The following is a 126,178-nucleotide window of genomic DNA, read 5'->3' on the forward strand; positions in this document are numbered from 1 at the left end:
TCTTGGAACAATCTGCCAGAAAGTGTTGTGACGGCACCGAGTGTGAGCTCTTTCATGACAAGACTTGACCAACACTGAGCGGGTTCAGGTACATTCAGGAGCCGGTGCATGCCCAGTACTTGCCAACAGTGCGTGACAGAGACGTGACCGATCGCCCAAGCGGCGAACAAGCCGATCAGTGGTGAAGAAGATAAAAGTAAAAGTAAAGTATGAGACATAAATTAAGTAATTTTAGAATTTGGAACGGAGATGAAGTTTGGATGAACTGAATACTACTGTACTGTATTTAATTGCATATGGGTTATACAACGCTTCATTCACATGGTCTAATCTTTTTTAACAATATACAACTATTAAAAAATAAAAAAAAATGATTCGTTGTTTTTTAGGTGCGTCGACGGTTCGGATTTAAGACTTCAAAATATCAATCGTATTTAACCTGTACATATAGTTAGTTTTAAGCCTAGTACTGAAGCTATATCTTGGCATCTTAAGATTGATGGGCAGTGCTATAGTCCTCACGAAAATTAACGGTAACATAATATCTGGAGAGAGAGAGAGAGACAAACTTATTTCACTGGCCAATGACTTTTAGGAGAGAATTCAACCAAGTCTGACCTAACACGGTATAATACAAAGGTAAGATGAATTTCAATAGTTATTACAGGAAGTGAATGTATTTTGTGTTTATTTTATTCTTCACGTGATGGAATTTCGCTTCGGTGGAGAAAACAAAGTATCTACAGTAAATGTATGTGGGGTAGGGAGGGTGGGGGATTTTGGGGTCGAGCGTACATGATACAATAGTGGTTTTCCCCTCACGTAGGTTTCCCAAGCAAGGGGATGGGGATGAGGGGAGGGGGTGAGGTGAGAAAGAGGGAGGGGGATTTTGTGGTCGAGCGTACATGATACAATAGTGGTTTTCCCCCTCACGTAGGTTTCCCAAGCAAGGGGGGGGATGAGGGGGTGAGGTGAGAAAGGGGGAGGGGGTGAGGTGAGAAAGAGGGGGGAGTAAAGGAGTAAGAGGAAGAGGAAGACTTGATGTAGCTATTGATACGACAAATTGTTAACCCTGAACACGAAGCAACGAAAAATAATAAGGACTTAATTCAACAGAAACTAAACTTACATTCTCTTAAAACTAAGTTCGGATTACCTTAAGACTAGACATCCTATCCTAACTTATTTCATCTGATGATTCAACATTCTAACGCTATCTGGGGTGATTAGGTTAGGATGATTAGCTTCGATTAGGTTAGGATACGTTAGGTTAGATTTGGTTAGGTTAAGTTAGCTTTGGTTAGATTAAGTTGGGTTAGGTTAAATTAGGATGATTATGTTAGGTTCCAGAGTCATAATGTAGGTGAAATAAGCCGGGGTGTTTAATCTTCAGGTGATCCTTTAAATATTACAATTAGTCCCTTAAACGGTTACGGAAATGTATCCTAGTTTAAGTAATTAACCTGAATTGACAGATTTTCCATTTGAGAGCTTTCGTAGTAGTCAACTGGGGCCCCAGGACTAACTTAATCTAACCTAACTTGAGCTAACCTGACCTAAACTAACCTAACTTGAGCTAACCTGAACCTAAACTAACCTAACTTGAGCTAACCAAACCTGACCTAAACTAACCAAACCTAAACTATAAATTATAATGTATCACAGTCCCCTTACTTTTTTCTGCTTTAGTGATTGGCTATGCGTCGAGGAGCGCTTTTTGTCCACATAACGCACAGGGACAAGCACCATCAGCCAGCCATGTTTGTAGATACGACTGCACACCTAACAACTCAGTCTGTTTCCCTGCTTCTAAATATTTCCTTGAAGGGTAAACCTCACCTTTCTGTGAACCTTTAAAAAATGTAAGTTTCTTTTGTCTTTAATTACTTTATGAAAATCAGTTCCTTCATTGCAGATTCTTGGAAAATTATTCAGTGAATTTATAGTATCTCACCGGTCTTTATTTCGGTATTAAAAATATGTATCTCGTAATGTTTACACAATTCTAAGACATTTTTCTTTTATGCTATTTCCACTGGAAATTAAGGATAACCGAGATATTAATTTTCAAGATTATTACTTTCGCTCAGTCACATGTCGCCATGATTTGGTTACTTACGGCGGAGGTGGTTTGTTATTTATTCTTTAAATATCCATCTTTTCCGTTATGATTGTTGGGTGGGTGGGTGGGGGGGGGGTCCACAAAACACGTGATTTCCAATATAAATGAATATCAAATTCGTTCGAAACTCATTAATATACATAGAAAAAACTATTTTTAATGCCAAATAAAGACCGGTATTATTCTATAAATTAACCTAATTAATTATTCTCACTTCCTCCACTCAACTAAAAGTTTATCATATCCACCTTTATTGGAATACTGAGAACCACACACACTGAAACACCACTGAAAGCCATTATTAGAGCACTTAACCGAGTCACAAAATCACACATAAAGAGCATAAAACGTGGCTGAAGCGAGAAAACACCACAATAACACCTCGAAATAAATGATCAGATTGAATGCATATGTCGAATTAAAAAAAGAAGCGAATTTGAAAACATTCTCATTCCCCGGGATATATAATATGAATGATATCAATGAAAACAAGCACATCAACATTCAAACCCAGAGAGGCCATGGCGAGTCAAAACATTCTCATTCCCTTGGAGTGGAATATATGATTTTTTTTTCTTCAATATTGTGAAAACTAAGCGTGTCAACAGAATGGAACCATATCAGCATTGCGACAAGTATTAGTCGTCAGGGATTCCTACACAGCAACTAGGTCGGAAGGAAATGAAGAAATTTATATAGGTTATAAAATTACGCCTTTCCTCTTACTTATTGGACACTTATTTCCCTTTCCTGTGTAAAGAGTTGCGTCAGAGGCCAACGTCCTTACTGAAGTAACGGCTAACAGCGATATCACTTAATTTAACTAATTGTTTGCCATCTGATGTAACTATAGTGCGGTCAGATACAAGAAATATTAAACAGTACTGTACACTTGTAAGGCACATACAATAGGGCATTAGGTGATGTAACTAATATTGTACAGCTATCAGTAAACACGAGTTAGTATGTAAACATTTCTCACGCTCTTGACACAGACAAACAGCTATACGCGGTCTACAGGTAAACAATGTACAGTCTCACCCAAAAGTTGGTTAACTCTCCTAGCCAGTTATTGCTGCACTGCCTGCTTCAGATGTTTGAAACTGTCTCAGTACCAACCAGAACATGAAACCGATACGAATGAATCTAGATTCTAGAGGTTCGAAGTAACACTCAAGTTCATACATCTGAAGCAGGCAGTGTAGCAATAACTGGCTGGGAGAGTTAACCAACTTTTGGGTGAGACTGTACATAGACAATACAGGTATACACACAATAACACCCAATAAATCAATGTAACCACGGACAGCCTAACCCAATACACCGGTAAACCTCCTTACAGCCTAACCAAATACACCGGTAAACCACGGACAGCCTAACCCAATACACCGGTAAACCACGGACAGCCTAACCCAATACACCGGTAAACCTCCTTACAGCCTAACCCAATACACCGGTAAACCACGGACAGCCTAACCCAATACACCGGTAAACCTCCTTTCACTTCAGTCTTCCTCAGTCATGTGTTACTGCTGGAGCGAAAAGGAAATGTCACGTGTAGAAAGCAAAGAAAATTTAAGTGTAAGTTAGATTAGGTCTGGTTAAGTTAGGTGTACTTAGGTTAAGATTCTATGTCAATCTTGCCTGATAAGTAAAACTAATCTCTACTGTAATAATTTTCAAACATTTTCTGTGTTATTTTCGTTATCTAAATAATATCAAACAGTAACGTGATGTCCTAAATCTTCACTTACAAGGAATATTCATCGTATGAGTCAGTCTTTGGGAGTGTACAGCGTGGTAAGCAGTGATATCAAGACAAGAACGTGGCTGTTGTGGAGTGACTCACGAAGAACAGGAAGTCGTCACACGGGACCCGGACAAAAGCCCTCGAGGACATTGGCAACCCTGAGACTGGCCGCACTGTTTGTAAACTTTATGGTCAACCCGACTCTCACACCCTCTCTCACTACATCCTCACTTGCCCTATGACCTCCTCCTACAGGTCCCCAGCCGTTACCAACACCTCTTCCCTCCCTGACCAGATATCCCTCCTCCTAGTGACAGGCCTGGCACTTGACATTATTAGGGACCTGCCACGCTTTGCCATAAACAGATGAAATGTACCGGGAATTTCCCCTCCCACACACTCATCATTCCTTCACTTTATGTAACTTGCTGACAAAACCCATGACTCTTCAGGCTTCCACGCCCTTAATGCATGAGTCATAAAGGCAAGCATTAACTCCGCATGCTTCCCAGATGGGCGCTGTAAACGCTTCTGCGCTTCACCTTGCACAGGATGTAAGGGGAAGCCCAATAAACTAGCCCCCTCCGGGGCAATCTGCAATCCAGGACAAAAGCCCCTCAGGACAAAAGCCCCTCAGTAAAAGTGCAAAATAGGACAGAAGCCCCGCCTGTTTTTATGTTAGAGGCTCATTATAAATATAACAAATATATAGATTTAAATATGAAATAATTACAACTTAAATAATTAGAATATTATTATAACTCTTTCAATTTTGATATAGAACATTATAAAATAAATAAATAGAAAAAAGACGACATATTTTACCTTTTTTTTTGCACTTACATCCTGTGCAAGGTGAAGCGCAAAAGCACTTACAGCTCCCAGCAGGGAAGCATGCTAAGTTCATGCTTGCCTTTATGTCTCATGAGTTAAAGGCGTAGAAGCCTGAAGTCACAGGTTTTTTTTTTTTGTAAAGGGGGCTTTTGTTCTACATTCGGGTCACACACACACACACACACACACACACACACACTGTAGCCTCATCTATAAGTTATGTGAATACTGACGATGGGGGACATTACCGATAAACTGCATCAGACAATTACCCTATTATTTCAGTTAACGTAGAGCGGGGATTAAGGTCTTGCTAGGCTCGGGACAAACTGATCCAAATGAGCTCATAGTAATGTCTGTTTATGTTCATTACGTGTATGACTCTGAGTATGAAAACACAGGCTAGTATCTTTTAACAATGATAAAGCATATAATTATATTCAATATCAAGTAAATATATATATATATATATTTCATGTAAATCCACAATGAAAACGTGGATAAGATATCTATCCTAGTACTAGAAGCATTGAAATAATAGTTCTATATACTGTACATAATGAAATTTATCTCATAGCATGTGAAATAACACAAACTAGCGAAGTATACATATTTTCATATATATATGTGTGTGTGTATATATATTTCTTGTATGTATAAACATTATATTAAGTAATTCTACATAACAAACACATAATTTCCTCCATCTTATTTTCCATATTCATATTACTTGAGGCATCGTGTTATTTTGCTCCGCTTATTTGGTAGGTAGGTTCTGAGGCTCCATCTACCTCAAGGCCAAGCCGCCCTGAGTAAATGTCTTAAACTATGCAAGGTTCCTCCCACCAGAGCTGTGGGCAATTTGCTTTATCTAATTAATTATCAATCCCTTTCAATCTTGAGAAACTGTTGGAAGACGTTAGAAAATACAATCTATTTATGTACTTACTTAGGATCAAGTTATAAGATGAATTTTACTGACTATAAAGGATCAGAATCTATATTGAACTGATTATAACGATCAAAACCTAATTTGAACTGACTATAACGGATCAGAACCTATACTGAACTGATTATAACGGATCAGAACCTATACTGAACTGATTATAACAGACAAGAATCTATATTGAACTGATTATAACGATCAAAACCTAATTTGAACTGACTATAACGGATCAGAACCTATACTGAACTGATTATTACAGACAAGAACCTATACTGAACTGATTATAACGGATCAGAACCTATACTGAACTGATTATAACAGACAAGAATCTATATTGAACTGATTATAACGGATCAGAACCTATACTGAACTGATTATAACAGACAAGAATCTATATTGAACTGATTATAACGGATCAGAACCTATACTGAACTGATTACAACAGACAAGAACCTATATTGAACTGATTATAACGGATCAGAACCTATACTGAACTGATTATAACAGACAAGAATCTATATTGAACTGATTATAACGATCAAAACCTAATTTGAACTGGCTATAACGGATCAGAACCTATACTGAACTGATTATAACGGATCAGAACCTAGATTGAACTGATTATAACGATCAAAACCTAATATTAACTGGCTATAACGGATCAAAACCTATACTGAACTGATAAAGGATCAAAGCCAATAATGAACTGATTATAATGGATCAGAACCTATATTGAACTGAATAAAATTATAAGAACAAATACCAGATAAAAAAAAAATGTTAGCGCCACTTCTCTATTCATATATCCTTCACTTACACTTTTATTCTTTAATCCTCTTCGCCACTGATCTACACCAAATCAAGAGACATTTAACAATAGAGAGTAGGAAGAAAATATAAGACGCAGCTGATGTAGGAATAACGATAAAAGAACTTGGAAACTGTCAAGGTTCTTCTTAGTATCAGTGATTGTTATGTGATACGGAGAATCTCTGAGTCATCGTACGTCCGCCACTAAGGTGTCCATATCGTGCCAGATTCTGAATGAGACGAGAACAAAATTTCCTACTTACCTTTAAGCAACATAATTACACCCACTAAAGAAAAAAATATTACGATGATAGCTAAACAACATTATTTTATTATAAAAAAGATTAAACTGAAGGAAAAAATTTCCTTCAGGATGATATACAGTAGTTTTAGTTAGGTTAGATAGTCTGATTAGTTAGTAAAATTCACGTAGCCTAAAAAAAAAATATTAGTTTCGCGTTCGTGTTTTATTGTAACATTGGCTATTTGGGCGTCTATAAAACTCATCAAAATGTCATTCACTAATGTATAGCCGCTTAAAAAGACGGATACATCCTCCAAGAATATACATTACTCGCAACACCTAGAGTCCTAGAAGGTACGCATATATCGTCCACAAAAAAAAAACCCACACCTGGATGGCAGAGATACATGGTGCAAGTCCGTGTTCTGGGAAATATGACGTCATGGAGTTCCCGACGAGAGTACAGGTATTACGAAGAACCTTAAGTGGAGAAGATCAGAACCTATATACTACTGCATATAGAGGGTCAGGCTTATATAAACTGAATGTAGAGGATCAGAACCTATATACTATTTAATGTAAAGGATCAGAAACTATAACTTGATATGGAGAATCAGAACTTATCAAACAGGGAGGTACTACCGCCTGGGAAGATATTGGAAACACAATGCGTCGTCTAATGGTAGACCCTGATCACCCTGCTGCCATATGGCACCACAGCCGTGGCTGCGTAGGTCGCCGAGGTTGTAGAGTAGTCCAGTGCTGACAGGGCGAGACGAACTTCCGTAGGGAGCTTCTGAGCGTGTAGCTGACGCAGAACAGTGTTAGGAAGCCTGTCGGTGTGTTGGGAGTTCAGTCTCCGCAGCTCGTCCAAGAGACGTGCAGTCGTTGAGTTGCCCAAGGAGAGACCTGATAAGTCTTGCAGGAGACTGGGGCCAGGCCGCTGATATCGCCTCTTGAGAGCATCTCTAGAGCTGCTAATTTGTTGTCATCTGGAGGGTTGGCGATAACTTGATACTTTCCATGGCGACTTCTGTCAGCAAGGAACAGACCAGGGCGACGTACTTCTGTTTAGCTCGTCTGGGGCTGTTGAGCCGGTGAGAGCTGCATCCACATGTACTAGCCAGTCTTCAATGTTGCGATTGAAGATTGGAAGAGATATCCATTTCTCGTCCATCCTGTAAGTGCGTCACTCCGGGGTCACCACTTGTAGCGTAGTGTAGTCAAAATTCTCTTTCGTATGTGTAAATTTTCTCTTTCTTGGGCACACGTGTACAAAAAGGAGATCTCGCACTCAGGATAGAGGAGAGAAAGGAAACTCACAATAACGTTCTATTTACATATATTGTATGTACAGTGAAGTAAGATGCAGGGGAGTTGCTGTGTTAAGAACATAAGAAAATAAGGAGTCTGCAATAGGCCGGTTGGCCTGTGCATGGCAGCTCCTGTCGAGAGTTACTACCACTCTGTCATCCATGAACCTATCCAGCCTCCTTTTGAAACTTTCCAGCGTTCCAGCACTTACTACAAAGTTGCTAAGCTTGTTCCACTCGTCCACCACCCTATTTGTGAACCAGTTCCTTCCTATCTCCCTCCTAAACCTAAACTTATCCAACTTAAATCCGTTGTTCCGAGTCCTATCCTGCTCGGATATTATAAGAACTTTATCTATATCACCTTTATTGATTCCTTTCACCCACTTAAATACTTCTATCATATCTCCCCGCACTCTTCGTCTTTCTAGGGAATGCAAGTTTAGTTTCTTTAACCTATCTTGATAGGGAAGGTTTCTAAGTCCCGGAATCACTTTCGTCATTCTTCGCTGCACCGACTCTAGTGAATTGATATCCATTCTATAATAAGGGCACCAGAACTGAACCGCATAATCGAGGTGCGGCCTGACTAGCGCAAGATATAGTTGCAATAAGACCTCTGCACTCTTATTACTTACACTTCTAGATATAAAACCCAATACTCTGTTTGCCTTATTTCGAACATTAACGCACTGTTTTCTAGGCCGTAGGTCAGGGATTACAAGTCGGCTTGGGAGCGTGGAGTAGAACGACCTTCAGAGCGAGCGAGAACACCAAGATATGAGAGCTGAGGCTCTAAAGAGAACAAGAAGATGAAGGGCAAGGTAAGGTTAAGAAGTACAGAGGAACAATAATAGTAATTGGGCTTTCCACCTTGCGGAGTGCTGGTTTGTAGCTTAACCAGTAACCGACGTCCCGCAGTCCACCAGCGGCAAGAGAGGGTTAGGTAAGCTAAACTAAGCTAGAGTAAAGTGTGACCCCAGGGGAATTGATGTTTTAGGGTTTGGAGAAGAGGCATGGTGGGTATTTGTATGATTCTCCTTACTCAAGGTCCAGAGATGCAAGATGAAAGGCGCCACTGATTGGCTGAGGTGAGGGCAGTAACTGGCCAATCTGCGAGTGAATCGAGAGCAGAAACTGTGGTCAGGAACTCGCAACTGATTGCCTGAGAAGAGGACGGCAAGTGGTCAATTAGCGAACAGATCAGGAGCGGGGCCTGTGGTATAGAACTCGCTGCTGATTGGCTGAGGCGAAGACGGAAGATCAGTTGTAGGGGAGAGTGTCCACTACAGTACATTCCTAGGTGTACTGTTAACATATTAACCGAGGTGGGTCATCGCTTCGCTTGGCTGGTCACAGGTAAAATTGCACTATCTGGTATTTTGTGGGATTGCCATTGCTTAGCTAACCACTTCAACAATAACATTCCTTTATTCGTGGATTATTACATATATTTAAATTGATTATTGGTTATAAGAAATATATTTGTTTTACTGATCACCTAATTTCCAGTTTTGAATCTAAAAAAAAATAGGTAGTTGGAGGTTATATTACAGTAATTTGCAACGTAGAGTACTTCAATAGACGCTAGTTTCTTGTCTGGCTAGGTAAAGAGACAGTAGCGCCGATTACAGTGCACAAGGAAACATAATCTAACCAATACTAATCCAACATTTACATAGAACAAACAACCTATGAGCATTATAACACCGATTGCGATTTATAAACTAAAATATAAAAAATTCCCATTAACAATTAAATAAATATAATCATCACGGGATAATTTTAAGTGTTAGAAAAATTAAAAAAAAACAAAATTTATGTATCATGGATGTATTAATTTGCATATGACAGGTATGTGATAAAATGAACCGCATTGTTTACCTCAGTAGTGAGAGGGTCGGCTGGGTTGTGGCTGGTCACGACGAGACACCCCTTTGCTGTAGTCAATGAAAAACACTATTTATTGGGCCCTTAGACAAACTATTTATTTATAATGACGGAAGGCTCCACGCGTGGGTCTGCATCCATCCAAGAAGTATCACAGTTGGTGTGGGGACCAAACATCAGACCTGAGTTATTTGCTAGATGGTCACAAGGTGGGTTGACGGTTCTAACCTACACCCCCTCTACACAACCCTTAATAAACTTCAGTCTTTATATTCTCTCGTTTAATAATCAGTTTAGTTTACCAACTTTCTTTCTTAATGTTATTTTCTCAAAATCTGTGTCGATATGTGTGTTTTAAAGCTGATAAAGTTAAGCTGATGAGGTCATGTCTTCAAGCCTTTGTTGATCCCCTTATATAAGAAATAGCTGGTACGTGTTTTAAAGTTATGAAACCTAATGTTTCTGATATTTTGTGATGGTTATAGGTTAGTTAGGGTGAGGAAACTTGTAGTTACTTTATCATTGAAACTCTTATCTTTAACTTAAAAAAATTCCTGACTCATTATTTACCTCAGGTGATAAATCTTTTTGTTATCTGTTTGTATATTAACTATTGTAGTTTATGCCACACAACATGTAGTGTGACAGACTTCTTAGTTTGTGTAAATAATGATTTATTAAACCAATTAAGTCTATTGTTCAGGTCAATATCAACACACCAACAATGCCCAGTCATTTACTTCACTCTGAGAAAAACTTAATAATAAATAATTCCATAAATATTTCAATGTAAAACACAATCTGAAGAGACTGTAGTCAAATGGGTAATAGTTAACAACTTGTGCTATTATGAATTGGGCGAAATTTTTTTTACTGAGGAATTTTTTTCTTACCCTTTGCATGTCAATAAAAGTTGTGGAATTGCAAGTATTTTTTATGAGGAAATTTGGCACAATGTCGTCGCTGCCAAGTTTATAGTCAAACTGTTGATGTGCTGGCCAAGGAGAGATCCTAACACAAAAGAAACCTTCCCAGCCACCTTTCCATATGAACTGTTAATAACAAAATAACACCCTAACTAATTTACCTGACCTAACCTAAAACAATGCACTTCCATCCTGGGATAGCTATGTTCGATTAGGTTTGGTTGGTTGGTTGGTTTGTCTTATTAATAAATGGTAGATGATCACTGGCAAACCCTTCAGGTATGAAACGCTGTTCGGAACAAAATCACCAAATAAGTATTGGTTATATGAAAAGCACTGTAAAGCATTTCTGCCAGTTTTCTGCACGTATATAACGGAAGTGTTGATGTCTATTTAACATTTGTCTTTTAACACTGATATATATACAGGTGATAATGGTGGCACACTGTGGAGAGCAGTCCACTGAGGTCCGTGTTCATTTTGAAAAAGTCGGAAAAAACAAAAGTACAGGACGAAAATTACTTTAACTCTAAAGTTTAGTTGATATTCAAAAGCTAAGAAACAAGTTTTATTTTTTCTATAGAATTTTCCTCCTAAAGTGGCTCATCATAACACACTACTGCATTACCATCAAATTTTATTAGGTAATACTTAAGAATAAGGTTCTGGGTTACCCAACTACCTAATGAAAAATATCTATACTGGATAAAATTTTCTTTCCTCAAGAATAAAACAAATCAGGTGGAGGAATAGAACGTTTCCTTGATAATTTTCCCAAGTTTTTCTTGTAAACACCCGAACGAGGAGTGGTCTTAGCACTAATTTTAGAAAAAAATTTCTATAGAATAAAAAAGATTTCTTAACTCGTGAGATGGACAAAAATTGCACAAGGAATAAATTTTGCATATGAGTTTTTCTTTTCTCTTCGATCTGGAGGGAGGAGACACCGACTCCGTCAGCATTTTGGAATGTATCACTGTCTGCTGCTTCTGGCATGTTAACACCAACATAACATTCCGGAAGTACCAGTCTATAATTTATCATTTATAAAATGAAATAAACTAAACTGCCTACCTAAAGTACTATTTATCTTCTGTTTTAATATTTAAAATAAAATAAAAGTCCTTTCCATGAAAATAGATTCCTGTAGTATACATCTAATATTTTTTAATAAATTAATAAATTCATGCATTTAACTAAACTGAGTTATTACCAGACTTTTAAATGATGTGCTGAAGACACTGAGGGTAAAGGTGTAGAGAAGTGACAGTGTTGTTACAATTCCTAGAATTCTCTGATGGTATCTGACTAATAAGTTCATTTCACTGTACTGTATACGTATAAAGCAAATGTGGAAAAAGGAAGAAAACCAACATGAACATGAACGTAATGTTTAAAGTGTCTGTATGAAACATGTAGTGGATGTAAGCAAATATTTATCTAGTGTACCATACTGTACTTAGTTATCTCAAGTGATCATCTCACAGTCACCCCATAGCATGCCACATACATAATCCGGTCTTTTGTTAACTGACATCCCACATAGTAGAGACTGTTGACTGTGGCACTGTTTGTGTGTGTGGTATTATTCCATTTCGTCATCATGGTGAGTCAGTGCAAGTGGTGATGGTAAAAGGCCAAAACAGCAAAAGCAAACAAGTACTGTACTGCTGATAAAACTGAGGTGTCTTTTCAGGTTTTATCTTTAGTGAACATGAGAAAACGGCATTAATCCAAACAAGTGGAGGACCATGTGCTGTCATCGCCCCCGTGCAGGCCTTCCTCATCAAGAACCTTATTTCCAAGCACCAGTTTTCACAACTCAGGGAGGTAAGTTGGAGTCCCTTCTTAGATCATGGGAAGATAAAGTTCCCCAGCTTATTTTACCTGATGACTAAACACCCTCATGACACCTAGGAGGGGGGGGGGGGTTAAGGTAGACTAGGTTAGCTAATATTAGGGTACTGAATCATCAGGTGAAAAAAGCTGGGGTCTATTCTTCACATGATTCAAAGTTGGACTGATCAGTTTGACTAATGTGTGGTGGGCTAGTTCTAAATGCTCCTGGGAACAAACTTTCACCTGGGAAAAAATACAGTAACTTCTATTAATTTCATCACTCTGGATTAATATTTTGTTCTAATTTATATTATTTATGTCTCGTTACTTCGTGCTTATTTGGTTTCTCTTTGGGCTGACTAATTATACAACAATTTACTGCAAACCTTAATGTAAGTTCTTGGTTGTATTGTATCACGGTGTCTTACAGGATATTGATTCAGTCTATCGCTATGATCTAGGTTGACAGTAGAACAGTGGACCAGTACTTGGCCACGGCTCTGACGGAGATGTTGTGCCAGTGTAAACAGCCGCCTACTTTAGCCATGCACATGGGTGACAAGTCTAATTCTCCTACTCATGGCAGCGAGAGTAATGCTCCTCTCCAGAGAGATTACGGTGAGTACTGTGCCTTGAGATGCTGTTCTATGTTCTTATTGTCAAATTCTGAGTGACATTTTATATTTTATAATGACTTCTCTACCATAACTATGTTTCCCCTGCCCCCCCCCCTTACAGGTCCCTTTGAGGTAGCCTGTTTGGACGACCCCTTGCCACTGAATACTGACTGCACAGGCTCAAGTCCACAGGAGCCAGACCAGCCGCCACCTACACCAAGTGCCAAAGATTACAGTCTTTTTCATTCCAGTGTTAGGTGAGTCAGATAATCACAGACTTGGTAATTTTACAGCAACCTTGGTGAATAAGGTGATATTAGTGTTTGTTATTGCCCTGTGACTGGCCCAGATGACCTCCAATATTGGGAGGGAAAGAGATCACCTGAATATTCGGCCCCAGCTTAATTTTACCTCATGCTAACCTAACTTAATCCCCCCTATTTGTGAATAGTCAGGCCTGTAATTGCAAACAAAATACAGTATTGGGGAGATTATAGTCTTATCATAATAAAGTTAAATTAGAAATAACATCGATGCAAAATAAGGTAACTATCATCTACTTCTGTTTTCTATTTGACTTTCAGATTAAGGCAGTTTGAAAGTGCCCACTCATTGCAGAACCATTTAGAAACTCACCTGGATAAGTACAAAGCCAAGTATGGTGTTCTACTCTTCCTCTACTCTGTCATATTGACTAAGGTACAGTGTGTTGGTGCTTTACATGGCTTACCTGGTTGTCATTCTGAACTTCCTGCCAGCCAGATTGATCAATTTTGTTGCCGCCCGAGCTGTTTCAGACTGTTTCTTGAACGGGATATTCTGTAAAAGATAATAGGAAAACTTTTAATTTAGTTACTCATTTAATTTCTTGATCTCCATTCCCTCTCTGTCTCCCTCTCTTTGTGTCTGTCTCTCTATCTCTCCCTCTCTTTGTGTCTGTCTCTCTATCTCTCCCTCTCTTCCTTTATTTAATGAGTTACAGTGCTTAAGCCCTTTGATTGCCATCTCTTGAAGCCCTTAATGTGACCTCTACCTAAACAGTTGGTAGAAACCCATAATGTTACAGTGCCATTAGAATTACAGTTTGGAATAATCCGAATCATTTGGTATAATAAAACTTGTAAATGTTAACAGGGTGTGAAGACCGTGAGCGAGGAAATGGGAGACCTTGGCGAGAGCCTCATCGACGGCAGCCAAGGTCATGGGGGTCAGGGCCTTATTAACCTCCTCATCACTGGCCGAGCTTCGTCGTATGTGTGGGATGGACTCAAGGATGTCGGTGGCCTGAGTGAGTATTTTTACAAGTTGTGTTTCCACTTGATCAGGGAGAAAGTTATAATGAGAGAGAGATGTGTGATTAGTACAGTACAGAAGTATTACTTTTTTATTGTCAACCTGAAATATTGTGTATGCATACTGTACTAGTACAGGAAAGCCTCCCATAAAGACGGTTCTACTAACGACGATTCATATTTATGACCCTGGTTAATTTAGGACCCAATTCAATTTACACCATTATTTTTTTCATATTTACGACGAAAATATTATAACAAATTAAGTAAAATTACATTTTCATATAAATAATAACTAAATCCTGATATGTATAGTATTATACAAAAAACACGCTTTGTGCACGGAGGCTGCCGGGCTTGTGAGGGTGACGCCAGCATCGCTAGTATAAACAGTCGCAGCTGGCGGGCCTTTTGTTTTCATGCATCTGAACAGGAAAAGAAGAAAAAACATTCTCAGGTTTCTTACAGCATTATTTTGCGTCCCTATTCAACATGAGCAAGAGAGCAACATATGACAGTGCTGGTTCAAAAGCTAAAAGAAAGTGTATAAGCTTAGACGAGAAACTAGGTGTTAAAACGATATGAAAAAGATGAGAGGTCTGTGGATATTATATGGAGCAAGCAATGAACATGATATTATTTTCTGAAATGGATCCAACAGAATGAAGCATTAAAATTAGCAGGAACGTGAAAAATGCATATGACCTCTACATAAAGATGTATAATGAGAAAAGAAAGCGGCTGCGAAAGGTTCCTTCGACAACATTATTATTCAAAAGCCTGAACCACCAACTTTAGCTATACCATCAAATTCAGCATCATAAGCAGCTTCAGCAACTTCAGAGTTAATAACAGTTTCAGCAACAGCTATGATATCTTTATGGAAAGCTTCAGCTTCAGTGAGAGTTGAAGAAATCATCTGAGTAAAAACTCGCACAATATTCATTGGCTGTCCTTATGTTTTAGACTTTACCACCATTTGTTAGTAGAATTTTTGTTTTACATTAGTAAGTATTATTTAAAACATATATGAACAGTAATAAGTGTTGCTTTCATATTCTTATGTCCTAGAGAAATGTCGATGTTTTCACATACAGTATACTGTACTGTACTCACTTACATACGATGGCATTCCCAATCTATTTTGTTTTTTCTTTACCATTAATGGTTAGCTACTTCTATTGTTCCATTTATTAACATTAAATAACATTACTTAATACATACAGTACATATTCAATTTTTTTTTTCATTAATTTTACTAAAGCAACAACCAGGGTCTTATTTCTTCAGTTTCTTATGAAGAAATAGAACCATCGTCATTCGTCACGGGTGTTGTAAACATGAACGAAAATAATGCCGTCTCGTCTCCTCTTGTGCGATCTTACTATTATTGATTTATATTGTATAAGGTGAATTCATAAACAACATTTAAAGAATTATAGTTTGCATTTTTCATTAATTGTATTGTTTTGGGGAAAAGAGGGTAAAACGTCACACAAAAGTTATGGAAAGGTCACACTGGGGGACGCATCTCATTATTATTGCTTTATTTTAATGGTACATTAATTAATGATTCACCTTACACTGCAATACTGGAGGACACATTACCGTCGTTATTCGGGGCTTTACTGTACTTATGTGTGTGTCACTTAATTTATCAGACCTAAGCAGCCAGTGATGTGTCTCATTTGTGTGTTGTTTACTTTATGAATTGTTTTGTAGGTTTGATCGGCATCTTAAAACGACCGTCGGTGGGGTTCCTGACCCGCCTGGAACACCTACGGTACGTGCAGGTGGGCTGGTACCTCAAGAACCCCACCAATCCAGTCTGGGTTATTGCTTCAGAGACTCACCTCTCAGGTTTGTTCTTCATAACCAGTAATTTAAGGATGTGTTTTTATTTAATACACACAAGATGGCAGATGTTACCATACTGCCATTTAGAAGTTAACAGCAACATGACTAATTTCACAGTTGAATAATTTATGTGACTAACTTGATAACTGGGAAATATATTAAATCACGAAGAGTTTTGTTTTTGACAGATTAAGCTACATATTTAAAATGGGAATATTATGAAATCAATACCTAGAGCTACGAACCTTCCAAAACTGAGAAAAATGACATGTACGACTAAGCCAAGACATTATACAGTATACAGTACCGTACCCAAATATCAGTACTCAACAAGGATAAGATTTGAAGCCTTGGGGATTTTTGTCTTTCATATACTGTACGGCATGCCTTTTATTGTTAGTCAAGTCAACTAAAATAAATGGGAAATGTTTTTGTTCACTCTTTATGCAACAACAGTGACAGTCATTTGTTTCCCATAGCTTGACTCTTAAATGACAAATTTGTGATCCATTCCATAACCAGGTCACTTATCTTTAGGCCCCCTTATATTTTAATTAAGAGAGATACTGTTACTGTAACCTCCATTATTCTATTCCCATAAACAATTTTAGGTTTCCTTCACTTTAACCCGATAGTTCTGTTCGCGTGGTGCAAGAAGTTGGTCACCCCAGACTCGGAGGTTGAGCGAGCCAAGCAGGTCTTCAGCTGGTACGACACCGAGGGCAACCGTTTTATTCAAGGAGAAAAACTCAAGGAGGTGTTGGAGAAGCTTAATCTGTGCACTGATGATGACTTGTAAGTTACTCCAGTGTGGTGTGTTGGGTTAAAGTAGTATGGAGGTATTTAATGGTGTGGTGTGTTGGGTTAAAGCAGTATGGAGGTATCTATGCCATGGCCAATCGTTCTGTCATGACATAGAAACCTCCAGTGATATTTTCAAGAAGAAATAAGATGTGCCATTTGGAGCCATTACATAAGAGTACAAAAACACAATGTCCTTCTCTCACACAACTCAAGGTACTATAGTGTAGCTCCATCATGTAGCCAGGCAAGTTAGTGCTCATATAAATAATAACCACCTTATTTACTCTTGTTATATGAAAGGAAATTTCAATAATGTTTGTATATCCTGGTATGGTACACACACTCACAAAAGTATCTTTGAGAGGTGCAATAAATTTCAAAATGAACACTGCGGCTCCTGTTGCCTAGATCTAGTTATAAAAATCCTACGCATGTTGTCGTTTCGTCTAACACAGAATCGTAAAGATATTTTTTGGAGCGAGTGTAACAGAATGTGAAATTGCTCTTTGTGGGTTATCAAGCTATAGGAAGACTGCCCAGTACGGAGTAGACTGTGGCTAGCAAGTGATATAAGATTTATTTTATTTTGGGCTAGAATTTAGAAAACCTCCAAAGTAATAAAAATTAGACATATCCTTATGACACTTGTGCATTATAATTATGTTCTTTTGTTCCCAGCATCCAGTTCATGATGTTGGAGCTAGACCCAGACAACATGGGCGTCATCCTCTACCACAAATTCGTTGAAACCTTTTTCACTCCGGACCAATCGTATGCCCCGCCTGACACCTTTATTGTTTATCATTATAATGGGCTGGAATCCTCGTGCCCACTGAGTAAGGTAAGGATATGAAAACGTATCCTCATCAATGTTTTATGACCATTTTATGCACTTGCATGGGTTAACTGCGATTATATGCTGTGTCGTCTCTTGTCAGCCTGTTATGATGATGAGTAGAGTGCCAACTCTATTATAATAACTACTGTACAAACAGACTTAAAAGAAAAAAGAAAAATAAAGATCCTTTGTATAAACTGTCTGCTCTCTCTCTTTCTCTTCAGATTCAATATGCAGAAGGCTGCGTCACGCTACAGGAGAGTCATGTGGGCTTTTCTGCAAGTAATTCCGAGTTCCTAACCTGCCTTGCAACTAAATGGCCAAACCTCGACATACAATGGTCCAACTTCACGCCCTCACTCAACTAACAGCACTCATACTTCTTCATTCTCAGTATTCTTCTGCCATGTACCGAATCACAAATCCTTAATCAACGCTAGTAAATAACAGACAAGCGTAAAACAACATCCTCGACTTTGTTAAATATTATGAAAATACATGAGGTAGTTTGAGTTATCTGTCATGTAAATTTGGAGAAAAAAAAAAAACATTTGTTGAGTTGTAGTTTTTTTGGCAAGATTTTCCACAATAAAAGGAATTGTTCATTTACATTTGGGATTGATGTTGTAGTTTTACTTATGCTTAGAGGAATCAATAATTATTATATTTGTACATACATTCTCTCATTCCTGTGTTTGGTACCAGTGGATTGATCTCAAGTGAGGGTACCCGGACTACCCCTTATTGTACCGGTGAGTGAAATCATTTTACTTACCTATTAATGAAAACTTGGAGACTTTATTTCATGCAACCACACCAAGTAAAATAATTCTAACTTCACGTACAGTATGTACAGTTGTCTTATTCAGAATCTTGGTCTAGAATTTAGTAAACTAAATTCAGCCAATCTATGGATGGCTTTAAATGTGTGTGTATACATATATGTTTATGTACACATGCACGCACATCGTATACGCAGTATACTACTTAGTGTGGCTGTGGCAAATAATGTGATATTATATAAATGTGCCTACAATACTAAACAAATCTGAAAGCCATCGTCTGGACACTTAAAAACATATTTTGAACATTTTAGCTATTCAGTGATAGACAGTATTTGTTATGCACGTTTTTCTCTTCCCAGCAGTGCTGGATGTACGAGTATATGTTTTGAATACAATAGAACAAGACATTTCAAACGAGCCAAACTTGGTAATATGATTTATTATTATACAATACTGTACTGTACTTTGAAGATAATTTGTAATCTCAGGGTGTCAAGAATAAGTTAACTTGCTGTAACTTTTTATATATTTGCCATACTAAATGTGGAATGTCCACTTATGATCAAACTTGCAGCTGTGATGGAGATAGGGTTTATATATACATATATATCAGTGCTACGGTTAAGAAGGATACGAGATGACGGCAACCCTCGGGTGAGAAGGGTTAGCTTGGTCCTGGCCTTGATATGATGAGTGACTGACTCGGTGCACACCACAGCATAGAACACCCCACCAAACCTGCCTGGCTGTGGGATTGACCTCAAGCCTCCCAGATGGGAGTCCAGAATGCTACCAGCTAAGCTAAGGCACCCCAATAGCTTTTTCAAATGACGCTGCCATCCGTGTGATAGTCATAACTGCTTGCAACCTGTGAACCTGTTGCTTCCACATTGAACATTCAGTGTACTGCTATCCTCCTGTTACATATGGAAACCAAAGTGATTTTCTGGGAGTAAATCTTTAACAACTCTGTAGTTAATCTTCATCTAATTTGTCTGCCTCAATGTCTTCATCTACAAAATTAAAGAAATATACCTGGATTTGTGATTATCTTTTAGGTCACCTGTGTTAGATGTGTAAAATATTGTCTGATAAACATTGGTACATCAAAATATCTTGACAAATTTCTCTTTGACCTTTAACCCCTTCACTACAATTTTATTCAGCTCAGAGGGGGAACTCGCACACAAGGGGTTAATGTCGATCTAAGATGAGGTTAAAATTATAGTTGGTTGTGACAAAATGGAGTGACCAGTCTGATATAGTCAAAGACAACAGTCATGTCCTTGTTTTTTCCGATGATCACGTACAGTCACAGTAAAAAATTCTGTCGTCTCTCCTGACACTTCATGAACCCTGAGATTGAGACTTGTGAAACTGACGCAGTGAACAAATGCATTTCTTAGGTCACAAGCCTCAATCTCAAGGTTCATGAAGTGGCGAGAGCGACATGACTTTAAACTGTGAATGTACACCATGTTCAGTCATTACAACAACCCTCCAGCCTTTACTGTCTGTAGAGTTAATCTTGAATTGTGTGGGCTCTGAGTCCAGATGGTAACGTGAACCAAGAAGAGTTGTCAATTACTGGATCACTCACAGGATAAGATAAATGAGTGAGTAAGGCAGTCATGATTAGCCTTCATAGAGCTGGTTGATGCAGCTAAATTTGTACTGTAATAGGCATAAGAAAAAAAAATAATTATGAAGGGAAATGGTGACACATTAAGTTTATCTTCACATGAGTACAGAAACTCCTGTAGGACACACACAACCTTTCACCCACTAAAGTTGTCTCAGTATCTTGAGAAGTTCACAAGGTCCTACTTTTTGCTGGACTGTTACGTCTTCATGATAAGTTTATCTATTTTTGTGATCCATACATAACTCCTTCCTCACATTAACATTTCCTGAACCTTTTTCTACTTGTTTTACTGTCCTTGATGTGTAGGAGTGTAAAGATTAACACTATTTTTCTTTTAAGCTAAGGGTGGAAAGGTCATCCAAATTACCTTTCCTTGCCTTGTCTTCTTTACCACTGTCATCAACAATTTTCTCATCTCTCTTCTCACTCTACCTTCCTTCCCCCTTTCTCTCAAGAACTCTGTGCAAATTAGTAGCTTTACAGATTCCACGTACACAATCCCTCGTGTTTTTGGATTGCAGCCTAATAGATAAAAACAGGTGAGAGGTACAGTACAGTACAGTACAGTATCCCAATGCCTTCCTCAACCAGCAATAACGTACTTGAGAGGTTTGTGCTGTAACCAAATTAGCAACCTATGATTCATTTTACTGATTGCACCTGACAACAAAAATACTCGAGACTTCTAAAAATAAAACCTTCCCAGCTCTGATTTTGATAAAAGTCAGTTGGGTGGAAAAATGCTAACTGAGATGGATAAATCACGTGTAAATTATGGGGCATGCTCTGGAAGTAACCGCCCTCCTTATTTACTATAGACTACAGTATATCTATCTTGGTAATTAGTGAATGAAAAATTACTACCTGTATGTGTCAGTGGCCTATTGAAACCCTTTTGAAAAGAGCAGCAAGGACTCATCCAGCCACTTCAGATTGGGTAGGCTGTTGTTCTGGGATTTCTCACCAAATTATTTGATAAATCTCCCTATGTGCTACTACAGTACTAGTTTTGGTCCACACTATCATGCAGCATAAAGAGGTCACAGGCCTTTTAAATGTAGTGTTGGAGACGAACGTTAAAAATAAGTTACACAGTATTGCTGGATATGTTTCCCCATCTGGAGTACTGTCACCCCGTCTGGTCCCCGAGATATGCTAGAGACTGTCAGTTGGTTGAAAATGTTCAAAGGAGGGCCACCAGAATGGTGCCTGCACTTCGGCACCTCAGCTACCCTGAGAGATTGGAGCGCCTGAACTTGCCTAGCTTATACTACAGACGGGCAAGGGGCGACCTAATTGAGGTGTATAAGCATCTCAAGGGGCACTACTCAGTCGAGTGTCCTTACTTGGAGCTGGCGGACGCTCGCCCCACAAGGGGTCACAGCTCAAGATTGAAGAAGCCGCAAGTCCAGAAAACTGTGAGGACAAACTTTTTCTGAGTGAGGGTTGTGAACTCTTGGAACAATCTACCAGAAAGTGTTGTGACGGCACCGAGTGTGAGCTCTTTCAAGACCAGACTTGACCAGCACTGGAGCAGGTTCAGGTACATTCAGGAGCCGGTGCATGCCCAGTACTTGCCAACAGTGCGTAAACCGATCGCCCAAGCGGCTAATGAGCCGATCAGTGGTGAAGAGGATAAAAGTAAAGTAAAAGTAGAATCAGGAACATGAAGCAGAGCCCCCAGCTGACCAATAAGTTGACCCAGTCTACGGTGTCCATATTTCTGCCCCACTTAACCCCCACCACACCCAGCCCCGCACCCCCCAACTCACCTCTGGCACACACATCATCCTCTTCGAACATTTTAAGATTTATTATAATTTATTGGAATGATTAGTTAAGGAAATAAGGTGATGGCAAGACTGTTTACGGTGCGAAACAGAGAAAACGAACAAAAGACGAGGAGATGATGAGAAAACGGTAATAACAACACACTGAAATAACCAACCAAGGAGATAAGGAGACAGACATATAGCTAAAAGAGAAGATATAAATAATAGTAAAAACATTAACAGCAACAACCAAATATAAACATTATAAAGGCACGGATGTCCTCCCAAAAAATTATTTAATAAAAATTCCTTCCTCCACGTTTCTTTAAAAAAAAATAATTATATGTATTTCATTTTTCTTAGCAACAACAGTTAATTTTTTTTTACATTTTTTTATGTACACATCCAAAAATACGATAAATTGTCCTACATAATCATACATTTAGAGAACAAATTATACAACTTATGCCCATATTTAGTGTCAGGCGTTACTTAACCTCAACGGGTACACGTTCTGTGGTGGGTGATTCAAGGTAATAGTGATATAGTAATTAGTTACCTTATCTCTCACATATTAATGCACACAGATAAGACTCTCACTTAAAAATCAAGAGAATGAGATAATTCTTTATGGAGGAAAGCTGTCAGCATCCTAGTCACTAGTCACCAAACAAACACAGGGTCATATTTTCATTCCCGAAGAATCTTAAATTATTATTACCGTATATTTTAAGACGTGGGAATAAAGTCCTACTGAATGTTAGGTTCCAGTTTATAATTTAGGGCTCTTAAAAAAAATATCATGTTGTAAGTCATGAGGTATTTCCTTATTACATCGTCATTATATCCTTTACGTGTATTTGGGTTTAGTTAACGTCTCGTGGTGTTCTGGGAAGTGGAAGTGACTTAAAACAGGTTAGTGAATAATATGAGTAAACCCAAAAAAAAGTAGTTTATCTACGTCAAGATCCGCATTGTTGGCAAAGAACACTAATGATTGCTTAATATTTATTTTTATATGGTATGTTATGATGAAAGGTGGTTGTCTCTATGTCTTGCTTTTATATATTCAAGGGAGATGAAATACCAAGGAGGCTAGGAAGGAAACTTACTTTGTACTGGAGAGGGAGGAATGTTGAGGGTTATAGGGGACGTCACGTTATCATACACCGCCATGAACTGTATGTATGAGTGTGGCACGATAACTTCTCCCTTGTTATACGTCAATATAATCCTCACACTAATATCGAGATAAATATTCACCGATAAATTAACTTACTGTATAAATGTTAAAGGAAATATCTATGTAACTGGTATGTCAAGAACATGAGCGGTTATTTGAACTTATTTCACTTGGGATGAGTTACGTAATTTTGCATCGCGTCTAACATTAATGACCTCTACTTGTAATGAATCTTTGGTTATGTACTGTGTAAACATTTTCCATGGATATCAAAATACCTTAAAATACGTTTGGGGAAATTTAATGGGTTAAAAACAGAAAAATAAGCATTTATAAACGCGGTGGAATCCCTGCAGTGTGACGTCCTGGGGTGAGGTGGCGGCTGGCCAGGTAGGTGAGGATCCCACAGTCACTCAGTTACGTTCTGACTGTTGCACCGGGAGACTGTTACACCCGCGTCTAACTCCCATAGTGACTGGTGATTTAAACATTTGCATCACATCAAACATTACGTATCTAGTTATATTTGTGTTTCAACCTTAAAGAGAAAACTGTGGACTAAGTTAAGAGAAGTTTGAACCAGGTGAGTGTCGTGTCACCTTAATTATCATGTTGTAGATAACTGCCATGGAACGGATGTGTACATTAAATGCCCAGATAATATTACTTAACTGTTAACTGAAAATATCCAATTAATATAAAGTCTTAGTGTAATATAACCTCGTTTTCAGAGATAATAATTTACTCCTAATTAATTAAGCTAGAATATTGGAATCATGTTTAATTTACCTAATTTTAGTGTATCTTCTGTACAGATTTTTGTAGCTATAACCCTCGATTAATTATTAAACACATCAAATTAACGCAGTCTTCGTGGATATTTTTTCTTTTTATTTTGGAAATAAATTTTTTACACCTAATAAATAATCGGATCTAATTGCAGTCGAGTCTCAGTGTATTTTTTATGACATCTTATCCCACAGAAATTGACCCCAAGTTGGTAGTCAATGAACGTATCTAGTTAAGTCAGTCTCAGTGTAATTTTAATAACCATTTTGTGCACTAGATATGTTTCCTGAGTAATAAAGAAATTTATATAACTACGGTAGAATCTTAACGTTACTCTAATGTATTTGTTCTTTCTTCCCAAAGCGATTAGTGAGCGCATCTAATAGTCTCAAACTATAGTACAGTACATTGTATGAACATTGACCGCGCACACGATGTTTAGTTGGTCATAGTGCTTGTGTGGTGCAGTGAGACGCACGCAGGGTGACGTAAACAAAGAGATGTCATTAAGTTGAGATGGTTAGGTTAGGCTAATATGAGATGGTTAGGTTAGGCTAAGTTGAGATGGTTAGGTTAGGCTAAGTTGAGATGGTTAGGTTAAGCTAAGTTGAGATGGTTAGGTTAGGTCAAGGACCCTGTGTAAATACTTACAGCTGGTGGAAACATCAAGAAACTTGAGGTTTTCCCCTCGGGTGAGGTCACTCCAATAGTGTACAAATGTGTCATCAGAGCCGTCCCGGGGGGGGGGGGTGGAGTCATCAAATGAACATTTATTCAACTTAACCAAATGGATGGAAGTGTAAAGACGGTTGTGTTCAATGATTACTATAGGTACAGGTATGTTACATGACTTAAATAAAGAGAAGGAACACCAGTGATCGGTTCTAACACGTATTATAGCAGCTGAACACAACTCTGCTTTGGAGTGTTGGACATTTTCACGATATTGAGAAAGTCGAGTTGTTTTCAGAGCTTCGAGTACTCTGGGAACTCATTCCCATACAGGGGCGGATCCAGGGGGGTTCGAACCCCCCCATTTTATCAGAAAACTCCAATACATTTTCTTTAATGCGGTATTGTACTCAGGCGTTTTGGTACAGTAAAAATAATTACTACAGACGTCAGAAATTCTCCTAATATCAATTGTACATGGCCTCAAAATGCCCCAACCCCCCAGCTGGGTGTGCTCGCCATGTTCCCCCCCCTCCCCACCCACAACTTCTTGTACCCCCCTTTGATATTCCTGGATCCGCCCCTGCCATACAAACCAAAAATGCACTTCAGTCACAGTGGCATCAGTGGCTCCCCTCCCTCTTAAATATTGGTTGGGTTGGCTCATGACGGCTGCCGCATTTTTGGCTGACAAATTTATTCAGTACTCTGTTACCATAAGCCGGCCCTAAAAAAATGATAGCTGTAGCAAAGTCGTCAAAAGCCACCCTTAATTATCTTACCCGTGTGTCTCCTGTCCACCGCCACAAAGCTATATGTAATACGATGGCAGAGTTGTGTGAGTGACCGTAATAACCCCACACGCTACACCCCTCACCATGCTCCGCCCTACTCCAAAATCTATACACAAATTGCCTGACCAACCTACTGAGGGAAGACACAATATCACCCCGCTATACACGGAGACACTCGCATTTTATGTGAGTGTATATGTATTGTATATGCCTCTGTAAGCTGTAAATGTATATAATATAAATCTTACTCGTGTATATTAATCGTCAGAATATAAATTAGAGGCTCGCTTGTAGTTCTTCTTGTGAGAATTGGTTAAAAGTAAAGAATTGTGAGGTTGTAGGAATTAATTTTTAGATACAATGATTGATAATGGTGTCTCAATTGAGAGAGAGAGAGAGAGAGAGAGAGAGAGAGAGAGAGAGAGAGAGAGAGAGAGAGAGGCTAAAAGGATTCAAATGCCAAATGCGTCCTGACATCAAATTGAACCCGTGAACCCTTTGGTCTCAAGGGTTCACACATTAATTTCCGGAGCTGAGGTGGTATAACTGGTTCTGTTACTGGTGTTGTATTACTGAGAGCAACCACAGCGTCGCCTGGCACGCACGCACGCGCACACACACACTTATAGCCACGAATACAAATACAATATTGTGGACGTTTCAACGGTCTGTAAGCACCGTTAACGAAGCCACTAATACCAAGCAACATATAACTGTTTAAATAACTAGAATTAATATTCTCTAGGATTTTGAAAGAGAAGAGAGAGGGGAAGGGAGGGTAGTGAGGAACGGGGGAGACTGAATAAGACTTCTTTTGTAACCGCACCTCAACATGACCCCCCAAGCTGATTTAAAATGTTTTCATACGTATTATAAAAAAAAAGAGTGTATTTTGCATTTCCGCGGCCGTTGAAGAAGACTACGTATAGTGCCACCACACCACTATCAGGCGCCAACAGTGGAAGTCACGCAAACAATCGCGCAGATGGAATGTCACCACCTTTCGAGTATTTTGGTATAATTCTATACCTGTATATCATTTCGTTATATGTTTCCCTATTTATTGGTTCGGATTCGAGTTATATTTCGTCCGCTTTTATCTCTTAATTCCGGTTACGTTCAAATCTTAGGGCAATAATATTTTTACGCCGTGCTATTCTTTTGTTTTCGTTTAAGTTGACAAGTTAGGTGCAGTTTTATCTGATTATCTCTTCACTTAACCAGGAACATTCACCACACGAACATTTTTAGGAATCTAGGTCCAGATCTTCACCCGACTTGTATACAGAAGCCAACTCTGCTTGACACATTTTTACACTCTTCCCGCCAGAGGTACACTGAGGCATGACGTAGATAGCTAAGGAGATCAAGATATGACGTCGACACCATAATATATTTTTTTTTGTACATATTCAACACATTTAGCATCACTTTATACCTGAAGACTTTGTCCTTATTTTGAAGATGGAAAGTAATATACACCTCTTGGTCTGTATACAGGTGTTGATACATACATACAGAGAGATTTTGTAGATTCATTTCAATTCTATATTACGTTTTTCTTCATTTTTCTATAATTGCATTTTTTTAGTAACAATTCTTGGTAAATGATGACATATTGAGATATGTATGTCAAGATGGTGGTCAAGTGATAGCTCTGGTGAAAGGTGAGATGAGGTCAAGTGATAGCTCTGGTGAAGGTGAGATGAGGTCAAGTGATAGCTCTGGTGAAAGGTGAGATAAGGTCAAGTGATAGCTCTGGTGAAGGGTGAGATGAGGTCAAGTGATAGCTCTGGTGAAGGGTGAGATGAGGTCAAGTGATAGCTCTGGTGAAAGGTGAGATAAGGTCAAGTGATAGTTCTGGTGAGTCAAGTGATAGCTCTGGTGAAGGGTGAGATGAGGTCAAGTGATTGCTCTGGTGAAGGGTGAGATGAGGTCAAGTGATAGCTCTGGTGAAAGGTGAGATAAGGTCAAGTGATAGCTCTGGTGAAAGGCGAGATAAGGTCAAGTGATAGCTCTGGTGAAGGGGTGAGATGAGGTCAAGTGATAGCTCTGGTGAAGGATGAGATGGTGGTCAAGTGATAGCTCTGGTGAAGGGTGAGATGGTGGTCAAGTGATAGCTCTGGTGAAGGGTGAGGTGGTGGTCAAGTGATAGCTCTGGTGAAAGGTGAGATAAGGTCAAGTGATAGTTCTGGTGAAAGGTGAGATAAGGTCAAGTGATAGCTCTGGTGAAGGGTGAGATGAGGTCAAGTGATAGCTCTGGTGAAGGGTGAGATGAGGTCAAGTGATCGCTCTGGTGAAGGGTGGGATGAGGTCAAGTGATAGCTCTGGTGAAAGGTGAGATGAGGTCAAGTGATAGCTCTAGTGAGATGAGGTCTTGTGATAGCTGGTGAAGGTGGGATGAGGTCAAGTGATAGCTTTAGTGAGGTGAGGTCAAGTGATAGCTTTAGTGAGGTGAGGTCAAGTGATAGCTCTGGTGAAGGGTGGGATGAGGTCAAGTGATAGCTCTAACGAGATGAGGTTAAGTGATAGCTCTGGTGAAGAGTGAGATGAGGTCAAGTGATAGCTCTGGTGAAGGGTGGGATGAGGTCAAGTGATAGCTCTGGTGAAGGGTGGGATGAGGTCAAGTGATAGCTCTGGTGAAGGGTGGGATGAGGTCAAGTGATAGCTCTAGTGAGATGAGGTCAAGTTTCAGGTTTCAGACACTCACCACAAGAAAGTGATTTGGCTGCTTGCTTTCCCGTCTAATGACCGTCAGGGTACGTTGAGTCATCGTCCTCAAGGGGTTGTTATCATCCTCAAAGGGTTGTCATCGTAGTTAAGGAGTTAAGTCATAGTAGTCAAGGGATTAAGTCATAGTAGTCAAGGGGTTATTAAGTCGTCCTCAAGGGGTTAAGCCATCGTCCTCAAGGTGTTAAGTCATCGTCTTCAAGGGGTTGTTATCATCCTCAAGGGGTTAAGTCATGTGGTTAAGTCATGTGGTTGACAGTGTGGTAAAAGAGGTGTTGTAATTCAGATATAAATGACATTGACTGTAATAACTGTTTTAATCGAACGTGAATATATACTGTACCCGTTTATGTAATCACTGTTTCGTAATTATCTCGAATACAAAATATATACGAAGATAAATTGGAATATTCAACATAGATTATTCGGTAACTTAACATATCTCAATAATAATAATACAAATATAATAGTAAAAATAATAATAATACAAATAATAACTGATATTTTGAAATTTTGGGCTAGGGATAAGCACCAAAACCAACATGACAATATTTCCAGTCGGGTGTTCAGTATCAAGCGTTCCCAAGCGGTCCACCCATCCCAGCACTAACTAGACCCATCCATCGGTGCTCAATATCACCCATCAGGCGAGAAGTAATTAAGTAATGGGATTAAATCGGAGCCTTTGAAGTCGTTAATAATACTTATATTATTTCCTTACTACTTTGAATAATAATAGATTAATAACAATCGTCTCTATTATAGTAATTACCGAATGAGATACTATTTAAGCATTAGTCGTAGTGTTAATTTTTGTCTAGTAAAGCCAGTTCATTTTATTGCCATATATTTTGTATTAATTAAAGTTGTAAATTTCTAGTCTCAGCATGTAATCTAGAAGCTAATATTTTCTGGGAATGACTCTATTGTGAGTGTATGTTTTGTCATTGGGGGTAGTGGGAGGCTGCGTGATTAGCTGTTTGGCTAGACTGCAAGTTTAAGCGATGTTGCATGAATAAAGCTAAAGTAATATAGCATGACTAGGAGCTCAACAATGTTACCATGATTAATTCAAAACATGTCAACCTATCATGGTACTGAAGATGAAGTGTGTGACGCGTCATGGGAGAGCCACTACCATGAAGTATTATTGAGCTGATAACTTCATCCTCAAAAGCCCCAAGGCCACCAAGGGTATATGAACCAGCCTCAAGTTCTTCAAAGGCTCTTAGAATGAATACCTCGGGACTAAAGATGCACAAGTCTTCACATAATCCTTGACTAAGACCAAAATAACATCTACAAAATAAAAATTACACTGAGAATATCTAAACAACGTTCGTCCATTTAACATTAGTCAGTACAATACTCAAATCTTTACTTATAGAATCTTTTCAGAGATTTTGTACACATAATTACACACACAGCTATAATATTGCCTCCATACACATAGACATACATAACAAAAATACACACGTGCTGTTACATATATACATACATACATACATACATAAAAGGTATTACATAGACAAGGAAGCAGAAATAACGAAAGGTGTAGCGTAGCGTTTTTAGGGCTGGCTTTGATCGACGCTTTCATGTTATTAGATTACCACCAGCGGCGTCTCGTATGGCCTTGGTAACAGTGGGTACAGGAATATTGTCTGGTAACACTGGGTACAGGAGGGCGGGGATATTGTCAAGTTATGTAGTTTTAGCTGAAATTTATTTCATGTGGGGTACAGTTGTGAGGCGTTATTTTATGCTAATTATACTGAATTACGTACCAAGACACGAATGATTTTGCTTACACGCATACAGGCACGTACTCACACACACACACACACACACACACGAACTCCTCTGAAAACTTATCACATATGAATACATAGACATTAATGCTTATAAGTTATGTACACATCTAAATGTACACACACGCTTGAATACGTACATAATATATTTATTCATAGTTGTCCTTACATTCTAATATATATCACAATAATATAGTGTGGTTCTATTTTATAACAATTCAAAATTTAGATATACTTTTATTTAGATTATTACTAGTGAGTGAGTGAGTGAGTGGGTGAGATTGAGTGAGTGATTGAGTGAGTGGGTGAGATTGTGCGTAAGCGCGTAGGTGGGATTTCTTAGCACTTTCCTGCCACTTTCTCCTCAATGTCTTAGCACTTTCCTGTCACTTTCAACATTTGCATCACTAAAGTTCCAGATTATTCGTTGTAATGTATTAATAAACATTCAACAAGTCATAAATCATAAAAAAAAGTCGATATCCACCACAGAAAACACGTTTATAAATAATTCATTCCTCCATTGCGTGTCAGAAACCATACCACAGAAAAACCGACTTTCTATAGACGAGCGTTACTGTATTTCGTTAACATGATATTTATTGCGGGAGAAGTTGCTGTTATTTTTTGTTTTGATGACCTAATGACAAATAATAACATAATAACGTACGTAAGTGGACTTGATTAATGTATCGTTGGGTTATTAATGTGTAATTTCTATATTTATAATAATAACAGCCGTAATTAGCTCATGTAATTGGTTGGTGTGCTAGACCGGATCAAAGATTAAACACTCGGTTGGTATTAGGGTGGTTAATCTTCAGGTGAACTAAGGTGGGATGTCTATTCATGTGATCCCAGACCTCTAAAAGATCTGCGAATTTTGTCCGACATGTAAGTGCTGACATTTTACCATAAATCATATTATATAAAATTAATTACGTAGAAAATAGTTATTATCCTAATTTCTGGGAGTCGGTGAAATAAAACCACTTATTTAAATTGTCTTAAATTGACTGAAACATGTAGTTAGTAAGCATTTTACAATAGTATTTAGTGCAATGGACTGAAAGCTACACTTAAACTGGTTTTATATTGGTATATATATTTTACGGAACTAATACCTTAGAGTATTTATTTATAAATCGTATTGTTTATTGCCCCCCTCCCACACGTCAAACAATAATCATATACGAGACGTGATAATGATAAGCATTTGATATTTTAGTTGGCTACACTTGCTCGAATCGAACTGTTTACCGCTGTACACCTGCATTGCTTGTATAAATAGTAATATACATACTATATCAATGTAAACTTATACGGCAATTTTTACTGAATATATGATGGTAATGAAAACGGAAATACCAAATGACAACTGCGCCACGAACAGATAACGTAATGTATAGGTAATGGAGGGTATTTTTGGGGGGAGGGAGGGGGGGGGGTGATAGGGCTTATCTGATACTGTGCGTTACCTCAGCTTTTGCGTCATATTCTGGTGGTTCATCGGTGCCGAAGTCAAATACTTATCTAACCTTTGGACGAATGAAACCTTGAATCTGTAAAACTTTGGACTTAATAATCTAACCTAACCAAAGAACATTCGGATCGATGACCCTTCAAATCAGTGAACTTTTGAGCCCGAGGACAATCCGACAGGAAGAGCTTCATAACGTGATTTTTTATAACCTTCATTTGTTGTTTAGTGTACAAAGTGACTTACTAGACGAGCTTAAGCTTAGTTACTGAAGCTTAAACTACATTAAACATTTTACATCTGGAAGATTTTAGTTTTCAGATTTTTTTCTTCATTTATTTAGTTTATTCAACATCTTTTACGCGTGCTTAAAAACTTTGTTGATTAAGATTAGATATAAGTTAATAGAAATAACCTTAGAATTTCAGGGAAGCTTACGATTATTTTTCCCTGAATTCTGGGTATGTAGATGGCCTAGTTCTTAGTGTTTTCCTGTCACCTCCCTGTTTTGTTTAGTAAATTACTTGACAATTATTCTAACATTTGATTTGATTTTACTAATATAATAATCCTTTATTTTTAGTATTATTGATCTTAATAAAAAGTACAGAAAAGTGGGATAAAAGTTAGGCAATGTATAGGAAAAAAAATTTACTCTTCACCTCTTTAAGTAATAATAAAACAAAATAGAATAAAAATAAACAATTAATTTCTTTACATAAAAAATACAACTTTAATCGCAAGAGAATTAATTAACACAGGATTTTATGAAGCGAGAATATATATATTAGGAAATACCGTACTATATATTTCACCTTTCTGGCTAACGATTTCCTGTCGCCAGTCGCAGGTTAAAACTCCCGCTTGTTCCTTAACTAACGGACCAGCAAAACGAGACTTGTGACTTTGGGAAACATATTCACAGAGGCGAATATTTAAGATTACCGTCCTAACTGGTTCATTTAAAGCAGAAAAATAATAATAATAACGGATTATTTGAAGATTCGTTCCCCAGCTTATTTCACCTGAAGATTAACCACCCTAACGCCAACCTAACCTAACATAACATAATCTTAATCTAACTTAACCCAGCAAAAACTAATCTAGCGTAACCTAACCGAATCTGGATAGTGATGGGGAGATAACAATATCATACCCAAGGCCAAATATATATATAAATATAAGATAAAAAAAATCAGTATTCTTAACGTGCACAGTTGGATATTATGCGGGTTAGAGAGAGAGAGAGAGAGAGAGAGAGAGAGAGAGAGAGAGAGAGAGATATGACGCTTTAGCCAATATATACCTATACTTGGACTTTGACCTTTTGGGATCGACCATAGCTGTAAACGCTTTCATATCGACTACGGTAAACTGTGTGTGTGTGAGGTGCCGCCCTTCCTGTGTACACACTACCATCACCACCATTACAACTATTACTACCACCATCACAACCATCATTACAATTACTATACCACCACTATACTGTCTTCATCACTATACATCTATCATTACCACCACCACACCTACCTGTCACCATAACCACCATCTCCACTACCACAATTACCAACCACCACCACCAAGCCCACTACAACAACTATCAACCACCACCATCATCCCTACTACCACAACTACCCGCAACCACCACCGACGCAACTATAGTATTCACCCGCACTAAATATTCACCCTTTTTCGATACCCGTGTCAATGGTCGCGTGATCATAAGCTTCACTATTTGCTATAATTTTTACAAAGTTAGAAAAGATATATTTGATTTTTTTTAAGATTTTTTCCCTAAACGAATTAATACCGAGTTTATCACCGTAAGGCTAGGAACCCGTGTACGTACATGCGTAATGCGTATGCGTATTCACTGCTCCAATATGTCCGTCAACTGTGATGCGTGGAAGTTCTTTTGACGGCAAAGATTCATCTGGTGTGGAACTCTGTGTGCAGTAGGTTAGTACGTACAATACAGGGGGAACCACTTAACGAAGTGCTTGGGAACATGAAACTGTTCTTTTTGAAAGGGATATATTTGAAGAACTATTTATAGAGAGGTTCCAATGTAATTTGTTTAATGTTCACTAATTATGCTATATGCACAAAACAGTTATTATTAAGCTGGTCAACTCTGTAGTCTTAGTTCAATTACCTTCTCCAGAATCTCATCTGATATGACATTGCATGGCATAGTGATGACGAGTACAATTTGGCATAGAAACATACAAAAACAGACGCTTATGAGAGCACGTGGATGCAACGGTAACACCCCTCGTCATCCCTGGTATTATACTTCAGTGATGCGTGTTCAACGCCCTTGGGAGAGGTGAATACTCAACGCACAAGACACTACGCGTCCCGCAATATGTATAAATGGAATCATTCCAACTTGTTTTCAATTATTTTGATTCATACGAATCACGCACAGCGCACTACGTACACATGGGTTCCTAACTTAATGCTATTGATTAAAAAGACTTCTGTCAGTTGACGAATTTTTACGAAGTACACGAATGCATATCTATTTATTTTGATTGATAACTAATGTATTTTTGTAGATTTATTAACTTAGAATATATTTTTTAAAAACTTTGAAGTTAAGGCTTATGAGTCAAGATTTATTATTTAATTTAACGATAAATTTAAGATTAACAGGGTACGTGTGGAAGCCTAGTTGGACTTACCAAATATTGACAGCGCCACAAGAAACCACCACCTCGTCACCTTCCACATATTTTACAAAATATTTGTTTGGTAGTCGTAACAGAACTTAGGATATATTTTAATTAAGTTATGAAAATAGTGTTGGGTTTGGTTAGTTAATTTTGAAAGTCGTGCATAATTGATAAGAGAAGATAAGCTCGCTACACTGTTCTAAACTAGTACCGGATATTGTTAACTTCCGTCGAAATTTGACAGACATATTGGAGCAGTGAATACGCATACGCTTCACGCATTACGCATATACGTACACACGGGTTCCTAGCCTTACGGTGATAAACTCGGTATTAATTCCGTCCAAAACAAACTATGTACTGAAATATACTAAATGATAAACGTGCACAACAACTAAAGTTAAGTTTATTGTGGTAGATAAGTCAGTCTGGATTATGTAATGTGACCCACTCAATGCTCAGTAATGACATTCGGTTTACCTGTTCTCTTTGATATTACCGAAGGCATTATTCAACCGACCTAATCTCAATCCTGTAATACCGTCACCACACACCCCCTTAGACCTACGAGTTCAGTTGGGTTCGGGGAAGGCGCTCACCAGTAACTGTCTGCATTGTAACTTAAATCCCAGTCTATGTAAACTAATTCCCTGTCACGGTGTAATCCTATAAATCCTCCTACAGCTTATATAGTATACCCTGGATTAACACTGCGTGGAAATCCCTCCCATAGTGTATTTCTCATGTAAGATCTACAGTTTATATATGCCCCAGACTAGCACTTTGTAGAACTCCCGACCACAGTATATAATATGTATCTTGCGTCAAATATCTTCAATTTTTGGCAAGTGGAAGACACCTCGATGACTAAGCATGACCACAGCTTGTCTCATTTTACCCTGTGATGTATATTAAAGAAATGAGGTCAGGTAACATCTGGGGTAGTTGGCCGTGTCCTTCACAACATCTGTTACCTGTATACACCTGTGTACACGTGTAAGTCAGGTGTACGAGTATCTGTCCAAGTGCGTATCGTGTGTGTACAGTCTTCTCCACTGTCTCATTATGTGTGTATGTATATGTGTGTGTGTGTGTGTGGACAGGTGACTCACTCCACTTTACCAGTCACCTAGGTACAGTGTTGCCACCACCACAGCACATAATTAGGGAACTCGTATCCCTAGTTACTACCACTAATAATAATAATAATATTAGAATCTGAAGAAGATACTTGTAATATTTTAATGTATAAAAATATAATATGTGCATTATGAATAGAAATCATTCCTAACAAAACCATATCTTTCGTAATCCAATTCACGTCTAGTTTAGTTCAATGTAACAGAAACATTTAACATATGACTTAATTCCCAATAGGTTATAGGATCAAAAAGTTAATCCAATGAGATAAAAACATCACACGTGTTCTTTATCACTTCAATTATCAGCTTACTAGCCATTCGGGTGGTTGGTCTATCCAGTGTTAGTACAGGAGGAAACTGGAGCGTCTGAAGGAAACCTGTGATGTGTGATAGTGAGGGTCACACCGGATAACACCCTTCTCCCTTGTGTCTGGGCCAAGCAGGACTCGATTCCTTGACATATTGGTGAGAGATACGCAAATTACCGCTTATTACGGCGATTACATTAATGACGCACATACACGATGTAGTATATTGATTAATTTACTTTTCTCTACAGACTTAACGCATTTACTGTATATTATGAAAATATTTTCTTATACCCCAAGTGTGTTTTGTGTGTGTGTGTACATAATAATAATAATAATTAACGGTAAATTAACAAATACAGCAGTCATAAGCCGACAATACACAAATTACATAAGTGGTACATATATAATGACAAGGAGGTGAGGGTCATTTGACAAGGAATTTCAGCACAATTACAGTAAAAAGAGTAAGGAAGGTGGGGTGGCTAAGTGGATACAACTTCCTTAAGAGCCATTGGTTACGTTAGGTTAGACTCACTGTACTTACAACTATGCGTCCTTACCCCTCGTGATCTAGGTATGTGTGAACCAGTTATATTCTGTGTAGTCTGCCGTCAGCGTGAGGGTTGAAAGAAAACGGGACTGCATTCTTTAGTCTGTTCAATAATGTACAAGACTTTCGTGCATTCATATTAGTTTTATCGTATTTATCGTATATACTAACACTCGACTTTCATGTAAATATCCCGTCATGTACTGAATTTATATTTTAATAAATTTCTATGAACGAAAAGCCTAGCGAACTCTTTAATGACATGACGGCATTTGGTGGTCAAACTGTACAGGCACTAAACTTGTTCGACTGATTTTAAACAAACTTAGGAATTACGTTTAATTTCTTGGATCATCTGAAGAATGCCCCCCCTCCCCCAGTTTATATCACTTGAATATTAAACAACCTTAACCTAACCTAACCTCATTCCCTCAAATAGTCATAGGGTGGTTAATCTTTAGATGAAATTATATATATATATAGCTTATCCAATTTATTTTTCAGTCACAGTTGGAGATGAAAACTAATAATCATAATTAATCATACACACTACAACCAGTCATACATATGCTACTACTAACTGCTACCAGCTTTGATACAATGACACACTCACAACCACACACATAAGATATATATATATAAAAGCCATCCAGAACGTAACAATAAACGTCACAACCCTTGTCACAATACACTACACGCCACACAATACAGTACAGTACACGCCACACAATACAGTACACGCCACACATTACACTACACTACACGCCACACAATACAGTACAGTACACGCCACACAATACACTACACTACACGCCACACAATACAGTACAGTACGCGCCACACATTACACTACACTACACGCCACACAATACACTACACGCCACACATTACACTACACTACACGCCACACAATACACTACACGCCACACATTACACTACACTACACGCCACACAATACAATACAGTACACGCTACACTACACTACACTACACATCACACAATACACTATAGTACTCAACAAGTGTAATAATATCTCACTGGATACATAACACCAGTATTGTATGACGTCAATAATAATAATAACCATCTCACAAAACCCGGATACCAGGTTTTTGTATGAGTGACCGTAATAAACTAGTCCCGTTACTCAGCCTAGTGTACAAGTTATCAATATATTTGACTGTAAGGATGAAATTATTATGCGTTTTCTGTATTGCCGCGTCATGATGACTTTCCATTATGTTGATGTGTGCGTTATGGGCTTGGATATTGTAAAGTGTGTGTGTGTGTGTGTGTGTGTGTGTGTGTGTGTGTGTGTGTGTGAAATGGTGCAATTCTTATCGTCACTCCTATTGTGTTAAGATACCTTTCAGTGGCATGAATATCTTATCTTCGAGATGCTGAGGTTAAGATAAGGTCACTGACTCGCCCATTAGATGAAAAATAAAGTAAATAAACAATTTATATCTGCACCTCAAAGATTCTTCAGTGTGAGCAAATGGTCAACTTCACACGGGAATGTTGTCACTTTTATCTATGTAAATTGTGAATAGTTGTGTTACATACAATAGTGGTATATGTTAATTGAATAAATATAAACTAGTAAATTTTTAAATCAAATGGTAATTATAATCTGAAGTTTAATCATTAATAAAAATGTTTGTCTTCAGTCACGTTGAAATCAATATAAACACAACCGCGTTTTTCTTTCTTTAAACTATATAAATTTAACAGATTTATTTGTATATTTATCGAAAATAATTGAGGATCGACTACAAAAAGCACATTGAAAAAAAAAATATATACACATTACCGGAATATCGGAAACACAGCCATTATTATTATTTCTTATCTACTGTAGTTGGTATAACACGGCGTCTGTCTGTCAATAGTAATACACCTAACCCAACACTTAGCTCCCCTAACAAAAACAAGCAAGAACACCGGTCGATAGAGAGTAATAATGCCGCGTATGTGTTTGTCTGACGTGTTTGTTATATGCTTGCGTTATGTGTTTGTTATAATGCTTGCGTTGCGTGTTTGTTACATTAGACAACAGATATGTACTGACGAGCGATGATTCTGATTGGCTGAATAAACAGACCTTGCTTGTGTGGAATATACCTATGTACGGGTCATTAAGCGACGTTCATTTGTTTTTTATAGCACACAACATTTAAAATCATAATACCCATATTTGCCTTGATAGAATCGCTTACTACCTACATCAGATATAAAGTAGTATAATTATTTAAGATTCAGGTCTTACCAAAATTAGACTGAAATTATCACACAGCGAGGGTAAAAGAGGTTAGGTCAGGCAAGGTTAGGGCAAGCCAGGTTAGGTCAGGCAAGGTTAGGTTGGCATTAGGAGGAATAATCTTAAAAGTGAAATACGCCGGGGGGGCTAATCTTCAGGTGGTCCCCTAAGGTTAATACATCGTCGCTGGAAACATTGATTCTGGCCATTATTGATCGTTCTTATTTTTACTCGGTGTTCACTCACCTGGGTAAGGCACCCTCACCTATAGGGCCAGGTAGCGTTAAGGTGAGTCTCCCCTGCACCTCTTCACCTACCTGTGTTTAGCCTCGTCCCTCTTACTCACCTGTTCGTTTCAGACTCACCTATCATTCACCTTTGTTCGTTTGAGTCACTCTTTGGTTCGTCTGAGTCATAGTTCCTTTGAGTCACTTAGTGGTTCGTTTGAGTCACTTATGGGTTCGTTTGAGTCATTTTTTGGTTCGTTTGAGTCATTTTTTGGTTCGTTTGAGTCATTTATGGGTTCGCACGTGTCACCATGGATCGTTTAAGTCACGTTTAGGTTCGAGTCACATTTTGATTCACTCGAGTCATTTATTGATTCGTTTGAGCCACTTTTTGGGTTCATACGTGTCACCCTGATTCATCTGAGTCACTTTCAGCTACAGCACGAACACCTGCTGTAGGAAAACCTGATTTATTTGTCCCTATCAGTCAGTGTGGCGTGATGCACGGCCTGACCAAGACGTCAACCACTTGATAACACGTGAGTGAATACAGGAAAAACTACAGAAAAAGAGGAAAAACTGTAGGTGAAAAAAAAGTTCTCAAGAGATAATTTACCCAGTTATGTAATTTTGTTTTCTAGATTTCATGAATATTAAACAACTAAGTTCATTTCACTTGATGATTCCACACCCTACTTCTCCCTAACCTAACTTAACTTAGCCTAACCTAACTTAACTTAACCTAACCTAACTTAACTTAACTTAACCTAACCTAATCAACACTACTTCTAACCTAACCTAATCTTCACGTGACCACTTTAGTCTATCTTTCTGTTTCACTTTCCAGTTCCCCCTATTTTACTGTTCCACCCTCCTGCCCCACCTATTTTACTGTTCCACCCTCCTGCCCCACCTATTTTACTGTTCCACCCTCCTGCCCCACCTATTTTACTGTTCCACCTCCTGTCCCACCTATTTTACTGTTCCACCCTCCTGTCCCACCTATTTTACTGTTCCACCCTCCTGTCCCACCTATTTTACTGTTCCACCCTCCTGTCCCTACTGTTCCACCTATTCCTGTTCCACCTCCTGTCCCACCTATTTTACTGTTCCCACCTATTCCTGTTCCACCTCCTGTCCCACCTATTTTACTGTTCCACCCTCCTGTCCCACCTATTTTACTGTTCCACCCTCCTGTCCCACCTATTTTACTGTTTCACCCCTGTCCCACCTATTTTACTGTTTACTGTTCCCACCTCCTGTCCCACCTATTTACTGTTCCACCTCCCTATTTTACTGTTCCACCCTCCTGTCCCACCTATTTTACTGTTCCACCTCCTGTCCCACCTATTTTACTGTTCCACCCTCCTGTCCCCCACCTGCTTACTGTTCCACCCTCCTGTCCCACCTACTTTACTGTTCCACCCCTCCTGTCCCACCTATTTTACTGTTCCACCCTCCTGTCCCACCTATTTTACTGTTCCATCCTCCTGTCTCACCTATTTTACTGTTCCACCCTCCTGCCCCACCTATTTTACTGTTCCACCCTCCTGTCCCACCTATTTTACTGTTCCACCCTCCTGTCCCACCTATTTTACTGTTCCACCCTCCTGCCCCACCTATTTTACTGTTCCACTCTCCTGTTCCACCTATTCCTCTGTTCCACTCTCCTGTTCCACCTATTCCTCTGTTCTACTCTCCTGTTCCACTCCCTTCAGCGTCTAGATAATGCGGTTCAGGGTTTCGTGGTATCCCTGCAGTAGAGTCTGATCGGCCGAATAAGCTTGAATATTTTATAAAGTTTGTCTCTCTGTTTATCTACTGTCATGCAACTGGTTTCTATCTATCACTCAATCTATCTATCTATCTATCTATCTATCTATCTATCTATCTATCTATCTATCAATCTATCTATCTATCTATCTATCATTCAATCAATCTATCTATCTATCTCGATTTTATTCAGCATGTCATTAAAAAAAAAAAATAATAATAATAAAAATAACTAAAGACAAGAGTTAAACTAAGTAGAAATATCCAGCCATTGGTTTTATGATATGCAAGTAAGGTGGACGTGAGGGCACCTGTAATGAGGGGTTTATTAACAGGTGTGGTTTAAGTATTTAAATGACGTATATAGTGACTTGTCGCGACTTGGTTTATATTATAAACCATCAACTTATAAACTTTATAAGTAAGGTGATGTATTAGTAGTGGTTTATAAGTAGAGGTATAAATTTGTAAGCTATGTATGGATATGTATACAGTAAGGGTAGTCTATGTATGGTTATGTATACAGTAAGGGTAGTCTATGAATGAATATGTATACAAGACGGGTAGACTATGTATAAATAGAATATATACAACTAGGGTACACCGTATGAATGATATGAATATGTATAGAGGAAGGGTGAACCAGGACCCCGTGCCAACCAGTCGCTTAAACAGCTTCGTGGTGGGTGTAGCAAAGTTGGTGGTCTACTTTACTCACTCGGGCGGTACTGATGTCACTTAAAGGGATCACTTGATTTTATAGATATATATTCTGGTCTCAATCCATCTGGTAGTGGGGGGCATTTGTTATAGATTAATGTATTAGTTAGGAAGGATAGTGGAAAGAGATATCTGCCCTTTTAAGTTTATTCAGCAAAGATGTGAAGTCACTTGAGTTCATCCTATTTCTAACTAGATACCGTGAAGGTGGTGGGGAGAGCTCACTATACACCCGCAAAACTACAGGAAAACATTAGGTACACCTTCCCGAGCCTCCAGTATCGACGGTCGCCAGGAACCTCACACTAACACATACCTTCTCAGTCTCCAATCAAAGGAGGGTTTTTTTCCCCAGGGTCCTTATGTTCTGTTACACTGATTGGTTGGTACACTGTATGGCACCCTATATAGGTTTGTATGTTATTCTTTGAAGCTGTAACTACAGTAATGGCGTCCCTCCGGTCCTGACAAGTGCCATTAACATTGTAACGGTCGTTCACATGAGTCTGGGTAGTTGTCCCGTTTATTACAGCGGAATGATCAGCAGTGTTGGGGGGGAAATGATTGAAATGATCTGAAGAATTTTCACTTCAGCTTATTTCACCCAAAGATAAATCACTATAGCACTCCCCTAACCTAACCTAACACTAGTCTAAGCCACCAAGCACTAACCTAACACTGATCTAATCTAATTTAATTTAACCTAACCTACTGATTAACTAAATGGTCACAGATTAGGTTCGTGAATAATTAAAGCATTAGACTCTCGTTAAGTGGCTAATTAACTCCAAAGAGCAATATACACACAGGTGGTTCGGCCGTAACTACCTCTTTGATAGTTAGCCCCGACCTAATGTGACCCCGAACTAGGGGTCGCGTTCAATTAGGTTGCGGGCCAGGCCATTATGGGTCACGGGGGAGGGAAGGGCGCCTCGTTAGTGCGGCTGAGCTTCATTACCTGGTGGAGGGAGGGGAGATGGGGGTAGTGGGGTGTTGGAGGGAGGGAAGGGGAGGTAGTGGGGTGGAGGGTAGTGGGTTAAAGGGAAGGGAAGTATTATGGTGTGGTGGAAGGTAAGGAAGGTGGGTGGAGGAGGGAAAGAGGGGGACTTTCTGGGTGGAGGGAAGATTGGAATGCCAGAGAGAGAGAGAGCATTAAGTGGGGAAGGAAGGAGGGGGAGAAAGGAAGGTGTGACGAGGAGTGTGTAGGAGGAGGAAGGGAGGGAGGAAGAAACTGCGCCGTTACACCATTTAAAGAATAATAACAAGGCACGCATGTCGACAGTCACCCACTTATACTTAACAATTTTAGTGCAAGTTAAGAGAGAGAGCGGCCAGTTTAAATTATATATATCCTGCCTCATTCTTAACAATAAATAACTTTATTCAATACATTTCAACGATTACTTGCCCTATTTATATTAACCACAAGGGTGTATATCATCGTTAATAACTAGTGTACAGGTATCTACGAACTTAACACACGTGCTTTACAGACACTAGTTTTCATGGCGTAGGAATACATCACAACAACATACATTCACGTTGTCTATCATAAAATATTAAAACTATATTAATTTCCTATATATTTAATTTACGATTCTTTTTAAACATTACCAAGATGTGTTTAATATTTGTGTTTGTTTATGGGGGTTATGTTAGGTTAAGTTTGTGTGTACATGTGTCAGTCTGAGCTCTAGTCCGTTCTCTTAATATGTAATGCTTGTTGTGTCGCGTACCATACACCGAGGTGACAGAGTATGTACACATAATCACGTCTATATGTATACCTTATCATGTAGTTTACCAATATACACACTCTACCAGTCTACATGTATACACTGAGTGGCATTGTTTCTGACTGGTGACTCCTTAACATGCGTGTGGGAATGACATACAGAATTTATGTAGGTTTAGTCGCTTGATAAATTACCTTAGGTTTTTTATCTGGTTGTGATATGGTGAAGGTAAGTACCCAGCCCTGTGTGTAAGTGTAGAGGGTGTGGGGTGGATGTAGAGGGTGTGGGGGTGGGTGTAGAGGGTGTGGGGTAGGTGTAGAGGGTGTGGGGTAGGTGTAGAGGGTGTGGTGAAGGTGTAGGTGGTGTGTGGTTGTGATGGTGATAATGATTCCTCTCCCTCCCTCTACACATCAGCGGACAGCGCCGACTACACATGTCCTTACCCTTTGAAGGCGTGTGTGTGTTATTATTACACACACACACACACACACACACACACACTACCATCAGGTCAATATTTCTCGACTCAGGTCATAAATTAACCTCAGGTCCCCTCCTTGACCCTCTCCACGTATCTTGTGTGTGTGTGTGTGTGTGTGTACGCTCCATCCTCCGAGTTCGCTGGGAAGACAAGAGAACAAATGCCAGTATTCTTGCTGACACCAACTGTAGGAGCATCGAGGTTACCATTATCCATGAACAACTACGCTGGACTGGCCATGTTACCCGCATGGACGACAGTAGACTGCCAAAGCAACTACTTTACAGTCACCCAGCGAATAGTAAACGTAACGCTGGTGGGCAACTGAAAAGGTATAAGGATAGTCTTAAGACACACCTGAAAAAGTGCCAAATCGAACCCCTCACCTGGGAGACGATTTCTCCACACCGTAACGCTTGGAGGAGCACCACACGAGAAGGTGTCAATACCTTCGAGTTAGCCCGACTGCATAACGAGGCAGACAAGCGCCAACGCTGGAAAGACCCTGCCGCCGCCCCTCCCGCACTAGATGTATCCCTCCACATGTGCAACATCTGTGATCGTCCCTGCCGGTCCCTTATCGGCCTCTTTAGTCACCTCAGAACTCACCAACCTAGATGACATCCTTAATAATCTATTATCATTGTATCATAGCTGGATGATCGTCATACTCGATTCCGAGCGACAGCAAAGTAGTAGTATGTGTGTGTGTGTGTGTCCTATGTATGTATATATGTAAATGAGGCAGAAAGTCCAGATTAACAACCTGGGACTTGGTCACAATTTTCGTGATGCCATATGGCGGTTAGTAGCTCCCTGTTTGGTAACTGCCTATAGTCTAGGTCTAGTAATTTAGTGTATGGGTGTGTAAATAACGGGTTGGGTGTAGTGGTCCGGTGTAGAGGGGTGTAAGGTAAGACACTGGGGGTATAGTGTACATAGTGTAGTGAAGATACTGTAGAGTGAGGGAAATAAGAATCTGTCTTATAATTGTTTTCATAATTGCCTGATACTCTCATCAATAGTTCTACTGCGATAAAGAAAATGGGATGAGGGATGTGTGTCAAGGGAGACAGTAAACTAAATATTAATATTCCCTTTACATTTTATTTATTTTTGCTTTATATTAATGTACCTTAATGGACGAAAGTTTCTCCAACGCTGTAGTTTACCTCGGATATATATTTTTTTTACTTCTGTATGTATGTATATATGTGGTGTAATGGTCAGCATCCTCGCCTTGCAAGCGAGTGGACCCGGGTTTGATCCCCGGGCAGGGTGAAACTATGGGCAAGTTTCTTTACGTCATTTGCCTCTATCTACCCAGCAGTAATTGGGAACCTGAATGTTAATCGATTTACGGATCGTATTCCGGGGTAATGGTTAGCCAGTGCAGTTGGTGAGTTGTCCAGTCTTCTCGGACTATTCCTTGACAATGGGTCATGCAGCTCGTTAACTCAGGGAGTGGATGTTGTGTTGGTGACAGCTTCTACACCTTAACAAATTCACGCCAAGGTGGCCTTAGGGCTGGCCATCCTTGTTACACGAGGGACGACCATTATGTGTCTATTTATGCATCTATATATAGTAAACTTTGTTACATATGTGTATAGTTCACCTCAGAAAATTGTTTGTACATCTGTATGTATGTATGCATCTATGTGTACATGTACGTATCTGCACCTCTGTCTGACGTAAAGAGAATGTATCAACAAACTCCCCCCGTGGTCAGGTAACCCCTCGAGCACCTGTTGTTGTGGTCGCCATGTAAACAAAGGTCAACTGTGTGGTGACGTCACTCCCTCTCGCCATCTTGTTGACACATCTCGCTATTCCACGAACCCTATTGGACGGCCCTGTAGTTCAAAGAGTCAGCGTGTATGAAAGTAGTTAGCGTTCGTGTGTGTACGTGTGTGTGTGTGTGTCAGTTATAAGCAATTGGCTATATCAAACCCATTCCTGTACCCGTACATATTAGTCCCTTATATAACTTTCAAAATATAGTTATAGCAGCGATATATGAGTGAGTAACGATATAGGAAACGTAGTACAGTAGCTAAAACAACTATCTGAGACCATGGACGATAAATTTTGGTATATGAGACCTGTCACTAGAAACATGTAGAATTTCTGAGCATATCGACCCCCCACCTGCACAGATAGTTGTTTTAACTACTGTACATCTTATAGCAACATTATACGAACTGTTGTTATAGTCGTGTGGCTATATGGTGAAGTGACTATATATATATTATAAGTTAATTTTATGTTATTTATGTCAAAGTTAATGCACCGTAACTTATGATTTTTTTGTTAACTTAATAAATAACTAAACTTGTTATTAATGGTTCAGCAATAATGTCTTTGGTTTCGTTATAGCGGGGTCGTGTATTTGTTTATAACTTACGCCCCCGAATCCAGGCACGCACGCACATTGCCTTCACGCATGCAACATACTGATTTACATTCACGCACACACACGCACACAAATAACTATCCACCCACGCACATAACCTAGACGCGCGCACACTAATAAGCCATAACCAGCCAACAGGGGGGGATGAACGACCTCTTCATCGGGTGCCCAATTATGTCGTAAGATGGCCATTACACCTTAACGATCGTCAAATATTACTCGACAACCCCCTCCCCTCCCCTACACACACCTCTTATTACCGTCTTGTGTTCACTGACCCTTTGAGTATGTGTCAAGTAATATTGTCCTGATTATCATAAAATACATCATGGAGATTCATTATATGGTTCCTCAGAGGTGATTGGCTATTGAACACGATACAATGCTGCCTTGAGTCCGTTTTTCATTGTACGAGAAGTGTCCGGTCATTATCTCATGAACTAGTTTCCTGATTGGCTCGAAACTTCACAACATGATGATATTGGGGAGTCTTTGGACAATGGCCGTAGTTAAACAGTGAACTAGGCGTGATTACTGTTTTAATAAGAGTAAACTATAGTGCCTTCTTAACAGCCTCGTTAGGGTTGACAGCGTGAGTCTTCATTATCGCTCAACTGGCGTAATTGATGGTGAGGTGGGCGTGGTCGGGATTAACAGTGAGGTGGACGTGGTCGAGGTTTACAGTGAGGTGGGCGTGGTCGTAGTTAACAGTAAGGTGGGCGTGGTCGGGGTTACCAGTTAAGTGGGCGTGGTTAACAGTGAAATGGGCGTGATTAACAATGAAGTTTAGAGAGCGTAGTTAACAGCTTAGAGGGCGTAGTTAACAGTTTAGAGGGCGTGGTTAACAGTTTAGTGGGCGTGGTTAACAGTTTAGTGGGCGTGGTCTGGTTTAACAGTGAAGTGGGCGTGGTTGACAGTGAAGTGGGCGTAGTTAATAATTCAGTGGGCGTGGTTAACAGTTTAGTGGGCGTGGTCTGGTTTAACAGTGAAGTGGGCGTGGTTGACAGTGAAGTGGGCGTAGTTAATAATTCAGTGGGCGTGGTTAATATGAAGTGGGCGTGGTCTGTCCAGTAAGATGACTACCTCCCTCCATTATTCAGTAAGCGAGCCTTTAGTTACTCACCTATCCGGCTGCTTCTTAGAACACCTGTCGATATTAGTACATACAGTGTGGGCACCAGCGTCTCTGTCCGTGCCTGTCTGTCTGTCCCTGTCTGTCTCGTCAATAATCTAGTACATGGGGGGGGAGGGGTTATGATGATGTCTCTGTCTGTATGATTGTCTGTCTGTCCCTGTCTGTCTGTCTGTCGTTAATAATCTAGTACGGAAAGGGGAGGTATAATGAGGTCTCTGTCTATACGAGTGTCTGTCTGTCCCTGTCTCGTCAATAACCTATGGCAGGTGTGAGATATGAGAACGCCTCTCTGTCTATGCGCCACCACAAAAATTTCTACAACCATATTCATTTCCTATCGTGAAATATCATGTTTTAAACCTATATATTTATCTTGGGAAGAATAAGTAGATATTTTCTTTTAGTTCTGATCACTGGAAGAGTTACTTCAGTTACCGCTACAGGTGAGCTCCATCCCGTTTTCTCTATATTTAATGAGACGACTAGTGTTGAAAAGATACCACGAACATGAGTGCTACATCATTAAGACCCATTATTGTTTAGGGTAGGGTAGGTTATACAGAGTTAGTTTAGGTTACATTACGTTACGTTAGGTTTAGTTAGGTTAGGTTACGTTACGTTACGTTGGGTTTAGTTAGGTTAGGTTACGTTAGGTTTAGTTAGGTTAGGTTACGTTAGGTTTAGTTAGGTTAGGTTACGTTAGGTTTAGTTAGATTAGGTTACGTTAGGTTTAGTTAGGTTAGGTTACGTTAGGTTTAGTTAGATTAGGTTACGTTACGTTGGGTTTAGTTAGGTTAGGTTAGGTTAGGTTACGTTACGTTAGGTTGGGTTTAGTTAGGTCAGGTTACGTTGGGTTTAGTTAGGTTAGGTTACGTTAGGTTTAGTTAGGTTAGGTTAGGTTAGGTTACGTTACGTTAGGTTGGGTTTAGTTAGGTTAGGTTACGTTAGGTTTAGTTAGGTTAGGTTAGGTTAGGTTAGGTTACGTTAGGTTGGGTTTAGTTAGGTTAGGTTACGTTAGGTTAAGTATAGTTACGATAAGGTCTTGTCTTGTGCAAAATAAACCACCCTAACGTTAACCTAACCTAAACCTCTCCAGGTAGCATTAGGTTGCTTAATTATCAGGTGAAATAATCTGAAAGAAGTAAAATTCAGGTGATTGAAGTTAACTACGTCGAAGTTTAGTTGTTATCTGAGCCTGGCCGGGAGGGGGCGGTGCAATTGTTTACAAAGCACAACTCATATCCTGTTATCTGATATACACTGTGGCTAAACGGGCCCTTGTCCTGTTGGGCCCCACACTTAACCTAACCTATCATAACCTATCATAACCGATCCTCATCTATCCTAGCCTGTCCTAATCCAACCTATCTTATCCAAACTTAATCTATTGTTTATCCTAACTTAACCTAACCTGTAGTATTGGGTCCTATTTCACAAGAACTGATAGTGTGTAGGGGAAAAAGTGGATGGGAGTACTGTAGTGAGGGCGTAGAGGAAGAAAGTGGGCGGGTAGTGAGGGTGTAGGGGAAGAAAGTGGGCGGGTAGTGAGGGTGTAGAGGAAGAACGTGGGCGTGTAGTGAGGGTGTAGGGGAAGAAAGTGGGCGGGTAGTGAGGGTGTAGGGGAAGAAAGTGGGCGGGTAGTGAGGGTGTAGGGAAGAAAGTGGGCGGGTAGTGGGGTTATAGGGGAAGAAAGTGGGCGGGTAGTGGGGTTGTAGGGGAAGAAAGTGGGCGGGTAGTGGGGTTGTAGGGGAAAGTGGGCGGGTAGTGAGGGTGTGGCTCTACGGACACACTGATATCACGGCAGAGTCTATTCTTAGCCAGTTGAAGAAGGTCAAGACTCGAGTCAGTCCTGAGTGTTAGGTCCTTTTGGGGGTGGAAGTCCTTAGTCAGTGTAGGGAGTCTAGGATCGGGGGGGTCCTTAGTCCAGGTCCTTAGGTGGTCTTGGATCGGGGGGAGTCCTTAGCCCAGGTCCTTGGGAGTCTAGGATCGGGGGGGGGGGGAGTGCTTAGTCAGGTCCTTAGGGAGTCTAGAATCGGGGAGTCCTTTAGGTCCTTAGGTGGTCTTGGATCGAAGTCCTTAGTCCAGGTCCGTAGGGAGTCTAGGATCGGGGGGGGGAGGCTATAGGATGGTTCGCCTCCTTTAGTCCTGCTGGAAGTTTCCTATCGGATGACTCCTGCGGCCTCCTATGTCCAGTCCAGTACAGCCCAGTATTCCAGTTCAGTCCAATCCAATCCAGTCTAGAAGGGTATTGCTGTTGTTGTTGAGTCCTTCTAGTTAATGGTCTAGTAAAGTCCTTTTATGAGTGTAGGATTCCAGCTAGGATTCTCTCTCAGTCCTTCAGTCAGATCATCAGCAGCATCCAATGTGTTCAGAATCCCTCTTGGCTGTGTTCCAGGTCTATCTTTCCCTCTCTCTCATTCTGACTGTCTCTCTCTTTATCTTCCCCTCTCTCTCTCTCTCTCTCTCTCAAACCCTCACCGTTTCTGTCTTTTTCCGTCTGTCTCTCTCTCAGTTCCAGTGTGGTTAGTTCTGGAAGGAAGATAAGACAGGTAGGCGAATTACCCAAGAGTTCTTCCAGGTAAATCATTTTGGTTCTTAATTACTACTCCCAGGTGAAGACATTTTGTGAGGCACCCGATTTAAAGAGGGTAATTCGAGGGCGTTTCTGGAATGTTCTATCTATTATCTATCTGTTATCTATCTGTCTATCTTATCTTTTGGGAAATATTTTAGAGACATATTTAAAGTCCCCCTCCTCCCTCCCTTCCTTTCTCCCTTACCTCTCTCCCCTCCCACCACCCTTTTTCCTTCCTCCTTCCCCTCTCTCTCCCTTCCTCCTTCCCCTCTCCTCCTTCCTCCTTCCCCTCTCTCTCCCTTCCTCCTTCCCCTCTCTCTCCTTCCTCCTTCCCCTCTCCCTCCTTCCTCCTTCCCCTCTCTCCCTTCCTCCTTCCCCTCTCTCTCCTTCCTCCTTCCCCTCTCCCTCCATTCCTCCTTCCCCTCTCTCTCCCTTCCTCCTTCCCCTCCCTCCTTCCTCTTCCCCTCTCTCTCCTTCCTCCTTCCCTCTCTCTCCCTTCCTCCTTCCCCTCTCCCTCCCTTCCTCCTTCCCCTCTCCCTCCCTTCCTCCTTCCCCTCTCCCTCCCTTCCTCCTTCCCCTCTCTCTCCCTTCCTCCTTCCCCTCTCTCTCCCTTCCTCCTTCCCCTCTCCCTCCCTTCCTCCTTCCCCTCTCTCTCCCTTCCCCCTCTCTGTCAATAGTTTAAGGGGAGATATTATTATTATCATTATCAGGCAGAAAAACATTTGTAAATAATGGTGGTGTTCGTGTTGGCTTTGCTGCTATTGACATTGTTGCTATTATTTTTGTTTTACTATTTGTGGTGTTACAACTATTACTACTACTAGCTACTATTACTACTACTACTATTATTATTGTTTATAACTGTTTCTATTATTATTATTACTTGTTACCACCACAGGCATCACCATTACCACCACAATCACCTCCAACCACCACCCAACAAGCACAACACCACCACAATCACCTCCAACCACCACCCAACAACCACATTAACACAATCACCTCCAACCACCACCCAACAACCACAACATCAACACAATCACCTCCAACCACCACCCAACAACCACACCACCACCACAATCACCTCCAACCACCACCCAACAAGCACAACACCACCACAATCACCTCCAACCACCACCCAACAACCACATTAACACAATCACCTCCAACCACCACCCAACAACCACAACATCAACACAATCACCTCCAACCACCACCCAACAACCACACCACCACCACCAGCAACCACAACCATCACCACCTTTAATCACCAACCACTGCCACCTTTACCGTCAACCACCTCTACCACTACAACCACCACCAACCACGACAGGCAATCATAAAAACATGACAGGTGGGGAGTAGTAGTTTAATTATCACTCCGGTAGGGGGGGGGTAGGGGAACCAGGAAACGAAATCAAATCATATACTAGGGTGGTGCCATTACAAGTAGTGCCACTAGTGAATAGTGGCACTGTCGAGTTGAATCACATGTTCGAGTAATTATTCACTTTATTCATGGGTTGTTGCCTCGTTATTCAGCGGTGAGATTATTCATTTTATTGTTATTAAGATTCGTGAATAAGTGTGGGATTTGTATCATTGTGTGTTCGTAAGTTTATAATTAGGTTCACCAGGTAGTCTTAGGTTAATTAAGTCACAGGTCACCAGGTAAAAGGGTGTCAGATACTCACAAGGCACCAGATACTCACATGTCACCAGGTAAAGTTAATTAAGTCACAGGTCATCAGGTAAGAGGCTGTCAAGTAATCACAGGTCACCATCCTAAACTCACCAGGTCATTTTAAGGTCACTATAGGTAAAGGAAGTCAGGTCATCTTAGCTCACCAGATCACCTTTAACTCACCAGGTACCTCACAAACCAGGTCATCTTAGCTCACCAAGTACCTCACAAACCAGGTCATCTTAGCTCACCAAGTACCTCAGAAATCAAGTCATTACCAAGTTGGCTCAGGGTCTGCTATTAATTGAGCCATTAGTGAGATTAAACCAAGTCATTTCATCCCTCTTATTGTCCCCGTTGTTCTTATACACCGTTCGTTATCAACCTTATTCTCTCTCTCTCTCTCTCTCTCTCTCTCTCTCTCTCTCTCTCTCTCTTTGAATATGGGTGTTAAAGAAATTAGAGAGTTTCACCCTTGTAGATAGTGTGTGTGTGTGTGTGTGTATGTATGTGTGTGTGTGTGTGTGTGTGTGTGTGTGTGTGTGTGTGTGTATCTGTTTCACCCTCACCCTTATAGTAAGATAGACACACAGATAAATACCACACACCATACCCACCCAATCTTAAAACATTCACATTGCCTGATCACTCACCACCACCACCAAACAAAGCAACTCTCACACGGACTGGGCTCCACGAAGATGGGAGGGGGGGAGGGGGGGGTGGCAATTCTTAACCCGGCTGAGATGCAATATTCAGTGGTATCGGGCGCGGTATACGTACACCTGTAATTTACTGTGCCTTATTATATGTATTTGTACAGGTGAAGTGGTCTTGTAACTTTTCTGTACCCGTGTTTGTAGCTGCTGTAATCTAAGGTGATTGATCCTCATATGTAAATGTGAAATATACCCATACCTGTAATATACAATGTTTCAAGTGTGTGTTGTGAAATTGTGAAATATTTTGTACCCGCATTGGAGACTATTTAAGTATAATTCAGTGAAATGATCGTGAAATGTCTACATGCGAATATATATTGCTTCTGTGTGTGTGTGTGTGTGTGTAGGGAGGTGAGTGACGATGAAGTGCTAAGTGGTAACTCTCTCTGCCATAAACACAGGATCAACCACCACCACCACCACCCTTCACTACTACTACCATCATTTCTAAATCCATTTTATTGTATCTGATAACAGGGGTTAGGTTAGGTTGTGTGTGTGTGCGTGTTGGGGGTGTGTGTGTGTGTGTGTGTGTGGGTGGAGCACATGGGTTGACTATTGCAACAGAACCTTGTGTTGAAAGAGACCCTATAAAGGTGTTCAACGACCAGAATAAAAGATCACTAAACCTAACCCAGCTTATTTAACCTTAAGTTTAACCACCCTAGCATAATCTATCCTAGTTTAACCTTACCTAACCTAATCACGTCAGCTTAGTTAACCTTAAGGTAAAATAAAGAGAGGGATTAATCTCCAGGTGATCCCTTATAAGTAACCTTGAGAGAGAGAGAGAGAGAGAGAGAGAGAGAGAGAGAGAGAGAGAGAGAGAGAGAGAGAGAGAGAGAGAGAGAGAGAGAGAGAGAGAGAGAGAGAGAGAGAGCATGCTTTTCAACAGGTACCCAATGTGTATATCGACCAGAGAGCAAAGTATGACTCATTACCACCAGGTATAATAATTATGCACAGGTATGGATGGGTGTCTCTGAGGTGGGTAATTGGCAACCTCAAGTAAGTGTTGCCATCTGGGTGAGTTTAGTTATTGTCTGGTCAAGGTGAGTTGTTTTCTCCTTAATTAAGATTGACAAATTGCTAAGATAAATAAAAACACGTGGTTGTTTGTGTGTGTGTGTGTGTGTGTGTGTGTGTGTGTGTGTAACCAAAGGAAGTGGGCTATATAAAACATAAAATACAGGTGTATACATACAATGGTAATGCAGTGAATATACTGTAGGTGTAGGTGGTGGTGGTGTTGACAGGTGGCGGAATGGTATGGTAGGTGGTGGTGGTGCAGGGGTAGGCGGGCGGGCGGGAGGAGGGTGAGAACCTGGTACACACTTGTGGCTCCTCTCTCGCAGGTGTTTGGGACTGAGGACTGAGGTGGGGGGGTGAGGAGGTGTCATGAGGGGGGAGGGGTTAGAAATGGCCATGCAGGGGGTGAGGAGGTGTCATGAGGGGGGAGGGGCTAGAATGGCCACAGGGGGTGAGGTCATGAGGGGGAGGGGCTAGGAATGGCCATGCAGGGGGGAGGGAAAGTCAAGTGAGGGGGAGGGGTTAGAATGGCCAAGTAGGGGTGAGGGAGGTGTCAAGTGAGGGGGGAGGTTAGAATGGCCAGGCGGGGGGGGTGAGGAGTTGTCAGTGAGGGGAGGGGTTAGGAATGGCCAGGCAGGGGTGAGGGAGGTGTCATGAGGGGGAGGGGTTAGGAATGGCCAGGCAGGGGGATGAGGGAGGTGTCATGAGGGGGTTAGAATGGCCATGCAGGGGGGTGAGGGGTTAGAATGGCCAGGCAGGGGTGAGGGGTGTCAAGTGAGGGGAGGGGTTAGAATGGCCAGGCAGGGGGGGGGGTCTGAGGGAGGTGTGTAGTGAGGGGTGCTTAGGTTAGGTTCAGGTGGCTCTCATTATACTCCCTGATAACACGACCATAGTCAGACGCGTGATAACAGCTGTATCGAGGAGTGGAGAGTGGCATTGTCGCGTTACAGTTACTTAGTTATAGCTACAGTTAGTTATGTTGACAGTTACAGTTAATTACAGTTATAGCTACAGTTAAGTTTACAGTTATAGTTACAGTTAGTTATAGCTACAGTTACAGTTATAGCTACAGTTACATTTACAGTTAGTTACAGTTAATGGCAGTATCTTTAACATACCTGGACCCGACCGCTTACGAAACCAGCTTGTAACGTACGTACGTACGTGTGTGTGTGTGTGTGTGTGTGTGTGTGTGTGTGTGTGTGTGTCCCATAAGCTTACATACTTCAATATAAAACGTTTACAGACACACACACACACACACACACACACTCAAACATAAATACATTCATCTATAAGTGGGCAAGTGTAGAAACGAGCGGAGAAAATTAATAATTCAAAGGCGACATTCTAGTTCCTTCGTTATTTTGGTGAGGTGGCCTTGTGATGGTGAAGGAGGGAAGGATGGAGAGAGAGGGAGGAAGGAGAGAGAGGGAGGAAGGAGATGGTGTGTTATGGTGAAGGAAGGAAGGAGATGGTGTGTTATGGTGAAGGAGGGAGAGAGGGAGGAAATGGTGTGAAATGGTGAAGAAGGGAGAGAAGGAGGAAGGAAATGGTGTGTTATGGTGAAGAAGGGAGAGGGAGGGGGGAGAGGAAGGAAGGAGATGGTGTGTTATGGTGAAGGAAGAAGGAATGGTGTGTTATGGTGAAGGAGGGAGAGGAGAAATGGTGTGTAATGGTGAAGAAGGAGAGGGAGGGGGAGAGAGGAAGGAAGGAGATGGTGTTATGGTGAAGGAGGGAGAGAGAGAGAGAGAGAAAATGGTGTAATGGTGAAGGAGGGAGAGAAGGAGGAAGGAGATGTTGTGTTACGGTGAAGGAGGGGTGAGAAAAGGAAGGAGATGGTGTGTTAGGGTGAAGGAGGGGGGAGAGAAGGAAGGAGGTGTTGCGTTATGGTGAAGGAGGGAGGGAGGAAGGGGTCTTGCGTTAAATAGTAACCCTTAGGTAGAGATATTAATACTAATTCTCCGTTACGTTCCGTTATTTTTCCCCTAGGATAACAGCGTGATATGTGACCTTCTAGTGACAGGATAGCGTGACCTTTGACCTATAAGTGGCAGGATAGCGTGACCTTTGACCTATAAGTGACAGGATAGCGTACCTGTGACCTAGTGGCAGGATAGCGTGACCTTTGACCTATAAGTAACAGGATAGCGTACCTGTGACCTTCTAGTGACAGGATAGCAGGTAACCAGGAGGGCAGGACCCCATAATTCGTGACAGTTTTGTTATTGTGGTAAGTAGTGTGTGTAGCGGGGTGAAACTATGGACGCGTTTCTTTACGCCATTTGCCTCTGTCTACCCAGCAGTAAGTGGGGACCTGGATGTTAATCGATTTGTGGCTCGTGTTCTGGGGTAATGGTCAGCCAGTGCAGTTGGCGAGTTGCCCGGTCTTCTCGGATTATTCCTAGACACCGAGTTATACAGCTCGTTAACTCAGGGTGTGGTTGTTGAGTTGGCGACAGCTTCTACACCTTAAACAAATTCACGCCTAGGTGGCCCTTGGGCTGGCCATCCTCTTTACACGAGGGACAACCATGATTATGTGTTTGTATGTATGTTTGTATGTATGTTTGTTTGTTTGTTTGTATGTATGTATGTATGTATGTATGTATGTATGTATGTATGTATGTATGTATGTATGTATGTATGATTTTTTTTTTTGTATCTAAGTTAGGCAAGAGCAACCCATCGACCAATCACGTACCAGTTAGATGAAGCGACCAACATATTGAACAAACCCGTTTCATCTGTCGCGATCCAATAACCAGTCACGCACAAGCTTGAGAGACTTGTTGACCAATGACAGACAGGAGGAAGACTTCAGGTGACCCCTGCTCTAATCGTTGTTTTGCGTGTGGACCCAAACACCCTTCTTCACCTCCCAGACAGATGCCCACGCCCACTGTTTGACCTCCTGACCTCAATAGTCTGGCGGTGGTCAACTAGTGTTTACTTCTCTGTGTTGGAAATTGTGTGTAGTATATATATCATTAGCTGGGGGTTACTTGACGTTACCAGAGTTAGTTTTTCGTGAAGTTAATTTAACTACATTTCTACGGCAAATTTTAGTTCTCTGTCTTAAAAAAATAGTTGCCGTGTGTGTGTGTGTGTGTGTGTGTGTGTGTGTGTGTGTGTGTGTGTGTGTGTGTAACTCGTGAGATAACGCAGATGTAACTAGGGTGTTAGCAGGTTGGACCCGGCTCGTCTGTCGCTAGTGTAGAAGTAATGGCGACACACATACACTTAAGAGAATTCATCAAGGAATACAGGTTACATAAACATTGAAGAGGTGCCCGGTACAGTCATTCCCGTGCCGTTACAGTATCATACAGGTGAAGTACAGTAATTCCCAAGGTAGTTATAGTAACATAATAGCTGCATTGACAGATACAGTAAATGCATTTAAAAACATCAAAATAAGTACCGTGTATATGCCGTGCCTAACCTAACCTAACGTGGCCTAACACAGCCTATAGTCAAATAATCAAACCTAACTAACAGGAAAGGTGTCAGCAAATTAGGTGATGTTGTGTCATGACCTCGGATATGACGTCATAATCATTGTTTACATCCGATGGCCCCACTCTACCAAACGCTTCGGTTGTCACGTACTGTACTTAACTTGAAATCCTCTTAGCGCCACTTATTTATTTATTTATTTATTTATTTATTTATTACTTGTTTCAATACTCAAGATTTATTTTTATAATTTGTTATCGTTATCTGGAAATATTATCAGTAAATAAATTATAAAAGTTCGCGGGAAATCACGGAATGGACAGCGGCCTCCGGATATGACGTCACCGTTTGTTTACATCCGTTAACCCCGCCCTCCGAGCCTACTTCCGCCTCCTGTGTTAAGGTCCGTGATAGATAGATAGATAGATAGACAGACAGACAGACAGACAGACAGACAGATAGATAGATAGATAAATTTTGCCAAACTAACCATCATGTATAAAACTCACAGAAAATTCGCGGTATTCTTTTTATTCATCTTAAAATTGACTCGATATCCCCCCCCCCCCTCCATACCTCTCTCTGCACACACGTCATCACACACACACACCTGCCCCACCCAGGTAATTAGACCCCAGAGACCCTCATACTCACCTGTGATTAAACTAGAGCATTGATTACCTATGGCCTAAATTATTCTCTCTCTCTCTCTTCCTTCCCTCACACAAGTCTACTACAGCACTTCACACCCTTTCCCTTCCTTGTCTTCCTCTCACCTCTCCCTCTTACCCCCTCACCTCCCTTCTCCCCTACCCCCTCATCTCTCTCCATCCCTTCTTCCTTTCTCCTTCCGGCCACACGAGCTTACATTACAGTAGGCTAACCCCACAACACAAACACCCCCCCACACATTTTAATCCTTTCCTATCCACCCTCTCTCCTCCTCCACCCCCTTGTCCCTTCTTTCTTTCCCCCTCCCTCCCTCCTTCCCTCACACACTCACACCAGACATCAATAATGTCAATTGATTGCGGTAGACAGATAGACAGATAGATGGACAGACAGACTGCTCTCACTGGCTAGCTGAATTATTAAAACTACGTCGTCACGACCGAAGTGCGGGTATAATTGGATGATGTGCTCTGTAATATGAATGGTGGTAGAGGGCGTAATTGGTAGTTAATTCCATATTAGATGGTGTAATTGGTATAGTTAAGTAAACGCTTAGTGATGTAATTGGTAAGAAATGCCTATTTTATGAGTGGTATACAATGTAATGGGCAGTTTTGTCAGGAGGATGCGTGTAATTGGTAAAAATATCAGCAGTATGTAGTGAAATTGGTTCCTATTAATCACGAACCAAAATTCCAATATAATTTTTGTCTTTTTTCCTCAGATACCAAGAAATAGGGTTACTGTAATAGTGACTGTAATATCAAAACACTCAAGCCTTAAGTATACGTCTAAACAATACCCCCATTTTCTACTTGGTGTGGACCGCCTGGAAAAGTTTGTTGACATAAACCAGATGACTTGAGCCAATGTTTACAAACACAGCTGATTGGCATGGTGCGTCTTCTCCCAGCGCTTGAGGAGAATAGCTCTTGTTATGTTTAGTTCTTTGGTGTACAAGTGTTGATAAATAGTTCCTAGGTTGTACTTTTTGTTACCGCCAATAATAGGATAAACTAGGAGAGAGAGAGAGAGGGGGGGGGGGAGACAGGAGAGAGAGACAAAGGAAGTGTTGACAACGAACTTTGCTGACTAACTCGCTCCCTGTGGGGTTCAGAAGATAGTTTCTAGCCGTCCAGTAAGCTAACAAGTCAGGGAGCTAATAAGTCCTACATTCGACCCAAAACACGAAAGTTTTATATGGTTTAACACCCCACTCTACTCAAATATATATGTAGTTGTTAATAGTGAAGAAACGTACAAGTGATTTAATTATATAACGTGTGTAATTTGTACTCGGCAGGTTTTGATCGAATAAAGAACAATCGAGTCCTACAATCCCACAATAATTCATCGGGCGGTTCAACTTATGTTTACGTCAACACATGGAGAGTACTTTCCCTGTACACTGTGCCTAAATCTGTACTTTTCTACCTGTGATCTATCCCAAAATACGTAAACTTTCTACATGCTCTCTACGCCAAAATCTGTACTTGTACTTTCTAAATAAAACCCAGGAATCTCAAATCTGTAAAATGAAAACGATTCCACCCATTCCGTGGAGCCATGATGAAAGTGACAGTACAACACGTTCTCTAAGACAGGAAAGTGACAGCACAACACGTTCTCTAAGTCGGGAAAGTGACAGCACAGTATATATCAGGTGCCTCAAAGAGAGCTCAGGTTCTCAACTGCCTCAGCCATGTTAATATTGTTATTATTATCCACTCTGTATCTGTGTTTTTCTGGCTAAATAAAATGTTTCAATCAAACACGTTCTCTAAGACAGGAAAGTGACAGCACAACACGTTCTCGAAATCGGGAAAGTGACAGCACAACACGTTCTCGAAATCGGGAAAGTGACAGCACAACACGTTCTCGAAATCGGGAAAGTGACAGCACAACACGTTCTCGAAGTCGGGAAAGTGACAGCACAACACGTTCTCTAAGACAGGAAAGTGACAGTACAACACCTTCTCTAACCATGAAAGTGACAACACAACTAATAAACCTCCCAAACGTTTCAGAAAATGTATGAGACGTCGGAGAACATGAGCAGCGAGTTGATGGGGGTGAACATGACGAGGGAGGAGGAATATGATGGTCCAAACTGGGTACCTCTCGACACCTTCATCGGTCTCGTCCTCGCCTTCTCCTCGTGTCTCTTCATCGGCATCTCGGTCATCCTCAAGAAACTGGCGCTCAGGGATATAGAGGTACTGTGTGTGTGTGTGTGTTCTACAGTGTCTGATGGCTTAACTACCTAACCTATACCTACTACCTACCTACCCTCTGCCCCTACCTACTCATCTACCCGCCTCTTCCTACCACTGTCTATCCCTACCTACCTACCTACCCGCCTCTTCCTACCACTGTCTATCCCTACCTACCCACTGTCAATCCCTCCCTACTTACTCACTGCCCACCCCTTAAGGTAGTAGGCAGCTACCAAACAGGGAGGTACTATCGCCTGGGAAGATATTGGAAGCATAATGTGTTGTCTAATGGTAGACCCTGCTGCCATATGTGACCAAGTCCCAGGTTGCTGATCTGACTTTCTGCCTCACTTACACACAATTGCAGGGTCTCAATTGTTTCTCTTACTTTGACAACACAAATTTTTTACATATATTGTTTCTCACTATAGATTTTTGTTTTGTACTTTTTTAAGTTCTTTATTATTGTTATTACAATATTATTATTGTTATTATTATTTACTTTTTATTATAAATTGTATTTACTGTGAAATATTATTACTTAATTTTTAGATTTTTATTAAACATTCAATTTACTATGAATTATTATTATTATTATTATTTTTTTTTCTATTGGGCACCTCCCTACATCCTTGTGTAAGGTGAAGCGCAGAAGCGTTTACAACGGCACATTTTCGCCCCTCAGGGCCCGATGTGGGTCAGTGACCTGTGCCCCGGTGGGCTAATCCCCGTAAAAAAAAAAAAAAATCTTCCCACTATCCCTCCCTCCCTATCCACTGCATCTGCCTTAGGTGTAATATCTTGCCTTAATATTGAGTTCCAGAAGATAATGACCTTTACAATGTGTCTGTGTGTGATGGGAAGGTGTTCGGGGAGCATCAGCACTCACTTCTTATATATCCTTGTTTTAGTGAGTGAAAGTCAAACCTATGGGAACCACCTTCTTCACACCTCTAATACAATATCTTATCAACGTCACTTAATAACCTCTTGATCTCTCCAGTGTTTAAGAATGTTTGTTGATCACCCAGGTGGGTTAATCTTGTTAAGGCGAGATGTTTACTGTAATAATTCAGGTTACAGCTTCAATAACGTCATATATATTATGTCTTAATATATGTCTACGTGTACTGTACTGCTATCTACACTATTATACATCACTGTGGTGTAGAAAGTGGTGATTATTAGCACTCGTTGATGTAAATATATTAATGAAAGGTGATATCTGCAGACTCGGGGCGGCACACGGGCGGTGGACGGAGGGTATGGCTACCTACGTCTCCCCAAGTGGTGGCTGGGCATCTCTCTCATGGGTCTCGGGGAACTCACTAACTTCGTGGCTTACATCTTCGCCCCGGCCATCCTGGTGACGCCCCTAGGAGTCTTCTCTATAGTGTGGACAGCAACTCTCTCCCCTTACTTCCTCAAGGAGAGACTGGGTATGCTGGGTAAACTAGGGTGTGTGTTGGTGCTGGTGGGGTGTGTAGTAGTGACGCTCTGTGGTCCTAAAGATCGAGAAATTGCTAGCATGGATGAGTTACAGTCACAGCTCCTTCACCCGGGGTTCTTGGTGTACGCCGGGCTGGTGGTGTTCGTCTCGGGTCTCTTCATGGCTTTAGTCCCTCGCTACGGTCACCGCTACGTCATGTTCTACATCACTATCTGTTCCTGCTTTGGTTCACTCTCGGTCATGTTCTGTAAGGGTGTGGGTCTGGCCCTCAAGCAGACCATCGGTGGCATCAACGAGTTCACTAACTGGGCCACCTGGGTGTGTCTGGTGGCACTCATAGTCTGCCTCCTCATAGAGACCATCTACATGCAGCGGGCACTTGACCTCTTCAACAGCTCTGTCTTCATGTCTATCAACTACGTGCTCTTCACTTCACTTGTCATCGTCGCCTCCTCCATCCTCTACACTGAGCTGAGAGAGATAGGCGTCAAGAACATCATCCTCACACTCCTTGGCTTCGTCGTCAACATCGTGGCGCTGTTCCTCTTGCATTTAGACAAGGAAGAAAACACTCCACCACCTACAGACGAGGAGAGGAACGACGTGCAGCCCTCGCCACAGATCGCCAAGGTACCTCCGGCTGGTGTGGAACAAGGCACACCACTCCTGGGTCGTGCCCCAGCCTCCCCCCTGGCCGGCCTCAACCTCCCTCACACAATGTTCCCCACCAAGACCAACTCGTGCATGTCACTCATCAGCCAGACCTCCCTGCACAAACACACAGCCGGCGACAACCACCACACAGCGCCTCACAGTGATGACCACGACAACACCAGCCAGCACAGCAACACAAGCCACGACAGCAGCAGCAACGTCAGCAGGGGTGGCAGTAGCAGTGTAGACGGCACCAGCAGCAGTAGTAGCAGCAGCAGTAGCCACAGTGACAGTTTAAGGAGACGTGAACGCCAGCAGACAGGAGACTCAGCCCGGGGTCACTGTAGGTCCTCGTCCGGCTGTATGTGTGAGGTGCCACTTCTCACTGAGCTTCACACCTCCAACTCCAAGTTAACCAACCAGCCATCAGCCTCTAACACACCCACCTCCAAGGTCTCCTCCTCCAAAAACAACAAAAGCAGGAGTAGAAGCAGAAGCAGCAGCTGTAGTAGCAGTAAATCAGGGGAAGTTAATGTCAGCCTCGAGGGTGATGACAGCTACCAAAGACAACATCACAATCAGGCACTCGTCTGATCCTCACCTCACCAAGTATTACCTCAGTGCCACACATTGTAGGCCATACACTGTATAAAATACCACTCCTAAATTAGTTGCCATTTGGTACAGAAACTGGTTGCCATGGTCGTGATTGATTCAATAGTCCAACAACAAACCCGATTCTCACATTGCACCAAATATATTATTACAAGAACTCAGCAGTTTAATTTGAACACAAAAAACATATGAATGCATTCAAGAGGTCATTTCAGAGGTTCAAAGTCGGCACAATACTGTTTTAGAAACTGTGTGTGAGTGTGTGTGTGTGTGTGTGTGTGTGTGTGTCTCATATAAGTACGTCTGTGGGACTAAAATCGTCAGTACATCGTAATCAGCTGTGAATCCTTTAAGGTGACCCCCTGTAAATAATAACACACCTGGACTACGGAGGGACTGAAACACCTTCCAAACTCAAGTGATTTATGAGTCACCTTTGAGGTTTGTAGTTGACATGACATGTAATTTGGGTTACCATAGAGACCACATAGCCCCAAATATCATGTCATGGGCTCCAATATCATGTCATGGGCTCCAATATCATGTCATGGGCTCCAATATCATGTCATGGGCTCCAATATCAGTGTCATGTCATCTTTGAAACACAGAAATGTCAAACTATTCATAAACAACACCCCAATGATAAAATTATCAGCAGCTATAAAACTCTGTAAGATTATTTTTTTTTTACAGATAAGAAAGTCATTTACTACAACCCTTATTGTCCAAAGTATATAATTAAACAGTGACATTATATACTATAGAGAACAAGTATAGTCTAGTAAATAAGGAAAATAAACTGTTTTTGAGGAATAATAAAGATATAGAATATATACAGTACAGTATATACATTACAGGTGACACTGTAAATTTGGTCAGTACTATAGCCAGTGATATTGTAAGTTATATGAGGAATGTTATATAATGTTTAAAAGCTTAAGCTGATGTGAATATTATTATTTAATATAGTATTCCTTATGTATAGTTAATACTGTATTATTATGTGTATAGCAACAACCATAATATAACTGCTTAATATAGTAGCACTTAGTATATTTAAATTTTAGTTTTTTCTTTTGGTCAATATTTTAACTTTTTGAAGGTTATATCATGTGTTTAATATGAGGTGATCAAAAAGTTTGGTGAATGTTAGAATAATAGCTACCGTTTTATTGAGCATTAAACATGTACAGTACCTGTACTTCATTCACCCCATTCAAAGTACTCCCCTCCCGCACATACACACTTGTTCCCTCTCTCCTGCCACTGCCAGGAACATTGCTCGAAGTCCTCCTTCAGAAGGATTGTCGTCTTGAATTGGATGTCCCTTATAATGTCGTGCATTTCAGTTTGGGGAACAGCCAGAAGTCATAAGGTGCCAAGTCAGGAGAATAAGGTGGATGTGGGATGAGAGGAATGTTTTTCCCTGCCAAAAATTGCTGGATAGAGAGTGCTGTGTTACTGGGCATATTGTCGTGATGGAGGAGCCACCAGCTATTCCACTTCTCACGTCTTTTCTGTCTGACTGCCTCATGCAAACATTTCAAAGCATCTAGATAGAAAGCTGCATTAACGATAGCATCCCTGGGGAGAAATTCTGTATTCGCCATTCTTGCCACGTCAAAAACAGTAATCAGCATGACCTTCACTTGCAATCTCAACTGAAGTGCTTTTTTTAGTCTCGGTGATGACGGTGTCTTCCACTGGAAGCTCTGGGCTTTGGTTTCTGGGTCACAACAGTAAATCCAAGACTCATCGCCCATTATCACCTGGGATAAGAATGTTGGATCTGAAACACACTGATCAAATAAGTTGGAGGAAATGAAGACGTGACTTTCCTTTTGTTCATCTGTGAGGATACGTGGAACAAACTTCGTGCTGACGTGTCTCATGTTCAAATCACCTGTCAGTATGGCCTAAATGAAACCAAACGAAAGACCGGTCTCTTCCGCAATTTCATGAATGGGGTGACGTTGGTCTGCCCGGATGAGAGTGCTGACTTGAGTAACCACTATTCATTCATTCATTCCTTGGTAGTGGTACCATTCACCAAACTTTTTAATCACCTCCGTATTTCTCAAAACTCCAGTTAAACTCAGTCCCTTTGACATTTTGAAAAGGCTTATTATCATGCATATTTCCCCTAAAGCATGATACAGTACTATACTTTTATATGTGCCAGTATAGTTAAGGATATACTGTATAAATGTATTCAGTTAACACAATGCTTTATATATACTGTACATTTACTTTCTTATGGCATCATTTTGTTATATATAATGTCTAAGTGTTGTTATTTTGTAAGAGGAATGTTGTAACTAAATACTGTACTGCTCTATACAAGCATGATACCAAAGTATTCATAGTATATTAATGTTTATTTTGTCATTAATTGTTTCTTTTCCCTGATGTTATTTTCTTTTTGTTAATGCCTCATTTAATTTGTTATTGGTATATTATCTCTCACTATCTATTTACCTATCTTTCTCTTTCAGTCTATCTCACTAAATCACTGATCTAAACAATGGATAACAAGTGTTTCATATCTGTATACCTATCTAACGCCTTCAGGTATTAAAGATTTCCCAAAGAAACATCAGAAACACCTGTTCAAAGAGTCAACATATTATAAGCTTACACTTGAAGATAATACTTGAATCAACAACCTGTAACATTCATCACATAGAAAATCTAACATCCTACTTTATATTTCTCATAACTAGACTTGCAGACTTCCAAGTTATTATGTTTGTAAGAGATTAAATTAAATGCTTCTTTGCCTTATACTTAAATTCATTCCAGCTTTTATGTTTTTTTTTTAGTTTTGTTATTTACTTACCACAGTATGCAAATGTGGCAAACCGAAGTTGTACATATAATATATAACTACTAATTATTTGTATATATTTTTACAGTATATAACAAAGTAGTGCATCTTGTTGTTGTTGTTGATATAATGTATTAGTATGCCTCAACAGCTGATGTATTTAAGCACATGGTCAGTTTCTTCAATAAACAACAACCATAAAAAAATAGGAAATATGTACTGTATACTACACTTCCTCTAACTTTTTAACGAAAAGAAACTAAGATAGAATACAGCCTCGTGTTTTTGGTCGTCTGTGTAAAACTGTAACATAATGATATGATGTTAGTGTAGCTGCTTACAGTATGATAGGTTAGGTTGGATTGGGTTGTGTTAGCGTCATTGTGTAAAAGAGCACAGTACTTTTTGCTGTTTCTGCTGCATCTTTGGGCATTATCATACTAGGATGTTGTTTAGCCTGTGTAGCATTTGGTGACTTGACAGAATGATGGTTGAATTTATATATTATAACCCCTTTATGGATGACGGTTTAAGTCATAACCCTTTGAGGACGAGGGTTTAAGTTACAAGTTATAATGCGATGCAGTTACCAATCACATTACAAAATAATGTAATATTTGCTATTACAGAATCATATATTATGCTGTACTGAATGAAGCGTCACTAGAAGACTTTTTGTTTCAAGTTAACTATTAGATATCAACACAATTTAATATCCACAGAAGTGAAAGAAGTATTGTAGTATTATTACAACGGGTGAATACATTATAATTGAACGTACAGATGAAAACACAAGTCTACTAAAATAATTTGTGGCAGGGCATCAAACGTGACCTGTGTAGATTATATCGAGTCTACTCCTCAGCCATGAACTCTTGTCATAGGTTCAGTTGATGCTCATCTGTATAGTATAGTTCTGTACTCTATATTAGGCACTAGAATTTATAGTTTTTGAGTGTATCTTTGCCGCCATTCTCACGTTTAAAACCAAAGAATGATTCGAACAAGTTGCTTAAGGACTGCACACCCTCGTAATTCACTAATATACTCAAACAGACGCTAAAACACAAGGCTGATTAATAAACCCCATACTCGACTGTTATTGCATATCTAACAGTGCTACCTACACAACAACCAAAAAGCCAAATTTTTTACCACTTTTATATAGTACCAGACATAAAATAATTAAAATGCCTTGGTAAACGTGCATGTGTCGCTGCCTTGATAATTTTACTGGACTAATTGAAGGATATTTACAATGTGATTATCTGAGTTTATTTTCACCCTGACATTTCAACTAAACAGCCTTATCGGTGTGAATATGTACGTATATACGAGTACATGTCCATTTGATTGCCTTATATTAATGCCTTTACACATACTGAAAGGAACTAGTAATATGAGTTGTCGTCGTTTAAGTATTCACTATTTTTTGCGTTTAACCTCGAGGTTGACATGTCACAATACAATATATAACGATATACTTGTATAAGGGGCAGTCTCAAACCATAAACTGAACCCAAAAACTGGTGAGTACAGAAACAGCCTAATAATGAACAACTTATTTCTTGTTACAACTTATTAATATCCCCTAGCGATAAATTATGTAATACTGCAAAACTAAAGTGCCGTACAGAAGTAATACTTCTGTAATAGTGTTCAATAATGAATACCAAAAGGTTCCAACACCTTTTAAATAAACAGTGTACAGAGCTCCATATAATTATTGTTCTGTGTTGCTGTCGTGTATAATCTGCTAAAAGATGAAATATAATCCACACCAGTTTAATCCCTCCTGAACTAACAGTAGTGACATGGATACATAACTGATGACTGAATACGAAGTTTAGAGTAAAAAAAAATATATATATTTTTAAATGTTAAATAATAATGATTTAAGTGATGGTACTGTAAAATATAGAAGCCTCGTTACCAATAGCGTTATATAAATTGCCAAGTATCATATACAGCTTATTATGCAATGCATATAACTAATTTATATACTTAGTCTTTACATACGAGTACGGTATGCATGATTAGACTGATCGTCGAGTTACCTAAGTGTTAACGTTGTCAGTAAATGTGAATAAAAAAAGTTGACACGTTTGTTCGTTTACCTATTGAAAATAGCTTACGGATGAGCTAATTTACTAAGAACAACAGTTTAATAAGACATGTGTACAGTGTATAATATGAATATTTTGCTTGAATGTGTTGACAAAATTTGATGGTACGTAACTGTATTTAAAAGATGATGATGATTAGGTTAGCTTAAATTAATTTATTTTAGATTTAGTGTTTTACGGATTAGGATAGGTAAGGTTGGTTTTATCAGGTAGTGTGAGACTTAAGGTAAATTTGGTTGGTATAAATGTTCCTCGTGGTGGGTGAGTAGCATATAGTATACTGTATGGCCTCAGCTGTCACCATATTCTCATACCAGCGTATTATAAGATAGTCAATGTTAGGAAATTACTACGAATATGACCGATTTCAGCTGCAATGAACAGATCCGACCCCCAACTCATCTGATACAAGTCTAATGTGGAGGGATTCAGATACTTCACAGGTTTCTGAATAGCTGGGTTCATGAAGAGGCAGGTGAGGCGACTCGACTTTCGTTGACGAGTGTACTAACTATCTAGACACCCTCCGCCGTAAGTTCAATGTCGTTATAGTAAAAACTAACTCTAAAATATTAGCACGTTTATGTATTTTCTGTAATATCAACGTAATATTGGACTGTTATCTGAGCAAAATGCGTTGTCATGTTTCTAGTTAAGTGGACATGAGCGTATGACTCGATGTGATGTTCCAATGATTCGGTGGTTTAAAGGGTTCAAGTCTATAAATCAGAATTTTATATTAAGTTAGATGAGTTATAAAGCCAATGAACCTTCGAATCAATGAGCCATTAGTAAGGACATAAATGTAGAAATAACTGTAACGATCTTCGATAGCCTAGTATTGCTGAAATAATTTTGGTGAAAACTTCTATGTGTAGTCACTATATAACCCGATATATAACAAATCATTAGATATATACCAGTTAGACCACTATATATCAGCAGTAGTTTAGTAAAAATAAATAGCGTTCCTGTTTGTTCAGTGCCAAATATTATTACTGGTTTAGACTTAGACTATGATAGCCTACGTTCACTTGGCGTTCTTCAGCGAGAGGTATACTGACGACCAGGGTGTTTATAAAGACCGTGTGAGCTTTTAAACTCTAATATCGTTGTCTTTTCATCTAGTTATGTTGAAAGCTAGAAATGAATGCAATAATGGGCCAAACTTTATTAAACCCGCGCCTTTTATACGTCATTTACAGATTCTTATCATGTGTATACAAAGTTATTAAAGTTTAAAAGTGTAGAACATGATATGGGGAACAATTATGAGAATACTGTATACTACCAAAGTGTTGTAGAGTGATCTAAAAGTCCCTGCGTTAATTAAAAATATTCCGTTATACCTACATTGTCATAAAGTACTTACACTAAATACTGGAAATGGCCACAGTAGATGTTGAAAGTGACTTCCATCTCCAATATTTACTATAAGTAGAACAAAATATATAACAATGTAAGTATAACAAGGAACAACTATAACAGGAGCTAAAGCCTTGTAGAACGTACCATAAATGTGTCTTATGATAACCTGCCCTTAACTCAGCAGCTCTATTAGATTTCCCAGAGTAAATATAGACATCGTGTGCGTAAGCAGAGGACTGGCCGTTAATAAGTTAAAAAGTTCATAGTCGACGCGACATTAGTGATTTTTAGTCCCACAAAATAACTATTAACGTCTCCTGTACACACACACATAAACACACTATTGAGATCTGTACACACTCATCGATACACTATTAACGTCTCCTGTACACACACACATAAACACACTATTAAGATCTGTACACACTCATCGATACACTATTAAGGTCTCCTGTACACACACACACACACACAGCTCAAAAACGGTATCATGTGCCTGTCGACCCCTAACACTCTTGAACGCATTACATTGAATTTTATATATTTCCTCAGTATTGTACACATAACCACCCCAGCTACCATTCTAGGAAATTCAAAGTGAACAGTAAGACTAATATGTGTTACGATGGTACAGTACAAGTTCAGCCTTAAGGCGCCCACACACCTTCAATTATGTTTGTCAAACATGGTGTTTGACCATACAATTTGAGTGTGTCACACACACTGTGGGCGCCTTTAGTTCCTCCGCAGTTTAAAATATACAATGCTACAGAGGTCCACTACAATCTAGCAACAGCGTATGAATTTTCTTTACATATAAATAATTGTTTTAATCTAACTTTCGGTATTATTAATGTCAATTTTGCCGAGTTTACCCACATTTTGACAGTTTACTATAGTTGACAGAACAATTGGTATTTTCACCGTGAAGGAGTGAACTGCCCGCACACTCACACCCACCCAGCTGCCTCAGTACTGTGTTGTCACGTCACCTAACTAATACTTCAGCTAACGTACTTTTCAAAGTAATGTTAATAACGTGCATGTAAATACATCCAATATACCAGTTGTGTTTAAAGTCCTTGGCCGTGGCTGCAGAAGCGAAATAATTATCAAACACAATTGCTATTATACAGTATTGGACAACGGACCTACAGCGTGTGATTGACTTTCGCTAACCAGACAGACACGAGGGAACTATTCTACAAATTTATCAGAAAATGTAAGAAAATATCCCTGATATGTTTTTTTAGATGAGCACACGATTTTATTTACTACTTATTGAAATAAGATATACCTATACAGCCATACTAATAATACCGTGTGGGTGTCACCTGTACTTTTAAATGGAAATATTATGTGCTTAAGTTGTAAGACACACTAAGGTGAGTAATACTCCCTCCCTCGGTCAAGCAAGACGTACAGTATATTTGACTGTTTAAACCCGGCCAAAAATCTGCTTAAATTTTAAAAGTTACTATTTTCAGCTGTAATGTATTTTTTTATTAAAATGAATACTGTATACAGTATATTCCTATTTATCTTAATCACGTAGTTTAAGAGCTAAATTGGTTAAGCTTGATAAGTGCACTGTTAAGAATCTCAGTGTTAACACATGACCATGCAGTCTAAAACAATGTGTACACCAAACAATAAACATACGCCATTGTTTCTTTGAACTGAACGAGGCATTGCATAAGTGACAAGTCTACACTCTTTTTTTTAATGAGAAATCAAGCAATTAAGTTGTTCGGTTTGGAAAACACATATCACTAAATATTCTTGTATTTTAATGAACAAGGTCTCATTTTGTAGATATTTTACCGTAGTACTATGGTGTGCTAATGTAAAAGGGAAAATGTGGACACAAATGCAGCAATAAACACAAATATAAATTGTACTAAGTAAAACATTGTATCATTATCACATGAATGCTACTATTATTTTTTTAAACAACTAACTACTTCAGTAATTATTCCGGAATCACCAGCAAAATTTTTACAAGTGGACTCTCAGCGATTTTAAAGTTTTTAACACATGCAATAGATATACAGGCGGAGTATCTCATCATTCTGGGTAACGTCTGTCGCAAATGAATGATAATGAACCTAATAGGATATGACCTAACCAATCAGACACCGGTAAATGTGCATATTACAGCAAACATGAAATTTGAAAAAAAATGGTTTTCTGGTGGGTTTTGATGCGATTAGTTCAAATCTGGCCTTCGTTTTTGTCTGAAATCACTGGTTTGTGATTTACCTCCCCCCTTCATAATAGTTCTATCGATTGCGTGTTCTGAATTCCTGATACTCTGTACTTGCTAATTTATACCATATAACCAAACTAAACCTTACCTAACAACGCTATGTAATAACCCTAGAGTCGCCTGCTCAACCTTCAGAATATAAATAGCTGTTAAAGAGTATTCCTTACCTTACTCCGGGTCAGAATCGGATACTACAATAAACTTCCAGTAATCAAAATCTCACCCATCACATTATGGCTACACGTTACAACTGATTAAAAATGTCCCGCGTCTTACCACCCACGCTGAATACTGAACGCTAATTGGTTGAGTCAAAAGTTGAGATATTTTATTGGATTTGATTGGCTGCCGCCCCCACGCACATGCGCGGGAAGCGGCGGTCGCACGAACACACAATTTGAACAAAAGCGCAGAGGCAACAGGTTTTATTCTTTTTAAAATTCAATAACTTCATTATTATACATTTACGACGGAAGTGTATATAAGAAATTGATAATAGAAAAAATAGTTGTATCGATTGAGTGAAGTGAATTTCCGGAATTCTTTGGTTGTTGTAATCAGCACAGTTACCAAGAAACCTACCGAACTACCTAGCCGTGGGTATCCGTCCACCGGACCCCCGCCATGTTAAACAGAAAGTACATATTTTGTTATCTGTACAAATGAAAGCAGGTTTGTTGAAGCATGATGGTGTAATTTTACGTTTTGGGTGGACGTGAGACGGAGACCGAGGTCAGTTGTAAACAGTCGACACGCAGATTTTTCGGAGTATCTACAGCAAATAAAAAAAATGCAATATCTCGCTTACATGTAATTTTAAATGGAAATTACATAAGGAAAAGTGATAGACATGAGTGAGATCTAACTATAGCAACTATTCATTTGCAAATATATTTCGAGAGTTCACTTGAAAATAATACCAGTTACTCAATAATTATGATTTTCCCCAAACATTTAATATCACCATTGAATTCAGCATGAAAAACATTACAAATGCCTGTTTACTTGCCTAAAAGGTGCTTAAGGAATAATCACTAATACTATATTATATACTGTATATGCAAATAAATCACTGTACTTGTAGGTGCGCGTGAATATATATATATATAGTTCTAATATTATACACATATAGGTATGGGCCAATAGGTCAGCTGCAGTTTCCTACTGACACTTACATGCTCGTCCCCGTGTGGTGGTGTGGAAAATTAAGAGTCCAACCTGGCCTCTGTGTTACGGCTGAGTTTCACATCATTTTAACTCACAAACTTATCCAGACAGGCAATTTGCTGGATGAAATCGTCTACAGCCCAAAACTTGTGGGAAATACGTTTAATCTTCGCCCATGCCTCCACTTCTAGCCCAGCCACAGTGCACACGGGCAGGAACAGCCGTTTAGTTTTTATACTAATGTACACCTCACCTTTGTTCCTTTTTTTTCTTTTCTGTCACACAAATCCAGCTCTCCACGGTCCTCTGAACTTCCGAGAATATCCACACACCTCTTGCTGATCATCACTAAACGAGGAATTTAGTATTCACTGGTATTAAACTCAGAAGAGGCTGTTAGTCCCCTCTGCAGCGGGATTCAAAGCAAAACATCCTCCATTGTGTGACATCACCCGGAGGCCCTAACTTACTGGCCCTTCTGAGCTCTGGTAAAACAGCATATTCTTTCCATTAATGCTGTTTTATTAGAGAATTCACCAGAAAATAAGGTAAAATGTGTTATTTCAATGGGAAATTATATTAAAAGTTAAAATTTAATCAGTTAAAAATTATTTTATAAATATGTGTTTGTTTATGTTTTAGCAAGCAAGGTGAAGTTGATCGATGTATATTTAATTAATAAAGTTTTGAGGTTCAACATATTTCTTTAATATCTTAGGGTGGAAAACGAAGAGGTCATATAGTTAGGCTGTACCGACTCAAGCAGGCCACGGGTGGTGTATGCGGCATGGGTGGTGTGACTGAGGCATGGGTGGTGAGAATGGGGCATGGGTGGTGAGAATGGGGCATGGGTGGTGAGAATGGGGCATGGATGGTGAGAATGGGGCATGGGTGGTGAGAATGGGGCATGGGTGGTGAGAATGGGGTAAGGGTGGTGAGAATGGGGCAAGGGTGGTGAGAATGGGACATGAATTGTGTGACTGGGGCATGGGTTGTGTGACTGAAGCATGGGTGGTGTAACTAAGGCATGGGTAGTGTAACTGAGGCATGAGTTGTGTAACTGAGGCATGAGTGGTGTAACTGAGGCATGAATGGTGTAACAGAGGCATGGTTGGTGTAACTGAGGCATGGGTGGTGTAACTGAGGCATGGTTGGTGTAACTGAGGCATGGGTGGTGTAACTGAGGCATGGGTGGTGTAACTGAGGCATGGTTGGTGTAACTGAGGCATGGGTGGTGTAACTGAGGCATGGGTGGTGTAACTGAGGCATGGGGGTGGTGTAACTGAGGCATGGGTGGTAACTGAGGCATGAATGGTGTAACAGGCATGGTTGGTGTAACTGAGGCATGGGTGGTGTAACTGAGGCATGGTGTAACTGAGGCATGGGTGGTGTAACTGAGGCATGGGTGATGTAACTGAGGCATGGGTGATGTAACTGAGGCATGGGTGGTGTAACTGAGGCATAGTTGTGTAACTGAGGCATGGTTGGTGTAACTGAGGCATGGGTGGTGTAACTGGGTGGTGTAACTGAGGCATGGGTGGTGTAACTGAGGCATGGGTGGTGTAACTGAGGCATGGGAACTGAGGCATGGGTGATGTAACTGAGGCATGGGTGGTGTAACTGAGGCATAGTTGGTGTAACTGAGGCATGGTTGGTGTAACTGAGGCATGGGTGGTGTAACTGAGGCATGGGTGGTGTAACTGAGGCATGGGTGGTGTAACTGAGGCATGGGTGATGTAACTGAGGCATGGGCGGTGTAGCTGAGGCAGTTTGAAGGATTGTTGCTTTTACGGTGGTTTAAATGTTCCGTTAATTTTTTTTAAGTAATCACTGTCTTGAGTATGGCCTCTACCTGTAATTAGTATGACCTCTACCTGTAATTAGTATGACTTCTACCTATAATTAGTATGGCTTCTACCTATAATTACTATGGCTTCTACCTGTAATTAGTATGACCTCTACCTATAATTAGTATGGCTTCTACCTGTAATTAATATGACCTCTACCTATAATTAATATGGCTTCTACCTATAATTAGTATGGCTTCTACCAATAATTAGTATGGTCTCTACCTGTAATTAATATGGCATCTACCTGTAATTAATATGTCCTCTGCCTGTATCCAGTAAGCCTCTCTCCACCCCTTTCCAATATGGCCCCACTTTCACATCATACCAATAAGAGTCTGCAAGAAAATACAACAGATTGTAACAAGATAAAGTTAGGTAGGTGATGAAACTAAAACACTGACACCTCTACATAGGTCTTTAATAATTCCAATCAACTACAAAAGGCAAATTACTTAAACATTTCTTGTATTGCACATTGTGATAATTTTCTTTACATATTGAAAAATGCTACTAAAATAATTCACATTAAGAAACAAGACAGTTATACACAAACTGTGAATAGGATGACTAGAGCCTCACGGAGAGGTACAAATGTGTCACTTAGCACAAGTCTAGTTCTCATCACAATAACACAAGAGTAAGGTAGCATCATCTTATACAGCATCTACATGATCACAATATACCTTATCTTAATTATATTAGCAGTTCTGTCATTTACTCTAAAATAAGTATTTGAAAGACTACAATGATACATTGAAGTCACCTGTATACTGTTATCAAAGGATACATTGCCTTTAGTATCAAAATATTTATCAATTGGAGGCAGCACTTTCACTACTACTACTATAACCAATTAATATCAGAACCAGCTGACTTGTACCCTGCCAATCACATCACAAGTTTCCTCTTTAAAGTTAGTCCTCAGCTCTTGCCTCCTTCAAGAAGTTACACTGGCAGTTATTTTATATTGTGCAACTCACACGACCAAAACCGCTTTTAATTAATGTCTCTTATTTGACTGGTTTCTCGATAACAATAGATATGTACACAAAACACCGCCAATCTTCAAGTACTGTACACCACATCAGAGGAGACAATTGATTCACCATCATTAACACGACATTATATTATGGGGCCAATCTTATCTGAATAAACCTTAATTTTTAGATTTTCTGACTCTCCACAGTAACTCCATATCAATGCACTTAACAGTAGCTTAATATTATCACAAAAGCATAAATGACCTTCAATCCATTCTATAGAAAATATTTCGATTTGCTTTACTAATTTTAATCAATATAATAAAGCACAGTAATCAATTATACAAATCTGATGCAGCAAATGTAACCGACTGTACTTCTAATTTCATAAATATAGAATAAAAAATAAATTAGTAATTCATATACATATATACAGTATCACTAATATCGGTACTTATGAACAAGGTGGCCCTACACTCATTGCACTCATCTGTTATCCTGACCAGAATAAATCAACGATCACAGAAGTACTGTAAACGATGCATCTTGTATTCACAAACAAATAGCGACGTAATTTCCTACTTCTTCTCAGTGGATCAGTGGATGATATGTCAGTTTGTTTGTTTTGAGCATTGTTAGAGAAGATAAGTGTACACTTTATTTACACGTAAGGCAGACATACTGTTGAAGATGAAGAACCACTAACCACTTACAAAATCTATCTACTGTACTGAGGTCGTTAGTCCTACTTCCCACACTCACAGCAGAGTGACACATTTGGGGTCTTCAAGGAAAACACTTTTGTTATATTAAAAAAATAAAACAAATACCCAGTACATTTCTAAGATTCATCAAAAATCATCTGAAAAATTTGCCATCTAAGAGAAATTTCAACTAGTTTGTGAAGTGTGGCCTTGATGGTTCCAGTACCTTACTTTCATACCTGTCTGGGAAGTGGAGCAATATACGTACTGTATCATATTCTCTTTTGCAAATGATATGAGCAGTGAAAAGTGAAAGAAAAACTAAAGTGTAAGAAAGAAATCTTTTTCAAATTGCTTTGTGAATGTTGGCGAGATGCACCACACACACACACATACGAACACAGCATCAGCAAGGATTCACCAGTGCAGGATGTGGATCACACACTTCTGACATCTTACTTAAAGATAAGATAAAAAATATCGGCAAGTTTTCATCATCAAAATATACAAAATACTTCTTCTGTAAAACAAAAAGTCAATGCTGAAAATCTTGCACAATGTATAATTTCAATTAAATTTGTTTCAATGGCTGATAAAAGAATAAAAATATTAAACAAATTGTGTCAAAATAGGACCAAAAATGTTTTCTGAAAAAATGAATAGGGTGTAATTGAAGAGATAATGATGAAATATTGGTGATCTGAGGTTAGTGATTATTCGTCTTCCATCCATCAACCTGGAATACTGTAATGTCATCATTACTGAGAAGCTTCTTTGGCACATGTTAATGGCAATGTATTTATATACTATGACTCAATATATAACAATCTATGACACTGTATCCCACAAAACTGTACAGCAATAATTATTCTGGAAAAAACCCACAATAGATGATAATATTTCTCTCTTGTTTCCCTAACTGGTTGACACTCCAGAGAACAAACAGTGGTGTAATAAAGGGCATCAACCTTGACAACTTGTGATTTCAACACTTGTTTTTACCAAGAAGAAGTTGTACAGTACCAATGACTGCATCTATATGTGATGAACCTGTGTAAATTCTTATCACTTGTTACCACACACAATGTGGTTCACATGTACAGCAGTGCAGTACAGTTTTGCCCTATGCTGTACCTCAGTTATTGTACACCTACATGTAACTCAGTAGTCATCAAGGGGGAGGACACTCACTCCAAAAAGTATCTTCACAGAGAGGGTCAATGAGTTTCAAAATGAACAACGCGACTCCCGTCGTCTCAGTAGGGTTGTCAAAATCCTTCGCCCATTGTGTCATATTGTCTCACACAAAATTGTAAAGATACTTTTTGGAGTAACTGTACACAGGTAAGCACTGCAGCATGCATTGATGGTTTCACCTAAGATTACTTGCCACCATAGCAACATATCTCTACAGTGAAGCCATATAATGTCACCTTTATTGTCTCTTCATCAAAGTCATATTAATAAAACTTAAACATTATGGATGACTATAAGTTACCAATGTCTTACCTACATGCAGCTGACCATCAATCTGAAGCTAAATATGATACTAAGAATACAAAAGCTTGAAATACTGAACATAAAGTTCTCAGACTGTGAGGTTTCTCCCTATTAAGAAATTTAATATAGCATTAGAAACTAAATATCCGATTGAATTTAACAAATCCCAAACTTTACATAGTGAGAATAAGTATTTCCAAACATTGCCAATAAGATATACTGTACATTATATACGTATAAACCTTCACATTCTCTTTAAAATTAAAAAAAAAATCAATGTGATTCATAGAACAATATATTTCAATATCATGAAATTTTGCAAAGCTGTTAACTACTGCACTAACTAATGGTACATGAGGACAGGGAGCACTGTACTGTATATGATGTATTGCTAGTTCTTGTTGTTGTTGTTTCCTGCAAATCAGGTCTTAATTTTAAGATCTAAAGAAATGAAGTTCATTAGCTTGGTAAATGTTAACTAGTAACTGCATTCCAGACCATGACAAGATATACTTTACACGTTACTTAATACTTATCATCAACTGCACAGTGACCACACACACACATTATAGCAATGAAGCACAAATTTTTGTGTGGCGTAGTATATCTAAGTATACTTGAAAGGCAGAAATTTATAATGATGGACATAATATCTTTATCATATGTCAAGTCTGGAGGTTAATATGATTCATGAGCCAAAGTTCCTTTGGTTATAAAAAAAGCTCTATGTAAAATAGGAATATACTTTACTTATAACAGTGCAAGGCAGAACATGGGAATATTCAAGTTATTTGTGCATTTCTGATTTACGTTGTAAAAAAAAAACTAATATTCACCTAAAATTTTTAGAGTTAAGAAAGTTGGTAATAAACTGGACTCTTGTGCAAGAATATGATATACAATACTGTACTGCAACAATTCAACAAAAAAGTGCCATTTATCTAATTTTCCTATGATAGAAATGTGTAGTACTGTAAAGTTCAATGGAGGAAAAAAAGTTTGTTTAGAACTGCAAAATGTGCATCATTACAAAGAGGTGTGTTGTTTTATCTTGCAATGTTAATAAACTATCTATATGGTCTTTACTCTCAAAGGCTATGTCATTCTAGAACTGGGTTGGTAAAGCAAAAGTAATGAATTCACAAGCAATGTCACAGGTGTGTCATCTCATCCCGATCAGGCGGGGAGTGTCTGGTGGCGCCAAGACAATCAGCGAGCGAAGCAGCGCGTGACCGCCGTCTAGTGTGCTGTGGGTCTCCCGCTAAGCTGGAGTCTGAAGCAGCAGGATGGAGGGAACGTGGTGCCAATAGGCTTTCTGTGCTCTTAGGCTTGGAGAAGAGGCAGGTGTGAAGAGGTGCTGGGTCAAGGTTTAAGCAATCACAGGAGAAGCAGGAGCCATCCAGAGGTGATACAAGATTTTCTGAGGAGCGTGGTGCCGGTCGCACTCCTCCCCCGCCCCCCACCATGTTTTCTTTGTCATCTTCCCTGAGTCGGTGAGTACTGTACGAACGCATCTTGTCACCACCCCTGCCAGCTCCACGAGGTGGAATCGTGTCAATAAATCCGTATCCAAAACCATATCCACCAAATCCTCGTGTGGAAAGTAAATTGTCCCAAGAGCGGGGTTTGCACTGCTGCCATTGCTGCTGAGCAACACTCTGTGCCGAGCCCGTAGGAGTGTGGGCAATCTGTGCCGGAGAACTGCACTCTGACGATACTTTTGGTCGCCGGACAGCACCGGGGGAACAGTTGAGCTGCAGATAGTGTTGTTGCTGATGGTGCTGGCGATGGTGGTGAAGAGGTGAAGGGGCATGAGACTGAGAGTTGTTGGAGGACATAGTACCCCAATGATCCTGTGGAGGCCTTACGGGGTTGTGGGCACTACAAGGGCTGGCTGGGGGTATGCGGTACTGGAGGGGTGGGGGCAGCACCCTAGAGGAGGTGGGCAGGGGGGATGAGGTGGTGCTGGAGGCAGGAAGCAGTTGCCGGTGGTGGTGATGGTGGTGCTGGTGGTGGTGATGGTGATGGTACAGGTGCTGGGGCTGACGGCCGGACACCGGGTGCTGAGGGATGCGGAAACCCTGGGCCCGCCATGCTGAGGAAGAAACCACCATACCAGGCAATGAAGCGTCAATCTGAGTTGGAGGATGAGGTGGTAAGGTCGCACTGAGATCAACTGCTGCCATAATGACCAGTCCTGCTATCACATCACCACAGTAATAACACTTCAACCATTTACTCATGACAAGGAAAACAGTGCAGGTGCAGGTGTGAGACAAGCAATGGTATGATGGCATCAACCGCTCTCAGTTCAAGCTTTTAACGTGTTCAGGGAAACTTCTTCACGGGATTGATTACACATCACTTCTCGGTGACCCACAAATATTATTATGCGTGATAAATATGAGTGATAGTTCCTGAACACGTAAAAAATGCATATTTCATGTATTATAGTAAGTATTTCCAAGCTTAGGGAGTGCACTATTTTATTTACAGTGAAAGGTACAAATATATTGATGATAGGCATTATGAATATCAAAAACTTTAAATCAGAGACAATAATGGAATGGCTTAAATCATTGTGCTTCATGCCAGAGCTACAGTATAAGGTCAACTATTATAATCCATATGGTAAAACATGCTTGAAACATTAACATGCCATACATAGGTTAAGTAAATCATATAAACTAACAGGAACTCTTATCTTTTTAACAAACTATTGTTGCATTGGACTGTGCTAGGAATAAGGGAACATTTGAAAACATATAGAAACATTAAACCCTATATAGAATAAAGCTGAAATAGAAATGCTGAAATAAAAACACCAATAAATCCGCTTAAACAAGGTTGGTACGATATGCAGATAAGGAGTCAGCCAGAGCCCCAACCGTTCGGCTCACATCCCCAGCCTGAAACCATTCACCATTTGAGGAGCCCTGGGGGGAGGACGCAACCCTAGAGGAGATGCCCGGCCAGGAAGGTGTATGTGGCTTGGCGGGTGGGGTAAAGGCATTCCTGTCCCCAACTACTGGTGCATCATCATTGGTTCTAGAGCCTTGTGACTTTCTCCTCCGTGAGGCTTGACTCCTCCGGGGTCGAGGAGCAGCATCAAGATCGACAGATGCTTCGTCATCAGATAAAACACCGTGGTCCTCGCGAGGCACCAAGCACTGTCGAGGCAGAGGTGTTCCGTACACCGAGGATTCACTGGACACTTCTGAATATAAACTGTCATAATAGGTGGGAGTACGTCCATCATTAGGACGATCCTCTAGTGAGTTATCTGACGACCAGCGCGCTTCCAAAGAGTCTGATCTAACTCTGGGTTCTTGAGGAGGAGGAGCAAAACGATATACGTCAGCAGCAGCGTTTGGCACATCACGTGCTGGAGTAACTAGTGAATCAGTACACAGAGAGCGTGAGCGTGCCGACACCACTGTCCTGCCTGAGTGATCGGTTGTTGAACTTAAGCGATCACAGCTCCCTGTCCACGAATATAAGGAATTTGGGCGGTTCTTGCGCCCTTGCTGCTGCTGCTGGTCGTGCTTGTTAGGTTGATGATGCCCTGAATCCTGTTGCCATGATTTTTGCTTTGTTAAGGTCTTCACTGATCCTTTTCGCTGTGATTGCCAGGATCTTGTTTCCTCGTTCATCCTACTTGAGGTCATACCCATTCTTCCCTCCATGTCCCTCCCACCATCCTTGTGTCCTTCTCTTCTTGCTGTACCTGTACCCTTCCACTTATTCTTTTCCGCAAGGTTACTGTTCCATTCTGGCTTTCTGCTGAACATTTCATTGGTAGGTTGGTTCTGCCTGTCCTCTCTCACTGACCTTCTCCACGCAGCAGGACTACCACTCACGCCAGAGTTCTCTTTGCCTCCCACTTCCTCTTTGACAAATCCACCAACGATACGGCTCATTATAAAAGAGTTTGATCCTTCTACCACGTCCTGATCAAGGCTGCCCGTCTTCAAATGGATCCTGTTAGTCGGCCGTGGTTTAATACTATGGGTACAGGACCCTTTTATGCATTCTCTCGTGATAAAGGCATTCGTCAAGGACTGAGACGATAACCGCAGGGACTCTGAGCGACTGATTGCTGGGGTTTTTTTCTGTGGTCCTTCTCTTATTTTATCAAAAGAACTGCCAGTATCACAGAGAGAATTACACGATCTCTGTCTGTGAGTTGACCGGCTAGAGTCACGAGAAGAGCTCGATGCAAGTGACTTTTTAGGTCTCGAGAGGCTCCAGTGTCTTTCCCCAGAGTTTTGTCTGGGTCTCTGAGGTGCATGAAATGAGCCCCCACGCACAATTAGGGGTGCACTCTCAGTGGGTGAAGTTGTGAGTCTCCCAGATGTGTACGGTAAAGATAAAAACTGATGTAAATGAAGCTCAGATGGCCGGACATGGGATGACACTTCAGAAATAGATTCCCTATTATCTTCTAGTCCATACTCTATCTTCTGACCATCATCAGACCCAGAGATGCTGGTCAGTTTATCTTCATCTAGAGAGTTGGATTTTATACGATGAGATGAACTTGGTTCTCTCTTCTTTTTACCCTTCGAGTTTCTACGGTGAGGTAAGCTTGAGGTGCAATAATTAAACACAGATGAATGCTTAGGACCATAAGAATGTTTTGGACTGTGGTCATACGCCTCTAAACCACCGACGCTCGACTTGTCAAATGGAGATTTAGGTGGTTCTTCTTCTTTCTTAGTTTCGTGAGTAACATTAGTTTTAAACTCCTTGATAACAGACTCGTAGGCAAAGCAGTGATCACTTGGCATGCATGATATAGAATACGCTTTGCTCATCTTTAGAGGAGGTTTAACTTTCCTTACTCCTTCCTCAGCTGTTGGAGAATTTTTCTTTGTGTGGTCTGAACTTCTTCCACTTTTGCTGTTCTGTCTACTTAATTGTTTGAAACTATCTTTCCTACTAAAGCTTCCTCTTGAAGGGCCAATGTTTTTAGATTTAGTCAAGATGCTCCCCTCTTGAGACAACGTTTTAGACCCATAAGGGGAGTCTAACACAGCCTGATTTGTTCTGAACTTACTTATCTCCCCCTCATGCCAGCTCTCCCTATCTCGAGGATATCTCCAGGTCTCCGCGCTGAGAGCTCGACGGTGACTGTGAAAACTTTTATTCTCTTTATCTTCCACCATTTTCCTACCACCCCCACCCTCTTTATTCCCCAACACCTGCTGTCTCCACTCTGGCCCATACAAAGGAGAGTGACTTGCACCACACATTGGGTCACCACAGCCACTAGGAGGAGGCACATACATGGATCCTCCTGTGCATGGTAAACTATGGTAATTACTAGAAGTATTTGCATAAACTCTATCAGTGCCCCATGGCGGTCTACAATTAGCAACTGGACTATATACAAACTGTGGATGAACACTAACATCAGAGTAATTACTTATGTTCCAGCCCATGAAGCTGTATATACTACTCTGACTCTCTTTATAATGTGCACTATCTGCAGCAGTGGCTACTGTGCAAGATGGTGAAGATACTTTGTCTACATTCCTAATTTCACTTTGCGTCTTAACAACAGAAGTTTGACTTTTGTTGTCTTGTGCTGGTGGAGTGGACCTGCCGCTCATTCTTCGGCAATATCCCCTCCCAGTGTCTTCTGAAATGGAATCATTCTCCTTGTAGGTGAGGCTGGCAGTGTGATGTGTGTGGCCATGCAGGGCGACTCCTGTTGAGTGCTTGCAACTGTGTGGGACACCTGGGTGGTGGCGGTGAGTTGCAGCGGAGTGAGGGTGGTGGGCAGCAGCAGTCTGGGTATGGAGGGTGGAGGTGGAAGTGGAGGTGGAGAGTGAAACTGGGATGAGGCAGGTGAGGTCCCGGGGGGGCGGGAGAAGCCGGCGCTGTGCCCTCAGCCAATCCATCAAGCGGGCGTGAGCGATGTTGAAGGCGTGACGCACTGGGGAGGTTGCCAACTTACCAGCCAGTAGAGACTTCTCCTGGTGACATAAGCGCTCCAGGTCGGCCATCTTTTCCTGCAGGAGCCGCTGCAGCTGGATGTACCGCATGTGTAGTTCCACCTGGTTATATGATCACATCAATAACATATTTAGCCATCAGAACACTACCAAAGTTATCTATACCTGTACTGCATTACTGTATCATCTTATACAGGAAGTACCTGGATGACCTCACTTGTACCTGTACAGATCCCCCAAATTGTCTCTCTATTCACCTACAGCATCTACTGTATTTCCTTCACTATTCCAACTTTTGACTGAAGTTTATCACTGGGTACAGAAGCCTTAAAGAAGGAAGGAAAAGAATATATTATCAGGGAGATTGATGCAAGACAAGTGTAGGAAGTGAAAGGTAAAGGTCAAAACACTAGTGGCTACAACACACACACACACATTTCCTCACACCTTAACTGGCACAAAATAAGTCTTTTACATTCATATTAATTAAATAAAAACTCCTTTTAAAAATTATTCCTTGTATTTACTAACTCGTCAGATTCATGAATTAACAATACATGACCCAAAATCACTCTATTTCCAGTATATTTTAACCTAATCCAGAGTCACGAGAAATTAGTCGTGGTTAATAATGTAGAAAAAAATGTATCAAAATCAAAGTTACTAATGAGGAAAAGTTCTTTATTTAAAAAAATGATACAAATAAAACAGACTTGATACATAACGCTGTTCACCAAGTTGATTTGATCAGTGTAGAAAGAGTTCTGGCACCACACCTTTAATTAAACTGACTTTAAAACTCTCCTAAACTACCCATCCCTTTACACTGACAAAGCTGAAATACAAACTGTGTACCTAATTAATTTTTATTTTAACAGTATTAATATCCAACAAATAAAGAAGTTCTACTATGCTGTGTCTCTGCCCCAACAAGTGTCTATAGGTACTTTACAATTACCCTTTTTGTTATCTAGTAAAAAAAAAAATGGCATAGGTTTTTAAGATACTGTATCGATAAATGCATCCACTCATTAGTCACCTATGAAATATTTCTTCCCAACACAGTTTTGACATAATATGGAAAACAATATCATGTACTGGCCATAAGATTAATTATTATTTACCATATTACAATAATAGTAAAGGTAATAATAATAATAATAATAATAATAATAATAATAATAATAATAATAATAATAATAATATGGATTTTTTAATTCTACTTTAATCATATTCAATAAAATAGCACAGGATGACTCAGACCTGCTACATACAACACAGAATTATATTACCAATGAAAACACTATAAATGGAACATATCATTTAACCAAAGGGGGTGAGGGGGAGTTAAGTGTACAGTACCAATTTGGGTTGGATACAATGTGGTCCAAAAAGTACGCACCTGTAAAAATCATTAATGTAGGTGTTCTTTGTTATACCTACATTGTTTTAGGCCTTGTTATATTTACAGTTAATGGTATCCACTTCCAACATCTGCTGTGACCATTTACAATATTTACTGTAAGGACATGGTAAGTAATTATATCTTTAATTCTTTCAGGTGTTTAAGGGCTGTTCTAACAATTAATACTGTACAGGTAACCCCACAAACAGTTTCTCACATGACCACATATGAAACACCTAAATCACAACTATCAGAAGCCCTTCATCAAATCCCATAAGTTTTCTTTTTGGCTTTCATTTTTGTACAGCATCGAAAATACAAATTCAATGAAATACAGTATATCATACAATGTAAACTGCACTGTAGTGATACTAAATTTCTATGTATGAGATACAGTATACATTTGAAATCATTAACCCCTTCACTACAGGAAGCCATTTTTAATATTTTATTTGGCTAATGCGAGATGACTTTTATTCAGCCCAGAGGGGAGCTCGTATACAAGTGGTTAATCAGTAGTACCACACAATGTTTACTCTGATACACTAAATTCATAAAGTTTGCACAGTATTTGGTTCCCATCATCTCTCTTGCTCATAAACTGTTATGCGGTGATGCACTAAAGTAATTTAATTCACCATTTGATAGTTAAAAAATATCAGTATTGTATATACAGTACAGTAGAGACAAACAAATAAATAATGGATTGGCAAAACTGCATATTTTTCTTTAATTTTTTTTACTGTAATTTAGTACTGTACTTCTATAATAACAAAATCACAATAAAAAAATACAAGAGAAAAGTAGTCAGTCGCAAAATGAATTCATTTATTCCGAGTCATTGCAAAAAGTAATTATCAAAACACTCATCCTTGTAACTGGAGAGCAAAATGTTCAACTACCCCATACTGTACTGTCCTCAGTTAAAGAAATATTAATCTAAAGAAAACAGAAATGTTCAGTCATAAACTTAATACAGTACAGTACTTAATTTTTTGATGAAGTTAGGACCATAAATTTTAACAACTGGCATAATTACCGTAACTGACACTGCCCGAGAATCATGACCAATTAGTGTCAGGTGCTGGTGTTGATATACAAAATACTGTATATTTATTATGTATTTAACATTTTCTTTTATACTGTAATGAGAACCAATTTTATAGTCTTTAATATGTGATGTTATAAAAACTAATAGGTAACAAGATAATATTATGAATGATTTTATTCAGTGTAAATAAATCAGAAGATACTTCCAACATTAGTCTCTACAACACACACTGGGTCATACCACAACACAGGTAAAGGTAGACAGTACCATCTAATGACATGTTGAAAATATCTTCCTAAAAGTTAACTCTTCCCTACAACACAACACATTACAGTACCTTATGAACACAGTCCTCGAACAGCACCACCATCCGCATCCTGTCGCCGCAGCCCTGGATGAAGTTCACTAGGGCCTTGTGGTCGGCCTTTTCCATGTCGTGGCCGTTGATAGAGAGGATAACATCCCCTGTGAAGAAGTAACCCATTATGGTATGAACAGACACTACAATAAACACAAACTGGTGAAATGAGGCGCTCCGCATTACAAGGGGGTGAAGCGCCGAATTTAAAAACGAGAAAAACGCATTTAAAGTTTTTTGAAGTTCTAACAACCATAACTTTGTTGTTTTTTAAGCTAGAGGGTCATTTTTTTTTCGTGCAGCTCAATCCCTAACCTAGCGAACAGTGAAAACCGAAAGTTGGTAATGTGAATAGTTATTATTTTATCACGAGTTGAATGAGAATAACTATCCGTCATGTACAGTTGTTTGATCTTCAAACCAATAATAATTGCGTTTTTCTGGAAAAAATTCTTATTATTGTGGGCTAATACTGTAAAACAAGTTAATGATCACCAAAAACAACACTCGTCTTACACCAATCCATCACCCCCCCCAAATAATAATAATAAAAAACTCATCTGCCGCCTATCAGTATTTATCTTTCCGTCCCTATTATTAGCCAAAGATTTATAATATTGTTTAGTATAATACTGCAGTGTGTAATAATAAGGTCACCATTAACCTCTCCTCCCCAACGTAATTAACATACGAATATAAAGGTGAAGAAAGTTTTCATAATCTTTGGTAAAAAAGTATTATGATAATAGTATTACAATCTTACTTTGTTTAGTTCCTTCGTTTTATTATCCCTGACTATTGTATTAAGTTGAAGTTCCATAAATCCTGAGGAGCGCGTATAACTTTAATGGCCTCGTCATGATCAATCACGTACTGTTCAAAGTCTTTCTCTGCCCTCTCAAAAAATCGCTCCTCTCACTCTGAATGGTATGTGACCACCTTTACTTACTGAGCACACAGCCAGACACGTAGCTCCCGGCCTCAGGCAAAATGACACCCTATTTTTGAAGGACTTTCAACCATATTTCTAGTCTACCTAGGGGTTTACATCCAATGCCAACATGTAGAGGAAGGGTGAAAATAGTGATATCCACCAAAAAGTGCATTTTGCCCAGGGTGGTGCTTTATCCCCTTGTAATACTGAGCACCTCAAATGTTGTGCAGTAATGCAAATTTTTAGATCATGTGAAGATTAGGCACCCCATTTTATTTCACATGATTAAATGACCTTATGCTACCTATGGGGGGGGTTAGGATAGGTTAAGTTAGGTCGTGTTAGGGGAGTTTATTTTAGTTTATATCTAGGTACAGTATTAGCTTAAATCAAATTGTTTTAGGTTGGACTAGGGTTAGTTAGATTTGGTTTGGATAGGTTAGCAGTTGGGTGTTTAATCATCAGGTGAAATAAGCTCAGGTGCCTAGACTCCACGTGACACAAGCTCTCTCTCTCTCTCTCTCTCCCCAGCACCACACCAGGGATGAAAAACACTCCCACAAATCGTCCTTTAAAGAAAAATAAATAAATAAATACAAAATCTGTTCAACCTCTAATAATAAACTGCCACAGCACTTTACACCTGTGACAAATATCTATGAAATATATAACAGCAATGACTAATACAGATGGTTATGAACAGACAGACACATGGACTGTTTGAGTGATGAATGGGGTCAACCTGATCCTTCCAGCTTTATTGGTAATACTATACTGTACTTGTTCTCCTGGGTGTTGTGAGTGTGGGACAAAACCTTGCTAGGAAAAAACCCCACTGAACAAAACCTCACTAGGATAAAACCCCACTAAGACAACATCCCATTAGGACAAAAACCCCACATCCTGGACAAAATCTCATTAGGAATAAAAAAAAAATCTCCAGACAAAACCAGTCTATGAATCTACTGACCCTGAGAAACATTCATATAGAAAATGAGGGCTTTTGTCCGACTTTGCACTTTAAATGGGAGGTTTTTGTCCAGGAAGGTTTTGTCCAGGAAGGTTTTATGCCCAGGTGGGTTTTGTCTAGGAAGGTTACATGTCCAGGTGGGTTTTGTCTAGGGAGGTTACATGTCCAGGTGGGTTCTGTCTAGGAAGGTTACATGTCCAGGTGGGTTTTGTCTAGGAAGGTTACATGTCCAGGTGGGTTCTGTCTAGGAAGGTTACATGTCCAGGTGGGTTCTGCCTAGGAAGGTTACATGTCCAGGTGGGTTCTGTCTAGGAAGGCTACATGTCCAGGTGGGTTCTGTCTAGGAAGGTTACATGTCCAGGTGGGTTTTGTCTAGGAAGGTTACATGTCCAGGTGGGTCCTGTCTAGAAAGCTTACATGTCCAGGTGGGTTTGTCTAGGAAGGTTACATGTCCAGGTGGGGTTTCCTAGGGTGGGGTTTTTGTCTAGGAAGGTTACATGTCCAGGTGGGTTTTATCTAGGAAGGTTACATGTCCAGGTGGGTTCTGTGGGTTACATGTCCAGGTGGGTTCTGTCTAGGAAGGTTACATGTCCAGGTGGGTTCTGTCTAGGAAGTTACATGTCCAGGTGGGTTTGTCTAGGGAAGGTTACATGTAGGAGGTACATGTCCAGGTGGGTTCATGTCTAGGAAGGTTACATGTCCAGGTGGGTTTCTGTCTAGGAAGGTTACATGTCCAGGTGGGTTCTGTCTAGGAAGGTTACATGTCCAGGTGGGTTTGTCTAGGAAGGTTACATGTCCAGGTGGGTTCTGTCTAGGAAGGTTACATGTCCAGGTGGGTATTGTCTAGGAAGGTTACATGTCCAGGTGGGTTCTGTCTAGGAAGGTTACATGTCCAGGTGGGTTTTGTCCAGGAAGGTTACATGTCCAGGTGGGTTCTGTCCAGGTGGGTTCTGTCCAGGAAGGTTACATGTCCAGGTGGGTTCTGTCCAGGTGTTTTTATCTGGCACTTGGGTGATGTAAACAACAGTGGACACTATATGACTTACAGTACAGTAATTGGTTCTTGTTTTGCCCACTGACAACAATACTTTATATCATCTAAGAATAACATTTATATAATTACCTAAAAATACTGAGAGATTACTGATGAACACTGATAAATGATACAGTGCTAATGTTAACCAAGACCATAAATACTCCCGTCCTGCTACACACTTCATTTTATTTACCATTTTGATGAGGAAGAACACTGGAGAGTTATCTAATCCCACTATAGTTCCTGATAAATTACTCCTACATTGTCCTGTGTTAGTATAGGAGGAAAAATGACTGGAGTACATGGAGAGAAAAAACCCTGCCATGTTTAAGCATCTAACTGAATATCAACCGTGTTCCATTCTCACATCTGACCCAAGGATTGAACAGAGGGAGGCAACTTGGCTATCGCTGTACCCCCAAAAGATTTATTCAAAGTACGGTTTTTTCAGATCAACCTTTGTCTATCTTATGAACCAACAAACAATAACAGGTTAGGTTAGGTTTGGTTAAGTTAAGTTAAATCAACTATGTGGGAATCTATTTGGGAATCGCCTAAATTTAATCATATGTACAGACAGACAGACAGACACAAGTGAATGCCCCCCTCACATAGAGAGTAAAGGCATCAACACAATATCACCAGCAGTAATAGACAATGAAGAGCCTGACTGTGCTGGCTTGTAGGATGGGCAGAGCAGAGGAGAGTGGAGAAAAGCAGAGCAGTGCAGTGCAAACAGGAGAGGAGAGGAGACTAATAGAATCTGACCTTAACTTAATACCAGCAGTGGGTGGCATTGAAAGACATCTGCCTGCCTACCTACCTACCTCCAACACACTGGCAGGTATACAGGTCTTGCCTTTAATTACTGTGTTTAAATACAGTATACATAATTCTAGTGAACTTATTTTGCTATATTGACCTTTAATATACAGTATAGTATTTCAAGCATTCCGTATATCAAACAGTTATTACCTAACTATCATTCCTTTCAAAACAACAATGGATTTCTTTCTCAAATTTAAACTTAACATTATTAGTATTAAGGATTACTGTCAATATTTCATTCACTAAAACTAATGAAAATTTTGAATAAACTTTAATATCAGTCATTAACTAAGGTTAGATTAGGTTAGGTTAGATTAGGTTAGGTTACTGTATTACATTTAAAACTCCTTTTGTAAGCTTCTGAAGAATTGATAGTTTCTGGTCCACTTATTTACTACACAAAAACAAAAACTAAATGGAAATACTGTATACGTTTGACCATGCCTGCTTCCGTGTGTGTTCTCTTAACTTCACATGGGTTAGGTAAGGTTAGCATTAAGGTGGTTAATTAGGCGAAATAAACTGTAATGGCGATTCTTTAAGTTAAGGAAGAGAAACAAAAATCCACACAATCATCTAGTAAAGTGAGGTATTGTATTAGTTCCTACCTTCTCTCATCCCGGCTCTGAACGCTGGTCCAGAATATTCGACGAAGTCCACATAGGTGATGACCTCTATCTCGCCATCCTTCTTGTAGTGGATCCCGTAACTCTGTGGGGGAGGAGCAGCATTAGTGGTGTGGTAGGGTAGGGTAGGTTAGGGTAGGGTAGGGTGCGTTAGGTTTGGGTCTTTAACTGTGGAAGTACTTATGTTGGTGTGTGTGTAGTGACTGTTGGGCTGGGATGGTGACTGTTGGGCTGGGATGGTGACTGTTGGGCTGGGATGGTGACTGTTGGGCTGGGGTGGTGACTGTTGGGCTGGGGTGATGACTGTTGGGCTGGGGTGATGACTGTTGGGCTGGGATGGTGACTGTTGGCTGGGGTGGACTGTTGGGCTGGGATGGTGACTGTTGGGTTGGGGTGATGATCGTGGGGTGATGACTGTTGGGCGGGGCTGGGGTGGTGACTGTTGGGCTGGGGTGACTGTTGGGCTGGGGGTGATGACTGTTGGTGTGTGGTGACTGTTGGGCTGGGGTGGTGACTGTTGGGCTGGGGTGGTGACTGTTGGGCTGGGGTGGTGACTGTTGGGTGGGGTGATGACTGTTGGGCTGGGGTACTTTGGGGGTGGTGACTGTTGGGTTGGGTGGTGACTGTTGGGCTGGGGTGACTGGGCTGGGATGGTGACTGTTGGGTTGGGGTGATGACTTGTTTGGGGTGATGACTGTTGGGCTGGGGTGGTGACTGTTGGGCTGGGGTGGTGACTGTTGGGCTGGGGTGGTGACTGTTGGGCTGGGTGATGACTGTTGGGCTGGGGTGATGACTGTTGGGCTGGGATGGTGACTGTTGGGCTGGGGTGATGACTGTTGGGCTGGGGTGGTGACTGTTGGGCTGGGGTGATGACTGTTGGGCTGGGGTGATGACTGTTGGGCTGGGGTGATGACTGTTGGGCTGGGGGTGGTGACTGTTGGGCTGGGGTGGTGACTGTTGGGCTGGGGTGATGACTGTTGGGCTGGGGTGATGACTGTTGGGCTGGGATGGTGACTGTTGGGCTGGATGGTGACTGTTGGGCTGGGGGTGGTGACTGTTGGACTAGGTGTGGTGACTGCTGGGCTGGGATGATGACTGTTGGGCTGGGGTGGTGACTGTTGGTAGGGGGTGGTGACTGTTGGGCTGGGGTGATGACTGTTGGCTGGGGTGGTGACTGTTGGCAGGGTGGTGACTGTTGGGTTGGGGTGATGACTGTTGGCTGGGATATCTGGCTGGGGTGGTGACTGTTAGGGTGGTGACTGTTGGGCTGGGGTGGTGACTGTTGGGCTAGGGGTGTGATCTAGGACTGTTGGGCTGGGATGATGACTGTTGGTCTGGGGTGATGACTGTTGGTCTGGGGTGGTGACTGTTGGGCTGGGGTGATGACTGTTGGGCTGGGGTGATGACTGTTGGGCTGGTGATGACTGTTGGGCTGGGGTGATGACTGTTGGGCTGGGGTGATGACTGTTGGGCTGGGGAGATGACTGTTGGGCTGGGGTGATGACTGTTGGGCTGGGGTGTGGACTGTTGGGTTGGGGTGATGACTGTTGGGCTGAGATGATCAAGATACTGCACCAGTTTATTTATTCATTTCATTTTTTTCTGAACGAAACTAATACAATATTTGACCTTTAAACCGTATACGATTCCTGGAGAGAGAGAGAGAGAGAGAGAGAGAGAGAGAGAGAGAGACTGTGGGACCCACCCTCTCTCCCTCTGTGGTGTATTGGCACACAGCACCTTTATGACCGTGTGTGTGTGTGTGTGTGTGTGTGTGTGTGTGTGTGTGTGTGTGTGTGTGTGTCCTCCCTCCCTCTCTTGAAGTTACTGGTAGCGGTGGGGGATGTGGTTCTTGGAGTCATGCCCACTCAGTTCGCTTCCTCCCGTGTCTTCTGCTCGTCGTTTTCATTTCCTTGACTAAATAAAACACACACACACACACACACACACACACACACACACACACACTATATGATGGAGTGGTAGCGTCTTTAGTGGCTGCCATCTTGAGGAGCAGTGATGACTCAAGTGGGCAGGTGACTGGCATATTGGAGGAGGAGGTAGATAGATAGATAGATAGATAGATAGATAGATAGATAGATAGATAGATAGATAGATAGATAGATAGATAGATAGATAGATAGATAGATAGATAGATAGATAGATAGATAGATAGATAGATAGATAGATAGATAGATAGATAGATAGATGTATGTATGTATGTATGTATGTATGTATGTATGTATGTATGTATGGTGTCTGTCTCAGTATACGTTCATCTATCTACCTACTCATATCAACATAAGAGTGTCATCGTACTCAAAGGGTTAAGTCATTGTACTCAAGGTATTAAGGTATCGTACTCAAAGAGATCAAGAGAGACCCGTATGATATAATGTAGGAGGAAGAAGATTGGGTGGGGAGGAGGAGGTGAGAGACTTTAAGGGTAGAGGGGAAGGGGTAGGGTAATTAAGACAAGCTCGCTAAAGATTATTACACACGTCTCAACCCCTCCCCGCCTCCTTCCCCACCTCCCGGCAGTCATCACCTCCCCCGACACTACTGCACCAGCCTGTTCTCTCTTCACTACGAGGGGTGTCTCTTGTACGTGGGTATATGTACGTGGTGTGTGTGTACGTGGTGTGTGATTGTACTTGGTGGTGTGTGTGTGTGTATACGTGATGGTGTGTGTACGTAAGAGTGTGTACAGTAGGTGGGATGAATGTATGTAGGTGTGTGTGTACGTGGGCCTGGGTGCCTGTACGTGGGGTGTTTCTTGTACATAGAGGTGTCTGTACTGTACGTGGGATGTCTGCACTGTACGTAAGGTGTCTGTACGTGGGTATGTCTGCACGTGGGTATGTCTGTACGTAAGGGTGTCTGTACGTAAGGCGTCCGTGTAATCCAGGTACTGATCCACCACAACTGACACCTAATGATCTCACCGGGACACACCTGGTGACATCTTTGTAACTAATTAAGGACTCTCAGGTAAGCCTATCCGCTAGTCACCTGTGAATCGGATATGGGTAATTAACAATCCATCAATCCACCAGTCCCCAATCCACCAATCCAGGAACTCTTGTAACGTATTTACAATTGTTTTCACGGTGCTATAATGAAGTAATAACCCGTGACGTCAACAGATAGTCAGACGGTAGTGTTTATATAAATGTGGGTTATTGGCAAGTGTGAAGGTGTATATTAGCAATTACCTCATGGCAAAATAATTATATAAATTTGGGTTAATACATTTAGTTTATATAATACAATCACACCACGGTAATTTTCCATAAGCTGTGAGTTGTCATGTGCTGTTCACGTGAGGGGAAATTCCTCTATCAGAAGGTCGACCTTGAGATTGTAGGGTTAGCCACCTCCCTTCACTTGAGTCTCACGAGAATCGGACGGGTGACTTAACTCCGTCAAGCTGAGCCCCGTCCTTACCTAACACTCACAGCTTACTGTGTTAAATACGGTGCTCTTACTCATAGCCTGTGACCTTTTGAGTTTATCAAGAAATGGACAAAAGACCGTTTGGGTTTGTGACTTAACCTCAACTTATTTATATACAAGCCAAGTTAAAAGGGAACTCTACTCAAAGCTTACATAGGTGTGTCTGTATGTGGGTGTGTCTGTATGTGGGTGTGTCTGTATGTGGGTGTGTCTGTATGTGGGTGTGTCTGTATGTGGGTGTGTCTGTGTGTGTCTGTATGTGGGGTGTGTCTGTATGTGTGTCTGTATGTGGGTGTCTGTATGTGGATGTGTCTGTATGTGGGTGTGTCTGTATGTGGTGTGTCTGTATGTGGGTGTGTCTGTATGTGGGTGTGTCTGTATGTGTGGGTGTGTCTGTATGTGGGTGTGTCTGTATGTGGGGTGTGTCTGTATGGGTGTGTCTGTATGTGGGTCTGTATGTGGTGTGTCTGTATGTGGGTGTGTCATGTATGTGGGTTGTGTATGTACGTGGGGGTGTCTGTATGTGGGTGTGTCTACGTGGGTGTGTCTGTACGTGGGGGTGTCTGTATGTGGGTGTCGTGGGTCTCTGTTGTACGTGGGGGTGTCTGTATGTGGTGTGTGTTTGTACGTGGGGTGTCTGTATGTGGGTGTGTCATGTACGTCGGTGTATGTACGTGGTGGTGTCTGTATGTGGGTGGGTCGTACGTGGGTCTCGTGTATGTACGTGGTGGTGTCTGTATGTGGGTGTGTCATGTACGTGGGTCTCGTGTATGTACGTGGGGGTGTCTGTATGTGGGTGTGTAAACCTATGAATACCTATGCATAAATAAGCTGCCAAAGAACGTTTAATAAAGTTTTCCTAAGCGACAACAAGGTGAAGACATCATGGACACGGTTTTACATATTTTCACAAGCGTCAGAAGGAGGATAGGCGAGGCATTAACATTTTCCCGAGCATCACAATAATAATGACGACAAAGTTATTTTTTTTTTGTATTTTGGGCCAGCGTTAATAGTAGAACAACTTACGAAAGCAACACAAGAAAAGTAAACACAGTCCTTTAGTCTCTCTCTCTCTTTTCTTTTTTACAAGGACACAAGTACAGTGTCAGGACACCTTTGTGGGTTATTTCATGAAAGAGTTGTCGAGGAAGGCAACAGGTGTTAGGAGCTAAAAGAGAGACACACACACACACACACACACACACACACACACACACACACACGTATAGATATACTGGTACCCTGTTGTTGTGTTATAGAGACAAAGAGGTATGCACTAAGGGAAGAAACCGCGGTATCTGAGTGCTTGATTGGCTGACCAGTATGAGAGGAGTTATAATGAAATGAGAGATTGGTGGGCAAAAATAACAAATAAAACAAATAATAAATAATAAAATATACTTATGGGGAAAAGTCGTTTCTTTTCACCACTAATTATATGCTTTACTTCACGCCATATGTTTGTTTTGACCTAAACACCCACAAATATGCCCAGCGCCATTAACCCCTTGTGTGGTCTTTATGTCAGTGACGCTCAGTAGTGGAAGGGTTAAGGGCCCACAACCAATCCCACTACCCCTCTCACACTGCCAGGCGCCACTCTCACCCATCAGGCGTCCTCTCACACTGCCAGGCGTCCTCTCACTTGCCAGGCGCCCTCTCACACCGCCAGGCGCCCCTCTCACTTGCCAGGCGCCCCCTCTCACACTGCCAGGCCCTCTCACACTGCCAGGCGCCCTCTCACACCGCCAGGCGCCCTCTCACACTGCCAGGCGCCACTCACCCATCAGGCGCCTCACACTGCCAGGCGCCCTCTCACACTGCCAGGCGCCACTCACACACTGCCAGGCGCCACTCACCTGCCAGGCGCCACTCTCACCCATCAGGCGCCCCTCTCACACTGCCAGGCGTCCCTTCCCACACTGCCAGGCGCCCTCCCTCACACTGCCAGGCGCCCTCTCACCTGCCAGGCGCCCTCTCACACTGCCAGGCGCCCTCTCACACCGCCAGGCGCCCCTCTCACACTGCCAGGCGCCCCTCTACCTGTATCGTAAAGCCAAATGAGTTATTCTCCTTCTCGACGATGATGGTGCGTCTTCGTCTGTCCTCCTCCGGCCGGGTGACGCACACACGGTCACCCACCATCCTCTCCAGGATCTGTGTCTGTCGGGGGAAGAACACCAAGGTTAGGTTTAGGTTTAGGTTTAGGAAGGTTAAGTTAGGTTTAGTAAGGTTAGGTTTAGTAAGATCAGGTTAGGTTTAGTAAGGTCAGGTTGTTTAGGAAGTTTTAGGTTTAGTAAGTCAGGTTAGGTTTAGTAAGTTTAGGTTAGGTTTAGTAAGGTCAGGTTAGTTAGGTAAAGGTCAGGTTAGGTTTAGGAATGTTGTTAGGTTTAGTAAGGTTAGGTTAGGTTAGTTTAGGTTAGGTTTAGTAAGATCAGGTAGGGTTTAGTAAGGTCAGGTTAGGTTTAGAAAGTTGGTAGGTTTAGTGTAAGGTTAGGTTGTTTAGTAGTTTAGGTTAGGTTAGTAAGGCGTTAGGTTTGGCTGTTGTAGGTTTAGTAAGGTTAGGTTAGGTTTAGTAAGTTTAGGTTAGGTTTAGTAAGGTCAGGTTAGGTTTAGTAAGGTCAGGTTAGGTTTAGTAAGGTGGGTTAGGTTTAGTAAGGGTCAGGTTAGGTTTAGTAAGTTTAGGTTAGGTTTAGTAAGTTTAGGTTAGGTTTAGTAAGGCCAAGTCATTACACAGGTGAAATAGTTATAATCGGATAATCTTCAGATAATCCCACAAAAATCGATAAACCACAAAAAAAGAGTCCAGGGAAGATTTACCCCTGACAACATAAACAAACGACTCCACCAGCACTATTGGGAAGGTCTTGAAGCACTTGAGATGTCTTCTGAGGAGAGTAAACACGAGAGACGAATGACCAACAACACTGACAGTATCTTGAAATTTTTCCTTCCATGACATAGTGGAGTGTGAGGTATGGTGGCAGATGTCATGTGTGAGGTATGGTGGCAGGTGTCATGTGTGAGGTATGGTGGCAGGTGTCATGTGTGAGGTATGGTGGCAGGTGTCATGTGTGAGGTATGGTGGCAGGTGTCATGACATATCCAATGATGATGAGCAGAGGTGTCATATAGGTGTCATACGGGTAGATAATGTAAGAGGTGTGTTTATACTTGAGTTACAGCTTAAAGAATTCAAAGTTAGAAGACAAAATCATACTGAGATACGTTCAGTTAACATAGACTATTTCTAAAGATTCTGTATGTTAATTTTGTCTCCTAACTGGTGCTAAGTGAGCGTATCTAGTTAAGGTAGAGTCTGAGTATAATTTTGTCTCCTAACTGGTGCTAAGTGAACGTATCTAGTTAAGGTAGAGTCTGAGTATAATTTTGTTCCCTAACTGGTGCTAAGTGAACGTATCTAGTTAAGGTAGAGTCTCAGTATAATTTTGTCTCCTAACTGGTGCTAAGTGAACGTATCTAGTTAAGGTAGAGTCTCAGTATAATTTTGTCTCCTAACTGGTGCTAAGTGAACGTATCTAGTTAAAGGTAGAGTCTGAGTATAATTGGGCTGTTGTGATTGTTAAGTCAAGCCTACGATACATTCTTACATCTTCAGTTAACCAGGAAATATTCATCTCACGAGCCTTTGTGATGCAGGGTGAGGGTTCATTTGGCTGTCACTCAAGGTGTGTGCGTGTGTGTTAACGACCCACCAACCATCTTACACCAGTACCGGGAGGCTTACCTGAGGCGGGTTCATTTTCTACCTCACACCTACACACAGAGGGAGAGAGCATATATGTGTTGTATTGGTGGTATAATAACACAACAACAGACACTATAATCCTCGTGGTGGTATTGGCTTATAATCTGTTGTGGCTGATACCCCTGAGTCCTGCCTACGTGCCATTCCTGCCTAGGGTTGGGTTGTTAGGACGTAATATAACCTTACCTAACCTAACCAAGCCCCAAACGCCCGTCCACTCATCCAACAAAACACCTGCCCTCTAATTGAACTATACTGCACACCGTTCGACTAAACCTAACCCATAATAGATCGAGTCATTAAAAAACAAACATGACGCAAGAGAGATAAACATTATTATTTGTGCGTAAAAACTAAATCCAATTTTTTACCGCCAATTATTTTTTTAGTTCGCCAGTCTCGTCTCTCACGGGTCAGAGGAACGTTCAATAGATTACTCTCGGGGCTAAACTCCCGGGGCGCTGGTCACTTTTTTTATTCTTTTTATACTATTTTTTTATCTCATATCTGTAAATATCCACTGTCGATAGGAGAAAAAAAATATATACTTAAATGTACTGAGAGTGTCTGTACAGTATATCGACCATAGTTTCACATCATATCACTTAGTACCTTTAAATATGATAAAATTAACTTATTAAACCAATCTAAGTTTACCTAATACCGTGTTTTAATATATTTCAGTTAAATTAAATAAAGTTAGATAGATTAGATAGAGTTTGATTGGTTTATTTTGCCTATTTTAAAAGACGTACTTGATACCTCGGCCACCATGACAGATCCGTGAATACAAAACAATATTGTATTGTTTGGAAACATATATTATCAATTTACCTTTACCAGACACCAGATAAATGTAAATTCCGATGAAATAATTAAATACTATTCTAGAAGTTCGTCATGGTAGTAGTAGCAGTAGTTTACAGGAGACTATTACCATAAATGGGCCTCTTTACTGTCGGTATTTCAGCAATGGATATCTGTTGTGTAAGTATATGACGACAGGGAACTAGTCTCTTGCTTACCCGCTCCAAGCTCTGAGAGAGAGAGAGGGGGGATAAAGGGATACAACCTCCATGTGAGTGACGGTGACCGAAAAATCCCTCACACGCGAAAAATACCTCCAGACAAGTCAGAAAAGGCTGAAAATACGCATCCATATAAAACAAAACATTCTCCATCACCAGGCCTGAGAACTGAGTGTGCCGAATTTAAGTATAATGAATGAATGTGTTTTGCTATCAGGCCACCCCCACCCCTCCCTACATCAGGGCCACCACTCCCCCACCCAGGGCCACCCCACCCTCCCACATCTGGCCACCCACCTACCCAGGGCACCCACCCCTCCCTCTAGCCACCCCACCCCTCCCTCCAGGGCCACCCCACACTCCCTCCCTACATCCAGGGCCACCCAACACCTCACACACCCCGCAGCTCCAGGGCCATCCCACAACCCCTCCCCACCTCCATGGCCACCCCACAACCCCTCCCCACCTCCAGGGCCACCCCACAACCCCTCCCTCACCTCCAGGGCCACCCCACACCTCCTCCCTCACCTCCAGGGCCACCCCACACCTCCTCCCTCACCTCCAGGGCCACCCCACAACCCTCCCTCACCTCCAGGCCACCCCACAACCCTCCCTCACCTCCAGGGCCACCCCACCCCCCCACCTCCAGGCCACCCCACAACCCCACTCACCTCCAGGGCCATCCCACCCTCCTCTCCTCCCTCAGGGCCACCCCACACCCTCCCCTCACCTCCAGGGCCACCCCACAACCCTCCCCACCTCCAGGCACCCACACCTCCCTCACCTCCAGGGCCACCCCACACCCTCCCTCACCTCCAGGCCACCCCACAACCCCTCCCCACCTCCAGGGCCACCCCACACCTCCCTCACCTCCAGGGCCACCCCACAACCCTCCACTCACCTCCAGGCCATCCCCACCTCCTCTCCTCACCTAGGGCCACCCCAACCCTCCCTCACCTCCGGCCACCCCCACCCTCCCTCACCTCAGGGCCCCCACCCCCTCACCTCCAGGCCACCCCACAACCCTCCCCTCACCTCCAGGGCCACCCCAACCCTCCCTCACCTCCAGGGCCACCCCACACCTCCCTCACCTCCAGGGCCACCCCACCTCCTCTCCTCTCCTCCAGGCCACCCCACCTCCTCCCTCACCTCCAGGGCCACCCCACACCTCCCCCTCACCTCCAGGGCCACCCCACACCTCCTCTCCTCACCTCCAGGGCCACCCCACAACCCTCCCCACCTCCAGGGCCACCCCACAACCCCTCCCCTCACCTCCAGGGCCACCCCACACCTACTCTCCCTCCCTCCAGGGCCACCCCACACCTCCTCTCCTCACCTCCAGGCCCCCCCACACCTCCTCCCCCACCTCCAGGCCACCCCACACCTCCTCCCTCACCTCCAGGGGCCACCCCACACCCCTTTCACCACCTACTAGCCAAGCTACCCTCATTGTTCACACAACACACACACACACACACACACACACACACAAACCTTTAACGCCATATGGTTTCAACTGTTGGTGGAGTTTATGAGTAGTAAGGATTATCTTATTAACGAATGATTGAGTTAATGTTGGGTAAGGTTTCCCGAGCCCTGACAGCATATTGTTATTGACTTCTCTTTTATGTACTGTAAGTCCATAAGGGGAAACGTGTAGTATAAAATATATGATATAAAGAAATTGTTGATATACGGAAAGAAAGACAAGAAAAGAAAAGAAAAGATATGACACGTACACCCTCACTACCGTACCTGACCCGACACACGTGACCTGAGAGCAAAAAGGGTTGACCCCTGAGCCCTTTGGGGATTGACCTGCTACCTGGGACTACCTAGAGCTATTTGAGGCTACCGGGAGCTATCTGAGACTACCTGGAGTTACCTAAAGATACCGGGAACTTCCTGAAGCTACCTGAGGCTACCTGGAGCTACTTGAGAATACCTGGAATTAATTAAGGGTACCTGGAACTACTCGTGGCTATATACCTGGCAAATCATTAATATAGTTAAGGTCAAATGTTTAGGAGTTTTAATTACGGTTATTTTACTTTAGTTGATATATTATTCAGCTATACGAACCTTGATGTATATACTGTATAAAGTTTTCCATATACAGTATACATATGAATATACTGTATACTGTTATACATATGCATTCTAAATACCGAAAACAGAAAAACTGACTTATAACACCGAAAACATAAAAAACCCGACTTTAAACACCGAAAACAGATAAAACCCCGACTTCAAACACCGAAAACATAAAACCCGGACTTTAAACACCGAAAACAAAACCCGATAAACACCGGAAAAAAAAACCCGACTTTAAACACCGAAAACATAAAACCCGAAAACTCAATTCTAAATAACACAATAATTACTTTGAAAACAAAAACAGTAATTAAGTAACAGATCCCAATTAATACCAAAGTTAATTAACCTACATCCAGAACATTATAATTAACCAGTCGATCTAACTAATCCATCGCCAAAAAAAAGGAATTCCCATCAAGTATTCGCGCCAAATTAAACCTTCCAAAATCCACAAAATTCGCGCCCAAATCCACAATAAATTCGCGCCAAAATCCACAATAAATTCGCACCAAAATCCACAATAAATTCGCGCCAAAATCCACAATAAATTCGCGCCAAAATCCACAATAAATTCGCGCCAAAATCCACAATAAATCTCTGCAGTGTTTCAATTAATCCTACACTGACCCTTTTGTTAGTATACCGCCCCAGATATACTGTTACTATTATTGAATATTTCAATAATGGATATACTGTATAAACACTTTAATGTATATACTAAAATGGCAGCGTGTAGGTAGTCTGGTAATAACCTCCTGTGCTTGTGGTTAGATTCCTGTGCTTGTGTGTCTGGTAGCCTATAGCCTCCCTGAGTCGCAGTAGACATCAGCAGAGGTAGTCTTAAAGGGGTGTATACCACAGCGACAGGCTAGGCTGGGGGGGGTCGTCGCTAACCCCTCTCTCTCCCCCCCACCTCACCCCTCCCCCCCACCTACCACCCTACCGCGGCCTACCAACCTACCTCCACCAAGAACCACTACCACAACACACACCAACAACCACAATGACCACTACCACACACACCATCAACTACAACAACCATTATCATGAAGACGAACAACCATCACCACTACACACATCAATAACCACAACAACCACTATCACATAGAATAACAACCCCAACAACCAATATGACTGACTAACAACCACCACCATTACCACCACACACCAATAACCACAACAACAACCATTACCAAAAATATCAACAACCATTATCACAACCAACAACAATCAAATGAACAACAAGAATTTCCATTTATTATTGTTGTTGGTAGTGGTGGTTGTGAATAATTAATGGTTGTTGTTGGTGTGGTGGTTATTGTTGGTGCTTATGGCAGTAGTTGTTATTTCCGGTTGTGGTAGCTGTTATTTAGAGGGTTGTAGTATTTACTGTTGTTGGTGGTTGTGGCAAGAACGAAACCCCGGGAGAAACGAACCCGATGGTGAACGAATCAACGAACCCAGGAGGAACGAAACCCGAAAAAAAACCGAATAAGCAGTTGGGTGAACGAATTCGGGGAAAAACAAACTAATGGAATCGAACCAAAGGAGGAGGAGGTGGAGAGGAGAAGAGGGAGGGAAGGAGAAGGATAAGAGAGAGAAGAAGGAGGCCAGAAGGGAGAAGAGAGAGAAGAGGAAGTAGAAGGAAAGGAAGGAAGGAAAAGGGCGGGCAGGAGAGAGGGAGAGGAGAAAGAGAAGAAGTGCGGAAGGGGGTAAGGGTGGGAGGAGGAAGGAGGAAGAAGAGAGGAAGGAGGAGGAAGAAGGAAGGAGGAGGAAGAAGGAAGAAGAGAGGAAGGAGGAACGAGTGGTTATTGTAGCAGCGATGTTTGTTGGCCATTTTGTTAAGTTTTTGAACATGGCCGTGGTGACACCCTCTCTGTGCTCCCTGATGTGCATACAAAGGCGGGCACAAGCTGAGAGAGAGAGAGAGAGAGAGAGAGAGAGAGAGAGAGAGATAAAACACCACCAGTAACATCAGAAACAAACTAGAGAAAAAATATCAGAAAACATTAAAAACCACACACAGGTACACAGCAAAATACACGATAAAGTTATTTTTCTTTACCGAGAATATCTGGTTTGAGTATGACCTGTGAAGGGCTTGACCTGTACCCGGAAGCCGTGAGAGCAGCAACAACAACAACAATAATAACAATAAGAGCAATAACAACAATAATAATATCAACGATAATAAGACCAATAATAACACATTAATAATAATAATGTAATAATAATAATAAAACAATAATATTAAAAATAAAATCAACATACCCATTCACAAGAGCCTCAAAAGTTCACCGTTCAACAATAAGTGAGCAGTGAGTATTACACAGTACACTGGGACAACGAGTGTACAGTACAGTACATACTTAACTGTTTCCTCCGTCAATTTTACAGTGCGTTATTATTTTCATCCCCAGTACATTATTATTATTGTTTAAATTTGTTTTTATTATTATTATTGATGTTATTATTATTGTTATTATTTATTATTATTTTTATTATTATCCACTCAACAGGGAAACATCTCGGGGGAATTATAGTCCAGCTGATGTGTGTGTGTGTGTGTGTGTGTGTGTGTGTGACTGTGTATGTATGTCTGTATGTCACACACACACAAGAAGCGGCAATGTTAAATAATATATGATGATACATGAGCCTGCAGACCCCTTCCCAGCCAGCCAGCCGGAGCTCTCGCCACCCCACCATAACAACACTTATCATTCCAATACCACAAACACACAACTTATTCCACTTATTCATAAACCACAAACCAAACCTAAAACCCTTAAAAAGTATTATAGTTCTCGATATTTAAACCAACATAAACCAAAACCGTGTAAAAATAAACCTTCCTGTGGGTTTTTTTTGGGGGGTGATATATTTTCGCCACAAATATAGGTTTTTTTTTATGGGGTTTACTGGATATTAAACATAGGTCGCTTTTGTGAGAGAATTCAATCTGCTGTGTGTGTGTGTGGTGTGTATGTGTTGTAGACCTGTGTGTGTGTGTATGTGTGGACCTTTGTGTGTACAGTATGTGTGTATTACTCTTATTACGTGTGTATGTACAGTATGTAGGTAAGTATGAACACATCACGGCCCAAACTACAGTAAAAAAAAATAAAATAAAAATAAAAATTACACCTAACGAATTTTCGACAGTAACTCACAATAAGAGTTTTTAGTTAAGTTAGCCCGTGTAATAAAACTTGTTGACAGATTACAGCTATAAGGCTCACAGTCAAAGGCTTATAGTGATGATAACTATGATATCAAGGTTATTTCTACGCCAGGATAACGCCACGATAACCGAAACATTAACCACGCATTGCTATTTCTATGACAGCTTAACCTTACGATCCAGAACGTATGGCGGAATGGTTATTGTATTCAACTGGTGGGTCAATTGTTACCTTGGTTCGATTCTCCCTTGAGTGTGGAAGATTACGGATCAATACCCCCCCGTTTGAGCTAGAATGGGTATAGGATAACCGGATACCCGTCGGATTACCATAAAAAAAAAACACCTTAACCGGATCATATAACTCAATGAATCTTTGTACGTATTAACATGACAATGGTTGATGTCATGTTGATGTGTTTGGGCCGAGAGAGAGATGATTATCTGGTTGATGATGTTGATGTTAGAATGTTGATGTTAGAATGTTGATGTTAGAATGTATTGTTGTACATGTTTTATAATTAACATTACTGTGTTGATGCTATAATGTAATACTTTACTTGTGTTAACATTATATGAACAGTATAATTATAACACACACACACACACACACACACACTATACTTAAATATATATATATATAAACCTACACACCTGACTCACACATATATAACAGGTGAGGAGGTCAACCTTTCCTATAAGTATCGTACTCTGGGGTATATTATTGTACTCGAAGGGTAAATTATCGTACTCAGGGGGTAAATTATCGTACTCAGGGGGGTAAATTATCGTACTCAGGGGGTAAATTATCGTACTCAGGGGGTAAATTATCGTACTCAGGGGTATACTATCATACTCAAGACGTAACTACCGTGCTCAGGGGTAAACTATCGTACTCAGGGGGTAAATTATCGTACTCAGGGGGTAAATTATTGTACTCAGGAAGTAACTATCGTACTCGGGGGTAAATTATCCTACTCAAAGGGTAAATTATCGTACTCAGGGGTATACTATCATACTCAAGACGTAACTATCGTACTCAGGGGTAAACTATCGTACTCATGAGGTAAATTATCGTACTCAGGAGGTAAACTATCGTACTCAGATGGTAACTGGGTTACGTTACCGTACTCACAAGGTTAAGGCATTGACGGGCTTCCCCTTAACCAACACAGAGGCCACTAACAAGGTTAATGCCGACGCTTGACCCAACGTACAGGAGTATTATCCACTTAGCGTTGACTATATGTGATGGCGTTGACGGTACGATCTGACGGCGTTGACAGGAGGGACCCGACAGCTCTGACAGATAGCAACTGACGGCTGTAACAGGGGACAGCTGACGCGGGGCTGACAGTCAGGAACCTCATTCATAATATATGTTATTACGGAGAGTAGCAGTGACCCCCCATTGCTCCTCTTCCTCCCTCACCTCTTCTCCTCCTCCCTCACCCTCTTCCCCTCTGTCCTCCCTCTCCTCCTCCCTCACCCCTCTTCCCCTCTGTCCTCCTCTTCCTCCTCCCTCACCCTTCTTTCCCTCTGTCCTCCCTCTCCTCCTCCCTCACCCTCTTTCCCTGTCCCCCTCTTCCTCCTCCCTCACCCTCTTCCCCTCTGTCCTCCCTCTCTTCCTCCTCCCTCACCCTCTTCCTCCTCCTCACCCTCTTCCCCTCTGTCCTCCCTCACCCTCTTTCTCTGTCTCCTCTTCTCCTCCCTCACCCTCTTTCCCTTGTCCCCCTCTTTCCTCCTCCCTCACTCTTCCCTCTTCTGTCCTCCCTCTTCCTCCTCCCTCACCTTTCTCCCTCTGTCCTCTTCCTCCTCCTCACCCTCTTTCCCTTGTCCCCCTCTTCCTCCTCCCTCACCCCTCTTCCCCCTGTCCTCCCTCTTCCTCCTCCCCTCACCCTCTCTTCCCCTGTCTCCTCCCTCTTCCTCCCTCCCTCACCCTCTTTCCCCTGTCCTCCCTCTTCCTCCTCCCCTCACCCTCTTTCTCCTCCTCCCTCACCCTCTTCCCCTCTGTCCCCTCTTCCTCCTCCCTCACCCCTCTTCCCTCTGTCCCTCTTCCTCCTCCCTCACCCTCTTTCCTGTCCCCCTCTTTTCCTCCTCCCTCTGTCCTCCCTCTTCCTCCTCCCTCACCTCTTCCCCTCTGTCCTCCTCCTCACCCTTCTTCCCCCTCTGTCCTCCCTCTTCCTCCCTCCCTCACCCTCTTCCCCTCTGTCCCCCTTCTTTTCCCTCTGTCTCCTCCCTCATCTCTGTCGCTCTTCCTCTGCCCTCTCTTTTTCTCCTCCATTTCTTCTTTTCCTTTATTCCTCTTTCCCTTCAGCCTTACACTCCCCTCCTTCTATTTTCCTTCTTCCCTTCCTCCCCCCTCTTTCTTTATTCACCCCTTTTCATGCCTTCCCCTCTCAAACCTCCCTTTATCTCCCTTCCCCTTTCTTTCCTATCCCCACTTCCTCCCTTTCCTTCTCCCATTCCCCACTTGTTATCCTCTGCTAATCTCCCTCCCCTGTACGCCACTTCTCTCTCTCTCTCTCTCTCCCTTCTTTCTCTTCCTACACACTTCTTCTTCCTTTTATTATTTTTCCTTTCTCCTCCCTCTCTTTTCCTCTTCTCCTCTCTCTCTTTGTTTTTCCTCTTCCTCCTCCTCCGGTCTCTCTCTCTTCTGTCTTCCCCTTCTTTTCCGTCTCTCTCCCTCTCTGTCTCTTTGTTTGCCTTTCCTCATTCCTCTTCCTTCTTCCCCCACCGAGCTTGGACAATGCACGCCAACACTGTCCCCTTCCTCCTCCACTGCAGCGAGGGGAGGGGAGGGAGGTAGGGAGAGGGGGGTAGAGGGAGAGGGGGGAGGAGGGAGAGGGAGGGGGAGGAGGGAGAGGGGGGGAGAGGAGGGTGGGAAGGGGTAGTCGACCATTACATGAGGGTGTTAAAGCTTCTCCTCCTCTCTGCAAAGAGAAGGGAGGGGAGGGAGGGAGGGAGGGGGAGGGAGAGTGTTGGAAGTATTGTGTCCTACTTCTCCGGTGGGGTAAGGAGTGAGGAGGAGGAAGAATAGGATGAAGAGAGGGAAGGATAGGATGAGGAGGAGGAGGAGGAAGGATAGATGAGGAGGAGGAGGAAGGATAGGATGAGGAGGGAGGAGAAGGAAAGGAGGAGGAGGAGGAAGGATAGGATGAAGAGGGAGGAGAAGGATGGGTGAGGAGGAGGAGGAGGAAGGATAGGGATGAGGAGGAGGAGGAAGGAGGGATGAGGAGGAGGAGGAGGAGGGAGGAGGAGGAAGGAGAGGAGGAGGAGGAGGGAAGATGGGATGAGGAGGAGGGAGGGAAGATGAAGAGGAGGAAGGATGGATGAGGAGGAGGAGGAGAGGAGGAGGGAGGGATGAGGGAGGAGGGAAGGTGGTGAGGGAGGAGGAGGGGAGGATGGAGGAGGAGGGGAGGGAAGGATGGTGAGGGGAAGGATGAGTGAGAGGAGGAGGAGGAGGGAGGATGAGGAGGAGGAAGGAGGAGGGATGAGGGAGGAGGAAGGAAGGAGGAGGAGGATAGGATGGTGCTCTGGTGAATTAGCTTGAACACATTTTCTTTTCTGTGTCTGTGCTCTGTCGTGTGTCTGTGTTTGTGTGTGTACATCTATCCACCTGTCTATATGTCTGTAAAACCAAGTAAAAGGCAGAGAGAGAGGAGAGAGGGGGGGGGGGGGGAGAGGAGAGAGAGAGAGAGAGAGAGAGAGAGAGTCTTAGGCGGGTCATGACTAACCTGAAGGAGATCATTAACCACACACCCTGCAGCAGGAGGAACCGAAGGTGACGACGACCTACATCACCTCAGGTCGAGTTAACTGTGTTGTTGTCATAGATGGATAGTTGGATGGATGGATGGATAGATAGATGGATGGATAGTTGGATGGATAGATAGTTGGATAGATAGATAGATAGTGATAAATAGATATAGTCAGATACATACATACATAGGTAGATATATAGACAAACAAGAGAGAGAGAGAGAGAGAGAGAGAGAGAGAGAGAGAGAGAGAGAGACTACACCAGCAGTTGAGTGATTAACAGTGCAGATTGAGGGCGGACTGTTGACCGCTACCTGGCCAGTGAGTAATTATGGGGCTGAGTGAGGAGTTAGGAGGTGAGTGGAGGAGTGAGTGGAGTGAGTGAGTGAGTGAGAGGGTGTGTGAGTGAGTGAGGGAGGGTGTGTGAGGAGTGAGTGAGGAGGTGTGGAGGAGTGAGTCAGTGAGGAGGAGTGAGTGAGTGAGGAGTGAGTGAGTGAGTGAGAGGGTGAGAGTGAGTGAGGGGTGAGGAGTGAGAGTGGCGAGTTAATTCTTCAGATACTCTATACTTCTCACACAAGCTGCATGGTCCACTTACATGTATAGACACCACATAAAGCAATTACAAATACTAACCTAACCTAACTTAACCTAACTTAACTTAACCCAACCTAACCCAACCCAACTAACCTAACCTAACTTAACCCAATCCTAACTTCTTAACCTAGCCTAACTTAACTTAACTCTAACGTAACTCAACCTAACCCAGCCTAATCTTAACTTAATCCTAACGGTAACCCAATCTTAACCTAGCTTAACCTTAACTTAACGTAATCTCTAACCTAACTTAACTTAACGTAACCTAACTTTAACTCAGCTCAATCTCTAACCTAACTTAGCCTGATCTTGACCCAACTTAGCCTCAATCCTAATCTAACTTTAGCTCAACTTAACCAACCAGCTGACCAAGTTTAACAAAATTGCTCAACTAGTTTTAAAGTTTTGTGTGTGTGTGTGTGTGTGTGTGTGTGTGTGTGTGTGTGTGTGTGTGTGTGTGTGTGTGTGTGTTTGTTCGTGTTTAAAGGTCTTGTTTGGTCAGTTGTCAACCCGTTTTGTTTATGTTATCATTGCGGCTGTGTTTAGTTTTATGGTAACTGTTGCTTCTAGTCACACACACACACACACACACACACACACACACACACACACACACACACACACACACACACACACACACACACATCCAATTCCCTTTTATCTCCTCCTCTTACTCTCTCACCTTCCTCCCCTCACTGCCCTTTAACTATTACTTCCTTCCTCCCCTTCCTTCCCCTTCCTCCCTCCCTCCTTCACCTGGTCACTAGGGTCGTCGACCAGTACCCGTACAACTGACCTGCCCTTTACTGTCTGGTCGATACTCGTGAGTCATGTGGGTGAGGGAAGGGAGGGGAGGGGGGAGGTGAGGGAGGGCGAGGGGGTGGTGATGGAGGGTGAGGGGGTCAGTGAGGGGGAGGGGGGGAGGGGTGGGAGAGAAGGGCGAGGGGGTGGGTGGGGAGGGCAGGAGGGAGGGGCAGGAGGGAGGAGGGTAACGGGTTGGGGAGGGAGGGTAAAGGGTGGGGAGGAGGGGTAAGGGGTGGGAGGAGAAAGTGTGAGGGAGGGTGTAGAGGAGGGGAGGGTGGGGGGAAGGGGGGGTGGAGAAAAAGGAGGGGTGTGAGGGAAGGAGGGGGTGAGGAAGGTGGAGGGGAAGGAGGTGGAGGGGAAGGAGGGTGGAGGTGGAGGTGATAGAGTCATTTCATAATCCTGATTCCTGGAGGTAATTTGCATATATTGCGTAAGCCTTCCTCCCTCCCTCCCTCCTTAATCTCTTTTTACCTCCTCCTTCCTTCATATTCCTCTTCTCACTCTCCTCCTTTACCTTCCTCTGCCTCTCTCTCTCTTTCTTTCTCACTTACTGTCTCTCTTTTTCACCTCCTCCTGCCTCTCTCTCTCTCTTTCTCACTTACTGTCTCTTTTACCTCCCCCTGCCTCTTCTCACTTACTGTCTCTCTTTTTACCTCCCCCTCTCTTTCTTACCTCTCTTCCTCTCTTTCTTGCCCCTATGTCTCTCCCTTTCTTTCTGTCTCTCTATCAAATATTTCTCCTCTTAATAATATAACTAATAACAACTCCCCTGTCAGCCTGTCTGTCAGTCTGCCAGTCAACTGTATGTGCTGTTAGGCCAGCTACTGTCTGTCTGTCTGTTTTATCCTCTTACTTCTCCTACCTGTCTATCTGTGTCTGTCTGTCTATCTCTTCTCTTGTTTAAATAGCCTGTCAGTCTGTCAATAATCCTGCCAACTATCAAGCATTCTGTCAACTGTGTACCATCTTGTCAACTGTGTACCATCTTGTCAACTGTCTACCATCCTGTCAACTGTCTATCATCCTGTCAACTGTCGACATGTTTATCAGCTTATAAATATCGCCAGTGTCTGTCAATCGATTACCAGTCTACCTGTCCAATCATCCAGTCTGTTGTGTGTGTGTCTGTCTATCTGTCTATTTTATTAAGAGTGTCTCGCATAACGAATAATTCCCCCACACACCAATAATTCCATCTCCCATATAACCTTACTTCAAGAGACTAATTCCGGCCATCACAGGAGAGGAGAGTAATGGAGAATCACACATTAAGAGACTTACGGCCCGCTATAAACGCTTGGATCCCCCTATAAACGTGGGAGTCGATGCTCTTTTGTTTTGTACCTTAACGCTCATGTCAACAGAGGCTGGGGGAAGAGTTTTGACCTTATGATATACGCAGTGATGATGATGTTAAGAGAATCAAGCGAAAAATTTAATAATAATAATAATAATAATAATAATAATAATAATAATAATAATAATAACGTACCAGTAATATTAACAAAAAACAATAAAAATAATAATAACACTACCAAAAACAATAACACCCCCACAACCACCACCACCCAAAACACAACTACAAGATTAATTACACTTTAATTATCGTAATATAAATAACAATTAAACGCAATAATTAACCCTTAGATGTTATTAATATACTAAACACATTTATTAACTTGATTACAAATTATATAAGCATTTCAGTCAGTCGTATAATTGACTGATGACTTAGTGCTATAATTAACTCATTAGCACCTGTAAGTCATTAGCATAATAATGACTGATGACTTACTAAAACAATTAAGTCATTAGCACCTGTAAGTCACCTTTACTACACTACTGCTACTATATGTATGAAGTTGCTTAAACACACAGAATTGCATATACTTTTAATACACTATTTTTATACACCAATTTTACCTCCCATACACCATACATTTTTTATCAAGTTTCATACAATTTATATACACTATTTTTACCTTCCATACACCATACATTTTTTTTTCTCCGACCAAAAAACAATAGTTGGTTAAAAAAAAAATATATAAATAAAACACCCAAAGATTTAAACACCAAACCGCTGAAGAAAAAAAAAAAACACCCACAATGTTTTATCTTTTATTCAGGAGGCAAAAAAAAAGTTGATATGAAAGTGAAAAATAAAAATCGAATAAAAAAAAAAACATATCTTTGCAAGTGGTACAACTGTGTGTGTGTGTGTGTGTGTGTGTGTGTGTGTGTGTGTATGCTCATAGATTAGTGTGTGCGTGTGTACGTGTGTGTGCGTGTTATACCACCTCCTCCAGCGTCAGACGTACTACCTCCCGTCTCACACCTGAAGTCAACGGTAAATAGGTGATATAGATATATATATTAATTTGGACAAGGTTAGGTTAGGTCAGGTCAAGTGATGAGAGGTGAGGTGAGGTTACATTAGGGTTAAGTTGGTAGGGTTAGATAAGGTTAAGTTAGGTTAGGTTAGGTTAGATAAGGTTAAGTTAGGTTGGGGTTAGGTTAGGTTAGGTTAGGTTGGGGTTAGGTTAGGTTAACTTAGGTGAGGTGTAGATTAGGTTAAATTAGGGTCTGTTAGGTCAGGTTAGGTTAGGTTAGGTTAAGTTGTTTAATCATCAAGTAAAAAATCATCTGGGGTGGTTAATGTTCAGGTGTTCCCGATATATTGATACAGGTGACAGCAACACCGTCAGTGATACGAGGAATAAGGAGTGTAATACAGGGAACTAACTCACCCCCCCCCTCTCTCTCCCCTCTCCACTCCCTCCACATCTCTCTCTCTCTCTCTCTCCTCCCCCCCTCTCTCTCTCTCTCTCTCTCTCTCTCTCTCCCTCTCTCTCTCTCTCTCTTTCTTTTTTTTGTCTTTCTCTCTCTCTCTCTCTCTCTTTCTTTTTCTGTCTTTCTCTCTTTGCTCCTTTCATCTCTCTCGCTCTCTACTGCCTCTCCTCACCTATCACCTTTATCCCTGTCTTATATTCTCTTAGCTTCCTCTCTTTCACGCACATTTCTCCCTCTTTACCTCTTTCTTTTTATTTTCTGTCTCTCAATTTTCTCTCTCTCTCTCTCTCTCTCTCTCTCTCTCTCTCTCTCTCTCTCTCTCTCACACACACACACACACACACTCTCTCTCTCTCTCTCTCTCTCTCTCTCATTTCCTCACGTATCAACGCACTGACTCATGACTAAACTTCCGTGACTCATTGACCAGAGAGAAATCAATCAACTGTGGTCAGGTGGTCATGGTCTTGTTCCCCTTACCCCCCTCACCCCTCACCACCTCCCTTCTCACCCCTCACCACCTCTTCCCCCCTCCTATCCTCTCCCCGCCCCCTTGCCTTCCCACCCCTCCCTTCCCCTCATCCCTCTTCGTTCTCAGAGTCATGTCTCTTTGTTGACTGTTCTCCATCCCTCCCTTCTCTCTCCCTCCCTCCCTTACCCCTCCCTCCTCCTCTCTCCTCCCCCTCCCTCCAGCCTCCACCTCCTCCTCTAGGCACTCCTTCCCTCCATTGTATAAATCATGAGGCATGTTCCCTCCTTACTGTGACCCCCCGCCCTCCTTCTTTCCCTCCATTGTGTTGCTTCCCTCCCTCCCTCACTCCCTCCTTCTTCCCTCAAATTAGGCTCTTCTCTAATCTCTTCTCACCACATTTCTCTCCTTCTCACCCTCACTCCTTCTAGACTTACAGAACTGCTGAATAAAATAAGAACGTTTTAGAAGTCCGTCAAATATATACACAGACATATAAACTCCACACATATCAACACACTCAGGAGGATTTTGTCAAGAATTAATATTAAATCGTTGACGAAAGGAATTTTGTTTAATAATAATAATAAAGTCAATCTGAACACCAACTGATATACAAACATCTCTACACAACACTAAAATATAAAACACATTTAAAACGTAACTTGAAATAAACCCTAAAACACACAAATAATCTATAAATCAAGTTATTTAAAAGATGTCACCACAGCGGAATGAGTTGATTTTTGTGTTGAAGATATGAAACATTTCTAAAAACATATCCAACATTCATCTGATGGTGACGAATTTAATTTTAAAACCTAAGATTAATCAGTGACACCAACTGGAGATATATTTAATACTTCTAAAAAATAATAATAATAATATCGCGTTTGGACAGATATTTTAACATTTCTGCTTTTGGTGAAATATTTTTAAAATTTCATCATAACTACGAAATTAAAACACACCTGGAAATATTATGTTAGAGGATATGTCGATAGAAACTATATAAATTCTATAAAAATATTACCGAGATAGAGATAGAAAGTGATTGAGAATAGAGAGAAAGATAAATAACTACAAAGGAGGTGAGAGACAGAGAAAGAGATAGAAAGAGAAAAACAGAGATTAAAAGAGAGAGAGATAGAAAACATAACTAGAGAGAATGGAGATTGAGAGGGGAGAGGTGCTGAGGAAGATGAGTAAAAAAAGAGAGGGGGAGGTGAGGGGGGGAGAAGAGGTAGGGAGTGTGAGAGTGGGACCAAACCCCCCCTCCACCCCCTCCCCTTTGACAGGTGCCATACTGTCAAGAACTGATGTTGGCCTCAGGGTGTGTTGGAGGGGGAGGAAAGGGGAAAGTAGGGAGGGGGTGAGGGGAATGGGTAGGGGGTGACGGTCTTAGCAGAGAGAGAGAGAGAGAGAGAGAGAGAGAGAGAGAGAGAGAGAGAGAGTAAAAAATCTCTCTTCAGCCTTCAATCATCCGGTTTAGCCAAGATCAGTCCATTAACCCCTTAGGTGGGGAGTAAGGCACCGAGGTGGCCACCCTGGGGATCACACGAGCAGGGCCACAGATGGAGGGCCACACGAAGAGGGCCAGACGAGGAGGGCCAGACGAGGAGATAAAATAGATAGATACAGACAGACAGATGTATTAACAGACATAGATAGATAAGGCGGATAACATTTCGCCACTGCAGTTGGGGCCAGTTGTCCGATCTTGCTGGGCTGCACCTTGGTTAAGTTAGGGTGCAGGAGTGGTGGTGCTGGCGGCCGTTTCTGCACCTTTAATATATTCACGCCAAGGTGGCCTTAGTGCCGGCCACCCTCCAACATCAGGGCCACCCATTATTATGTATGTATGTATGTATGAATGTGTGTGTGTGTGTGAGAGAGAGAGAGAGAGAGAGAGAGGTGTCATAATTATGTATGTATGCATGCGTGTGTGTGTGTGTTTGACTGAGAGAAAAAGAGAGTCAAACAGACAGACAGACAGATAATTCCACCTGCCGATGAAAATTTACCAAACGAATCACGGACTGAGAAATAAATAAATAAATAAATGAATAAAAATGAAACCCGAGTCTACCCTGTAAATAAAAACCCACATCTGGCGTATTTAAAAACCTTGGAGAATTACCCCTCATTATATCGTAAATAAAACCAAATTAAAAAATAAAAAATCTTAAACTAAAATAAAACACAGATCAACTTACGGTAGAAACATAAGATAATTTTCAGATCTGTTGTTACGATTCTCAAATGGTTTTAGTTCCCCGTTTGTTTTCTTCACGTATAAAAGAGGAATAAATTGAGGTTTGTTTTAATCTTTATTTATTCTTATGTTAATCGGAAGGTCGTGTTTTTATACTGTGTTCTGGGTTGGATTTTGTATAGTTAATGACAGGTTTGATATGGTGTCCTCCGTCAGTGGGTGAGTTAGGGAACGAGTAAGCGAGTGAGCAAGTGAGATTGAGTGAACGAGTAGGTGAGTAAGCGAGTAAAGGAGCGAGCTAGTGAGAGAATGAGAGAGATAGGAAGCGATTTAGCGAGTAAGAGAGTGAACCAGTGATCTAACCAAAATAACGCCCAGCCTCCAGTAATACCTCTGAAGGCGACACGACCCGTCCAATACACTCAGTCCAACACACAACTTTCCAAACCTCTACCGGTGTCTCGTCTGACCCTAATTTTTACCCCACAACTTTTCTAATATCACGCTACTTGCACCACTACCCCCCCCCCTACTACTACTACTACTACTACTTCTACTACTTGCACCACCTCCTCTACTACCGCTGCTGCTATGACTACTATTTGCACCACCTCCTCTACTACTACTTCTACTGCTGCTATGACTACTATTTGCACCACCTCCTCTACTACTACTTCTACTACTACTGCTGCTATGACTACTATTTGCACCACCTCCTCTACTACTACTGCTGCTATGACTACTACTTGCACCACCTCTACTACTGCTGCTATGACTACTACTTGCACCACCTCCTCTACTACTACTACTTCTACTACTACTATCACTTAAACAACTTTTTTTTTACCGTGGCCTCCAGCCTCCCCCAATAGCCACACCTTTGCAGCCATTTTATTACCTTAAAATTAAATATCCTAATACATAAGTAACTGTCCTGGCTGTGTTGAGTTAGTTGAGCCGCAGATCTATGCGGCATTCAGTGACTGTTGCCTCATTGTCGATATCTGCGACTGTTGTCGGCTTTGGGGCCGATGCTCTCGTTCTCCTGAAGCAAAGCAATGCAGACCTTATGACAAAGAAGGCTCGCTGTCCCAGCGTCCAGAATCCTCGAGAACTGACGTCCACACGGGCTTCGTTGGATGTGTTTGAAGTCCTGTGACGGAGGTTCTCGCCGTCCAATGGAAGGAGGGGCGGTTGCACCATGAAGTCGTGGCAGATTTCCTTCAGTAAATTTGCTGTGAGATCCCTTACTTCGTCATGCCTCATGCATACGAAGCACCCCTTTCTTGCACACCATGGCGTGGTCAATGTCATAAAATGAGCCACACACGCATTGGGAGGATAAACCTACGGGCCTACCGTACCTTAGAGCAATGGCATCTGTAAATTCTTGTTTATTAAGGATGAAGCCATTTGCCCTTATCGGTAACGTTGTTAGCCAGTTCGAGGCGACCACTTCTTGCGCTATAGCTACTTTTTTTTTCTTCAAGTTCTCCGGCAATTGCTGAAACAGTTGTTGCAGTTTATCACTTTGGGGTGTACTGCCGTTCTGTCTTAATGAGCCATCGAATCTTGTTTAATTCGTTGGTATCCACCTGACTTGCTGCTTTCTGAGCTTTTATGTGCCCAGTGAGAGCTGCCGTGAGCTTGACAGAGTTCTGGTGTTCTGTAGCGGCAAGCTCCACTGGATTAGTCAGTCCCATACCTCCTAGTCTCGTTAGTGCAAGGAGTGACCTTTCTGCTGGGGTTAAGTAAGGGTTTTTCACTAGTGTTGGGATAAAAGCGACATTGATGGCTTCTTCCAGAGGGCGGAGGAGAGGTCCGATATCAGGGATAGTACGCATAAGGTAGTTCCAGCGATGCTTGACTCCATGAGTGAATGCCCCAAAAGCCACATGTGGCTCTGTTAGCAATATCAGACAGAGCTTGGATTTCCTTCACCCACTCATTAATCTTTCCCGTTACGTACTCGGTCTTGAAGTCCTTCGTGCCATTTACCGCACCTACTGTAGGTGTCTTTGGCCGTCCTTTGTTATTTTGACCTCACTTCCACCGAACACCTCCATTGCCCGTTCATAGTGTTCTGGCTTCACAATGAGGAAGGACTTGCTGGCATTTGGATGGTACCCTATTAGTGGACCTCGTGTTGTTACCAGGTCCCACCACTTTTCCTGCTCCTGTTAGGTCATCAGCGTAAGCCACTTGCTTGACCTCGGTTTTTTCATATTTTATTCAATGTTGGAGCACGGACAGGCCTAGTGCGCACATTGCCAATGCGACAGGGTCCCCCTGTGTTGTTCCCTCAGTTAACTGTATGGTGATATCTCCTCTTGGAGCCTTGAAGCATGTTATATAGAGGTCTGATGGGTTCCTATAGTTGTTTTCAACATACAATGCAAAGCTTGGACACTTGATCTTGATGTTGTGCAGTGTAGCCTTGCGGTTGAGTATATTGAATGCGTTGGAAGCGTCAACCAGAAGTACTGCCTCACAACCACGCTGCTCAAATATCTTTCTCATGGCGTGAATGGCAGCTTCACCCCCAGCCTGGTGGCCAGCACATACTTGCAGGTTCCCTACAGCTGCCCTGACATCATCCTTTACCACCTCAATTATGCATTTTCCAATGATCCGTCTCAGCACTTCCCCCACTCCTATAGGCCTACATCCTGGATTTTTATCCAGGGGAATGAGGCGGCAGGCCGTCAGAGCACTGAGGTGATGGCAGCACGAGGTTGCTAGCTTTCTTGCATGGGCGGCGATGGCATTGCAGAGATCACTTGCTGCGGCACCAAACTTGTTAGTGATGAGGATGACTCTCCAACCGTCTGCATCCCGACCTGAAGGGCCAGCCCCTCCCTGTGTTTTCAGTGCTTATTCCACACCATCCCTCCTGTTATTTTGTCGAAGGTGACAGCGTTTAGAGGGATATAGGCTCCCTGGTACCTGATGCCTTCCTCTTCACTTGTAGGGGGATGTTTTTCCTTCAGTTGTTGTAATGTCTCTCTGTTTATTGGTAGAACACCACCGGAAGATTCCTCTGTGAGAGATCTTACCGCCAAGGACACTTTTCCCTCATGCATCTTGTTATTAAATTTTCTGGCAATATCATCGGTGTTTTGCTTTCCGTCTCCTATGAATTTTAGACTCCTGCAGTGTTCTTGCTTCACGTATGATATCATCCAAGGCCCCTTTCTGCCACATTTTCAATCTCCTATTCATTGCTGCCACATTTTCTTTACACTTAGACCTTGCGTGTGTCCTCTGACTGAATAGGTGGGGAGCTAGTGGGGCCAGGGGACTGTCGTGGGTGTGATCGTTTATGAGGCAAGTCATCTCCCAGATCATTTCTTTGGTGGCCGCGCACTTGGGGGGTTCAAAGAGGTTAGCTGGCGACCACCTGACCACTTCTGAGGAGACTTCTTTGACCCACCTCTCCGCATCGTCCCCCGAACAAGCCTTTCTAATTTGTTGACTGTATGTCATTCACCTCATGAACAGTATTTTCCGACTGAGTTGGTTCATCACTATCGTCCGACATGTCGTCCCTTTCCTACTTCTCACACAAATACAGGTTGTGCATTTCTGATTCTGGCCTGAACACTGACGAGCACATTTCCCAGCTATGATGTCGCACCACCTCCTGTAATACTACGGTACGGTCTGTTATTTCTCCTGTTACCTCGTGGTGGTGTTGAGTGTTGCTGTTGTGGTTGACTATTATTGACTGTTGTTGTTTGTTATTGTTATGGTTGAATGTTATTGCTTACTGTTGTTGTTGACCGTTACTGTTGACTGTTGTTACTGTTGACTGTTGTTCCACTCTGTTGTCATTACCCATCAGTGTTGTAGTGCCGAGTTAACTTTCATAATTAACCCAACACACGCCATCATAAATACCAAAACCCAACCTCAAACTATTACCACCAACTCTACATTATCACAACCACACCACCAAACTTGTAATCGCTGTAGTACAATTTAGTAGATACGGTACATTCAATAGTGTACTTCTCTTGCGTAAATAGTAATTAAAACTTAAAAAAAAAAATGTACGGTACTTATACTAACCTAACCTAACCTAACCTAACTACTTAACCTAACCCAAATCTAGTCAAATCTTTCGTGGTGAAATAGGGTTGTTAGGGAGAGGGGGGAAAGACACACTATAGTAATCTCCCCCCACCCCCTCCCCCAACACCCCCTCCCTCATCTGAACAAACCAAGACCCAAACTTGAAATACTTACGAGTTTAAATGCACTTAAATAAATCTCAAGGTAAAATTTCTTCTCGCTGGGAATAGGTAAACACAATTAGTTACAACACTGAAATAAATCGCAAGGTAAAATATATATATATATGCGTTGGTGATAAGTATTGACGTATCTAGTTACAACAAGTCGAGTCTCAGTAACATTTCGACACCATTTTAGTCCCAGAATAAAAAAAATCGCGACGGTGAGTTTATCTCGACGTCATATCTCGACTATGAAGGTAAATAAAAAAATAAATAAATAGATGAAAAATCCCAAGCATAATTTTAAACTTTATTGGCCCTCTCTTCGTCTCGTCCTTTCACTCCCCTCCCTCTCACATGATGCTCTTCTCGTCTCACCCTCCCACTCCCTTAGTTCTCCTCCCTCTCACATGACCCACTCTTCGTCTTGCCCTCTCACTCCCCTCGTTCTCCTCTCCTCGCCCTCTCACTCTTCCCGCTCCCTCTCCTCTCTGTGCCTCACCTTCAAGCTCGGCGCACCTCTCATGTTGATGGTATATTTTCGTGACATAAAAACCTTCTTCCACATTTTCCCAGGTGACTGATGACGTCATACGAGGGAGGGAGTGTAGGTAGGTAGGTAGAGAAGGTGAGAGATTGCCAGTCTTCCTCCAGTTATTAATTATTATCAGAGTAAAATTGTCTTTGTTTACGAGGAAAAAAATTAGTCAAGGTTATAATTTATCATGACAAAAATTTTAAACAAAAACAGTAACTGGCAACTACCATATGTACAAATTGATCATCTGGTAACTCGTTACTTCAGTACCCATCTAGCTGTTGTAGGGGGAGGATGTGTAAGCTCTCACCATATTATCAATTCGCGTTCTTATTTCTAAGTTACATGATATTTAATTCCCACTAATTTTGTATTCATTTTCAACCAATGACTAAACTGAAGCATATTCCTATAAATTAATTAAGTCTTGGTGGAGATTATTAGTATAATGATTACTTCTCGAGACGTCACACCTGAGGCTATGAAAGGTCTTTTTTCCCAAGTTTCTTTTTATATGAGGTTTTGACAATATAAGTATGCATATAAAAATAAGAATCACACACACACACACACAGAACACCACATTCACCCCTTAAGCAAACTTACTGAATACTGATCATCTTCAAGTTGTTGTTGTTGTGTGTGTGTGTGTGTGTGTGTGTGTGTGTGTGTGTGTGTGTGTGTGTGTGTGTGTGTGTGAAATGCCTGTTGGGAACAATGAGTGCCTCATGACGCTTCGTGTCCCAGTGAATCACTCTCGTCATGCCTTTTTCATCAGTGCATATGCCCCAACACTGGATGCAGAGGATGACATCAAGGAGGCCTTTTATGCTGACCTTGACCGAGTGCTAACCTCTATCCCCAGAGAAGACAAGGTTGAGCTCCTTGGCTTCAATGCCAGAGTTGATAGAGATGGTAACATTTGGCAGGGAACCATAGGGAGAAATCCCAACGGCCTACTCCTCCTCAGCAAGTGTGCTGCACACAACATCACTATCACCAACACCCTGTTTAGGCAGGACGACAAGTTCAAGGGTTCGTGGCAACACCCACGATCCAAACACTGGCATCTCATTGACTACATCATTGTCAGAGAAAGAGATCGCCGAGATGTCCTCATCACCCGGGCCATGCGTGGCTCAGACCACTGCGACACTGATCATCGGCTCGTCAGAGCCAAGCTCTCACTTCACGTCCCCCAAAACGGCGAAGGCAGCAAGCCTCCAGAAGAGGTTATAAAATTAAGAAGGCATCCTTTAGCACTGAAAAGAACACTACCAGTCACTGCTCAACCGAAGCACCGATGTGGATGTCCTGACTACCCAGCAGGTCCCTCAGTATCCACAGCTGACCCACCTCAGCTATCCTCCATCCCTGGATGAGGTAGCTACTGCCATCAAACAGATGAAAAAACAAAGCCTCAGGGCCTGATGGAATCCCAGCCGAGGTGTATAAAGCAGGAGGACTTCTGCTTATCAGCCGCCTCCACTCTCTCCTGGATAACATATGGGAAAAGGAGGAAATCCCCTAAGCTTTTAAAGACGCCTCCATCGTCAATATTTATAAGAACAAGGGAGACCTGACAAACTGTGGCAACTACAGCGGGATCTCGCTACTGTCTGCACCTGGCAAGATTATCGCCAGAATCCTCCTAAACAGACTACTACCTGAGGCAGAAAACGTCCTCCCAGAATCTCAGTGTGGCTTTAGACCATCACGTGGCACCACTGACATGTTCTTTGTTGCCTGCCAGATACAGGAAAAGTGCAGAGAACAGCGTCGTGATGTGTACATGGCTTTCATCGACCAAACCAAGGCCTTCGACTCGGTCAACAGGGAAGCCCTCTGGCGGACCCTCAGCCGGTTTGGCTGCCCACCAAAATTCATCGCCATTGTGAGGCAGCTCCACGACGGAACGGCAGTGTCCTACACAATGGCACCCAGTAGGAGTTCTTTCCCATCCAAACGGGGGTAAAACAAGGGTGTGTGCTGACGCCAACTCTCTTTTCCATTTTCTTGGCTGTCTTCCTTACTCGTGCCAGTGCCAATTTAGCCGGCGGACATAGAGTACCAGATGAAGGATCTTTTCAACATAAGACGACTCCAGGCAAGAAAAAAGGTGTCGGCAGCTTCCATTACTGAACTTCAGTATGCAGACGACCTCACCCTAGTCGCTCACACTGAACGTGACCTACAGAAGATCCTAAACACCTATGCAGATGCGTATGCACACTTCGGCCTTGAGGTAAATGTGTGTAAGACTCAGATTCTCTTTCAGCCTGCCCCAGGTTCAGACACACCTCCACCATCCATCCAGCTTAACGGTACTACCCTCTCTAATGTTACACACTTTTAGTATCTTGGGTCCCACCTGTCCACCGCAGACATCGATGAAGAGATTCAACATCGGATCAGATGTGCATCTGAAGGCTTTGGCAGACTTCGAACCCGTGTCTTCAGCTGTCGGGAGTTGAAATTATCTGCAAAGTTACACGTATATCAAGCAGTGGTCCTCCCCACCCTGCTATATGGCAGTGAGACATGGGTCACATACAGGAGGCACCTCAGGGCACTTGAAAACTTTCACCAACGTAGTCTACGTTCCATCCTCCGAGTTCGCTGGGAAGACAAGAGAACAAATGCCGGTATTCTCGCTGACACCAACTGTAGGAGCATCGACGCTACCATTATCCATGAACAACTACGCTGGACTGGCCATGTTACCCGCATCGACCGCATTAGACTGCCAAAGCAGCTACGTTACAGTCAACTAACGAATAGTAAATGTAACGCTGGCGGGCAACTGAAAACGTATAAGGATAGTCTTAAGACAAACCTCACCTGGGAGACGATCACTCCACTCCGTAACGCTTGGAGGCTCACCACACGAGAAGGTGTCAATACTTTCGAATTAGCCCGACTGCATAACGAGGCAGACAAGCGCCAACGCCGGAAAGACCGTGCCGCCGCCCCTCCTGCACTAGATGGAGCCATCCACATGTGCAACATCTGTGAATGACCCTGCCGGTCTCGTATCGGCCTCTTTAGTCACCTTAAAACTCACCAACCTACAGTAGGTGACATCCTTAATAACTCAAATCATTGTATCATAGCTGGATGATCGTCATACTCGATCCCCAGTGACAGCAAAGTAGTAGGAGTAGTGTGTGTGTGTGTGTGTGTGTGTGTGTGTGTGTGTGTGTGTGTGTGTGTGTGTGTGTGTGTGTGTGTGTGTGTGGTGCGCGTGTGTATTTCTAGTGTTTAGTGTTTGTTTTGTTGTTTGTTTCACTGTATGTATGTTTGCTGGTGTGTGTGTATATTTGAATGTTTCTTTGCTTGTTCTGTATGTATAGATGTATTTTGTGCTTTCAATATAAGAGAGAGAGAGAGTCAGTGGTGGTTGCGTGTCATACCTCGCGTGTTTACAAATTAACCTCGTCTGCCAAGTAAACAATAATGACCTTCCTGTGACCTTGACGTGGTTAATTATCGTCATTATCATCGTCTTATCATTATATTTATCATCATCATCATCACTGTCATCACCATTATCATCATAGTCATCATCATTATCATCATCACCACCATTATCATCATCATCGCCATCATCACCATTATCGTCATCATATCATCATCATCGTCATCATCATAATTTTCCTCTTTTGTCGTAGCTGGTTAGTTGGGTTCTCGCGTGATAGTTTAGGGAGAGGGTGAAGTGAGAGGGGGGAGAGAAGAGGGACGTGTGAGAGGGAGGGAAGGACGTGTGAGAGGGAGAAGGACGTGTGAGAGGGAGAGAAGGACGTGTGAGAGGGAGAAGGACGTGTGAGAGGGGGAAGGATGTGTGAGAGGGAGAAGGACGTGAGAGGGAGAGAAGGACGGTGAGAGGGAGAAGGACGTGTGAGAGGGAGAAGGACGTGTGAGAGGAAGAAGGACGTGTGAGAGGGAGACAAGAGGGTCAGTGAGAGGGAGAGAGGAGGGTCGTGTGAGAGGGAGAGATGAGGGACGTGTGAGAGGGAGAGAAGGACGTGTGAGAGGGAGAGAAGAGGAACGTGAGGAGACAAGAAGGACGTGTGAGAGGGAGAGATGAGGGACGTGTGAGAGGGAGAGAAGAGGGACGTGTGAGAGGGAGAGAAGAGGGACGTGGGAATGGGAAAGAAGAGGGCCGTGTGAGAGGGAGAGAACGACTTGTGAGAGGGAGGAGACGGACATGTGAGAGGCAGTACAGTAATAGAGTGCCTCTCACAACCTATTTCCCCTCTCCCTTTCTCTCAATCTTCCAATTGTCTGTATTTTTGTTTCACCTTCCCCCTGCACTCTCTCTCTCTCTCTCTCTTTCAATCGCACTTATCTTCCCTCCTTCCCATCTCTGTCCACTTTCCTTGTTCCCTCCTCCTCACAGTGCCTCCTCCTCTAATACAGTGCCTTTCCCTCCCTCCCTCCCCTCTCACAGCGTCTCTCCCTCTTTCTCTCACTCTAAGCATCATCTCCCATTGTTCTTTTCTAGTGTATAACCTTCTCTCCCCACTACCCCCTCCACAGGAACACCCTCACTGCCTCTTCTCCCATATTACCCCCCTTCCCCCTCCCCCACACCCTCCCCTGCCCCACCTCATACAACCCCCCCACCACCACTCCCTCCAACCCTCCCCCACACCACCCCTATGGCCTCCCCACACCTCCTGCCCCACCTCATACAACCCTCCCCACCACCACCCTCCAACCCTCCCCACCCCACCCCTATGGCCTCCCCCATCAGGCACACTCTGTTAGCGAGCATTGGGACGGTCACGAGTGCTCCAGGGAACACCTCATTAAACACACCACACTCCCAACACGTCTCCACACGTCTAAACACATCTCAAAACATCCACACACGTCTCCACACACGTCTAAACACATCCCAAAACATCCACACACGTCTAAACACATCCCAAAACATCCACACATCGTCTAAACACATCCAAAACATCCAAACGTCTAAACACATCCCAAAACATCCACACACGTGTCCACACGTCTAAACACATCCCAAAACATCCACACACGTCTAAACACATCCCAAAACATCCACACAAGTCTAAACACATCCCAAAACATCCACACACGTCTAAACACATCCCAAAACATCCACACACGTCTAAACACATCCCAAAACATCCACACAAGTCTAAACACATCCCAAAACATCCACACACGTCTAAACACATCCCAAAACATCTACACGTCTCCACACGTCGAAACACATCCCAAAACATCCACACAAGTCTAAACACATCCCAAAACATCCACACACGTCTAAAAACATCCCAAAACATCCACACACGTCTCCACACATCCCAAAACACACTTTAGCACAGGGATATAGCAGTCAGTGTGTGTGTGTGTGTGTGTGTGTGTGTGTGTGTGTGTGTGTGTGTTACTTCATTGTTTTTGTGAGAGGGTCAAGTGACTCACATAAGGCAGAGGGTGAGAGAGATATTGTATTCTCTCGTCTGTTTATGTCGGTGGTTCTTTATATTGTAAGAATTCTATCTATCTATCCATCTATCTATCTATCTATCTATCTATCTACCTGTCTATCTAAACCTACCCCCCACTCGACATCACCTCCATCAGTACAGGTGGGGAGGTGGACCAGACCGAGAAGGCGAGTACACCAGGTAGGTCAGCAGTCGGATAGGTCGCTCCAGCCACCCATACAGTTTGACCCTATGATATATTTAGGCATAGCTGAGGGCTGGAGGGCAGTGGGTAAGATGATTGTTGGAAAGGGGGAGGAGAGGGAGGGGGGGAGGGGAAAGGTGGGGGGGAGGGATAGGTGTGGGGGAGTGGTTGAGGAGAAAAGACGGAGGGTGAGAGACAAAGGGGAGGTGGGAATGGTGGGGGAGGAGGAGAGGGGGGAGGGAGGAGGAGAAGGGGGGAGGTAGGAGGAGAGAATAAGAGAGGGGGGAATTCTTCAAAGTGATATCTTAATGATAGAACACGATGCACCCCCTTCTTATCCCCCTCTCTCCTCCTCCCTATCTCCTTACTTCGTCTTTCCCCTTGTCTTCTTCTACCCCCCCGCACCACACACCCTCCCCACCCCCCCACATCACTTCCTCCGCCTATATATACATTTTTCCTTACTATATTTTTTTATCACAGGAGTGTCGGTACAGTGGCGTCCTCCAGTGACACAAGTGACAGGAACATGTTATTTTTTCCCAGTAGAGGCGAGGTATTGTGAGTGTGTGTGTGTGTGTGTGTGTGTGTGTGTGTGTGTGTGTGTGTGTGTGTGTGTACAGGAATCGATTATAATGTGTTTATATGTGTGTGTAGTACTATTAACGTCTCTATTAACACCTCCTATATACACACACATAAACGTACTATTAACGTCTCCTGTTCTCACACACACACACATACACAAAAGGCCTTCAAATAAGTCTTGCTATGGAGAGAACCCTCCCCCTGCCTTTCGAGCTGAAAAAACTATACCGTTTTAAAGCGCTTCCTGATAAAATAAAATTTCGCCTGGTGACATCATTTATCACACCGATATTAACTTACCCAGCAGTACCTCTTCATACTATGAGCACCACTCAAATATTAAAATTACAGGTGGTCCAAAATGAAGCCCTAAGATTCGTCACAGGTGAAAGATACCCCTTCACCAGAACCACAGCCGAGATACAAAGAGACCTGAGAATAAAACCCATCAATCAGCAGCTGCACACCCTGGCCAGCAGAGTCTGGTAAAAGATAGAACGATCAGAGCAAGAACTCCTTCAAAGACTCCCACCAGATAACGACAACAACCATACATGGTTCCCCAAGAGTTACCAAATCTCAAAAGGTCCATTACCACCCCCGATCTATACGGCCAGGCAATAGACAACCTCCCTAGACCAGCGTCCGCCAGTAGGGTTGGCAGAATATGAAATAAGGCCCTCAAAACACTTTGAGTACAGACAGGTTAATGCATCTTAATTTGCACTCCCTCGAGAGACGTAGAGCGACATGATGGAGGTGTATAAATGGA

The 126,178-nt window shown here is 41.8% G+C and overlaps 3 protein-coding genes across 4 annotated transcripts in view; 2 read left to right on the top strand and 1 right to left on the bottom strand.

Moving 5' to 3' along the window:
• Positions 1–9,881: 9,881 nt before the first annotated feature.
• LOC121861216 (ubiquitin carboxyl-terminal hydrolase MINDY-3-like) lies at positions 9,882–19,907 on the top strand. Its single transcript, XM_042358850.1, has 10 exons — positions 9,882–10,118; positions 12,532–12,665; positions 13,136–13,292; positions 13,413–13,548; positions 13,876–13,990; positions 14,426–14,579; positions 16,306–16,443; positions 17,076–17,235; positions 17,923–18,085; positions 18,307–19,907. Exons 1-10 carry the CDS (start codon positions 10,016–10,018, stop codon positions 18,448–18,450), a joined length of 1,404 nt encoding a protein of 467 aa, XP_042214784.1. The 5' UTR covers positions 9,882–10,015; the 3' UTR covers positions 18,451–19,907.
• A 3,972-nt stretch (positions 19,908–23,879) lies between these two features.
• LOC121861217 (magnesium transporter NIPA2-like) lies at positions 23,880–70,476 on the top strand. The gene is made up of 4 exons (XM_042358851.1): positions 23,880–24,050; positions 59,338–59,526; positions 60,758–62,769; positions 62,830–70,476. Exons 2-3 carry the CDS (start codon positions 59,341–59,343, stop codon positions 62,222–62,224), a joined length of 1,653 nt encoding a protein of 550 aa, XP_042214785.1. The 5' UTR covers positions 23,880–24,050; positions 59,338–59,340; the 3' UTR covers positions 62,225–62,769; positions 62,830–70,476.
• Positions 70,477–74,254: 3,778 nt separating this feature from the next.
• LOC121861218 (GATA zinc finger domain-containing protein 10-like) overlaps positions 74,255–126,178 on the bottom strand; it is a 76,630-nt gene continuing 24,706 nt past the window's right edge. The window contains exons 2-6 of one of the 2 annotated variants that reach the window (XM_042358853.1): positions 95,707–95,826; positions 90,187–90,289; positions 85,790–85,917; positions 82,999–83,098; positions 74,255–79,131 (exon numbers count right to left, since the gene is read on the bottom strand). In XM_042358853.1, the coding sequence (XP_042214787.1) occupies positions 78,188–79,131; positions 82,999–83,098; positions 85,790–85,917; positions 90,187–90,289; positions 95,707–95,826 (1,395 nt within the window). In that variant the 3' untranslated portion in view covers positions 74,255–78,187. Of the gene's footprint in view, positions 83,099–85,789; positions 85,918–90,186; positions 90,290–95,706; positions 95,827–126,178 lie in introns of both variants that reach the window. The other variant, XM_042358852.1, reaches the window with a different exon arrangement.

This window comes from Homarus americanus, unplaced genomic scaffold (genome assembly GCF_018991925.1).
Source record: "Homarus americanus isolate GMGI-L3 unplaced genomic scaffold, GMGI_Hamer_2.0 scaffold21314, whole genome shotgun sequence".
NCBI classification, from domain to species: Eukaryota; Metazoa; Arthropoda; class Malacostraca; order Decapoda; family Nephropidae; genus Homarus; species Homarus americanus.

What these genes read in the sequence shown, in the direction of transcription:
- LOC121861216 (XM_042358850.1), top strand. Translation starts at nt 10,016, where the DNA reads ATGACGGAAGGCTCCACGCGTGGGTCTGCATCCATCCAAGAAGTATCA. An exon ending in ATTTGCTAGATGGTCACAAG is followed by an intron (nt 10,119 to 12,531) that starts GTGGGTTGACGG and finishes GTGTCTTTTCAG; the next exon opens with GTTTTATCTTTAGTGAACAT. An exon ending in AGTTTTCACAACTCAGGGAG is followed by an intron (nt 12,666 to 13,135) that starts GTAAGTTGGAGT and finishes GCTATGATCTAG; the next exon opens with GTTGACAGTAGAACAGTGGA.
- LOC121861217 (XM_042358851.1), top strand. Translation starts at nt 59,341, where the DNA reads ATGTATGAGACGTCGGAGAACATGAGCAGCGAGTTGATGGGGGTGAAC. An exon ending in TGGCGCTCAGGGATATAGAG is followed by an intron (nt 59,527 to 60,757) that starts GTACTGTGTGTG and finishes TGATATCTGCAG; the next exon opens with ACTCGGGGCGGCACACGGGC.